Source organism: Syngnathus scovelli, chromosome 21, assembly GCF_024217435.2.
Source record: "Syngnathus scovelli strain Florida chromosome 21, RoL_Ssco_1.2, whole genome shotgun sequence".
In the NCBI taxonomy this organism is placed as follows: domain Eukaryota; kingdom Metazoa; phylum Chordata; class Actinopteri; order Syngnathiformes; family Syngnathidae; genus Syngnathus; species Syngnathus scovelli.
In genome coordinates, this window is record NC_090867.1 from 4,990,967 (window position 1) to 5,112,862 (window position 121,896).

General features: G+C 44.2%; 8 protein-coding genes, 1 long non-coding RNA gene and 1 other non-coding gene across 16 annotated transcripts; 3 read left to right on the plus strand and 7 right to left on the minus strand.

The window, feature by feature from the left end:
• Nucleotides 1-7,871: 7,871 nt before the first annotated feature.
• On the minus strand, nt 7,872-16,493 carry LOC125991216 (uncharacterized). The gene is made up of 3 exons (XR_007489215.1): nt 16,421-16,493; nt 16,149-16,193; nt 7,872-8,474 (listed from the first exon to the last, which is right to left on the minus strand). It is a non-coding gene; the product is annotated as an uncharacterized lncRNA (long non-coding RNA).
• A 437-nt stretch (nt 16,494-16,930) lies between these two features.
• fbxw10 (F-box and WD repeat domain containing 10) lies at nt 16,931-22,703 on the minus strand. Of its 2 annotated transcripts, XM_049759280.2 has the most exons (13): nt 21,733-22,703; nt 21,350-21,523; nt 20,817-20,947; nt 20,644-20,745; nt 20,476-20,582; nt 20,202-20,405; nt 20,021-20,142; nt 19,714-19,868; nt 19,511-19,653; nt 19,271-19,432; nt 19,031-19,200; nt 18,736-18,967; nt 16,931-18,277 (listed from the first exon to the last, which is right to left on the minus strand). In XM_049759280.2, the coding sequence occupies exons 1-12, from the start codon at nt 22,214-22,216 to the stop codon at nt 18,738-18,740; spliced, it is 2,184 nt and encodes a 727-aa protein (XP_049615237.1). In that variant the 5' UTR covers nt 22,217-22,703; the 3' UTR covers nt 16,931-18,277; nt 18,736-18,737. The 2 variants fall into 2 exon arrangements, with proteins under 2 accessions (XP_049615237.1, XP_049615236.1); XM_049759279.2 differs by having other exon boundaries at nt 16,931-18,967.
• Nucleotides 22,704-23,361: 658 nt separating this feature from the next.
• On the minus strand, nt 23,362-23,432 carry trnag-ccc (transfer RNA glycine (anticodon CCC)). Its single transcript has one exon. It is a non-coding gene; the product is annotated as a tRNA-Gly (tRNA).
• A 7,479-nt stretch (nt 23,433-30,911) lies between these two features.
• Nucleotides 30,912-48,856, minus strand: LOC125991388 (glutamate receptor ionotropic, NMDA 2C). Its single transcript, XM_049759263.1, has 16 exons — nt 48,339-48,856; nt 44,293-44,650; nt 43,988-44,086; nt 40,968-41,033; nt 40,676-40,864; nt 40,261-40,601; nt 39,548-39,662; nt 38,768-38,979; nt 37,848-38,016; nt 36,593-36,746; nt 36,261-36,386; nt 35,775-36,004; nt 35,105-35,265; nt 34,646-34,833; nt 33,664-33,896; nt 30,912-33,573 (listed from the first exon to the last, which is right to left on the minus strand). The coding sequence occupies exons 2-16, from the start codon at nt 44,632-44,634 to the stop codon at nt 32,059-32,061; spliced, it is 4,140 nt and encodes a 1,379-aa protein (XP_049615220.1). The 5' UTR covers nt 44,635-44,650; nt 48,339-48,856; the 3' UTR covers nt 30,912-32,058.
• Nucleotides 48,857-53,377: 4,521 nt separating this feature from the next.
• bhlha15 (basic helix-loop-helix family, member a15) lies at nt 53,378-55,089 on the plus strand. The gene is made up of 2 exons (XM_049758552.2): nt 53,378-53,618; nt 54,034-55,089. The coding sequence occupies exon 2, from the start codon at nt 54,074-54,076 to the stop codon at nt 54,632-54,634; it is 561 nt and encodes a 186-aa protein (XP_049614509.1). The 5' UTR covers nt 53,378-53,618; nt 54,034-54,073; the 3' UTR covers nt 54,635-55,089.
• A 264-nt stretch (nt 55,090-55,353) lies between these two features.
• Nucleotides 55,354-61,209, minus strand: tecpr1a (tectonin beta-propeller repeat containing 1a). Of its 3 annotated transcripts, XM_049758547.1 has the most exons (24): nt 61,042-61,209; nt 60,491-60,736; nt 60,240-60,422; nt 60,050-60,172; nt 59,871-59,990; nt 59,637-59,811; nt 59,473-59,573; nt 59,311-59,412; nt 59,105-59,247; nt 58,590-59,029; nt 58,376-58,521; nt 58,162-58,317; nt 57,948-58,097; nt 57,724-57,881; nt 57,470-57,664; nt 57,307-57,403; nt 57,166-57,245; nt 57,044-57,100; nt 56,808-56,982; nt 56,604-56,739; nt 56,442-56,534; nt 56,265-56,371; nt 56,079-56,198; nt 55,354-55,986 (listed from the first exon to the last, which is right to left on the minus strand). In XM_049758547.1, exons 2-24 carry the CDS (start codon nt 60,713-60,715, stop codon nt 55,885-55,887), a joined length of 3,384 nt encoding a protein of 1,127 aa, XP_049614504.1. In that variant the 5' UTR covers nt 60,716-60,736; nt 61,042-61,209; the 3' UTR covers nt 55,354-55,884. The 3 variants fall into 3 exon arrangements, with proteins under 3 accessions (XP_049614504.1, XP_049614503.1, XP_049614505.1); XM_049758546.1 differs by having other exon boundaries at nt 59,473-59,811; XM_049758548.1 differs by lacking the exons at nt 60,491-60,736; nt 61,042-61,209 and having other exon boundaries at nt 60,050-60,144; nt 60,240-60,388.
• Nucleotides 61,210-61,434: 225 nt separating this feature from the next.
• On the minus strand, nt 61,435-70,809 carry baiap2l1a (BAR/IMD domain containing adaptor protein 2 like 1a). Of its 2 annotated transcripts, none has more exons than XM_049758551.2 (14): nt 70,569-70,809; nt 69,585-69,660; nt 69,389-69,475; nt 66,813-66,874; nt 66,609-66,680; nt 66,402-66,536; nt 65,480-65,632; nt 65,262-65,402; nt 64,772-64,895; nt 64,305-64,515; nt 63,592-63,651; nt 63,370-63,517; nt 62,390-62,430; nt 61,435-62,285 (listed from the first exon to the last, which is right to left on the minus strand). In XM_049758551.2, exons 1-14 carry the CDS (start codon nt 70,617-70,619, stop codon nt 62,213-62,215), a joined length of 1,434 nt encoding a protein of 477 aa, XP_049614508.1. In that variant the 5' UTR covers nt 70,620-70,809; the 3' UTR covers nt 61,435-62,212. The 2 variants fall into 2 exon arrangements, with proteins under 2 accessions (XP_049614508.1, XP_049614507.1); XM_049758550.2 differs by having other exon boundaries at nt 63,370-63,520.
• A 1,095-nt stretch (nt 70,810-71,904) lies between these two features.
• On the plus strand, nt 71,905-74,765 carry tmem130 (transmembrane protein 130). The gene is made up of 8 exons (XM_049758534.2): nt 71,905-72,006; nt 72,072-72,142; nt 72,207-72,378; nt 72,446-72,591; nt 72,667-72,751; nt 72,813-73,015; nt 73,817-73,923; nt 74,236-74,765. Exons 1-8 carry the CDS (start codon nt 71,999-72,001, stop codon nt 74,365-74,367), a joined length of 924 nt encoding a protein of 307 aa, XP_049614491.1. The 5' UTR covers nt 71,905-71,998; the 3' UTR covers nt 74,368-74,765.
• Nucleotides 74,766-75,337: 572 nt separating this feature from the next.
• On the minus strand, nt 75,338-77,901 carry nptx2b (neuronal pentraxin IIb). Of its 2 annotated transcripts, none has more exons than XM_049758496.1 (5): nt 77,203-77,901; nt 76,918-77,122; nt 76,587-76,831; nt 76,349-76,528; nt 75,338-76,281 (listed from the first exon to the last, which is right to left on the minus strand). In XM_049758496.1, the coding sequence occupies exons 1-5, from the start codon at nt 77,641-77,643 to the stop codon at nt 76,051-76,053; spliced, it is 1,302 nt and encodes a 433-aa protein (XP_049614453.1). In that variant the 5' UTR covers nt 77,644-77,901; the 3' UTR covers nt 75,338-76,050. The 2 variants fall into 2 exon arrangements, with proteins under 2 accessions (XP_049614453.1, XP_049614452.1); XM_049758495.1 differs by having other exon boundaries at nt 76,903-77,122.
• Nucleotides 77,902-80,023: 2,122 nt separating this feature from the next.
• trrap (transformation/transcription domain-associated protein) lies at nt 80,024-121,645 on the plus strand. Of its 2 annotated transcripts, XM_049758493.1 has the most exons (73): nt 80,024-80,171; nt 80,723-80,916; nt 81,207-81,256; nt 81,338-81,448; nt 81,511-81,615; nt 81,749-81,832; nt 82,015-82,071; nt 82,148-82,273; nt 82,487-82,564; nt 82,836-82,924; nt 83,443-83,539; nt 83,602-83,740; nt 83,843-83,921; nt 84,382-84,616; nt 84,682-85,018; nt 85,093-85,190; nt 85,283-85,477; nt 85,551-85,742; nt 85,818-85,983; nt 86,052-86,308; nt 86,375-86,575; nt 86,694-86,845; nt 87,768-87,967; nt 88,043-88,260; nt 88,321-88,518; nt 88,589-88,849; nt 88,914-89,075; nt 89,155-89,251; nt 89,354-89,475; nt 90,241-90,411; nt 90,522-90,590; nt 91,277-91,297; nt 91,790-91,909; nt 91,997-92,116; nt 92,314-92,478; nt 92,543-92,724; nt 92,845-93,043; nt 94,857-94,985; nt 95,376-95,642; nt 95,724-95,930; nt 96,788-96,946; nt 97,300-97,434; nt 97,721-97,831; nt 98,346-98,492; nt 100,106-100,319; nt 100,391-100,519; nt 100,906-101,055; nt 101,121-101,320; nt 101,386-101,507; nt 102,038-102,251; nt 102,333-102,512; nt 102,703-102,849; nt 102,919-103,038; nt 103,495-103,782; nt 103,853-103,990; nt 104,061-104,173; nt 104,510-104,645; nt 106,075-106,266; nt 107,259-107,454; nt 107,776-107,894; nt 107,972-108,118; nt 109,048-109,148; nt 110,129-110,330; nt 111,544-111,705; nt 113,179-113,269; nt 113,349-113,554; nt 113,634-113,895; nt 117,109-117,334; nt 117,421-117,638; nt 118,144-118,328; nt 118,392-118,595; nt 119,914-120,108; nt 121,033-121,645. In XM_049758493.1, exons 2-73 carry the CDS (start codon nt 80,817-80,819, stop codon nt 121,315-121,317), a joined length of 11,550 nt encoding a protein of 3,849 aa, XP_049614450.1. In that variant the 5' UTR covers nt 80,024-80,171; nt 80,723-80,816; the 3' UTR covers nt 121,318-121,645. The 2 variants fall into 2 exon arrangements, with proteins under 2 accessions (XP_049614450.1, XP_049614451.1); XM_049758494.1 differs by lacking the exon at nt 91,277-91,297.
• The last annotated feature ends 251 nt before the right edge of the window (nt 121,646-121,896 follow it).

A 121,896-nucleotide genomic window follows, 5' to 3' on the forward strand; every position in this document is an offset into this window, starting at 1 on the left:
TTTGTATTGGTCTTTGGTATCATCAAGTTTTTCAAAAACACATAACAATGATTGCGGACCGGCAGTCAAATGGAACTCTGAAGAGTCTTTGTTAGCCAGCTGAATCTCAGCAATCTGTTTTCTTGACTCATCACATACACATGGCCATGCACCTGTGTAGGGTCACCTGTGCTCAATTAACCCCTCTCCGAGACACCCCCCCCCCCCTTAACTATAAGCCAACAAAATCTAACCCGTTCATCTGCACACACGCAAAACACTGAGCTGGGTCTTTGCGCACAAGACGGGTGGGCTACCACAGCCCCCTGACAGCAGCCCCTCTTATGACGATGACGCGAGGACGGGAAGGTGGGGGGGGTCATAGACCAGGAATGCAGGCCTTCTTTGTGACCACACGCACGCCCAAAGTCTCAGACAAAGCGCGGATCGCAAGTGTGTTTTCTCTCGTAATCCCCCACTGGCCAAGTCTGAGCAAATATCTCCAACAGGCACGCTCCACGCTAACACCAAGCTAATCAAAACAGCCGACTGGGGCGTGCCCCACCCCTCCCTACCCCTCTGGCTCTCCAAACCCTAACCATCAAGCATACTCGTACCTCATACTAGCGAATGACGCTTTGATGCCAAGTAATCCTAGTTAGAAACAAATAAATCGGATATTCCCGTGAGAAAAATAATTGACAACGCCCACCTTGGCATTTCCTTCGGTCAAAGTATATTGCTTTGCAGAAAAAAAAAAAATGCATCTGCCACGGCAACAGTAATCCGGGAACTGCAAACAGGCCTTTTCCGCATCCGCCGTCACGCAACTTGTCGGCGAAAAGAAAGCAGCACAAGGACCAGCCTTGCTTTAGTGTTTTCGGGAATGCTATGTGTATAAACAGTATTTATAACAGTCTTCAGACAACCGCAGAATTTCTTTCCAGGGTAATTTTAAAAATCTTGCTAATTATCGGCCTCCAACGCAATGTTTGGGACTTCACGGTAGTTGTCTTTGATCTTTGGAATTTAGTCTTAGTTTGGTATTTTCCTTTGGTCTTCCACTTTGAATTGGTCATTGATCTTGTTAAGATTTTGGTCTTGGGTATCAGTCATTTAAAATCTTTGGAATTCATTTTTGGTATCGATCTTATCACAAGCTCTGGAATGCCAGAGGCAAAAACATCTAAAAACTGTGAGGAGAATACATCGTAAACGTTCTTTTTGTTATTGTGGTGCGGGTGTACAAATGCATTGCATCACACCGACAGCTGTTTCTCATAGTTTTTATGTCTTATTTAGTGACATGAGAGGCTGAAAATATGTTACAACCACAATAACAAACATAGTCAATTCATTAAAACCATTTGGTTTTTGATCCAGTAGTTGTATTTGGTGCAGCTGTACCTAATATTGTGATAAACGTCTCACAGAAAGAACTCTGTCAGTTGGGGGAACTCCCTCCAAACAGCGGGCGTGCGAAGGGCTCACCACCATGTGAGTCAGAGGTTCCAGGACGGGGCCGTTCAGGGCCCGCGGGGAGTTTGAATTGTGTCGCTCGGCATTTGTGAGCGTGCAGGGAAAATGTGAGGCGAAAATGCATGTGTGTTAACCGGAGCGTCAGGCTCAATCAAGACCTCGATGAGAGGCAGCAGGTCCTCGGCGTCTACGATACAAAAAGACGTCTGGAAAGCGTCCCGTCAATTGCAACATGTGACACTTCAAAGAGCAGCCGTTTTATTTTGGAAGTCGACATTGCTTTTTTTCATCGCAAACAAACCAGCGGCCATTTTGACCAAGAAGTTTGACTGCTTCAGCACGCCATGCCTCAGTTGGCTGCGCCATCTTAAAGCCCACCCAAAAATGCAAAGAAGGGTCAAATTTTTCAACTAAACTAAAGATCAATAATAATGATCTTGAGTATTGACTTTGGTTAGCGTTGGGTCTTTTATTACTGATCATTAATCTGTTTAAATGAAATCAATAACGTAATATGAACAGCTAAGATCTAAAGACCAATACAACGGACTGAAGGCAATACCACAGACCCATACCAGGGAAAGATCAAGACCAAAAGCTAAAAAAGACCAGTACTCCAGAATCTTTGGATGTGAATTCTACTTGTAATAACATTTCCAATCTGAATATTGTGCGGCGAGAGCGTCGATAAAACACACTGCATTGTTGTGTATTGCTGTCAAGGTTGTAAACATTTGTCGTTTGATAAAGTGCAGGCGGAGAGAAGAAATAAATTAGCCGGTGAAACAAATCACCTTAAATAAAACATCAGCAACTTGTTCCCATTCACTGCACCGTGTGCGCGTGTGCCTCATGAATAAATGACATGCGGTACATGTTTACCTCCCGCTCATTACATTCACACACACATACACAACTTTTCCAAACACACAGAAAGTAGCTCACAGGCCAAACGGAGATCATTAATAACTAACTCAAATGCAAAACAAAGTCAATGCGTAATTATTCATCACCACAGGGACGTCTCTGGAGTTCCTGTTTGCACCAACCAATCAGATTTGTTTATTACATTGATAAGTTTTCACCCACCCAAATGTCTTTTTGGTTTCTTAGCCACTATAGTAGGGGAACTATTTTAAAAAATATTGTCTCCAAAGTCAACAGCTATCGTCAATGTCAATGTGACGGCGGACGTTTGACCCCTTTGGTTGTATTTCCCGCAAGGTGCGTGTCAGGTAAGCAGCACAGGTGGACGAGCGCACAGAAGGGGGTTCGGGTGTCCCGTTTCAGGCAGCAGCTGGTGAGCGAGGCCCGGCCTCGAGGTCACCCCTTCCCCTTCTGCCTCCTCATCACCCTTTCCCGGGCTCCGGGCCACCTCTCCGCTCCGGTCTGGGCCCGCCGTCACCTGATCTCTGCCCGGCTCGCATGCAACCATCGCACGACAATGAAGTGCTTTTAATTACGAGGGCCCGCGTGCTCAGGTACCAAGCATCTCGAGCGCGCGCCCCGTGTCAGCAGCCCCGGCATTCGGGCGTGTCGTCTCGCAGGCATGGCGATAATTGATCGCATTGTAGAGGCGTGTAGCGCGCACAAAGGCCACGGAGGTGAGTGGTGTTAATTTTAGCCCGCGTGACAAGCGCACATCACGCTGATGCTATTTTTAAAACAATAGCTCACTTTTAACTCTATCCTGCACAGTGGATATAATAACACAAAGATGTCTGTGTCAAAGTTGAACATCGGTTACTACAGTGGACAGCTGCTCAAAGGCTTTGGTCTTCAAAATGAGACAAAGGATAATACAGAGACTGATGAACGTAATGTTTTTTTTATATAATTCATGCACAAAAGGGTTAAGACAAGTTCTAAGGGCAGGCGTTAACTGGAGGCTTTCACATGACGGAGCTCTCGTCGCTCTCGGCTCGTCAAACATTGCTGCCCCACTTGGCGGCGTTACGTACCTCGCGAGCCGATTCCGATGAGCTCACCGGCGGGCATACGTTGGCTTCCCTGAGTTTAAAATGAGCGTTTTAATGACGTGACAACGCTGGCCGAGGCACCTGATGCATAAACGGCCTAGCCGCTGTGGCTAGGGGACCGATGGCGGCCGGGTGGCTATTGGTGCTTCCGTGTTTGTTTGATCCTCGGCCTGTGTGACACGCGCTTCCTGGCTTGAAATAGGCCACGGTTGCATTACGACGTTTGCACTTCCAGCATTGGGGTCATACGGACCTCCGGCTAGGAGATCTCACTGGCTGGCGTCAGCCCTACTTTTAATAGTTTTATATCACAAACCATTTGAACTTGGGTGTGTAGACTCCCTAATATCATTGTCCGTGTTAAGTCATCCGATATGTTGCCTCCCTCTGGTCAGCCGTTGGGCATCAGCCACTGCAGTGGACAGCTATCCCCAATCTGCTTTTTTCCATACACTGGTGTCTCAGTGTCAAAAAGAGTGTTTTTTGGTCCCCTGACAAATGAAACAGGCTTCACCAGGCTTCACTCAGGGTCTTAAAGCGTCTCCAAGGAAAATTGAGTTAGCAAGCTCTTTGCTCTTTTTTTCCCTCCTGAGCAGCCGTCACAAAAGTTTCTCTTTGAAGGCACAAACGAGGCAGGATCGACTCTTCTGAGGGACTTATGGAGACCCTGATCCGATTACCCAGCAGGCACCACCCTCCTGGAAAATGTGTTTGCAGGTGCCCGTGCCGCTGCTTTTTAACTTTTTGCTCACTGCACTTAGGCAGAACATTCAATGGGAAGGTTTTGGACAAGGTGACATATGTGATTGGGAATATGTTGAATTTTATGAGGTTTTGGAGCATGCGACACAAAATGGGCATTGAAGATTTCTTCATAATTTGATAAGGAATATTTGGGATATTTGATAGGGGAGCTTTGGGAATGATTCGGTTTTGGGCATGGGACAGACATTCCATGGAAATTATTCCGTAACGTTTTTGGTATCTGATTGGAATGTTTTGAAATGTGACAGATACAATTTGGGTATGTGATAGACATGTGAGAGACATGTTTGGGCATGTGACGGATACATTTTAGCAAAGCTTTGGGGGTGCTGTATCTCTCAACGATGAAGGTTTGCAATCAGATCCCAGGAATTCTGTCAAAGTTTCTTGTGAGGGTCAAAGTGTTGGAAAGGCGACTTGATCCCATGTGGGATTTACCACTGATGAAACGTCCTCGCTGATTAAGGGCTCACACAACGTTTGGAGGACGTAGCTAAGACTTTAATTGAAGCAGACAGCAGCTAACGATTGACTTTTCAGAGTCTTCAATGAGCAGAGGAACCTGATTAGCGTGTTTACTTGAGCACTTGTCCCCAATTGGGAAGGTCAAGTGTGGGCGGTGGATTGTTCCCAAATGAAAAGTGATGCAGGTGCTTCGCGGCAGAGGGGCTTGTTTGGGGCGACTCCCGAAGAGGCCAGACTTGGAAAAATCACATTAACAAACCGATTGAAGCATCCGGAGTGACTCTGCAGTGGCTGATCCCATTAGAGCGATACCTCCACCCCCACTCCTGACTGCCTTCCTTCTCCTCCATCCTTCCTTTAAACCCACAGGAAATGGCCTTCTATGAAGTTGAATTAATTGACCATGAAACCGGCCCACTTGCACATCTTACAGATTATGTTAATTGCTGATTTATCACATGTTTCTCGAGTCCTGTCAAATTAGGACCGCACGAGAAGTATGGGAGGGTAATTAGCGAATCCCTTCCCAATAAAAGCTAACATTCTCTGTTTTGGGCATTTGGTGCGATTGTATTTCCATTTCTGGCATTGTCAGGTATGGAATTTGTTGTTTATTTTGTTAGAGATAAGTCCCACCAGCAACAGATGGCAAGTTGCGGCTCCATTAGTCCGAGGCGCTCGCTTCGGTGGCTTCCGTCAACAATGAGGCGCGTGCTATTGATTTGTTGCTGATGAGAAAACACACCAAAACATCTACTTTGCACCTCACAGCGACACAACGCAGGTATGTTTTACTTCATTTTGGCAGACATGACGGATGTACTCAACACTGGCCACCTGTGCTTTCGGAAGCGAAACAATTTAGATTCAGATTCCAGACCTTGAAAAGTTTTGCAGTGTGAGACCCCCCCTGCGGAGGTTCCCGATGTGCCGATGACTGCAGGCCACTAATGGGGGCTAATGATGCGGAAACAAAGAGTCTGTTTGCTAAGTACAAGCAACAACACACAGCTGCCTCCTGATATTCAAACAAACTTTATATAATATGACTCCATACATCACTTTACATTACTTACAACAATACAGCTTTTCTTTGTCATATGAGAGAAGATATTAAAACTCATCTCCTGTTCTATGGCTATCATCACGTCTCCCTCACTGTCTTACCTAGCATGCTTCAGAGGACCACAGTCTAATGAGATTTGCTGATTTTGCATCCCTGTGCACTACATTCCTGGATGTTCCAAAATGTTCCATTCCCGCATGGTGAGGCAGGGCCACAACTGGAATGTTCACCAATTAGGCATCCCTAGCATCCCAATGTTTTTTTTTTTTTTCCATCCCTGCGTGTCTCTACTTGGCTCCCGCCCAGTCGCACCCTAAACGTCTGTCTGTGTAAACAACTTAATCACACTCAGGCTTGCGGGCTACGAGTCGGGCCGCGCCTGTCAATCATCTGGGTTGGACTTCTTTGGCGAAAAAAAAAAGATACCACGATCATGTTTTAGTGAAGACTACCTGTTAACACAACTGCAGCAGATGTTTGCTGGCTTCTTCACGCAGATGCGCTTGATCCAAGATGATTGGTCGTAATTACAGGCTGTAAGACGATAGCGGAGGACTGACTGACTGCTTGAGCGTCGGAGTGACGGGTGAAAGCTGCTGCATAATAGGAACACCTGGTCAGTCCAGAGGACCAACAGGGATGTGTTTGTGTGACATCACAGTAGGGGGTGATGCGGGAGGCCACAATGGAAAATGAACTACAACAACACAATGTGCTTTTTGTCGTCACCGATCAGAACATGAAGGCGACCAAAACCACTGGGACAAATTCCAACATAGCTACCACTAACCCTAAAAAAGCACTGTGGTATATCCAAACACTTTAAACTTGAAGATACTCAAAGGAGAAAGTTTTCAGACATTTTTGTGTGATTAATTTAGCCATCCCTCTCTATGTCACAGACGTTTTTTCATCCTAGCGTGTCCTCCGTCACACTACAGGTGCACAAAATGGTGCCATTGTCGTCCATACGCTCCATCTGCCCCGACGATGACAACCCCCGCACACACACACACACACACCCCACTTGTTGTCGCGGCGACGCGTTACCGTCACCTCGTAATGAACTCGGAGGGCTGATTTAAAGCGCCATTAGCGTCACGAGGCGGCGGGCGGGCCCGCAGGAACGACAGCGGCGGGTGCAGATGGCGGCGCGATCATTGTAAATGTTAGCGAGGAAACGATGAGGAAACTTTGTGTGGCCAATATCCCGCATCACTGGACTGGAAAATAAAAGAAAAAGTCAAACGTGACTCGGCGTCTTTGAAAGCACAAAGAAAAAGTGCGGGATGACACTCCAGTCGAGTTTGTTGACTTGCTGTCGGCCCTCCGCATCTTTTTTCATCTTGCCAGGCCGCCATTGTGGAAGGTTGTGAGGAGACGAGGCATGCTGGGATATATACGAGTTAGTAGGAGCCTTCAGCGGGGTTTGCGGCATCGGTTGCTAGGATACGCAGGGGAGCTGGCTAATTAGCTACCTGACAGAACCTCTATGAATGTTCTATTAAAAACACAAAAGTAGCTGTTAATATCAATTACTTTGAAGCTGGAACTTGGGCTAAAAACCATTTTATATCCATTCTTTTCAGCCTTATCTTGAAACTTTAGCTAGCTTTAAAAGTGATAAAATAAAAGGTACAAAAATATAAACCGATGGTGTCCTCTTACTTTTTCAGTTTTATCTTTGTGGAGTCATAAATACATATTTCAGCAGCATCCTTAAGCGGGGTATGGAATTAAAAGAATATATATTAAAAGGCAGTTAAACGAGACGATTGCTACAAGTGGAGCGAGTAAAACAAATGGAGCTTTTGGCCGCCGTCTTTATGTGATGGCAAGTGCTGAGTTAGTGCCGTGACTGAAGAGATATGATTAAAAAAAAACAAATGGCGTCAAGTCGTCATTCTCCAGCTGGCACGCATGCACGCAGGCAATATGAAACGCATAAAGCCTCGCTGTATTCATGACTCTCCACATAAAAGCCGCTAAACGTCCACATAAACATCCTCGACTGTGCCGTCCTTCAGTTCCCATGAAAATAATAAGAATAGGAGGCGAGTCTCCAGTAACTCGATAGCGAACTCGATGACATGCAATCAGAACAAGGTGATGACAACGTCAGAGACGCAAAGATTCCTTCCTATCCTATTTCCTCCCCCACCCTGCGCTCTCTTTATTCTTCCCGCAAAACCGCTAGTCATTTTAATTTGGACTATTTATTTATATTTTTATCTGTACTTTCTGTATTTTAGTGTAGCAAAAAGTAGCCCGCATGAGTAAATACTAACATGAAGCATGTCCCCCATGCTTATATTTAAGGTTTCTATTTAGATTTTAGTAGTTATGGAAGATAAAGCAAGTGTTTCTGTGGTGTGCAGGGAACATCCAGGGAATGTGGGTAAGGTCTTCAAGTAGCAGTCAGGCCTTTAATCAGTTCTGTGGTGGCAGGGGGATAGGTTAGGCTGTCATCTGTCCGGGGGTCCTGGTAGCCTCCTCAGAGGGAAGCCTGAGTCCCGAGAGAGCAGCTCTCATCTCAGCGTTACGTTTTCAGGACGAGGCTGCAGCGCAATCAGCGTCCACTCATCGACTTTAAGCCACATTGGCCCCCGTTTAACCCTTCGCATGTCTACCTCTCTGGAGCCCGCAAGCTGGCAAGGGTGGCGGTGTCCCGTTTCTCTGCTGCTTTAGCCTCTGAACTGTGAGGACAGATGGGAGGGGACCTCAGGCCCATTAGGGACCTCCTGGGGGGCCAGACAAGTGAGAGAAAATGCATGTTTGGTGGCCCAGCATTCTGTATGGGAATTCAGAGATGACATCTTTTACAGTACACTGGAAAACTATTGAAATGTCCTGTTGATTAGAGACAGCAATTCAAAGAAGTGGTATGTTTTTAAGGTCAGTTCTTAGGGTTTGAACAAGGGTTTCAAGACACATTTAGGAGGGTATAGGATTTTGGTGAACTCGCCTACTTGGTGCAGCAGGCTGCGGCTCATTAGCCAAGCTTATTCCTGTTGGCAAGCGTCAACAATTGTATGTTTGTCATCGTCACATGTCATATGACAAGATAGCAAAGCCGACCCATTCAAGTCGTCACACGGAGGCATCATTCATAAGTCATTTACGGGCTGTCTCATAAGATCAGCATGAGTGGCTGTTTACGGCCCGCTGTAATTCTTAGCGGACTTGTAAAAGAAGGTCTGGGTTGGTGGAATTCACTTAAGCTAACAAGGGGTAGACAGGCTGAGGTGAGAGGACACATCAAAAGGGGGAAGGCCGAGCGCCAACCGGTGGGACAACTAGTATGACAATGTTCATTAATGGATAACCTATAAATGACTCACCATTGCATCTGTTGTCATCCATCCATTCACATGAGAAGAATGTTCTTAGAAGATTTACATTAGTATCTAAATGTTAAGTTCCTTATTTTCCATCTAGTAAATATCACGGCCACGCCTTGAAGTCTCAAATGCAAGCCGACCTCAAAGGGCAAAAGTGGTGCAGACTTCAGTTTTTTAAGATAGAGCGGACCTCAGAGAAGCTTTTTCTCCCTCGATAATTCAAACAAACCAGTGGCCCACAATCTTGGATCCAGCTGGCACGGCCCGTGTAAACAGCGCAACCAAGAACTCCTAAGTAGTGGCGGCACAAAGGCCACATCTGGAATCGGCGTGTTGAGTAAAACTCAAGATGTTTCAGAGAAGATCCTTTCCAAACGGCCGGGCAAAAGAATCCATAAGTGTTTACTTCTAGAAACGTGCTCGCTCGAGCGGTATGAAGACGTGACGGCTCGCTCTGATCCGTCCCAAATGGGCACGCCGTCAACGTGACGGAAGGTGAAAACAAATATCCCTTCGGTCTCAAGTGAGTCTAACTTTTCCCACATGGAAAGACAGACGTTCCGGGAAAAGTCTGGCTCGGACGAGAAGCCCCAAACCTGAAATTCGGTTGGTGATAATGTACGCTGGCAAAGAACACTCATGTCTCCGCCCACAAAGGACGAACGTTTGCCAAAGCGACGCTACGCCTGGCTTTTATCAACATGTAGAGGAGTTATTTGTTGGCATCACATCCATGACAATGAAGCCTAATATAAACACGGCAAACATCCAAAAATTTGAAATTAGTGTCACGGGTCATGAGACACAATGTTTAACTCCAGTAACCAAGAAACAATTTTTTGTGAGATGATTCTGATCACTGATTTCAATCCATAACTGGCATTGGGTGCTGAATTTTTCCAACAATCTCAAAGAACAGAATCTACTTTCAATTTTCATAAACAAACAACCTGGAGGTTCATCTTAGTCTCAATAGCAGCAGACTTCCAGAGTTTCTTAGGGCAGCTTTTGAGACAGACACGCCTATCAAATTTCACACTGCTAAGTGAAACTAGCTTCTGGTGCTGAATTGAAAATAAAAATCTTGTGGCTATTGGAGTTTTGGGTTTGGTGTTGAGTCATCAAACGTCTAAAGAAATGACCCCTTAAATGGCAATTGTGTAGGGTGCCACTTTGAAGCTGAAGAGCGCCGCAAAGTCAGCCGTAAAAAATGGACGGGATGAAAGCGTCTTTTATCAGTGGAGGGGAGGGGGGGGGTGCAAAAAAAGCAGATAGGCGTCATGGTAACAAGGTCACTGAGCGCTGCAAACAAAAAGCCTCAACGCTGACTAATGTAGCTTAAAAATGTAAACATTACAAAATGCATACAATGATTCGACAAAAGTATTTGGACGCCTACAGGAAAACGAGACTGCCGAGTGTGCAGGAGTTAGAAATGTAGAGTGGCTAGACGGAAGCACATTGCAGTCCGCTTTGAGTTTGGCCAAAGGCACCGAAAGATTCTCAGACCAGAAGAGAAAATTGTGTGGTTTGATGAGACAAAGAAGACTTGAAGCTATAATTTGCTGGATACGCTGGCGATATACAGGAATTCATGGTACGTGTGATTTCTCAGACAATGAATTTAATACATTTTGAAATATGACTAACATTATAAATGTGGAAAAAGTGAAGCACAGTGAATACTTTCCAGATGCACAACAAGTCTGCGAGATGAAAAACGTTATTATTAAGGACTTGTGATATCTTGGGTCCAATCGAAAAGTTGTTTTCTAGGGACCGCCTCTCAGCACCTGTGCAGTGACAGTGCAGTTTAAGTCGCGAAACTGGATGCTCAGCAACGGTCGCGGGTCTTTTTACTGGCACGGATTTTACCCGTCCACTTATCATTCCCGAGCCATCAGCAACTCGGCTGGCGAGCGACATTGGAGAGCGATTTCTAATACGCTGCACGCAATGCGATGACAACACACACATGGAGATTAATGGACCAGCTCGGGATTCTTTTTTTTTGGTGTCTGTGTGAGCTGGCCCACACAGTCCAGTTCCAAGTCCCTTTCAAATTAGATTTAAAAGATGAGAAATTGCATTTTAATGAACATAATCAATGTTTGTCTGGCAACAGTGAGGATAAAGACATTATCACTGATATCTATAACGTTGGAAATTTAATGTGTTTTTTTTTTTTTTCTTCGACAACGTCCTGAACCGTACGTACATGGTCAACATCTTCAGACGTGTCAAAGACGTTTTGGGTCACGGCTGACAAACAAGATGTCAGCGTCCAAGTTATGTTTATCTCAGTGGACGTTCCTCACACCCTGGCTCTGCTCCAGCAACAAACGCAGGAGATAAACCTCAATCTGGAGACAACGTGAGGATGAGGAGACCCAGCTAGTGCAAATGTTTGGAGTGCAGGGTCTTTAGCATCACATGACTCAGCGCTAATACTTTCAGCTCCAGGTTATTTCAAAGCGTAACCTTTTACATGACAATGTCCAGGTGCCTGTAAAAGCTGAAATATGCTCTTTGTGAGCGTTGGCATCCCCGCCAGGAAAATATTATGAATAATGCCACACACGCACGCAAGCTCAAGCACACACGTGCAGAGCATTAGCAAAATGGCAGTTTGTTTCATTGTACATGGGATGCACGAGAAGCCCAAGCATCGCTCATCAAGCAGCGGCAGCCGGCGGCTCATTCATGCATGCGGCTGATGCATTACCATCCCTCCTCCTCATGAATGGCACAAAAGTTGTTATTAAAAAACATGATGTAATATTAAAGCTTAACGAGCAGCAGACAAATGGCTTGGCTATATGCCGTCTATTTTATACACCAGCTAAAAACACAGCTCAGCAGAGTGACTGTTTCGCTTTGTCTAATGGAAATTTTGCTGTCCAATATAAAAAAAAAGCAGATATCTACAAATTTCACATTTACCCTCAGAAAAACGGAAGTATTTTTAAAAAACACACTAACAAAAACAGTATTAGCAGTAGTTTTGAAATTTTCTGATTTTATATCATCCAACATAAAATAAATGAAATTTTATTATATTTCCATTTATTTACTGTTATTTAATTCGTAGAAAATAAAAGGCCTTTTTTTTCCCCATTTCATTTTATTTATACACGCATCTCCTTTTCCTAGTGATTCTCATTTTATTTATTTTTACCCTCTAAACAAAACCAGACATTTTTAGATGAATCTTGAGCAAAATTCAATTAGACGGCATCACATCCACTTGTGAGGACTGCAAGCAGTGTGTTGCCATCATCACGAATGAAACAACAGCATTCAAACAACTTCAACGCTCATAAAAGTAGTCTGAGCTTTACTTTGAGCAACTTCTACAAAGTCATCATAAAAGTCTGTCTTATGGTCGCATAAAGGAGGATGAGTTTGGAGGAAGAGTGCGCTCACATTCCACTCTGCCATGATGTGTGTATTCCCAGCGACGTTTATGGCTTGCTGTAATGGATTGCGGCCCGTTAAAGATTCCCTAACTGCTCCGTCTTTTAGTGCCAAGCGGATTTGCGTTTGGCACGCCGCCTTTTCTCTCCCGAGAGCGCTACACTTTCAATTAAGCGCTACCAGTGCTTTTCCTACTGCTTGCTAACTTGATTTCTTGCAGATATTCAAGAGTGCCAGTCATCCAAATCTTGTCTTTACCTAGAATAGTTTTTCTTTATCCTTTTGTGAAAAGCTAATAATACCTAAACTGAACCCTAACCCTAACCTAAACCAGCAACAACCATAACCGACTCCCAACGTTGTTCAAAATTCAATCGGAAAAACCGCGGACCCCGATCATTCCGTTGAATTAGAAGAGACGAATCGGAAAGCCTGCGGACAACAATACATCGATTCAACTGGAATCCACAAGATGAACTGAATTTACTACCATGATGACAAAACAGCCAATGAGAGGTCAAGGTTTTATCATCTCACAAACAAAAAAATAGACGTGACGTGATTCAAAAAGACGCCTTTGTCTGCGATATTGAGATTCTGAAACAACTAAATTGTCTAGTCCATGTCCAACCCTTCTTCCCAAGGTCATATCTTGGGATCAATTTCTCCCTGAGAGTGGAATACAATGGAATCCTCGTTTTTTTTTTTTCAATCCGACTTCAGTGCTACGTTTTGTTGACAGCCTGAAACATTTGGCAAAGACACCTTTTGTCCTCCCAAAATGCAAAGCAGACATGATGAATTAGTTGCGAGCGACCGCATCCATCGTGATGCATCGCATTGAAATTCTTCCGGCGGGACTGCCGTGCCACCGGATCGAGTGGCAGTGGGGGTTTGGGGTGGGGTGATGGATGCCCCTTCACGTCACACACCTAAAGTGCTCTCATAGATTACAGCGACACGCCGGACGCCGTCTGACACAAATGCGTCGGGATGACGGCTCATCTTTCTTCCTGTTTTGTTTTGATCGATACGCCAAGGACCTTTGGACAAACAGGTAAAAATATCACCCAATCACTGTCATGTTAGTGGTCAGAAGCTAAATGACTTGACCTTGGACTAGGAACTGGCCTACCCTAGTACGACACTGACTTCAAGTCAAGTCAGATTCTTGTCTCTTGAGTTGTTGGTTTCACCTTCCTTCGGCACATTCTGGTCTTTGGGTTAACGTCCTCAAATATTTTTGTCTTGTTGTTCCAGGATAAGCAATGTCCCGTCTGAGAACGTCTGGCACTTGCGATGGCAGCTTCATTCTTCAAAGCTCTCCTCTGCACGCCTCCTTATCATTTTCTGTCACCGCTTCCCTCCCGCCCTAAACTTCTCCTACCTTCCTTCTGCGCTCTGTCTTCCTGTCTGTCAGCGGGACGCCGACAAACGCCGAATGCAGCGTGTGGGCGCTTTGTGATAGGGGTTAATGGATGGGGGCAGGATGAAGCCTTGTGTCCCGCTGTCGCAAAATTGCCATTTGTTTTGTGCAGGATCGGCGAGGGGATCTGGGGTGGGCTCCCACGGGATGTGACGGACTAATGTATCACTACAAAACCATTAGACACTGCCGGCGGGAAAACGTCCAATCGCTGCAACCATTCTGCACTGATTTCATAGCATTCCTGAGCGTGATAACCGCATCCTTTATGACTCTTTTATGTGGCAGGAAAATTGGACAACAGCTGTTAATTACAATCCTTTAGCAGGATTTGGCGAGGGGGAGAGATGGAATGCAAGCACAGTCCAGCTTTTAAAATGGAATCTCACTTCAACTCAATTCCACTTTATTTATTGGGCACTTAAAAAAAACAGCTGAAACAAAGTACATTATAATAAAAAACTTACCTTAGTAAAAAAACGTACCTGATTTTCGAAGTGTCAAGTGTTTGTAAGTACAGTAATAAAAAAACGTACCTTAGTAAAAAAAAAAAAAAAAAAAAACTACCTGACTTACCTCGTTTTCGAAGTGTCAAGTGTGTTTTACACGTCGCACACAATTGTAAGCTAGTAAAATGTATGATGTTGAATTGGTGAATGGAGGTGTGATTAAATGACTGATCATCTTTAGCACAGAGGTTTAAAACAGCAAACAATACAACTGATTTCAGAAATAACCATTTTTTTGCATACATCTTTTATTTCAAAATGACATGTACTCAACTGTACTTTTCACATGACGTCCTCCGATGTCAACTTTGGTGATCACCTACCGTGTCATTGCAGTAATGATGATCAAATCGACAATTTCTCAAGCTGTCGGAGTCGTTTTTTTAAATTCGTTTGTGCAGTTAATTCAAAGCACATGAAGCTCTACTGAAGGGCGGCAAACCACAACTCTCAATCTGCAGAGAAACCGCCGTCTGATGTGGCCTCGTCGGGACGCTCGCTATACAAACACTCGGGGAATGAAAAGATGTTTCCAGACTATCACAGGGTGTCGGATTTCCTGTGTTTGGGAAAGCGCTCTCCCTAAAACGCTCCTGGAATCTCCTCGCTTGAAATCCATAAAGTCCTGAATTTGTTTGTCGATTCAGACTTGATTTTATCCAACGTTTGGGAATGGTAATTCTAGCCTTGTCATTCCTACTTTGCACTTTTACTGTTGAAGAAAAGCAGCATTCTAAGCAGAGAGCCGTTTTAAATGCTCGTATGCATTACAACTGCAGCTGCACCAGTATCACTTATTTTTTATCTCACCTGACATTTTTTTTATTATTATTATTTACTACCCCGATGAGAATCGTAAATGTGTTCTGCTCAATATTGGATAGTTTTGTACACAAATTTGCACATTACTCGCCTTTTTTCCCCTGTGCGTGGGGGGTTATTTTGTCAACCTTTTTTTTTTTTTTTTTACTGTAGAACAATTTTAAAAAATATTAGGGGGAAAGTTGCATGTAAGAAAATTGATAAAAATTAAGGTAACTGGCCAGTTTTTGTTTCGATGTCAAATTTAGATGATACATTTGGGACCAGTGGAAAAATCATATTAAATTGACGGTTTTATACCAAAATGGCAGCTCCGTGAGACTGAGCAACCCATGAAAGACATGCCTACCAAATTTCACGCTACTAAGTGAAACTGGCTTTCAGAGCTGGAATCCCTAATAAATATTGTTCACCGCAATGAACTCCATCATGTAAATCAGTTGACACCTTACAAAAGGCTCGCACGTCAGTCGGTGCCAAACAGATGTACGGCACTGCGTCATTTATTGAGAATGTCCGACACCTCCGACCCCGAATGTGTGCAAGAATTAGAGTTTTGGGACAAATCAACTAATACTAAAAAAGACAAGTCCTTAAAAAAAGTTGAGAAAAGCCTCTATGCTTTTTTCCCCTACCCCTATCTTTTATTTATTTTTTTCAAACAAAAGTTGCAATATTGTGAGAATAAAGTCACCGTTTTAGAAATTGAACTTGGATTTTATAAGATCAAAATTGTATTATGCAATAATTATAGCTTGTGTATTTTTTTAGTGGGTCACTAAATATCTGATGCCCATCTTTTACAGCAAAAATGATTGATGAAGCATTTTAACATTTGTAATTTTCACATACTGTACATAGAAGCAACTTCAAAACAATAAAAGGTGGAGTCAACCTTACCTGGCTTGTATCTCTCTTTTCGTGTTGTCTTTGTCTTCTACCAATCTGTAAACAAATAAACAATCAAACACAAAAATCATAATACAAAAATTGTAACGAACTTTGACACCAAAGGAAATAGCCTTATGCTAACCTGTCAGGTATCATTCAGTTTTTTGTTCCAGGTTGTGGTGATTGAGCATTAACTTGGCATTAAAACACAAAGTAACAATGTATAGAAAATATGCTGTGTAATTTGGAAAGAATGCCAATAATTTGGAAAGAATACCAACCTGAAAATGATCAAAAATATATTGAAGTTCACGTGTCCTTTGTAGGAAACTTTGTCGGCCATGTTTTCGGCTGTGTGACGTCACTTTCGGCGCGACCCACACTGCCTTCGTTTCCATGGCGACGTGAAAGCGTCGTCGTCGCAAACTGGCGTTAACTCCCACATTGCGCCACTTTTTTTTTTTTTTTTTTTAAACAATCCTTAATGAACATTACTATTTAAATTTAGAGATGACAAAGCAACAAAATAACTAATATACATGAATGAATTAATTTGAGTGACTAAATTTGGATTTATGGGTGTGGAATTTTATAAGAATTATTAATCCACTTTATTCAATCAATCATGTGGAACACTTCAGACATGGTGCCCAGTTTCAATATTGTAAAAGCAGAGATTTATCGACATGTTGACCTTTGACCCTGTGGTATGTGCTTCCAAATAAATATTTCTCCTTGTTCATAACTTAAGAATAAAAAAGCATGAGAGAAATTTCTAAAAACAGACCAGGTGAGCAATGCAGATTGATAGCTTATTTTATTGTTAGATTACGTTTGTACATTTTAAATGTCAGGGATACAACTTGTAAAGCTTTTAAAGAGGAATAAAGCACAACAGAGAAAGGGAAACACATTAAAAAATGTCAGCTATTTACTTATTCAACAAGTGAATGGGGTTAACATTACAAATAAAAATCAGCCAGCCCAAGTTGGTCAGATAAGCTAAGTGTTAGCTCATTTATCGTTCTTCAGCATTAGCAATGGCGTTTAAACTCCAAAGAGGTGACACATGAAATGTCACCACGCTTGAGGAAGTCCACTCACTCTCCATGAATCGCCTTCTTGTTCCACAACAGCACCCCCCGCCCCTCCACCAACTGCACCAAATGACCTCTGCACGGTGAAGTTTTACGCAGCTGCCCTTTGACTCTCACGTCTCCGCATTTACGCGTGAGAAAATAGTGAAATTATGACTACTTAACATTGGTCGCCATGCGTCTGGAGCTTTTGGCCAATGACGCCCCCATAATGAACCCTTTCACACGGGCCCGTTGTTACACAATAAAAAGCATATAGTGACAACATTGAAACTGATTCCAAGGTTATGCTTCAGTCGATCTGTCGAAAAATGCAAATAGAGTTATCAGACTTGGTAATGGAGTCAAGGCTTTAAGGCCTGCGGAGGTCAAGCTGTAGCTAAAGCTGGACCCCTGGTGGACAATGTATAAAAGACACTTCAAGCTGGGGCGTAATGAAATCTGCAAAGTCACGTGTTTAGTAATATTTTGCCTTCTGATGCAGCCTTCTTCAAAATTAGGTGTGGGCTAAAAACGAAGCCTTCAGATGCAACCTGCTGACCCTGACAAATGCCGCCTTCAAATGCGTGCTGACTTGACAAGAGATTTGTTGGTCAAAGCTTGCCACTGACACAGCGTGACCAAAAACGTGGGGAACAATTAATTTGACAAATGAACTGTGATGCAAATGTACGACGCCTTTGAAGACGAGGACAGAAACAGTCCTTTTTTGATCCTGTGACCCTTAAGACCTCACCTGTCAATTCTGTCAAACTTTTGCCTCATGCATACATAAAACCAGAGCCTTCTTTTCTTACTAGGATTTTGCACTCTATTATCCACGGACAAGAGCCTTTATACCTTCATTCTTTGTTGTTCCCAGCTGTTCCGATGCTGTCAATGCAAAGGGGGTTGTGGGGGCCTTCCACCCTTGATCCTCAAGTCTAATGACGCCCCGGAGGCAGTGGGCCAAGAGGGCAGTATGGTGGAGAGGGAGGGGAGGGTGGGGTATAGGTCGCCCCATCCCTCTGATGATGACTTCACTTCATCTTCCACCAGAAGCTGAACAGGAATGACTTGTAAGGAATGACTGAGAACTTTGTGGTTCAGATGGTGGGAGCTCGTTGACCGAGACTAATGATTATAAATTATTTGGAATTGCTGGCTTTCTATCTCAACTACCCATGAAAATGGGAATGGATACCACAGCAGAAATGCTTGAATGGAATGATAATGGGGGGGAATATGGAAAAAAAAAAGTGAAGCGTATAAAATAATCAGCATAAAAAAATGTAGCATTCAACGATACTATACTGACCTCTAGTGGACTTGATGAAATTACAATAGATTATTGCGCGGGCATGTGACTACTGACAATCAGGTATTTAGAAAATATGAAATATTTAGAAATTCCAATAATATTCAAGATCAGAAGATGATTGATTTTCCATCCACCAAATAAAGACCAATAATTTTGAGGAATCAGAACTGAAAATGTTGCTCGAAGCTACATAACAAACCTTCACAATGTATTCCTGCTTGTTGCACGATTTCTTATCACTTGGGGAAGTCTGGTGGTGAAACCTTGACTGACAGCCCGCGGCGGGTTCCGGACGGATGTCAAAGGTCGGCGGCGTTGGCAATGTGGCGGGCTGTCCTCTGAGCGGTGGCTGCTTATCTGGCTCACGTGGCGTGAACGCTGGCTGATGTTGGGCGTCAAAGGTTGAAGCAGGCTTTTCAATTTCTGTGTGACTGCACGAAAACAAGAACAATTAGAAGATTGTGCTGAGCGGATAAAACCCGACAGTCACTCACCTTCTTCTGTAGTCACGTGCTTTGGCTTGGCAGAGGTGGAGAGAGGGTTCAGTTTGGGCGGTGGCATTTTGATCGAAGCAGAACTCGCCTCGTCCGCCGGCTCCTCGTAATCCCAGAAAACTTTGGCAAACTGGTAGAGCTTCACACAGCTCGTCGCGTTGACTAAAATGCTAAAGTAGAAGAAGACTTCAAAATGGTGTTTACAACCTACGTGATGGTCAGTGAGGCTGAGGTTATAACTTGTTCTCGCAGAAGTGCAGCGAAAGCATGCGACCGGTAGTCTCGGCCTCCACCACGATGGTCCTCAGGCAGTCTCCTGTCAGAAAGTTGAAGATGCGGATCTTTCCATCCACGCAGCCCGTGACCACTCGAAGATAAGCCAGGGTCAGAGATTTGACCTCCCTGTAGAAATCGCCAATCAGTCACAGGAGTTTCAAATCGTAATATTAGATTGAAAACTTCTGCCTGGTCAGAGCTTACTTTGGATGACTGACGGTCATGAGGCATCCTTTGGTTTCACATCGGCTGCTCCAGGCCATCACCTGACCGTTGGTGTCGGCGGACAGGAGGTGCCACTCGTCCACAAACATACATCGGACGGCGCTGCTGTGGGCGTCGATCACCTAACACCCAGCGCAAATTAGCATGAACGAGCTTCGGAAAGTTGCCAAGAAGACTCTCACCCTGAGCAACGAAGCATTCTCAGCGTCCCATAGCTTGACGACGCCTCGGTCGCAGCTACTGAACACGGCGGTGGCGTTGATCTTCACGCAGCGCACAGAACTGCGGTGCTTAAAGTTAAAGTCCTCTAGGTGCTTCTCTGTCTGGAGACTCCACACTGGGAGGGTGAACAAGAGCACAAAGATGGGGACACAGGAATGTATCTGTTTTTCCCAAATGCAACTCCATTTGACTCAAGGGCTGAACAAAAGGGGACGAAGGATTGACCCTTGAGGGACGCCACATCATGGCTATTTGATCAGATTCTACCTTTGGCCGTGCAATCCTTGGCACCTGACACAAGTCTATCGGCATGGATGTCAAGGCAGTTGATCATACTGGAGTGACCATAAAGCACCAACACACATTGGTCCGTCCTTACGCTCCAACACCTACAACACATCAATGGTAAATGACATTGATTGACAGGAGCGGACATCTTCTCGCCTACCTGATGCTGGTGTCGCAGCTGGCCGTGATGACCAATTGGCGCTCAGGGCATAGCAGGACAACACGGATGCTGCCCACGTGGCCCTTCATCAGCCCCACCTGCTTGGTCGCGGCCCCCACGTACAACAGCCGCACGGCGCGGTCCTTGGACGCCGTGCTTAGCATGGGCCCGCCCTTGTAATCTACCACACGGTGGGGATCCTCGCTGAAAAATTAAACACACCATCGTGACATGGTCAGGTGGTCAAAATAAAGTTCATCTGTTAGATACTTACGTGTCAATCAGCACAGAGGTGAAATACGGGCCGCAGTAAATATTGCGCTCCTCCATCCGCACCGTCTTGGTTCGGATGTTGGCGTAGGCCGATTCAAAGGGCCACATCTAAAAAACCACAAATTTATTTGGATTCCTGCCAACGCACAAGCCGGCCGATCGGACTTACGTGTGTTGACTTCACTTTCCCGCTCTCATGTTCCTCGGCCGGCACCGCGACGTCCACCATCCTCGCGTAGGAAGGATTGACCATTTGAACACCTTTGTAGCGCTAAAAACAAACCCCTCTCCCGTCAACAACACCAAAAACCGTATGATCATCAGTAGCGCCACCTCACCAACCTTCATCATGGCCTCCACCTGCTCCTGATAGAGTTTCCTGAAGCGTATCTCCTCCATGGTCTCACCTGCCCGTTGCTTCCAGGTCTTGCATACCCTCATGCAGCGCTTCAGCATCGTCTCGTCGAGCAGCCCTGACTCCACATACAACATCCACATATAATCCAATCTGACTTTAGGTGAGACACCACACCCATCTGAAGTCTATTTACAATCTTCCTCACCAATGATGATGATGATGATGGCACAGCAAGTGCTCTGTGAACGCTACTTAGCAACAAGTGACACAACAAAATTGTGCCCCATGACCTCTAACAAGTGAAGAAACAAATTGCTGAGCAACAAGTGACCAAACAAACGGCACTTTGTAAACTCCGTACTAGCAACCACTAACAAAATGATAATCGTCATTTTCCAAAGAAATTAATTCCAAATATGTTATTATGATTAAATGCAAAGATACTTTTCTAGATGAAGCTGAGCATATTGAGGACAAATCAAAACATAAAACGTGAGGGTGCTATTTGTAAATGTACCCAAAATCCTCTTGGACAAATCAGAGGGAAGTTTGCTGATGAAGTCTCGGTTTCTGTTGAGCCCGAACAAAAACCTTGAGATTGCAGGTAGGACCGGAAGGACGGGAAAGAATGCATCTTTTTTGGACTCATCTCTGCTGGCTGGGTTTAGTTGTGTACTTGTGCAACTCTGCTCTGTAAAACACACCAGAAAAACAATAACTGGATTATAATGTCTTCTGTGAAGCAGCATGTGGCTTTAGCTGATTTTTATTAAAGTATCTACTGCAAAAGAGGACTCAATGTCATATAGGTATTTTTGTCTCGAGTACTGTTATCGGCAACCTCGACAAGTACTCAATACTCAGGTCATACTAGGTCATATTTTTGTTTTTAAATCTTACCGTCCAGCTCTCGCCGGAGCCTGGTCATCACCACACTGATGAGATTCTTGGCTATACTTAGCAGTTCCGGGTCGCACCGTAGCAGCAACAGACAAAGGTAGCGTGTCTGGACCCATTCCGGACTTTCGTTGAACCATTTCCAGATCTCCCGGATCAAGGGCGCCGGGCGCGTCTTGCGGTCTAGCCGCGCGTAAAGCTCCGGCAAAGTATTGCCCTTGCTGGGCGCGTAGCTGAGCAAGTCCCAGGAGGTGAGGCGCAGCGAGTTTTGGATGTTCTCCAGCACAGGCACGCTCCTGCACCGCAACAGGATCCCCACAATAAAACTCCGGCGGGACTCGTCAGAGATCTTCCACAGGTTCAGCGACCTAGGCGAGGACTCGTTTGTTCTGGAGACGAGAAAGAGGCAGGACGGGCACATGCCACACGGTTCGTCCGCATTGTCACACGCCGGCTGTCGGGCTGGCGAGCTCGGAGACTCGGACATTTGGACTGGCTTGTTTGGGCTGTCAGCGTCGTTACCAGGCAATGCTCGTTACTATCACACATGATTACCTCACAATGTGCGGTGCATATTTGGAATGCATTTTAAATGAATAAATGTAAAGTTTAACGCTTTAACAATTACGTTTAGTATGTGTGTTAGTAGCGTCTTGATGATGGATTACGCACACGCAGTTGCGACACAGAAGACGACACGCTTCAAAGATGACGATTCTGCAGAACATTTTTGGGTGGGTGGGGGTTGTGGTGGGTAGTGAGAATAGAGTTAACAGTAAATGTTATGGGGATTTTTAAACATGTCAAATGCAGGTCTAAAATGTAGACAAAAAACGATCAATAAAAGGCGTAGGTCACATATGTCAGAGTTACGGCCCGCGAAATCAGCAAAATCAGCCCGGCCCTTTGCAGAAGGAGAGTTGATCAAAAACGGGTTTTGAGAATCAGAGCCTAACCCCGAACATTGATGAACTTGTACAAAAGATGAGACAAGCTCAGCCTCAGACAAGTGAGCATCACAGAACAGTAACGTATTTTCCGTTTTTTAATTCGGTTACATTTTTACATTTGTTTCTACAAGACGTGGTTTTTCTTTGAAGAAAGTATTGTTTTGTCTGTGTGCCGTAAATTTTTTAATTTTATTTATTTATATTTATTTTTCAGTTGAATGGACCAAGGGAAAATTGCAGATAAGAGCCATGAGAAAGAATACAACTGATTTGATTATTTTTTTATTTTACGATTTGAAAGCAATGATCGGTAGATCATAGAGCAGCACAATAATAAACTTTCAGTTTATAATGCATGCACTTTTATTTATGCATTTATCTTGATATTAAGAAACACATTTTGTTTTTAAAACAATTTAATTTTTTGCTGTTTGGCTGTTGAAAATATTTTCCCTTGAAGTTACTGACAGAGCCATAACAAAATATTGCCATATTCATTTAATCATTAAATAATGTACACTGAGTTAGGTCTTAGTTCAATAGGCTATGTGCAATCATTCCGATATATTTTAATAAACATTGAACCAGTCCGGCCATCGGCTTGTAGCAAATTTGTTTTTTTGGCCCTCGGTGTGTTTGACTTTGACATCCCTGGCGTAGGTAGAAGAAAAAAAAAAAAACGTGCGCCGCCCGGGAATCGAACCCGGGTCGCAAGAATGGGAATCTTGCATGATACCACTACACCAGCGGCGCGGGTGAAGACGCACATTGAGTATACTATATATATAGTATATATATATATTTACATCAAGTTTAACAATTTGGCCAAGCATTTTTATAGCTGTTCAAACGCTCCTGCGAACCTCACACAATTGATTATCACCTTTTATAACAAAAATGTATCTATCGAACATTCGAAAACGATTGCTTTTTTCCGGACGTCTTCGAGCTTCGTAGCTGTAAATACTTTGTCTAATCCTTTGAGTCAATAATAGTTAACAATGTGAGCAACAGGTAGTAAATATAGGTAAAAAAAACCGTCAATTAAAAAACAATATATATAAAAAAAAGTCAAAGCCGTGTAATTCGTCGCAATGGGGTTTCCGTACAAAAATTAAAATAAGTTGTAATGCTACATGATGGCCACAAGGTGACAGTATTGTAATGTAAATAAGCAAAATACCTCTTGACCGAGCCTTTCCGGAGTGTCTGCACAAATGAAAAAAATACCTTAATTAAAATCATTACTTTCCCCACTCAAGCTCCATCTTAGCTCATCAATTAACTCTCTTATTATTGCTTATGGTCTAAAAAGGTTCAATCAAAGCAACTGGACTATTCCTGTTTGTACAAGACTTTTAATTTTATTTATTTATTTATTTTTCCATAAGGCTTTTTCAGTTCTAAAATTTAGGCATGGAGTCCCAATATTTATACCGTGGAGCGTGTGTTCAACTATAAATTCATGGTCACTCAGTTTAGGGTCAAAGGTGCCTTTCGGATTGTGAATAGATGCATTATTGCTTTTAAGCAGCTGCAGGCTTCCTGTGCAATCAATTCCAACTTTATTACATGGGGAGCAGCTTCAAAATTTAATGTGATCGAGATGAGGCGACCAAGTTATTTAGGGGTTGACTAGCTCAATTGTCCTCAGTTCAGAGGCCAGACGCTTCCAAAAGGTCACACATTTTAAGGGTTAATGGATGTCGCGGCGCAAAAAGTCAAGTCGTGCATTTGTGGACTCAACGTGCAGATGTTGTTTTGATTTGCTAGAAACACTGCATTTTGCAAAGGTGTTGCCGTAATGCAACTTAAATTGCTCAACGGAGGCACTCAAGCTTAATGAAGTGTTTATTTTAACATAAATTATGCAAAGTTTGCATTTATTGTCAGGGCAAGGAAATGGATTGGTGAAATCACAAGAAAAACCAAAAGGGGACCTATGATTATTCTTTTTTAAACATTTATAACAATAAGATGGAAGATTAGCCAAACGGACAAATATCAATGAATTTCAAAATAGCTTTTATTACAAATGACAAAATTGGTAGATAGAAGAGTTAAAATGGCAACTGGTCAAGCAAGTGAATAAAATGGCGGAATCAAGAATACATTACTTGTAATATAAATCTTATCAATAATTCAGACAACTTCATTATTACACTCATTTTTTTCATATTGTTACTTTGTCTTTGCAAATGAGTGATTTGAACTTTAATCCTCACGTTGTTTCCAACATAATTGGATCAGCTTTTCTCGGAAAGTATAATTACTTCTTTTGCGCCGCTTGTTTTTTTATTCCCTAGTGAGTGAGCTGCACGCAACAATAGTCACTTGTGTTGTATTTATATACAAAATGTGTCCTGAGACACACAAGGAGGGATGGTGTGTCTTCTTTAAATGTTAGCAGATTGATATTGGCAACATCCTCTGAAATATACATATCCTGTTCATCCTTTTTTTTCTATTATTATTTCTAATATACTGTTGCGAAAGAAAGGCACAACAGATGGTTGATGGGAGATTATCACGACAGGAAGAAGCGCCATGAGGCCAATTAGAAAAGCGGATAGATGGCAGGAGGACCAATGAGAATTCTTCTTCCTTAGCTACTGGACATATTTTGGACTTTTCATTTCATTTAGTGATGAATAACAAAATTGATGCTCGTTCGTATCGGGAGGTAAACCTATGCTATACATAATAACTAAAATATTAGAAACTAGCATGGGGGGAGGGTCGCTCACTCGGAAAGCGTGAAAGGACTGTTTCCTCTCATTAAGAAGATTTCCCACTCCTCATGTGGCCCATCACGGCGCCGTCATGTGGAGGAATTTTTGATGTCTTTTAATCACCTTTGAACTCTTGCAAGTTCTCAAAAGAAAAGAGATGGGGAGGATTCCAGCGTCGCCTAATAAATTAATCAACGGTAGAGAGTTTGAATTGAAACAAAGGGAAAGGAGCTCCAGTGGAGATGTGGAGGAGCAACAAGATGACATGTTAAGAGGATTATGTTCATGAAACATGACAATTTTCTGCCGTTTTTCCGACGGAATATGTGATAGGAGGCTGACAGAAAAGGTGGAATAATTTGGACCCTCAAGACGTTCGGCTGTCAGACTTCACTTCCTGTAGGACGAAGTAAAAAGTTGCCCTCAAAAATCACTCGTGGGGAAAAGAAAAAAGTGTGACTGATGTTAAGTGGCCAACCACTTGGTACTGCATGTTATGATTGACAGTCAAGAGGGCGGGACCGAAAGATAGGCTACACTAATTGGCCAATTTGAAGTGTGAACCTCGGACCATGAAAAAGTTCAATTCATTTGCATATTGAGCTGTCAATCATCCCACAGTCGGGACCGAGCACATCCCACATGGACTTTCCCAGTCCGAGGCCTAAATTAGCATAAAAAAAAGTAAAACACACCAATCAGTGCATTTCATTCTTTGACTCCGGTCGGCCGTGCAGGGAAAAACTGACCTGGCAATTTTTTGACAGTTAAAAGACCAAACAAATGGTGGCATTAGGTTACACTAAATTCAATTAGCCTGAAGGAATAACAGAGTTTGTGCGCATGTATGTGCGAGGCAATCTAGATATTCCCCCCAGTTATATTATGGTTAATAATGTGTCATTGGTGATTGATGGTGCACAAACTAATTCGCATTTTTACGTCGGTGTGTTTGTTTGTTACGGTTCCGTTGTGTGTACATGTTCCTCGTGTCATGTATATACATATTTTTTGTACAATATATTTAATCATGGAAGTGAATATAAAAGTAACATAAAAGAAATTGTGACTCAAAAGGCAAAAAAAAAAAAAAAAAAAAAAAGGAGGTTGCGATCTTGCTAGCTAATTTACAGCCATGGCGAGAATCGAAAAACTGCAAGATACCTGGAGGAGCCATTTTTGATTCATGTCACAATTGGCTTGAAGGTGTTCATCTCTCTTCCCTTTTGTCCTTTACGTTGTGTCACGCTGGGCGTGTTTGCACGTGTGCATGTCATATTCATCAGTTATTGACCGTGTTTTGCCGCCTCAAATCAATCTGGTCGCGAATGAGAGAAAAAAAAAAAATGGCAACCCGGTAAAGGTTGAGCTGCTTTCGTCTGGATTATTAGATTTTTGAGAGTGTTGCCAGTTGGGCAACTCCTTTTCCGAAAGCTTCAGGTACTATCCTGAGTGTAATCATCGTTAGTGTCATTACGGGGCAGAATCTTTCCTGCCCCTGGGGCCGCCGTTCCATCATTGAGACCGGCGGTAATAACCGCAAATGACAGCTGTGATTCATAAGCGCTGCTTTTTGCCTCTCGTCTCTGCAAAAGACAGAATTTAGTTGACAATGAGCAAGATGTGATTTTTTTTTTTTGTAATAATAATCAAATGTCGAAATCGCTGCGATGACTCAAGAGTGGGTTTTTTAAAAATCATTCTTCAAACGCCATGAAGCGCTTTAAAAAGTCCTCGGTGGATATTTAGTTCAAGTGAGGGCTTATAAAAATAACTTCAAAGTATCTTTGATGGGATTGTGTGAGGTCAAAGTTCAAACTAATATTAGTTTTCATATTACCTACATTGAATTACATTTTTTGAACCCGTCTCCAGGGTAGACCCGGGTTCAGGATTGTGGTTAAGGAAAGGGACAACATCTCCAACATATTTGACCTTCATCATCCAAGCTGATGGATGGCAGCATTGTGAGGGACCACCAATGATATTTTTTATTTCTTCCTCTTCATCACACCCAACGTTTGGGTGATGACATCATCAAACGATGGAGAGCGGTCGCCCTTGGGTTTTTTTCCTCGGACCGAGTCACTCATCACTTTGTTGTGACAAGTGGCATAATGGAAGTAGGAAGAGGAAGAGGAAGAGGAGGGAATGTGCCTTCATACCACTTAACCCCTCCCACCATCAAGGCCGCCGTACGTTCCTGTTGGTCGCAACATTAGGTACATTTACACCATCCAGGAAGATCAAATCTCAATTGATAATTAAAATTTCAGAAAACAATAAGTCACTTGATGACATGCCTTCCAATTGACCTAATTTGCAAAAAATGGGTCCTCAAAGCTTCTCCACCGAGTTCTTTGTTGTTGAAAAAGGGGGTCAATGACACAATATTTTATATTTTGTTCCCTTGCTGTTGTTTTATTGCAGTGTAACACGTGCCAATGACGTGAGGCTATCATGATCGTCATCACCACGCGTGTCAAACTGGGGTTTGTCCCATCAGGGAGTATTGATGGCGATGATCTTGAAGATGACATTTATTGCTTCCATTTGACACGCAAGAGGACAAAGAGGAGGGTCCGACGCATTTAGTGACGTTTGCCCTCATTCCGCAGAGGTCAGGCTATTTCACCGTGTCTTGTTCATTTCATGTATTGCCATTGGGAAAAATTTCAGGGTGTGGCGACGGTTAGGTTTTGCTGTTAGGATTCAATATCTAAGGTTAGGTCATAGGATTGGATTGGGGTTAGGATTATAGGTTTAGGATTGGGGTTAGGGTTAGGATTAGGGTTAGGACTATAGGTTCAGGATTGGGTTAGGGTTATAGGTTCAAATTGGGGTTAGGATAATAGGTTCAGGATTGTGGTTAGGACTATAGGGTCAGGATTGTGGTTAGGATTATAGGTCAGGATTGGGGCTAGGATTATAGGTCAGGATTGGGGCTAGGATTCTAGGTATAGGATTGGGATTCTCGGTTTAGGAGAGGGGTTAGGATTATAGGTACAAGATTGTGGTTAGGATTATAGGTCAGGATTGGAGATAGGATTATAGATTCAGGATTGAGATTAGGATTATAGGTGCAGGATTGGAGTTTGTTATTGGTGTGGGTGCAAATGAGGTTGCAAAAATGAGTGCTGGGACGCTGCACACACGTCTCAGGGTGTCGTCATTACAGCATTGTTATTTATTCATGCTGATTTTATACCGTAGGTCGGAGCTGAGTTGGGAGTGCGTGCATGTGTAATTGTGATGCAGCATTTAATACTCTTTAATTCAGCATAATCACATCAGGAGCTGCTCCTCTCGTTTCAGAAGTGCGCCGACCGGTTTCAAGCGGCAAATCCCACGGGCCCCCACGTTCCGCATTCAATTTGCCGTTTGTGCCTCAAATCACAAAAAAATACGGTTGTTTGAACACGATGTTCTGGATGAGTTACACTTTTAGATGTTTTTGCACAGGTGGAATTGGGACGCATTTACTGTCACACAGGTTGTGTGTAAAAGGATGCCCGCGAGGGTTTTAGAGGTCACGGACAAATTGAAGGTGTGCAAACTGTCACCGATTCTTTTAATGACTTTACGCTCCACATCCTTTGCCCATCTCTCTTGCCCTGCAACTTCAAAAACACAAAATGAAAACCGCAACACCTGCCAAATGAACATGATTGTGAACCCTGCCCTAAGGAGATACTACGTATGTGGGCAACAAGGAATCTTGCTTTGACATTCCATTTCTCTCATTTCAGGTCTTCTAAGAAATACTCCTTGTATAGAGACTGTTGGGAATTATAAATATTAAATATTAGAATTAAGTTGTAAATGTAGGTCAGTGCTTCTGGTTGTGTTTAGGCTGGCAGAAAACAAAGTGAATTTTCACCATTTCATTTTGAATTGGTGCCACTGGACTTATTCAACCAGAAAAGTCAAAGAGCCAAATTTACGTTTGGATAGCATCTTTCACGTAAAATTGGAAATTCTTTGTTTCCGCCAGTAAGGTGTGTGTTTCATCAAAAAAGCAACAGCATGTGTAGCCTCTGGCTAAATGACCTGATTTAGCATCTGGACCAGTGAGTGAGACAGAAGGAGGACGAGGAGATGGACATGAATTCAATGAGTCCACAGAAACTCTCTCTAGAGGGGTTGCTTTTGTCTTGGAAATTGATTATCCTACATTCTAGACTATAAGGATTATGTAAAGTAAAGGATTAAACTGATAAACAATCAGGATGAATGTCACTTGGTTTGCGAATCCGGCAGGTTTTGGAATCGTCTCCCCAAAGTTCTAATAGCCACTGTCGTCTTTTTGATTTCCTCTGGGAAGCTAACGGAAATGGAGTTGGCTCTTCCATTTCATGAAGTTCTGTTCATATCACCTCCAAGTAACATCTACACATGAAAATAGCCTGGAGAAAAGCAAAATTTGGACTTACCCAGGTTTACGTTTTGGCGATGTAGAATCTTTTGGCTTGATGAACAAAAAAGCACAAAGTTGTGATGTCACTCATACAAAAACTTTGATATGGTAATTAAGACGCAATCTGTCTCATTAAGTCACTTACACTGTCTTTAAATCGGTGACAGACACAATTCCCCGCCAAAGGCTCCATTATCCATCATCACCCTGGCTATTTTGGAGATTACAAATGAGATTTAATATTTAAAATCGCACGACGGGGGCGGGGGAATGTTTCTCTGGATTTCATCTTTATTGTTCCGCTTATTCGATTACATTCTTTCCACCACCCCCGTACCTTGAAATTGGGTTTGAATAGGAGGCAGGGCTTGGTTTCCGGGCCCGTCTGAATGGGCCAAGCGGCGGCGAGATGGAAACGATTGTATCGGAATTGTGCCTGAAGATTGGGCTAGTAATTAACGTTCCTGCTAGCTGGCAGATCCAATCGTCTCGGATTGGGAGGCAAGCTGCGGCCCGAACCAGACACACACACACACACTTTAGTGTTTTTCACAGTGATAAAGCCTTGATCGTACCTCTTAATCCCAACGCGTGTTTGAGTGTCCAGATGTGTTAACCTTTGACTCCTACCCAACTTTTCCGAGAATACTAACCCTTTACCCAAACCGAAAAATGTTATCAATTCAAATAATTGTCAGATTATACTTTGAAGACTTCCTCGTAACGATGAAACGGGCTGCAGCGGACGTCACATGGTAACTTTCATCTTCTTTGATGAACGAGGTTTCCAGACACCTTTGGAGGGATTTCCGCTCAAACGTCTCCCACTTTTTCCTCAGTATTCTCTCATTAACACCCCTTGTCTCGCAACTACAGAAATAGATCTCACGCTCACTTCCCCACCTGTTCTCATATATACCCCCCCCTATCTCTGCATGGCTCGCTGTTATCTCCCCCACTCAAAGTCACCCTCAACATCTCCCCCATTCTTGCGCTTTTTCATCTAAAGGTAAAAAACTTCCTAATCTTGACAACACGAATCAAGATGTAAAAGGCTCTTCATAAAAATAGACACACATTTGTAGTCATCCAAAAAGGCTCTTTAATTGGTCTAAGTGATTAATTACAGGGTGAGGGCAATTGGTAATATAGATAGTATAATAGCTTTCAATCGCCTCATTTAAAAATTGATTATTAAGCAATTAAAAGTGGCGCGAGGGAAGCGAGGGGAGGATGACGAGGGAATACAAAAGAGTGGAAAAGAGCGAGCGATGAAAATCCTAATAGGCAAACTGAGCACGTATATTAGTAACAAATATGCTATCTTGACACAATGTGCCAGAAACGTGAATAGAAAATTTGTGAGTGACTATAAATTCTTATTGTAAGTCGATTACATGAATGACACCGAAATAACATCTTATCAATATAACATTTTGGAATAAATATTCGAAGTATTGTGAGGCCCTTGTGTAATTTCTGTGCTGTATTGTGGCCCTACAAGGAGCACATGGTTGGAATGAATAAGACACCTCGTGCTGATCAGTGCTGTCCGGATCGTACCACCCTCGTGTTCATGTGGACTGCATTCACGTTTTTTTCCTAGACTCGTATGGCACCCACCTGCAAAGTTTAGCGGCAAGCCGTTTTTGTCTACTCCTGCTAGCAAACGAGCTAGCCTCCAAACAAACGCTATCGAAACATCTAACAATAAGCTTAAAGCTTACTGATCCACACGATTCTTCTTCTCTGACAATAATATGCTACAGTAGTACGTTGTTATAAAAATAGATAGCCGCTTTGAAGAAGTTACCTGATGTCTGTTCGCAGATGTCTCAAACCGATATCATCCTAGCATAGCGCTGCCCTGTCAAAATTTCCTCAACTCTTCACATTCTTTCATGACGCGTTTGTGTTTCTTTTTGTTTTTTTGGTGACAGATCTGATCCTTTAATCCCCGTCGCTATCTCTTCACAGTTGGCGACATGACACCAGTGTTTGGATCCCATCCACAGTAAAATATGTACACCACAAACCACGAATCACAGCATGAAAATTCCGGTTATACTTCCATCACAAAGCGACACCATGGACAATTTAGTGCACAAAACGCACAAGCGAGAGGATCCCCATCTTCAGTGCATATGTTCACAATCGTTGAAGGTCTCCCCAAAAATTAGCCAACCTTCTCCACAGTGGTCAGTTGTAAATTCTCCTTGGTCTTTATGGTTCACACCTCCGACTCCAAACTGGACACCCGTTTCCAGGGTCGGAGCATGCAGGGGCTCCCCGCTGCCAGGCCTACTCCTCCCTGACTGCCTTGCTTCTCCGATCCAGTCTGGGAGCTCTGATAAATCCCGTACAGGCTGTCCTGGTACAGCAAGGACCGCTGTCCCCCGCATCGCCCCCCACCGCAGGCCAGGAGCTGGCATACGGGACTGGCTACTGGGTGACTGCCTGGGGTCTGGTTGTGGTTTTGAAGGTCAAGGGGGGAGTGGTAGAGCGGTAGCCCGGGATAGGAGTTCAGGTATTGGGCGTACTGTCTGCTGAGCAGGCTGGTGGCTCTCCGTACCATCCCCCGCCCTAAGCCGGCACCGTATCGCACCGCCTCACCGTATGTCGGGAGATGGGTGGACTGGGAATACCTCAGCCGTTGGCCTTTACGACCAGCGGGCCTCCTGTGATCCTCCCGTATGTGGAGGTACGCCTGGTTCCGCGGGAGGCACAGGTTGTTCCGGAGGTGGGCGGGGTTGTTGGCCTTTGCAGCCATGGTTGGCGTGAGGATGCACGGGAACAGGTCAGGAAGCGTGGAGGGCGACTGGCTGGAAAGAGATGATTGGGACTCGTCGAGCTGGTGGATCTGCTCGCTGCCCCATGTTGCCTTCAGGAATGAGGGGCGGCGGCGCCTACGTCTTCCCCTCAACATGAGATCCTCCGGAGGCCAAGATCTGTAGTTCTCCACCGGAGGACACGTCCCCTCCACCGAGTAGATGCTCTCCATGCTGGGGGCAGAGATGTGTTTGCACTGGAGGTTGTTGGCTTTGAGCTCGCTGAGGGTGAGCTTGTTCTTCTCGTGATCCTTGTACTTCCTTCTCTCTGTGTCACCATCCCCAGACTGGAAGCTTTTGGATCTTCGTTTCCTCTGGTGGATGCCTCCCTCCGTGTTCTGGTTTTGGACCACGGGGACAGGATGGGAGGTATAGATATCAGGCAGCTGCAGGTCTGTGTATGAGATGAACCTCGAGTGTGGGTGGGTGTCTACATATAGTCTTCCGGTGGTCTGGTAATGGCGGGGATGCTGATGGGGGAGAGTTTCGCTGACCGCCAGGTGCGGGCCGCTGAGGCTGGACACGGGAAGCGGGCGCTCGTATAGACAGGAAGTGGAATGGGTTGGGAGCGTGTAGCGCAGTGGCGTGGGCCTGCTGACGCACCTCTGCGGCGAGATCGATTGCTGCGGGAAGGACACGTGGTTCTCCATGACATACGCAAAGCCTCCAGGTACCGTCTCGGCAGCCACATGGGGGACACGGACCGGCAAGCCGCTCCCGCTGTGCCGGCTAAAGTGCTCGATGGTCTTGGTGGCATTGTCAAGGGAACTCTCAACATTGGCGGTGGACACCAGGTCCTTAGCGGTGCGCAGCATCTTCAGCATGTTGGCTTGGGCGTAGTTGGATGTCAGGTCAGGTTTGGCTAGACCGGATGAATGGCCGTGATCTTCCACACCCTTGAAGCAACTGTAGATACCCTGAAAAGGAAAGAAAACCGAATAAATAGCTCGTGATTTGATTAATGCTAATTGCAAACAAGCATTAATGTCTCTTTTTGTGGGCCTCACCCGACTGATGGCCAACAGGAAGTCGAGTTTGTGGGACTTGTGGAGCGAGTGACGCAGCTTCCAGTAGAGCAGATGCTCCCAGGCGAACACAAGCAGGCTGAGGCCCATGGCCACCAACAGCATGTAAAAGACACCCGCCATGTTGTCAATGTCCAGCTTGCTGCTCATCACCTCGTTCTTCTCATTCTGGCAGATGCCTGAGAGCCACACTGTCTCCAGGCGCTGTGTATCACCTGGAATGGGAGAATACATTGAAAAAAAAAAAACATGGCTGCCACATGGGGGGTTTATCACTTGGTTGTCCATATGCATTATCATAGCTTCATGGAAAGCATAAAAGAATATGTTTATGGATATGTGTTGAGACTTAAAGCTCTCCGTGAAGGTATGAATATTAACTCCAGCAGCTTTCATGGTTTGTTTATGATGCTGTATACAGTGTGTGTGTGTTTGTATAATGTATTGTAGATAATCGCACACGCTCCATTCCCATGGATTTCATTCTTCACGGAATGCCTGCCTCCATTCTGCAAAATGAATTGCTGAATAGAAATAGGGGTACGCCATATATTTCCTTTTAACCGAGTAGGCCCAGGATGTAAGGCAGGGGTGTCAAACTCTGGCCAGTGGGCCAAATTTGGCCCACCAAGATGTTTGTAATTTTTTTATTACCATTCATCTTAGTGCTTACTAGTATCTGATATACTGTATCGTCATATTTTGAGATACAATCCCAACGCCTTCGTGTCGAATGTCATAACAACTGGTAAATTGTCGCAGAGTTTGTTAAAAACGTTCATCTTTGATTTTTATCCAACTCTGCCATCTTGCTCATTCTCAAGTGGTAAAATTGTCCTTTGAGTTAACAACCGCACGCATTGACATTTGCCTCGAGAACACAGACAAAGCAAAGCAGGGGTCCGCGTTTTCTCTCCACGCTTGACACAATGGCGTTACGCAAGCTTTTTGATCGGTCGCCCACCGTCGCCGAGGAACTGCAACAGCGCCAGGTCGATGAGCCTCTTCCAGCGTGAGTCTTTCTGCAAGGCGATGCCGTAGCCGGTGGTGGCGAAGACTTTGCCGCTGCCGATGGTGACCAGCTTGCAACCTTCGTCCTTGCCCGCCATGTAGTTGAGCACGGCCGCGTCGTAGATGAAGGCATCCAGCTTTCTGCAAACAATTCCACATTTCTTACACAGTGACCATGACGTCAATCTGTCTTTTGTACTCTTCCAAATATAAGCCACCCCCCCACCCAAAAAAAGACAGCACTTTGAAATACAAATGAAGCACTAGAAGTGATTTTATTAATCTAAAAATGTATCCAGCACATTCCTGAAATATGCGCGACTAAAAAAAAAAAAGTGTCATCAAACGAAGTAGCAAGAGGGCGAGTTAAAAATAAGTCTTTTGTGCAAAAAAAAAAAAAAAAAGACCGTACCCGGTTTTGAGGCTGTCGAGTGCCTCCTCCACACCCTTTTGGTTGTACTTCATCATATGCGTGTGCATGTCGGGATAGTTGCTTCGGATGTTGCGCTCCGTGCTGCCGTTCGGGACCGTCCCGAAGCGGAAGGGGGGGTAGTGCTCGTGCGGCTTCTGGAACTGCGGGGAAACCAAGGAGACTTGATGACGGGATGAGAGGAAAGAAAAGGGACTGACGGGAGGGAGAGTGGGGGAAAAAGAATAAGGAATACGTGAGTAGTAAAAAGACATTTAAATGAGGAAAAAGGGGGGGGCGAGGACTCCGAAGAAGAATGGAGGTGAAGACATAGGGAGGAGGGGGAACGGATGAGGCACTTCTCCCTTAAATCCAATTTTAAAAGCATATTTTCTTCGCCACCAAATCAGCCGCAAGATTCCACGAGCGCGGAAACGTGTCGCTTTGTTGCGCTGGCCTCGCGCATAGCTAGGAAAACTGGATAAATAAAACAAAGATGCTTTCTTATTGACTACAGGTGACATTTAGCGACGTGTTTTTCTTGAAGCGGGGGGGTGAGGAATGCGAGCACACGGCGCTGGAATATGGATGGACAAACACTCTGATCAAAGTCACTTATTGATTGGTTTGAGGAAATCGTCGGGTTTCCCGCTGGCCTCGGAGAAGCTCTCACCTTCTTGTCGGAGAGGCCGGAGACGGTGTCGATGTACTGCTCCTGGATCATGAAGGCGGCCAGGTTGGCGGTGTACGACGCCAGGAAGATGACGGCGAAGAAGGCCCAGATCAGCACCATGATCTTGCTGGTGGTACCTTTGGGGTTCTCGATGGGTACCGAGTTGTTGAACACAATGCCCCATAGCAGCCAAACCGACTTGCCGATGGTGAAGGTGGGGCCGCCCGAAGCTGCACACCAAAAATGGAGGAAACGGCATTTTCCATTACGGCACAAGCTGAGCGGGCTCCGACATCCATCTTAGCTTCGATTACCGCGCTGACGAACGCTAATTAAAATGTGACCTTTCGGACTCGTGCAACCGGGGACGCTCTGTCAGAAGTGCATGGCGGGATTGATTAGCTGCAGCCCGGGAAGCCGACACGGGTTCACGCATGCGGACGGAGGTTAGTTGGAACGTACTGGGTTGTTTTCTCCAAAACGTACCTTTGGCGCTCACTAGGCTGCGGTTGTACCCGACCGGACTGAAGTACTCGAACACAAACACCGTCACGGCCACCACCGTTAAGCACATAACGAACATCATGACCCACACGGCCGGACTGTACGGCTCTGCGGGAGGAAACAAGCGTCAGTGGGTATGAATCTGTTTCGCATTTTGTTGTTTGGAAGAGGACATGAGGGATTTAGTTGTAGGCTCCAGCTAGCGGCGGAATAAAAGCTTAACAGAAAGTTTTCCTGGGGAGGCGGCGGAGGCAGGCACTTTTTAAAAGTAGGCCATCCCGGGAGAAAGCGGGAGGAGCCATTAACGTCCTCACCGAGGAAGGCGGACGGGGAGACGGTGCCGTTGCTGCGGGCGACCATGACGCTGATTCCCGTTTCCACAAACGGCACAGAGAAGTCGATGATTTCCGAGCGCTCCTCGTTGATGGTGAGCGAGCCGATGGCCATGTCGGCGCGTCGGTACACAACCTGGAAACACACGTTTGACACTTACTCATTATATGTCGATCGGTAAATTGTCACATACATAATTTTATCGCATATACGTACATGTGCATATGTATAAATATAAATACATATAAAATTAAAATTCTATAAATATATCAATTAAATTTATATATATATATAAATTAAAATTATATATATATATATATATATATATATATATATATAAATATAAATACATAACAATAAATATAAATATATATATATATATAAATAAATATAAATACATAATAAATATAAATATTATAACAATAAATACAAATATATAAATATACATACATATATATACATATAAACATTGGGAGCAGATGCACATGCAAGGCTCCTCTCTAGAAAAACACCTGCTCGCGCCGCCTTACTCTCTCATGCAGCTGTTTGATGCGGTCCATATGCATGTGTGTGTTTGTGTGTGTGTGTATATGGCAGCATGTGTGTGCGTATGCACACTGTCACACCACTGACCCACTTTAGAGTCCATCAAAGAGTCGACACTGTAGCGAGGCAGGTGTCTGTTGGGAGCCTTTCAGCGCTAATAGCGTGGAGGAAGACGACATAACGCATATATTAGAAGTTTATTATCGATTGGTTCCAGCTCCAAAGTGTGAAAAGCTTCATTCGTCGTGCCTTAGTTTGTACTGCTGTACAATTTGAACTGCAGCAGCAGGATAAAGAAAATCTTGTCGGTCAATGTCTTGATGAATTGAAAATGTGAGACGCCATTTATCATTTCATTGCAGTTTACAAAATTGGGACGCACAAGGTTTCAAATCGTGACCGTCTATTGCAGACGATAATAATACAGAGGCCTATAAAAGGTCATTTATTCGGTATTAAAACTGATGGATGACAAAAAGTTGTTTTGTCACTTCAAAGAATTTGAAAGTTCCCCCGAACGGCAGCTCTGCTCTCGACAGTAACTTGTGACTGCAAGCAAATTTAAAGCTACAAATGCTTGTTGTGCCTGCAGGTGAAACAACACTCAAGGAACCTGCGGCATATGTTTTTGTTTGTGGAACTTAAGGGAAAAACTTTTCTCTGTCCTTCTTTGATGCCACCTCCGCTTACCTCACCAATCATACCGTTCCAAGTGCCGCGCACCAGTTTGCCGTGCTTGCCGTTGGTGACCAGGTAGAGGTCGTAAGAGAATTTGATGGTGCGGGAAAGTTTCTTCAGGATGTCAATGCAGAAACCCTTGCAGCACAGCTTTGTGTATGACTCAGAGTGGCCGATGATGCTGAGAAAAAATAAATAAATACAATTTATTTTAATTATTTTTTTATTTTATTATGTTGATTATTTATATTATAATGATAAATAAAATGTATTTTAATTATTAAAAAATAATGACAATAATTAAATTAAATTAAAATAAAAATAAATTATAAAAAAATGATTTTGAGAGGCTAAGTAAACTAAATAACTAATTTTAATTATTATTATTATTATTTTTAATTTAATTTGATTTAATTATTTTTATTTATTTAATAATAATAATAATACTAATAAATAAAAATTATTTAAAAAAAATTCATTTTATTTTGTTGATTATTTTACATTATAATAAAATTATTTTAGCTTGCATTTTTTTTGTTTGCCAGAGTACAATCTGACTAGATGTTTATCTGATTGAAGGAGAGGTGTATGGGATTAATTATGATGAATTAATTTATTTGTCATTTCATTTCTAGTTAAACCCATACATCCTTTTTTGTCCCGACTTGCTACCCATAGAGTTGTTACATAAAAAAAATAAAAAATATCTGGCATACTGACTGCTATAAGGCAGAAGTTCTCCAAACAGGAGCTCAGTGCATGTCATTTGCATAAAATTGCCAAATTTAGATTCGGCTCGCGAGCTTTTTGATCAGTGAAACAAACAAGTCAGCTCAACGGCTCGCTCTTGACCTTGCAAACAAACAAAATATAATCTCATCCCGGCGTCTGGTGACACGCTTTCGGAAAGGAGCCTAGACGTCTGCATGTACCTTTCAGAGTGATTGGACTGGCGCCTGCAGGGCACCGTGTTGCGGACGCATGTGCCCGTACCGGGGTCCACGTTTTCAACTATGACGAAGGGGCGCTCCTCAAGCGTGGCCACAGTTAAGTGACGGTCATCTGTCACATGTTCCAGAAAGTTGCCATAGCGCGGCCACACCGGGTAACGCACCTGCAGGATGCCCCGACCATAGGTGCCCACCTGGGGAGAGAGTAGGTGGGGCACAATCATCTCTGACCCTCTTATAGGAACATTAACCTGATCAGTATGTCAGATTACTTAAAATTTTGGTTCCGGTAGAATATGCGGGGCAAAATAATCAAAGTAGAAATTGTAAAATTCATGATGAAAAGGAGGAAATACATGCTCATACACACATATTTGTCGACAGCAGGTCTAGCTAGTCTGGTGGCAGTGATGAATGAGGTTGCCTCCAAAGCGGAAATAAATATTTTTTTTTTTTTTACGTCAAGAGCGTTTCAGTACACCCATCAAATAATTACAAAAAACGATGAAATTCCTAGTTAGCATTAGGCTAACATTAGCCCGTCATATTCCAAGCAGACAAACAAAACAATGTTGTTTTGCACTCATTTCCGCTCCTTTTTTTTTTTTGTGTGACTTTTTGTCAGATGAATAATATGTTAAAGAAACATAATGCACATTAGCGAAACCAACCATCTGCGGCGATAATGTCTCGTCAGGAAGTTGCGAGATTTACGAGGGGGGGGGGGGGGGGGGGGGAAACAAATTTCCGCCTCACCCATACCTTATCCCACACCCGTTCTCTATCCAGGGCGATGACAACCATAGAAGGGTTGGAGAGGAAGCCTCTGCTGTTGAATGACAGGTCCCTCCTTTCCCAGGTTACATTCAGCATGTGCCTGCAAAAAAAAGTCATCCTTGTTTCCAATCAAGAAAATTCTTACCACATCACAAGAGAGGAATTTGCATATTCATTTGTACGCTTGCAATCATCACTTTCTAATTAAACCTGCAGCTTCCCCAGGAGGCTTCAATCTAATGCCGGGTAAGTCATTAGGGGATAATAGGAGGCCGGTAGTTTTGTTCCGACTGAGGCCATTTCTGCTGTTTGTTATACGGCGTACGTACCATGCGATACGGCCATGACAGATTGGCTTCTGAATAATAAATCAAGGTTAATTTGCATGTTTGGCCACAGGCAAGAGGGACAGAATGACTCATGAGTCAAGGGTTACAAAAACACACATAAAGATGATTAATGAGAAAGAAAAAGTGTAGCAATTAAATTTGGTTTAGTTAAGTTGGGTCGTAAAATTTTCCAATGATGAAGGTGTTTTGCAAGTACGATATTGTTTTGAGTTACTCGGGACAGGGAATCTAAAAATAACCTTAGGCGATGAGCCATACGCTGCTTCACCGAGTCTCAAGACATGAAGAACTTTGCAGACTTGGAAAGTAGCTGTCAAAATGGTTGAGCGGGGGAATTGCAAAGCGTACCTGAAAAGCGTGTTGTTGCCCGAGTGCTTTGCAAGTTTGCTGCAGTCGCCGTGTCCTTCGGGGATGAAGCCGTGCTGCTTCTTGAAGCTCTCGGCGCCTTTGGCCACGATGGCGACGCCTTCGCGTACCCGCTGCCGCAAGCTCTTGCGCCACTGCTCCGTGATGACGCCGATGACGCCCACGGGGAAAATGGCGGGCGGCGACACCTCGGGGTTGCCCACAGCTGAGCTGGGCAGGATCCAGATGTAGCCCGGCCCCACCAGACCCACCTCAAAGGCTTGGCGGAAAAGGAAATGCGCCTCCTCAAAGGAGCAGTACACCAGAAGGACCTGCGAATCCACCTGACGATAACACACGCTTCAAGTTAGCAAAGAAATTGTAGGATCAGTTTTAATATGTATATTAAATATTGGACCTGTTGCAGAATGCGCCGGGTCCTTATGTCGTTGGCCCCGACGGACATCTCCATGGTCAGGACGTCCTGGAGATCCCACATAAAGTAGGACGTATCCGTGTAGGCCTGAACGATGTCCACGAAGGTGTCGTATCCTGGCAGCAAGCTTGTGATGATTGCAAACTCGCCCCAGTCGTACTCCTCCATGATCTAAAATTGAAAGTGACACTCAATCAAGTACCAGTAATCAAAATGATTCCTTTCCAAACCTCAAATTATTTTTCTGGTGGACAAAAAAACTTGAGCAACATACCTTGAACATGCAGAGGACCTGCTGCTCCAGAGACGCTCCCATCTGCAGGAATGACGAACCTTCCGACTGCCATAGTGACACAAAAGTATGCCAATTAATGACAAACTTTAAAGATTTAAAATCATAATAATTTGGTACACAATTTAAGATTTTATTTTGAATTGACTACATTTTGAATGTCTCGACTGTGTGCTCTTTTGTCATATTTATATTTGAAAATTTTAAATCAACAAATACATAAAAAAGCTCTTTTCTAATAAAGCAATAACATTTTTTTAAACATAACATTTAAATTGAACAAAAACATCAAATGGTCCTTCTTGCACACGTCTTTTTGTAGGAACTCTCGCGGAACACAATGACGTTTGACATTTTATGTATGCTCATTAAGTTTCTGTGTTTGCTCTCAAGTGTGTGAACCAGCTGTTCCCTTTCTGTCACGACGTTGCATGTGTGTTAGCATTCGTTAGCATATCATCTGTGCGCGTGTGTGTGTGTTAGCATACATTACCATATCTACTCATACAAGATAGGATGTGATCTTTCAAACCGACATAGGGACTGATTTTGTTACATTTGTGTCATCCGATGTTACATAATGAGGTACATAAGCATAAAAAAATACATTCTGATATGTTTTGTCATATTTGGGAGATTTGAAGGAGCCTGTGATGTAAGCAGGTGCAAGAAAGACAGCTTTTAATGCAAAATATTCACTGATTTGATAGCTCCTGCAAGAAGGCACCGGAATGAAGTACAGTATTTATTTTAAGAGCGGCACTACAGGCGCTACATCGACATCACGTCTTCTCGCACATGTTCGCCGATAAAAAGTAGTGAGGGCGGGAACACGTAGTGTTAAACTGTCAAAGTGCCTTTTGGGATCTGACTCTCCGGGCCTCGTCTCCGAGGGCGTAGAGCTGTCATCCCCCCACCCCCCCCCCCATCCCCCCCTACTCTTGAGAGCCGTGAGCCTGAGGAATCGCAAAAGAGTATCACAGCCAGACTCGCCGTCATTCAATTTAATCTCAGTCTGGGGTTGCTCGGGCTTCGCCCCAGGAGGGTGCGGTGCCGCCGCGACACGGAGCCGGGCCTTAAAAATAGCGCACAAGCAAGTCCGCCTATCACTGCAAAAAAAATAAAAAAATCACAATGGGGATTTAGTTCTTGATAGTGACGAGGTGCATCACTTTAAGAAGTAGCATTAACCTCCAAATAGGATGTCACCTTAAACTTAACTCAATGAACGAGCTAACTGTAAAAACTCCGCCATACAACATCCAATTGGCAAAACACAAACAAAAAAGCAAAACGTGACACCTTGTGGTCCACTTTCTGTCGCCATGACCTTGGCGTGATCACAAATACGTAATTAGCAATCCTACGGGAGTGTATGCTAACATAGCAGCGCACCTGCGCCGTGTCGCAAACAAAACAAATAAAACGACTCAAGCCCGTGATTGATGTTTGCAGCCAAGAGACTTTTACAAGTAGAAGCATTTGTCTCAATTTGAGGCCACCGGCACGTTTGCTGCACTCTTGGACCAGAAGTGGCCCAATAAGTCTCACCGGATCACACCGCCGTTTCTTTTTTCGGATCTATTCATGTATTTTTAACAGGACAGTTTGACCCGCTTTCTCCGTTTGTTTTTCTGATCGCTCACTTCTGGCCTCTTCCAAAAAGGAGGTCAACCAACCCTGAAGCCCAGCGGTATTCCAATCGTGGAAGAGGTTTTTTTTTTTTTTCGTGCCAGGAATGAAACTTAATTAATACCAGCTCGCCTTCAAGTCGTTGGCTTGATAATTTATTAGGAGCGGTGAAACTAGCATGGGGCCAGATGTGACACGGGATTTTAACCCAGGGTTGACCCTCTGATTTTAAACTTAACTAACTTTATATACAGCTCTTAAATTGAACCTATTCGACTGCTCAGGCATGTCTAGTAAATCTTCAAGTCGCAAATGGAAATGACGCATCTGAATGCATTCCATACACACAAAGGCCATAACCCGCTCTTATAGGACTTCCTCCCCCGCCTTCCGTCTTTGTTGTTAAGCGACCCAGTTGGGTGTGAATGGGGGGGCGGATGGAAGAGCCGGGGCGAGGCTGCCGCTTCTTCTTCCGACACCATCAAAGACGTTCGTCATAGCGGGTATTGATAATCAAGCGCCATTGAGGTGAGAAGAATCAGCCTCTCCACCTGCACTATTGTGTCTGACAGTCTCTTTTTCCCATTCGGTGCTAAAAAAGACATTTTAATACTGAATAGATGCTAAAAAGTGGGTATGCAAATAAGGGATGGGGAGGGGGGGCGTTTTGGGGTGACGGATAAGATCAACGAGGGAGCCAAAGCCTCCTGAAGCGTCTCATTAAGGCTTTTAATGGTGTCCTGCAGCTCGGGGGCGAGCAGACGCTTCCTTAATTGAATTCAACACTTGAGAGGCATTTACATGTGGGCAAGAAAAGAATTACGTAAGGGGAGAGCTCGGTGGTACGTACGCCGTTAAATAAATATCATACAATAGAGATCTAGATATTATTAAATGCCATGTATGGTAAATATCATATGAGCTAATCAAGAGCATTATTTCTGGGTGGATTTAGAGCCCTACTCTTAAAACCCTAATCCTAATTTGAAACCTAACAAGCAATGGCTCCAAGACTGGCGACTTCTTCTCCCACTGCATGCAATTATTGTGTGCGCGAGTGTTGATGCGCGTCTACATGTGAGAGCGAATGCTAAAAATACAAGGTGTTGATAACGGCGCTTACACAAAGAAATGAAGATGTGTGAAGAGATGAAGACTTTTGTTCCCCCCCCTAAAAGCTGAGCAAGAACAATAAAAAACTTGAACGTTATGTCAGGTTTCTCTTCTTCATCCGCTTTAAAAACCATCTCATGCTCGAAGAAGGTTCCTTCGTTAATTTTCCCCTCCCAGCACCTCCTCCTCCTTCTTCAAGATGAAAGAAGCTGAATGAGGTCAAAGGCTGTCATCAAATTATTAAAATATTTCAATACCTTATAGGGGATGACCACCGCCGATCCGCCGCTGATGCCCACGATAGGCAGAGCCGTCTGGGTTGACAGGAAGTCCAGGATTTGCGCCACCTCGGTCACCTGAAGACCACCCCAAATGATGTCAATGAATCTCGGCCGTGTATCAACGCCCTCAATGCCACTATCCTCCATAAAAATGGCTTTCCTCGGCTGATTGATGACAGCGCGGCAATAAAAGGCAGCGAACGGCGACGGTTTCGCATTTCAGTAAAACAGATGGTAAGAAGGACGCTTGAGGGTTTTCATTTCACAACGTTGACTCTCACCTGTGTCGTGGCACCTGAGCCAACATCGTCTTCAAACACAACGCCGTGCAGCTTCTCCGTCGCCATGGTATCGCAAAGGCGGGTGAGCAGGTCGCGCGGATTGGTGTCGTTCACCAGCACCGTCACGGGGCTCACCACCACGGGCAGGTCCACAAAGTTCTCGCCGCTCAGCCGGCCTCGCACCTCGCTCTGATAACTGGAGCCGCTGAACACCACCGCCACGTTGATGGACGAGTGCAAGAGGAGAGGCCGCCCGTGTAGGGGTCCCGGGGATGCGATGAGGAGAATGAGAAAAAGTGGGGACCAGGGAGAAGGTGTGAACTTTCTCCTTGGAGTGGCCATGTTGGCACCCTACTTCCTGTGTAGACAGGACAGAACATTCTCAACTTCAAAAAATAATACTTCATATATCACCCAAACGAGTACTGATACCTGAAGTACAGTAACAAAATACGTTTTGTTCATACCGGGTAAATGTGTCAGCGTCTGTTGGTGCATGTAATCCGCCTTAATCCTGCCCCTGGTGTCATGGTGGTAATCATCATTCCATCGCTACATGTCTACACGAGTGACAGACGAGCCGAGCGGCGAGTCGTCAATCCTCCATCGGTATGCGCCGCGTGACACCATTGATAGCATTAAGCTAGCTGGCTTTTGTTGGCGTGTAATAATATATACCGTAATTTTCGGACTATAAACCACACCGCACCAGCTAAAACTCGTGATTCAGGGTTCAAAATTTGCAAAAAAAGTTGCGACTTATAGTCCGAAATTTACGGTAGTTTGTTTTCATGTGTCAGCTGACGAACACTTATAATAATTTTTTGTCCGCAAAAGTCTGAAATCGGTACGGGCTTTATAATTCTCTGAAGCATCTGCCGAATTGTCCTTTTGATGCTAAATTCAGGTGCAGCAGACATTCGGCCCAGCTGAGCCATTCAGTGATGTTCAATGGTTAATTTATTCAGGATCACGTGTTCATATTACTCTACGGGTTTACCAACCTACAGCGACGATACAACACCATGCAAATCAACTGTCAAAACATCCAAATGTAAAACGGTTACTTAAGAATCCGAAGACGTTTTCTCCCGGACCTTTGACTTGACACTCGCTATGCAGGACAGGGCGGCTAATTAAATATTCAGAAGGTCAACGTTGGGTCGCGGACAGGCCAATCGAGTGGTGCGTTCCTCATGAATGTTAACGAAACCGACCGAGCTGACATGAAAGGACTCCCGGGGAAAGAATGGCTAGCGGAACAAATCAACCTTAACGAGCCCCCGGCTAAACGTTTAAGGTCGGTAGTGTTACGTTCTCACCTTGCTTGTTATACAGACGTACATGGGACAAGTTATCGTTGTTCTCGTTCAGGAAGTGACCCGTCTTTATCTACTAATTGACACACTTAGCAGTTTAGCTCTGACCTTTTGTTAGCTTGCAACCTTGGTAGCAAAAAGTGAACCGTGCTGAGCAGTGGTTTGAACATCTGCCTCACTGGTGTTCAAAACCTGAATGGAAATAAATCCTCATGCTCTTGGTGGCTACTGGTCACGTGAGACCATCAACATTTGCATGCTCTTGAATCGAAAGTCTTTTGAAGATCTTTCCTTCACGGATCAATAGCTTTGATAGAACGCAGCTCTTTAATATCGTGCAGGTGGGCCATAACCAATAAAGACTTGGGCGTCTTTGATAGGCCACCGAAGTGTCTGAAACGTCCGCAGCCATCAGAGACCTCTGGGATAATTAACAACACATGCCCCGCTTTGATTCAAAGCAACAGCCGAGCGGGTTAAGCGCGTCCTCGCTACTCTTGGCGGGCTATCAATCATTCATCTTAATAAGGTTTTGATGCTCGCGGTCTTTGAGGTGCACGGCGCGAAAACAAAGCGGCGGTTATTAGCTGCCGAGATCAGCGCTGAGGGGTCACGCTTTGGAAAGATGGAAGAGGAAGGCGCCTTTTGTTTTGGTTTTGTTTTGCGCTCGATATAATTTGGATGCTACTTCTTTTGTCGGTTATCTAATTTGATTTAATTGGTCTGAAAAATGATTTCCTATACAAATAACATCTTCTGCCCTTTTTCTAGGTCAACGATGGCAATTGAACGCTAGATGGCAGAAATTTATAATAATCTGAGATTTTAGAAAATCGGATTAATGACATTACCATTCATTTCAATGGGGAACTTTTCTTTGCGATACAAACGTTTTGTGTTTTCAGCGTCAGCACGGAATATCGTAGGCAGCATTCCCGGTATCTGCTCTTCACAACTGCTCTTTTTTTCCGTGTGGGATGAATTACAAGTTCTGCCTCGGTATTTGGCAGTTTAATAAGAATAAGCAAATAAATGCCGACTGGGGAAGGCGAGGGGATAGAGTGTTCCTTTAACAGTTTAATCTCTGCTAGATGATGCAGATTACTGCTGCGTGTGTGCGTATGCGTGCTTGTCAAAGGCCTTCGATGGATAAGCGGAACGGTAACAGAGAGATTGCAACATACAAAGGATATTGTGTTTAATCTGGTGCAAACAAAGCACGAGTTGACCTTTATTTAAGTCTAAAAATGCTTGAAAAGACATTAAGCTATTTTGGTTAGGGGCGGCTATTTTATGATATATTTAACAGGAGACCAACTTTGAAACATTTTTGTAATTCACCTCCACCAAGTCTACGTGGCCTTTCCAGCCTATGTGGTGACAACCTGTTGGAGGGAAATGCCAGCAGACGTGTTTGGTAAGCGCCTGGCGGGGATACACACACACCGCACGCCGCCGCGCTACACAGCAGTCAAGTCGTTTACGCGCTAAGCTGCGATGGGATGGAGTCCTCATGCTGAGTCCCCGGAGAGTATGCAGAGGAATGAGCAGAGAGGATCTACTTGACGAGATGAGCGCCACCATCACCATCGTCACCAGAGATATGGTTTGCGAACTGTACCTTGGTAGAAAAATGGTAGAACTTCACCATGTCTTTCCATACGGTGAGATGAACCGTGACGATAGTCATTAAGGTTAATGTTCAAATTGGCCTCCCAGTTTCGTCAGTAATGTCGTAAGGGGGTTCTGGTAATGGCAAGTACGGAGAGGTTGACATATCTCCTTCTTAAATTGGCTCAACCGCTTAACGACTAGGGAGATGAAAGAGGGACTCACGTATGCATCTAAGAATTCATATGCATTACTACAATATTCCACACTGTGAATGACGGCAACTGGAGAAATATTTTTATTCCATGACAGTCACAGTGTTCCATGGAAGTATACAAATGAAAAATTATTTTCCATTTAAGGATCCATTGTCAAAATTCAAGACCAGGTATTATGATGAATGAATATCCCTTGAACAAATTGATGACAACCCACTGGTTAGCAATAGCGGCTAATAGCGTCTAAATTGTCTCAAAATTTGAATATGCACGACACACGTCTGCTGCCATACGCATTTATCACAATTAGGATTTAAGCGGCTGCCGCGGTATAAACCCCCCCACACCCTTCTCTGCATGGAGTGGGGGTGCCGCCCGTAAGCATTTGACAGCTTTACAGGAAATCGTTGGCGGATGCGCAAGATGAGTGACTTTGAGGGGACAATTGGTTTTCTGACACTCAAAAGAAAATTGACAGTAAGAGTACAGCTGTCATAGTTAGACATATAAATCTCACGGGGATATATGTAAATATCGCAAATTGTGGTGTTGAAATTAATGGCGGCTGTAAGACATGAAAGTGAATATATATTTCAATGAGAATATATATTTGATCATTCCAACCTTGAAGTCGGAATAGTAGGAATGACAAATTTGGTAGGCAAAACAAAAAGTCACAGGTAGTCAGCTATTTTGGATTGAAGAGGGCCATTTTGGGTCATTCTGGACAGCTTGACAAACCAAATCAGTTTGATGAACTTTCAGCACTAAACTATGTGACCCCAAGACTAAAAAATGATATTGACCTGTTAGCTCCACTCAGATGTTCTTTCAAAAGATTAAAAGATTGTTCTTGGCCCAATGGTTACACTGTGTATGAATGTGTGTGTGTGCTCACCTGGGCTTCGTGCAGCCATCCAGCACTAACCCCCACCACGCCATCCCAGGCATCGATCCCTTCCCAGACGGTGCGACGTTGGATCTCGCTGTAGCTATCAAACTTCAGCGTCCTTGCAAGTGTGTGTGGTCACTTGCTATGTGCTATCGGGGTCCGCAGGATGCAGAAAGGAAATCAGCTTGTGTGTATCCCAAGTTGAAGAAAGGTACGGCAGGAGATAGAATACAGCTAGGAAGCCTCCAAGTTAACAACTTCCTTGCTTTCCTTCCATCTCAGCTCTCCCCCAGCTGCAAATAAGCTCCATGGGGTTTGGGTCTAGGAAAAAGTTTTCCATCTTGTACTCCGCAGGGACAAAAGCAAAGCTGGTCCTGATGATGGAGTGAAAAGTGCAGGGTACTAGCAGGTCTTCATCCTGTTGATTTCTTCTTTTTTTTATTATTATTTGGGGAGGGTTGGAGAGTTTTACTTGCGCCGTAATACCGCCCGCTTCACCTTTTCATTTTGTCTCTGTGTGCTTCGTCAGAGGAGGGGTCTTCATGTGAGTTGGGATAATAATAGTGTGAGGATTTATCCCGCTCGCTCCTCCTCCTCTCCTTCCTCCCTCCGCCACCACTCACTACACTCCGCATTTCCTCAGTAATATTCATCTCTTCTCATCATTTCAACACGTCCCAAGTTTTTTTGGGTTTTTTTGCCCTGCTCAATCACCTTTGTTTCCTGTGCCATCAACAGGTCTGAAACCAATGCCATTAATAGGAATGTGCCCACTGCACCCCAACACACACACATATATGTACGAAAATACACGTATAAATAAATAACTATATATATATATATATATATATATATATATATATATATATATATATATATATATATATATATATATATATATATTAGATTTAGATTTATATATATATATATATATATATATTTATATACAGCAATGGGGGGGGAAAAACTCAAGTGTGTCTTCTTCACAGTTAGACGTCACGTTTACCTTAGTCGTGCCTGTCACGCTCACACCATCCGACGGGCTTTTTTTTTGAAGGTTTTTGAAAAGTCGCTTCTGCTGATGAAAGCCGAGCGGCGTGGTCAGGTGACAAGCCTTTTTAGCTATAAATACGCACATGCCAGCTAAAATAGAGCATTTGAGTTTGGTTGACTCAAGCTCACAGACGTGTTCATTTAAGTCATTAGGAGGTATTCAATCAACAATATCTGTCATTGGCGTTTTCACTGATGCTGTGATGCCTTATAACACATTTTTGACGAATATTTCTGTTCTAATTAATTAATTTAAAGAGTGTCAGAGGAGGAGTTGATGTCAGCACTATCATCAGCAACTTCAGAAATGCTCCAAGCTAAAAACAGCAACTCTGCCTTCCCAAATGGCATCCATGCCTGTTTCGACGAAAAGCTAGCCACTAGCTAAAAGACAGCGAGTTCATCTTAAAAGTCATTAAAGTCATGCATAGGCACATTTATTACTTTGTAAGGTTAAGCGGGGGTCAGTCACAAATGCATTTATGTGTGAATTTGAATCCTGGAGTGACCGAGCGGGGTCAGGACTCAACCAAACTAGAATCCATCGACGTGCCAAGATCAGAGATATTGGTTTTTGCTGTCTTGCCCAAATAAAACATAAAAAAATAAAAATAAAATACAGTATCTGAAGTGGCACGGGCACGATCCCAAGAGAAAGATTCATGCAAGCCATCCTGAACTAAAACAAAATTGCTTTCGACCGTTGTGCTGGTCTGATCTGTAACTACACAACAGAAAACATTTTATTGGTTATTGCTGTCAAAGTTGGCTCGACCAGTTATTAAATCCAAAGGTTCACATTCTTTTTCCTCTGTGCAATGTCATGTAAGTGATTGTTTTAGAAACTGAGCAGTTTTACAAACAAACAACGAGGCGGCTTGCCAATTGTTTAGCGAGAACGGAACCGGCAACGGAAAAAACTTAGTAGCGTCTGGTCCACTGACCTGAGGAAGCACAATAATCATTAAGGGAGGCTGTCTGATGCATAGCGGCAATTTAATCCACAGTTTTGAAGCGGAAACGGAGAAGGCGCGATCACCTCTGAGTTTGCGGCGGGCCTTCGGGACAACTAAAAGCATTCGGTCCGTTGACTTGGGAAAACCGAATGGAGTCTAAGATTGGTGCATGTCTAATAGAGGGAGGTGCAAGGCCATGTCAGGTTTTAAAAACAAATAAAAGGATTTTAAAATGGACACAGGCAGACAGAACTTGAGTGATGAGCTCTCGTTTATGGGAACCAGTTAAAAATTGAGCAGTAACTGTACAAAGAGTCAATCCAAGTTATGATAGACGCATGGATTACTGTTTCAAGGTCAGGAGATGATAAAAACAGTCGAACTTTTAACAGTCTGAGTTGGAAGAAACTTGGTTTAAGAACTGTACTAATTTGGTGCTTCAGTTTGGAGGGTCTATTTTAAACGATAAGTGAGTGACCATGACAGTTTCTATTCAAAATCCCACAAAGTCATTTAATGGCAATGAATCTTTCTGTTCATAAAAGAATATACATTTGGTAATCGTCCACATAGGAGTGGAATGAAATGCCATGTTGATCTAAAAACAACAAGGGACCAAGAATTGAGCCCTGCGGAACTCCCTTGGTGAGACAATTTGAAATCATCAATGCTTTCATGAAAACTGATAGATATGACCTGAATCATTTCTGAATTCCCACAAACTACTTCAATCAATTCCTTTGGGTTGCCGGGAATTATTTGGGAATTCAAAGCAGTGGAGAACTGAACAGGAGTAGAAGGGTTAATAACTGGACCAGGGCACAAGGGGAGCTGATCAAATGTCAGACTCCTGAGTTAAACACCAAAACTTGAGCAAAGGGTGCCATCTGATGGTCATTGACGAGCGGTGACACATACCCTGCTATTCTTCTTGGTTTTCACTTAGTAAGTTTTGATCTGAGCTGGTTAATTATTTACTCAACAATAACTGTGCCAATGGCATGACATTTGACCCTTCTAGTTGATGATTTCTAAACACATTTCAATTAATCGTCTCTAAATACATATTTTAGATATGTTGGGTTGTCTGTATATTTTTTTAAATCAGAACTGAAGTTAGCTAAGCACCTGCCGATCCAGAGTTTTTTGTAAACTGGGCCAATAAGGCCATCTGGTGGATTTAAAGAGATACTGTGCCGCCAATGTTCCTACTTTCACTGCTGCTTTTACTTTCATTTGCCTTCAGAGCCTTACCAACAATGATACATTTGTGTAATTTGAAGGCTGCTTGATGCTAAGTCATCTGAACCCCGGCAGATTGTTTCATGACCTGATGGATGTGTGCATGCGTGTGCATGCGTGTGTGTACTTCTATGTCCTTTACGTCACAGCCGCTGTGAGTCAGCTCCCCTCTACCTTTCCTGAGTCACTCATCCAGCGGTTGCCTGGTTACCTGTGAGCGGGGAAAGTTTCCGATTGCGTATTTGTTTCCGTAGATAGACGGGGGGCACTGATATTTATTCAGGAACAATAATGCATGTGTTTGTGTATCATCTAATGGACAAAAGCTGACAAGTCAGTATTAGGACAATCTGTTGTTTAGCACGGTGTGTGTATTAGTAAATGATTATGTTGTGCTTTATAAAGAATGAGCAAGATTTGGGAGTTTATTCTTAATTTGAAAGAAAGCCAGAGTAAACGAAGCTTCATATTTGCTTCATGAACCTGTTTTATTTTTTTGACTCCTTTAGATGGGACTGTTGGTTTAAAGAAAGGGTAAGTCAGTGTACTTTCAGATCAGGGTTAAAAAGAGAGTGGCATTTTTAGGAGTCAAAAAATAACAACTGGTTCATGAAGCAATTTTGAAGCTTCATTTTCCGATTACTACTGAAAGCCACTATAGGGATCCAAGAAGAAATCTTGTGGGACTTCCGGGTAATGTATTATAATAGATGTAATGTGAGGGTGGAAAAAATGTACGCAAATGTTAGCCTGAGATCAACTGAACTCACAGGCTGGAGGCTATTGACGTATTTTAAAACTAACCAGCATGTTTATGTGCAGTGTGGTTTCGCCTGCAGGTTCACCATGAGCACGTCTGACCCTAGCAACCATTTTGACTATTTCATCACAACAAACTTTTCTGCAGCAACACACATAAACCGGATTCAGTGCCAGAGTGTTTCATTAGGTCCACCAAATCTATTACAACCTTGAGCTGGGAGATAACAAGAAGGTACACGGCGCTTACGGCCCGACGTGACATCCACACTTGTTTTCCTTTTCGACCCGCGGCCTCGGCCTGATGGAAAAAGTGACAAGCAGTCTAGATCTTGACCCCCCCCAATTCAACTCCCCGCCTCCTTGCTTTTTCATGATGAGTCAGGGGCGTCTCCGCACTGTAAATGGATTCAAGGCACCTGTTGTCCGTGACATCACAAGTGTTTCAAGTAGTGGGAATGACACGATCGCCCGCTGCCCGCTGCCCGTTGATTACACAGTCGCTTGCGTAAGAGCTGCTGGTAGCTTTCCAGTAGCACGCCGCATCCAACGTTACTTTTGAATGCCAACTTCTATCCTTGGAGTTAAGCTAACTCCAAATTGTCTTTATTATAGTAAATGTGTTGTTTTTTTTTCCTTTTTCTTAAGTGCAGAGGCCAATGTTTGCTTGCCTCATTACTGAAGTGTATTCAGCTCCGAATTTATCAAGGCGGTGGTGACTAAATAAACAGTGCAAAGCCTTCGGGGCCTACCAAGTTAGAAACTGAACAAACTCAAACTAGAAGATAATGTTTCCACACAGGCAGCATCAGCGAGTTTGGGTTGATTAGATACCTGGCAGGACCAGTCTAACACACACACTCAAGGACGGAATACATTATTCCTGTTAATTTCATGTTTTCGTTGAGCTAAGCAGAATTGACTCATAGACCACTAAAAAAAAAAATTACTTTTGCCCATTAGTGTGAATTAAAGCTCGTTTTACAATGAAGTTACTGCAGGTCCCATTAGTGTGTGTGTGGAGGGAGGAACGGAAGGTCGGGGGCGGAGCTTTTATTTGTGAGACGAACAATGATTGGCCGAGGAGAGCTACGTGTACCTCATTCTGCTCCGGGTCCCTCGTATGTGAGCCTGCCACCTGCGTGTGTCGCCTGCACGGTCATGCACCGTGGCTTTCCCCACGACCTGCTCATCCACGTATGATGGTACGTCCAAAAACTGACTGCAAGATTTTTCTGTGAACAACCATCAGGAAAAAGAAAAGTTGAATTAAAAGGTAAGGCACTGTATTTTTATTTATTACATTTATTTATAAGAAGTTCAATGTAAAAAGTAAGTGATGAAACAACATTTATTTTTTTATAAAGTGGTTTGGGGGGTTTAAATGGGGGCAATTCTATTTCAACATGAACATCCAAATCAATAGAGCAATGGTTGAATTAGTCATTTGTTTGAGTGGCGTTTGTGAGTCTAACCTTGAAATTGACATTATCTCGGGGGCAAGGCGGATAAGCCTCAGGCCAACATCGTGGAGTTTTCACACTGCAACAGACTGATTAGATGCATGGCTGGAGACTAGCTCTGGAAAAAAAGAAAGTATAATTCCCGATAGGAGATCATACTTGTGCATTATTGATCCTGGTAATGTGATTTGATGTAGTTAAAACTCATCTGTCACTTTGTCCTCAAAGCCCACAGGCACATATTTGGAGCGGGGGGAAAAAAAACAGGATGAAGTCCAAGGGGAAAGCTATAAAAGGATCCAGAAGAACCTGGTCTGACCCAGAGCCAGAACTTGAACCAGACACAGAAGCGGAACCAGGCTCCAGTGAGCAAGAAGACTCGGAGGCCTCGGTGAGGATCGGCTGCTCCTGGAGAGGTTCCTTGAGGAGCAGGGAGGGCAAGCGGCAAGGAGGGGGCGGAGGTCGTCGGCGACACAGCTCCACCACCAAGGAGCGCAGCATCCGGCGCTTGGAGAGCAACGAGAGGGAACGTCAGCGCATGCACAAACTCAACAACGCCTTCCAAGCGTTACGCGAGGCCATCCCGCACGTGAAGACGGACAAAAAACTCTCCAAGATTGAAACGCTGACACTGGCAAAGAACTACATCAAGGCCTTGACTTCCATCATCCTGGACATGTCGGGGGCCTGCCTCCCCGCTGGCGAGGACCCGTCGGAGGCCAGTGCCGCCAAACTGCTTGAGTGCTACCAGAAACATCTTGAGGAGGAAGGCGAGGAGGGGCTCACCCAGTATCTCACCCACATGCACAGTTTAAGCCAACACAGCTAGCAGAGCGAGCTGGTGGACTTTGGGTGGGGGGGGGGGGGGGGATGGAATGAAATCAAGTTCCTGCAGGTGCACTGCTTGAGGGATCCATTCAGGAAGGGAGCCCAGTTGACTTTATACTGCAGTGCTTGAACACTTAAGTGGGCTGCTCTTCAAGCAAGATCTTCAGCCTCTCTTTTTAACGTCTTAGTTGGGAATTCTTACTCTCCTTTTCTTCCTGCTTTTTTTTGTCAGTTGGGGGGGGGGGGAACTGCCAAGCATCGCCTTCAGTCAAAAAGTCAAGCACATGCATTTAAATGAAGTGTTTGCTTATCTGCTCATGGTGGTGATGATCGCCCTAAGAACACAACTGACTTGTCTAACTTGTCTGCAGAGATGTTGGTTTTTGTTTTTTTTTGGAATGCCCCATGATGGGACATTGTACTGAAGATGAGCTATCAATAAATGTGTGTATTTATTGACTGCTCTTTTATCATGCATTTACACGATTGCAAATAGATATCATTTATTGACAGTAAGACCAGGGGCGGAGCTAAGATGTTTTTCTTTGGGGGCAAGGATATTCTCAAGGTGGTCTGCAAAACATTTTTTTTTTTTTAACATAAACACTTTTAAAGAGTCAATATTGGTTACCTTGTGGAAATATGGAAAATAAATGGAATATACCCAAAGGATTATTGGTTGTCCAATAATCCTATTTTTTCCCAAAAATGTTCCGAACATTTTTAAACACAACAGTCATTTAATAAAAAAATTAATACTTTAGAGATTTGTTACATTTTTTTTCTTTCCAGCAAGCCTGAGATAGTTTTCTCCTTTTTCATTGCACATGCTCAGTAGTAGTCTAACAACATTCGACATCAGTTTGTTGAGAGGCAAAAAGTAACCACCAGGTTAATGAGAGCCTCGTAAAGCAAATGATTAGGAGGGTGGTGCCGAGAGACCCGCCCCAGTAGATCCTCATGACTAAATTCTAGTCGTTTATTTGACTCTTTACACAACTAAAACACGAGGTTTATTGAAATCGCCGCTTAAGGGTGTTTGTCTTGACTTTAAAGGTGTCCCATTTAAACTTGGTGGTTGCTTCTGACACAACTTGTTTTCCTGTCACTTTACAGCACTCGAATTTAGACGACGAAAAATATTACGGGTAAATACATGAAGCGGACTATAAATCAAGCATTTCGGATTTTTTTCCACAGAATACTATCATCTCTATTATGTTACCACAATACAGTAGACGTTGAAATGTTCTATGAAGGAAATGACGTGACCCGAGGCTCGGCAAGGGCGGAGAGACAGAAATGAGGGGGCTCCATGGTATTCCCTCGAACTGAAATGTGGTCCCACCCACCCTAGAAGGCAAAAAGGAGAGCAGGAATAAATTTAAGACATTTCATATCTACTTGATTTATTTAAAGCCATGTCATTCTGATAAATGGCTTACCCCAATGCCGTAATCCCACGACTGTCCTTTAGGTTCCAAAGGATGGATTCCGAGTCGGTGGCACACTGTCCCGTGACTCAGACTGTGACTTCCCTGTACTTTATCAGCGATGATCCAAACCTAAAAATCAGACTTATAACATGAGCTATTTTATCAACAAGGTATTTGCGGTATGCTGGTACTGACCTGATCAAAAGGCCCAACAGTAACTTTGCGCACATTATTAGAAACATACTCCCATGAGGAGCCCTGAGGATAACCAGGGGTCAAACCTTTCCGGTACCACAAATGACCTGATCGGAATCAAGCGTAAAATTAGAAATACGACATATCTGGTAACTATGACGACGATAAAAGCCTCACCGTTATCATCGACGACAAAGACTGACGTCCTTCCGACAGACACCTGTTTCAGTTTCTGTTTGGGTGGGGATGGGATGTGGTACCAACACTCTCCTGCAGAGGGAGACAAAATAGCACAAGTTATGGCGTCATTATAAAAGTCTGCCCAATCCCTCCACCAACCTGCAGGGGTCTGAGGAAACACCGATCCCCTGAAGAAAGCCGAACCGTCCCTGGCGATAGCCCACAACTGCCTTGCGGCCCCGATGGAAATAGATTTAAAGGGCCGGTCGGTTCCAACGTGAAGCCATGATGTTCCCTTGGCGACAAAAGCGATTCAATATTATTATTTACGTCATTTGGGAAATGAAAAGCCGCCTTCCTCACAGCAGGAGTGAGTGCGGTGACTCCCAGCCGGCAGAGCACGTCTCCCTTGTCGCTGATGGCCCACACTGGGATCACATCTGCATCGTTGTCGGGCCCGCACGGCATGATGGACACGTCACTCAGTTGAATGGGCGGGACTTCCTGCCAGGGCCCCGTCGTCGTCACTTTGCACTTCCTGCCCGAGAGAAAAGATTTATTACTAACCAGTGGCCACAAAAATTGTTTTTAAAAACTACCTGGCCCATCGTCTGCGTCGCACAAAGTCGTTCATGTTTTTATAGCCATGATACCACCTGGATGGAAAATTGAGATTAGAATTTTTGGCCTTGTTTGGTTGAACTTAAAGACCAAAACCCACGCTGGGAAATCAGCAGCGTACTGCCAGCCCTCTGGGTCCGTCCCCCCGGAGACGCCGTAGTCGATGGCCCACTCAGACACCTAAAGACAACCAATAATTATTTTTTTTTATGTCGGTGTTACTTCATTTGCGTTGACTTACCCATGCCCACTGAGGGGACGGAGGTTTGGTGCTTGTTTTGGTGCGCTCGTGCAAACCGGAAGCATCGCTCCACATGTAGCGGTCAGTAGGAAGCCCTCTAAAAAAAATGAGTGCTTAGACACCAAACATTAATTAATACAATAACACTAAGTGAGGAATTTACAGATTGGTGTAGCCCGTGACGGGGTTCCATCTTTGGTTCTCGTAGATGTAGACGCTCTTGACGTCAGTCTGCGTGTAACCGTGCTCAGTACTTCCGCCATAGACCCAAGCGGTGTGGTCGTACCCGATCCCCCACACGATTCCGACGCTGTTAGACTCCACGACGCGGAGGTGACCTCCGATCTGATGCCAGAACCTGCGGAGTCCTCACGTGAGTTACAAAGAAAGCAATGGCGGCAAAAATGGCGTGTTTACATCTGGTCGCAGGGAGTCGGGTACGGCATCGCCTCAAGGCTCGGGGTGGGCTCGCTGACAAAGATGTCGCCTTTACAGGTGATGGACCAGATGGCTTGTTTGGAAGGAGGACCACGAATGCCTCTGGCGTTGCAGCATAATGCACTCAATAGCGCCAGCTACAGGTGAAACAAAAAAAAAAGTCAAAATTGCTCCTGGAATATTTCAGACTTTAGGAATCTTACCCAGTCATGCATTTCTTCTTCTGTTGCAGCCGCTACTCGAATCGGCCACCTCTTTTGGATCCGCTCGGGCGTGTAGATGGCAAAAGTATGTTTGGCGTCATTGAGCACGGGCACCAGGATTGTCACCTCGTTGATGAAGGTGTGCAGATACTGGAAAGAAACCAGAGGAACTGTGTATTAGTAAATGGTAAGTCACATCATAGTCCCTTCTCACCTTCTTCTCCTCATAGTAGTTATAATAGACAAAAAGGATGCCATCTTTGTTGCCCTCAGGTCCTGAGAACTGCTCCAGTGCAAAGTGAACGTCGACCCATTTGTGCGGCTTCCAGTCCCTCCACCACTGCATGGTACCCTTCTTCACCCACACGCACTTTTAAAGAAACAAATATAAGATATGGGCAAAACCTCTCTTGTGTTAATTTACTCACCTGCTCGACGGCTTGTTCATAATGTCGGAATTCATCCACCTCTCTTTTGGTCCTCTCACCGAGTTGCTCAAAGATTTGCTTCCGCCAGGTGGCCATTTGGGCTGAAGTGAAAGACAGGCTCAAGGACTGGACCGACTGGGCCAACACTGGAGGGAGAGATTTTAAAATCATAAAAGAGATGAAATTCTTCAATCAGCTCTGTTGTTTAACCTACATGACGTGTTCATGGTGCTGTGGAACCAGTTCAGTTGGGAATGACTGTCCACGGAGCAGCCTCCTCCACTGACCCATGCCCACAGAGGATGCCCATCTACCCCGTAAGGGTCCTCCATAGCTAATGCGGCCAGTGACGACAGGCTGCAGGTGTCCACGTTGTCTGGCGGTACCTCCAAATCCACATTACTCCACTGGGGGTCAACGGTTTGAACCACGTCAAGTTTCTTATCTCCTTCCTCGGGGATGCTCTCCTCTTGTGGGTCAACAGCACAAACTGGATCTCTGTCAGAAACCAGCTGAGAAATGAAGCTGTCACTTGTGACCTTTGGAATATGACTTTTGGGGGTGTCAATGTTGACTTCTTCAGTTTTTTCTGTATCAGACTCCACGCCACTTGACACAGATGGAGGATGCGACTCACTGAAGTAACATCCGGCACTGCGGCGAGTGAGCAAATAAATGACATCATTGTTGCACATCTATGATTTAGATGACTTTAAAAAAAAAAGTTACCTCTGCTGACTGCTGGCACTGGAATGAGATCGATCTCCATCTCGGAGAACAGCGATGGCTTTCCAGGTTTTCCCGCTTAGCTCACTCGCCGTGACACCCTGCCGGAAGTACACGGCTCGGTCCTCGCTACCAATCGCCCATACCTGTGCAATTTTAGTACATTTTAAAGAAGACACACCGGGAAAAGCTTTTACAGTGATGCAGACCTGATCATTAAGTCCGACGTTGATCATGATCATTTCTCCAACCATGCTGATCCAGCCTGAACCTCGCGGGTTATGGGGGTTAACACCGCGCCGGAACCACACCTGAGAAAGCAAAACGTTATAATTCAAACTAAAAATACATTTTGCAATCTGCAGACTTACTTTGTTATCTTTGGTCAAAGCCCAGACAACGTTGACTCCTACCGCCACATGCATGACTGCTACATCAGGATCGGGAGAGTCCACCACAGACCAAGAGCTACCTGAAAGGAAGAAAACAATCCCAATGACAGAATCCAAAGAAAACAGACTCCTGATATCAGTACCTCGGGGATTATTTCGACTGACGCCTTCCCTCACAATCATCTGGCCCTCCCACAGCACAGCCCAGACCAGGTCCCCGGGGCCGCAGCTGATCTGGACCACCTCTCCAGGGAGGGTGATATCTTGCCACATAGATCCCTCAGGATTGTGATGGTGAATACCTTCTCTGTACCACACCTGCACAGCGAGCATATTTTTATGCTCTTACATAACTACAAAATGGCAAGAAGTTGTACCTTCCCCTGTAGCGACACAGCCCACAGTGAAAGTAGGCCACGGGGTTCCTCGGTTATCTCCCATCCACCACAGCTGATGTCACTGAAGGGATCTGGTAGGGAAGTCTTCTGGCAGGGGATCTACCGGGAAAAGAGATGAAAAGAGAAGTAGCATACTGCAGAAAAAGATGAGGACTCACCTCAGCCCATGAATCCATGGCTTTGTATCTCCTGTGACGGAGCCATCGCCTGCGACGGACACAGGAGTTCCATTTTTTGTCCTTGGTGTAAACTCCTGGAAAGTCAACGGAGTAAGTCCATCCCTATGGAACATATTGATCATTAAAAAAAAAAAAAAGGTTGTTGGGGGAAAAAAATGGATAAACTCACCTCTTTCTCTGTGGGTTCCCCTTCAAAGTTCTCATCCACATACCAGTCACCTTCCCACTCCCAACTGCTGGATGGAAGCTGGGAATTTGAAAGTGGCTGGTGATGCAAACCTGTGACATCACTCCATTGCCAGCGGTCGCTTGGCAACAAGCGCTCGGAAAAACCATCCACGGGATTCCATCGCTGACAAAAAAGATAAAAATGAGACTTGACAAATCGTCCACTCGGCGCAGACTTTTGACAACACCCACTTGATTCTCGTAAGTCTCCTCCTGGAAACGAATGTGCACGTCAGACGCGTGGACGTTCAGGTAGATCTTGTTGTCACAAGCGATACCCCAGCAGCACTGCTGAGCGGCGGTCACCCGTTTAAACGCCATCTGAGCGTCATGGCATCGCTCCCACTGCTGGCCCGCTGTGGACAGGCTGTAGACACATCCGTGCACATCCACTGCCCAAAGCCTGGAGGTGGACATGCCTGCACCTGGGACCACCGGCTGGACCGTTGAGAGAGGATAACAATGAAATAAGATTTGGGAGAAGGTTGATCATTTGATTTAATAGTGATTCATGGCTTCTTCCAAGCATTCCCATAGATGTGTATACAAATTAAACAACAACCTGACATTTAAATGGCTAATCGCTATGCTAACACATGCACCGAAGAACTTGACAAACTCGTCAGATCATTTTACAGAGATCTTGCAATGGAAGCCGGTTCTAACATAAACATCTTCAAACAATCATGTAAATTATATTTGGTGCTGGATTACAAGCGTCCTCAGCAAATGCATGTACGTACCTCGAAATTCCTTTCATTAACTGACACGTTAGACGTCCTCGTTTCGAGTTCCTAAAAGATATATTTAAATACGCAGGAGTGCCTTTATTGTTTATAGTTGCTGCTGGGATTTAAATAACAGACGCTGTCAGGCTCCGCAAACCCGGAAGCGACGTTGGATACTTCCTTCTCATTGGCTGCTTCCGTTGTGCATCTGCATGTGACGGTAAAATACGCTAGAGGTCGCTGTTGCTATGTGTTTCACAGCCTAGGCCTCTATTTCCATTTCTTTTCGTTCAACTTTGTCATATTCAAGTTATTTCTGTGACCATTATGTTTGTTTTTTTCTTTAAAAGAGTGGTACAAATAATTTTATCCAGATTTGGAGATAATTTTACACATACAAACCTGATATTAAATATGTAGACTTTGTTTTATTAAAGAATAAAGGCTACATTGTGAACACAACGGCAAGGTACACTGAAGGAGGCACTGAGGAATAACAGTATATCATTTGTCCATCATACAGTACACATTCTGTAATTTAAATATGGGTCCAAAAAAATTGATCTCCTCACAAAATCTACGTTATATATTTCAAAACTGTGACCCCGACATATTAACGGATAACGTAAATGTCAACTAGTGAGGAACGACATTAGCATATTGCATAATTTGCACGCCTGCCAAAATCACTAAGCATGAAAAATATTCCCTTCATCAAAATGGTCTCCATTTAATACACTGGCAGTCAAACCAAAAACTTGGTTTGAGCACATGGTGAACATATGTTGAACTATTTATTTAAATATCTCTTACAAATATCCTGCTTATGAATACAACATTTTATTTCAGATAATGACATACTTCATTGCTGGCTCTCAAATGACAAATCCTTTTTTTAAGCAACACAGCACGCTCCCTTCATTCTCACAATCTCCACATAACATCGCAGCGCTTTTAAAAATAGACAACTCAATATAATAAAAAATAGAAATGTAAACGCTTTCTTTTATATGCGTCTTTCGTTTTCTGTAAGTCAGGAAGTCAGCCTGGTTGCATTCTAATCAGGAACATGACAAAAATAATGCATTTATCAATTGAATATTATTTGGAATTACATGAGATGGGATGTACGAGTCATAGATGCATTCATATATACTTTTGATTATATGTCCATTCTGTTTTGTGTTTAGATGGCAGGTGCCGATCGATCATTGGTGACAGTCGGTCTCAGCTTGACAGTAGCGAAGGGATTTCCTCCTCTGCGGCAAAAAAAATAAATAATTGAAATTATCATGACGTGTTTTGATTGTTAATATTAGTAGCAACATTTTTGGATTGGAAGTAGTTGTGCGACATCACTCACCCTAGAAAAGGAACCTTTGCATTACCATTTTGTAACGACACCTACAAAAGACAAAAAAAAAAAAAAGAAAAAATTCATAAATCCACACAAATTACTCCAGAAGTGGAGGCAGTGTTACCAAACTGGTCGGATTAGATTACACAACAATTGATGTTGACATGTGTGCAAATGTCAAAGCTCCCCGTTTGGAATCTAGCTAACCTAGAAACACCCACTTGCTCCTCTTTTTCTCTTGTTTCAAGCAAGATGATCATTTTCTGATGAGCAGAAGTTTTTTTTTATCACATTAAACTTATTCAAAAACCAATCAAAGGTTAAAAAGTGCAGGTTAGCCCTGCGCTAATAATAACAAGGTCCACTCTTGTCTGACAGCCTCATAAACAAGATTTAAAAAGAGCATTTAGCTTTTTGACCTTTTCTTCAACACTGCACATTAAAAAATATATATCATAAAAAAAAAAGTCGTAAAAGAAAATTAAGATCAATGGCATGTGGCTTGGAGACAGTAAAACCCTGAGGCAGCAGGAATAGAGAGGACATTGAGTACAGGAACAGGGACAAGAAAATGGAGGAGGGACGTGCCTGGACATGTATGCTGGTTGCTTGGATAAATTCTCGCTTTATCGTCAGACATATCGTCAACTCGCCCTTCTTGTCTTTTTATTTCCGTCTCTCTAATTAGTCTTCATCTCATGTAGTCAAAACACATTTGTGTTTTAATATAGAACATTCTTATCAAGCATAGATAAAGATTATGACGTGTAATATGACGGGCTGGAAAGAATTTTCTAGCCGTGCCTCATTCAAGGGCGTGGTTGATAAGAAACAATTAGTCATGGTTGAAAACGTGTGTGGGCGTGATCATGAACTGCAAAAAAGTAATTAAATTATCACTACAGGAAACATTTGACACAGGGTCACCACCTTCTTGAAAATGATAAGCAGGAATAGAATTCACATGTTCAGATAATTCAACTGACCGTATTCTGTGGCGATTGCGTTGACGGGATCGTCGTGCGTGATGGGAAATCATCCGAGTAGTCCGCCGGCGGTAGCAACAGCGAGTCGAAATCATCCGACTCGGGTAAACTGCTGGTGCTCAGACTTTGCAGCGGTGACTCCAAACTGCTGCTGTGTAACATGCGACATTTAATTAGCACAATTACGTTTTTATATTTACCACACAATGTATGTCTATTTACCTATTTGATATAATAGACTCCGAATAAGCTCTGCAGTAGGATGTTGGGAACCAACCACGCCTAAAAAACAAAAGTGAACCACAATATTAGGCTCAGCACTTTCCATATGTTAATTAATGCATTGAAATGTATTAGCATGCAAAACAGCTTGTGGGATTTTCCTCTTATGGATCTGTGGGAATTTATACAGGTTCTTCCACGTCAAATTCAATGAGGCATGATTTTTTTTTTTTTTGCCATGTGCACTGGGACTCAGCCAAGCATAAATAGAAAAGTGGCTTTGGTTAAAATGTTCCCATGATGGCAACTCCAGTATTTGCAGCACATACTGGTGTTGACTTTTTTTTTTTTTTTTTTGCACGTTGCAAACAGCTAGGCAAGTCACCAGAAGAGGTATGCTAGCACAAACATACCTGACATATTCTTGTGTTCCTACAGGCCGTAATAACACAACAAAATATAGAGGCAAAGCACAAAGTTGCCACTGTGGAAAAATGTGACTGTCAGTTTGGCGGCACAATTGTTGGTATGACCACCAAAGTTGACAATGGCTGAGGGCGAAAAGGACAACAAGACATTCTCTAGCATTAAGGAGAATGTGCTTGTTTACAAAGATGGAACAGGTTATGTCACACTTAAAAGGTCACAGAAAAATAACTTGTGTAACAGCCTACAAAAACATTTTTGAAATGTCCAGAAAAATATATACTTACTGGCCAGTCTTTTCCATCTCGCCATAAAGCCAGCCATCCTTTTCTTCCTTAATAAGTATAATGACGTCGCCCTCGTCAAAGCTGAGGAGGGTGTCGTTGTTTCCCGCCGAATGAGGAAAGATAGTCTTGACCCGAGGCTTTTTCCTCATGATGGGACCCGAAATCTGGGTGGTCGACCGGGATGGACTATCATCGCTGAGGATGCCCTGGTCTGGAAAAAAAAAGACTCATTAAAATATGTACGGTAAAAAAGGGTTGAGGTCAGGCAGGGGCGGTGCTAGATTGTTATGCTTGGGGGGGGGGGGGCAAAAGAAAGCAAAAAAGAAAATTCCGAACCCAAATAAATTTTCAAAAAATGCTGATAAACATTCAATATGTGTTTTTGATGGAGAATGAGAACAAAAGTTGAAATAAATCCAGAAAAATATATATTGTTGGAAATAGCTGATAATAATTAGTATCTGTACCTGAGTGATTCTCTAAAGAGGAAGTGATTGGAGATCTGGGCTCAGGGTTGAACATGTTTGCGAGTGGACTAGTGAGCGCCTTCAGTGGGGGCGCAGGGGGCGGCACCATTGACTCAACGCTGTTCTAAGGGCGCAAAAGACAATCAAAATCTCATGAAAAAGACATTTTCAACTGATAAACATGCATGGCTCAAAGTCCATGTTGAGTTATTGATGTCAAACATGATTATTATCTTATCTGCGTAGCAACACGAGAAGTGGCTCAAATGTTCACTAGGCTTTATCAGAGGGAAACAAAAGCCGGAAACTTCATGGCTGATAATCAACTAAAATCCACGCTACACAAACATCTGACGCATCAGATGGTGCCGCCATTACGAGATAATGACACTTAAGCCACTCATTGATGGTGAGATGTTATGTCGATTTTGATCAATTGTGACATCCAACAGATATGAATAAATTAATTTAATGAATAAAGAAAAAATACCCCGTAGCGGTTGGCAAGCAGCGATTGCTCTTGATTGATGTAAAGTCCGTCTATCATGTGTTTGACGGTGTCCGGCACCTTGCTGACGTTGCAGCATATCTCCTGCCAGCCGGGGATCTTCTCGCTCAGCATCACTTTTGCCTGAAGGCACAGATTGAACGCTTTTATGTAAAACCCAGGGGCTGGCTGGGTGGGATTATTTATGAATCCATTCTTACTTTATCGTGGAAGTTGCTAATGTGATAAGAGAACATGCAGTGTTTGTCAGCCAGGAAACAGAAGCGTCGTTTTTCTTCCAGCAGAGCCTCTCTGCAGCCGTCGGCGATGAACTTTTGCATGTCCATCTGGCGCGAGGTGATGGTTTCCACGTACTGGGGGCACAAAATAAATTGCAAGGTCAGAAAAGGCAAGGCAAGACATGGGTGGCCAAAGTTTTGAAATGATCTTCCTGGTTAAAATGTACAGATGGAAGACAATCCCTGAAAACATCAAAACACATCTCAACCTTATATTTTCCCCCTATCTCACAAATCTTGCAGAGGTTGTCATGGTAACAATAAAAGCAATCTATTCCTCAGACCTCTAATTTCACTCCCTACAAAAACCAGGCCTCACTTCACTCTTGCTAGAAATCCACTTGAGAGAAGGGAGGTTCACCGTTTCAGCTCAGTAGAGTCGGTGTTGTCATGGTAACGCAGCCGTGAGTTGTCATGTCACAATTCTCACCTCTTCTGACGTTCTGAACCAAGTTTATATATAATATAATATAATATAATATAATATAATATAATATAACAACATAACATAACATAACATAACATAACATAACATAACATAGCATAGCATAGCATAGCATAGCATAGCATAGCATAGCATAGCATAGCATAGCATAGCATAGCATAGCATAACATAATGTATTTTTCTAACATTAGTTCCGGAACATTTTGTGACACACCTCATGCGAGCGGCTGACAAGACAATAGACAAATTGGCGTCTTGTAGTATTTTAAAGCGCACTGCAGCTAAGGTATTTGGGTTCATAAGATGATTGTGAGCGTCGTGTCATTTGCAGGTGTTTCTAGACGAGCTAGATTCCAGAAAGTCAGCTCCGAGTTTGGACAGTAGTTATTTTATGCTCACCTCGTTCTCCTTCATCTCGTATTTTGACACATTCTTGCCTTGGCTTTTTCTCCTCAGCTTCTTCAAGTCAGTCTGCGAGCGGTCCAAGGAGTCTTGCTTGGACTTGTGTTCTGACTGGTAGCGCTTAAATGTAGCCTGAGCAAAGGGGGGGGAAGCACTTTATATGTATACTTTAACTCTAAATAAAATAAACATGGACTTGCTTACATTCATATACTTCACATCCATTTCCGTCTTCTTTTCCAACTCTAAGAGAACATCTCGGTGGAATCTCTTGAACTGCAATAAAGGCGACAAAAATAAAAACCTTATCGAAACCATCTTCCTCACGTGGCGGTATTATGACAAAAGGTCGTCATAATGGACTCACCGGTTAAACATTTCCTAATATTATCTCTCTTTGCTACTTACATTTTGCTCCAGTTCAAAATGGACCTTTCTGTGGACCTCTGCAATGTCCATCAGAACCATACCTAGAAAGAAATGGCACTTGTCAATCATTGTCAGAACAATCTGTATGGTTCTGGCACTGGATCGGGAGCAGATATAGAACTGTCTCCATTCAGAGTCAGGCTGTAGCACCGTACAATGGCAGTGAGTCAACACCGACAATTGTAAATAAGCAGGAGTGCTCCATCCATAACAATGGGGTGAAATCTAGACCGCTGGTTTACTGCCGGCCGGTGATCCAGAGTAAACCTTTGCGCGGTTTCTAGGATCATATACGATGGGTGGACATATGTAGCAACGAGTTAGCTAACATAAACATGACCAGAATTTTCTACTGGTTCAACAAAGTATGACATTTGACCTGACACCCCCAATGCTATTTCCAATGTCCAGCTACAACAACATTGCCCTCTGAAGGTCAGCAGAAAGTACGAGTAAATGCTGCCTTTGTGCTTCCCGTACGACTGTTTGGACAAGCCACGTAACAGATCGCTGCGGCACGGGTCGCGAGATTAGTTGAGGAGTAGGCGGGGCCAAAGAGGCCAGCGTGCACCTGCGGGCTTTTAATAAGGTGTAAAAACTTGCTGAGGTTGCAGTGTGTTACTTGCAACAAAGTACGTTCCACAGATACTCATTAGTCCAAAAGTGGGAGATCTCATAAAATATAATGACATCCAATAATAGACCTGCATCAAAAATGTTGCCTTGTGAAGCAGCATGATTTATGAATATAGCTCCAGTTCACCTTGTTGGAGAACTGCAATACATCATAGCATTTAATATTGTGGACAAAAAGATTAGGAGCCATATTGTAGAACATTAGAAATGTCACTCTTGATAACATAACATAACATAACATAACATAACATAACATAACATAACATAACATAACATAACATAACATAACATAACATAACATAACATAACATAACATAACATAACATAACATATTTCGGGGGATCCTAATTGTTGCGTCAAATTTTTAACAAGGTGTGAAAACAATTCCAGACAGGATTATGAATAGTCAAAGGCATTGAGAACACCACCTACAACATTCTTATCACATGACATCATGCTTAAAGTACAAACGAATCAACCATTACCTATTTGGCATCCATTAATTGTGCAATATGAGTCAATGTTAGTGGCTTTATTTAGGTTGTTACCCTTGGCAGTACTTTTGGTCATTCCGCCAAGTACAGAACACATATCAATGTGTTCTCTCTCGCAACTCTGCCTTCCAATGAAATGCATCACTGAGCTTGCCCGCACAAGCATTGTGTGACCACATCGTCTGTGCGTCACGCTCCAAAGGTTTTTCGCCATCGTACGTGGAAGGGCAGTCCCGGAGACAGGTTGCCTCAGACGTGTTACGCCCAATGTGTTGTAAGAGTGATAAAAAAAAATCGTGAAAACCATATTGACTCAGAGCACAACGAGAAGCTTGTGAGCTCATCGTTGTCATCTTTCTGTCGGCTATCACACACTCGATGCAAGATCATATGAGGGAGACTGTGAAAAATATTATTAAGAATTAAAAATAGTCTTCCTGGGCACTCTTTGTGTCTTAATAAAAACTCCTCAACTCACTTTCCATAGTTCCTTAACACCAACATGGCAGTAAACCACATTTTTCCCCCGAATAAAACTCTTTCAGTCATGTCAACATAGTTCGTTCACACCAAGATGCCACAAGATGGCGCCAAAGCCATACTTTTATTGCTTTAACACAAACACAGCAAATAGCTGAGTTTTAAATTGAATTTTAAAACCCAGGATCTCAGACATGCTAACTAAAAGACGTGGGCGGTTCAATCACGCAAAAAAAAAAAAAAAAAAAAGAAAATCAATTCGGCTCCACTGTGAGCCTCCCACAAACAGTTGGGGGATTAGGGTGAGTCGAACTAGGGAGTAAGCAAGGATCAGCAGTGAGAAGACATTCTTCTGTGCTCGTGTTTATTCAGCATGTTTGCCGTATGACGCCGGCAGCAGGCTGCAGGAGAATTCACACTCTCTCGATAAATAGTCCCTGCTGTAGGGAGTGACATCGCTCTGGGACGGTCATTCTGATTGAAGAACTTAAGTGTCATCAAATCTTCAAGCGTCTGATATTAAATACACCCACTAGATGCAACTTTATGACCCGCAAGCAGTGTGAAAAATACTTCCTGCCAGCTCTGATGAAATGAATCTATTTTAGTCTAAAGCTAATTGTGGTTGTTTCAAAACATGCGAAGGAGACTAACAATGTCATTTAATTATTCACATTGGCGTCGACACCATTGCTTCAAATTAATTGACAACGCGTTCACTTATTTGTGTCTAATTGGAGCCGAGCGGTAAGTTGATGGAGCATAACAAAATGTATTATGATCCCTTTGAAAATTAAGAGCGGCTTTAGGATTCTAGCACTTATACTGTAATGGAAGATAAGTCAGGTGATGGATGAAAACACGTGCTGTCAGAATGTTATTTTTGTCTTACTGAGAAAATGTATTTCTCCATCCAACTCAATTTTCCTGATTAGCGTGACTTACCAAGTTCCTTGGAAATTGGAGACATGGTAGCGTTTTCTCCAATCTTTGTGACGGCATCAAAGTAGGCCTTTCCTGCGAGGGTCATGGCTATGTGGGAGGATCACAAACTCAATTTGTGAGCAGAACTAAGCCAAGAAGTTCAAACATGCTAACTATTTTCAATAGTTGTCAACAAAACAATCAGGTGTGTTCTTACCTGTCACTGACTTCTCATAGCTCTTTCCGAGGTTCACCAGGTTCCTCAAGCTGGGGTTGTACTGGTCCATCACATTCTGGGAGAAATGTTCAGAACTGGAGTCAGAACTGTGATTTGCACGTGCTCAATTTCATGTTTTGATAAAAGAGGTGCAGGTGGCTCTTTAAATATAGCAGCAATAAAACCTTCAATCTTTAACTTGACCTTGTGTGCATTCCTTACGCTTTCTTAGAGGAGCAAAGTCCTGCACAAAAGTGCCCCCCCCCCCCCCACTCTATTGAAATGCCTGAGCAGTCCAGGGTTGTTCACCTCCCCGTCTTGCTCCCCTGGCACACCCCGAAAGTAACAATGAGGAGACAGGCGTGACTTTTAGAAACGTGCTGCAGAGTGAAGTTAAGAGAGCTTAAAAAAAAAAAAAAGGAAACAGGTTCCTTTCTCCCGTCCCTCCCAACCCATTTCGCTGAAACTAACGCATGTCTGCCAACAAAGACACATGAAAAATTCCGTTTTAGTATATTGAATTCATTAAAACTTCAAGACTGTCAAAATAGCCCTTGTATCTTATTTTTTTCCATGCCATGTATGTCCACTACTGGATTAGATTGAAATAGAAGCAAAAATAAGCCAAATTAAATTAATCACTGTTCTCAATTGTGCATAATCTACAGCAGGAGCAAACAAACAGTGATTGGCACACTTTCAAACAATCTGATGCACCAGAGTGTGACATTCTAGAATGGGCTTGTTGTTGAAAGCTTAATATTGCAGCGCTTCGGTCGAAATTGTTTTCAAACAACATGAAAACAATGGCTCGTCATATAGGCGACAAGGGGGAATGAAAGCCCCGAAAAAATATTCATGTTGTCTGCTTTGATAGAATTTAGAAGTCACAGCAAACTTTACGGGAAAAAACAAGTTTCCCATTTTAAATCATACAAACAATAATAACGTCGTTTATTATCACCAAATATTTGCTAGACTCACTTTATAAGTTAGCTCGGTGAGCTTGCTCACGTCTTGCGGGGTCCCAGACATGTTGGTGCGTGGCTTCTCCCCCCCCCAAAAAAAAAATAATAATAATAATAATGATAGATAATATTATAATCCAGTCGCTACCGTCGGTTCCACAGCAGGAAAATTACTCCCGGGCATGCCATGCACCTCTGGCGCAATGCACGCGTGCGTAAAGCAAACCGGCTTGTTGATGCACACTCCCTCACTCGCTGGGACGCTGTCAGGTTTTACTCAGAGGGTGGGACTTTGACGTCACAAGGGTTGACTCAGCTGCTGAGTAAAAAAAAAAAAAAAAAAACATTATGGGACCTTCATATACGAGTTTAATTCGTTTTGCGGCCATGCTTGTAACACAAATTATGTCCCCCTCTATAATATAATATAATATATAATATAATATAATATAATATAATATAATATAATATAATATAATATAATATAATATAATATAATATAATATAATTATTGCTATAAATAGCGCTGACTTTCTTAAGAGCCATGGCTCTGCGGGACTGAAAAAAAACATGCGGAAATAATGGTGGAAGCACGTTTTGCATTGTACTGTTGCCCTCTCGTGGTTAAAGTATGAAGCACATGCTTAAACCATTATAATGTAATACAATATAATGAAATAAAGTAAAATAAATTAAAATAAATAAATTATAAAATAAATAATTATGAAAATTATATATTAATATATATATTCATACATACATATATTCATATATACATAGTATATACATTATATATTATATTATATTATATATTATATATTACATTATGTATTATTTTACTATATCATATTTTATTATATTCATAATTATCATTTATTTTTTTCATTTTATATTTTTATACTATTTTATAATTATATTAGTTATTTTAATTTATTTTACTTTATTTCATTATAACGGTTTAAGCATGTTTCATACTTTAACCACGAGAGGGCGACAGTACAATGCAAAACGTGCTTCCATCATTAATTCCACGTTTTTTTTTAGTTCTTTCAGCATGGCTCTTAAGAGAGTGGTGAGAAGAATGATAAAATAAAATAAAATAAAATAAAATAAAATAAAATAAAATTAAATAAAATAAAATTCTTTCAATTCGTTCAAATATAAATATAAATTCTTTCACTTCCCAAATGGATGAAAGAGAAATTTTATGGGGTGGTTTGAGCCAATGGTCAGCATCCATCGCAATGAAAAGAAGACCAGGCTCAAAAGTAGGTTGTTGTTCTTTCAGGGGCACATGACTTAATTTCATGGTGGCAATTTCAAGCTGTCATCGACATGATGGCAATCTGAGAGGAGCTCACAAGTCCCCTGCACACATTGCTTCCATTTCATCCTCTGGATTTTCCTGTTTATTTAGGGCCTCGAGGGGACCAGCAGAGCAAATACATGGACGGGTAAGCTAAAATTCAAAAAGTTTTTATCTTTTGAACAGTTCATTAACTTGATTATACATTTACAGAACACTAGTGTTGCTTTTCATCCTGGTTTTCCCGGGTGTGGCAGAGCCTGACGTTCCTCTGACAAATTTAGGTAGTCCAACATGATTTTCTACTCCTTTGCATGCAGCGATGACATGTCACCTTTCTCGAATCAGAAACTATCGCCGGGAAGTTGGTTTTCTACCAAACGGATGGCAACGCCACCTATCTGAGAGACACAGGAGAGCTGGCTTCAGACATCCCCACCGAGACCATGTTCCAACTTTCTGATCCCCAGCAGAATTTCAGCACAGCAAACTTCAGCTACACGTGGGATTTAGGAAACGGGTATGATGATTGCCAATTTAAATGTTAGGAATTGTTTGTGCTGATCATTTTGTTTCCGGAAATGTAGAGAGGTAATCCAAGGGACCGAGCCTGTTGTCCGCTACCATTACGCCTTGTCTGGAAACTACACATTCCGGTTGAAAATCAGAGTCAATATAACTGAATACACACCTCCATTAACTGGAATATACTCCAAGGATATTCAAGTGCTTGGTTTGTAGTGTGATGTCTGTTGGTAGATTCCAAATATCATTGTTTTGAGTAACACGTGTGAAAATTGATTTACAGATGCCGTTAAAAGCATCAAGTTGACAGGGCCTTTTGATTATGAGGTGTCTCAAACAACCGGGCTGGCTTTTCACATGGATGGCAGGTAAAAAGTTACATTTTGTTTTCTATTTTTGATTTGAACCTGAGGTCATTGCGTCATTCAGCCCCCCCATGTGGGTGTGTTGGCGCTTTGTGGCCAACTGCGTACCCGACACGACGGGGAGCTGCACGCTGACCATGTTGTACGGGAACACTTTGTGGCTCAACCACACCTTCACCACGGCCGGGGTTCACTGCTTGGACATCAGCGTTCGAAATGACATCAGCAAGCTACAGACCTCCTTCAATCTCTTTGTCAGGAAAAACAGTAAGTGGAATCTAAAATGCTAATTTTTATTTTATTATATTTCGTTGTTATGTTATGTTATGTTATGTTATGTTATGTTATGTTATGTTATGTTATGTTATGTTATGTTATGTTATGTTATGTTATGTTATGTTATGTTAAGTTATGTTACATTACGTTATGTTATGTTATGTTATGTTATGTTATGTTATGTTATGTTATGTTATGTTGTGTTGTGTTGTGTTGTGTTGTGTTGTGTTGTGTTGTGTTGTGTTATATTATCCATCCATTATTATATTATATTATATTATATTATATTATATTATATTATATTATATTATATTATATTATATTATATTATATTATATTATATTATATTATATTATATTATGTTTTGTTGTGTTGTGTTGTGTTGTGTTGTGTTGTGTTGTGTTGTATTGTATTGTATTATATTATATTATATTATATTATATTATATTATATTATATTATATTATATTATATTATATTATATTATATTATATTATATTATTATTTTCTGTATCTTCTATTATCTTCTATTGAAACAGTCACATGGAAGCCGGATTAGATTTGAGACGTCTCACGAGCCGCATAAAATTTTCAATGTGCTGTTCAGCGTTAGTTCCACAGGTGGAAAGAGGCCAGTCGATTCTAAGAAATGCGCTAACTTAGCTGCACTTAATTGATTTGCTCTTGTTGCCTTGCTACGATTATGCTCAAGCCTAGCATAACATTCTTTGCGGGAATGTATTTGAATCCAACTTGAAACTAGTCCCACAATTGTCCATCATTTTTATTTCAGACAACACCAACATACTCTTCATCTTGTCTTCCGCTGCTATTTTTGTGGCAACCTTCACTTTCATCACAGTCATCGCCTGCCATCCTCGATATCAAAACAAAGCTCAGGTACGGTTTGTGTACAGTCTTGCTGGCCATTCTGCCAGTTTTCTCATATTAAGTAACTTTCAGTGTGATATAAAGTCTAAATTTTAGAGCAGTCATTATACGGATTGAGTCATTTATAAAAGTTTGGATCCGGATTTGTCTGATCCGATCCAAGGTGCTTTGATCAAGTAAGACGGATTCCCGGAACGTGATCTTGGATAACCCCCCAAAAAAAAAAATCTGAATCATTTTGACCTAGATTGTAACCAAACCATTCAGAAATAAAGGAAGGAGTGAGAGTTGACACACTTTTTTCTTTCAATTCTTTTGCAGATGGCAACACCCAGCAACGCTTTATTCTTGAAAGGTCACACTGATGGTCAAATTGTTTTAAATCTCTTTCCTGCTCAGCGAGAAGAGAGACAACCTCTGTGGGTACAGGATTACACACCCTATTACTCTTAACCAATCATATTTATGAGTCCTTTTATGTGACTGCCGGAGATTTGGTATGTTATGAAAAAAAACAAAAAAAGCAGTGTACATAGTTGAACTGGAGCAATCGTATTCCTGCCATGCTGTTTGAATGAATTATTTAGTTAGCCACGTTTGTTCACCAGGCTCGTAGGTCAGGAAGTACCTTTGTATTGCATCTTGTGAGGACGATCAATTAGTGACCCACAGCGCTGGAGCAAAACCCATCATGAATTATTAACATTCATAAAGGTCATTTTATAGCACCCACTGTTCGTTTAGGCTCAATGGGAAGTACAGTGCATGTTTTTTTTTTGTGTGTGTGTGAATTACTTTACAGAAAAAAATATATTTCTAGAAGTATTCCTTGATTTTTTTTTTTTTTTACATTGGAGTCATCATGTGACACGTTATAGAAAAATAAACACAATGGACCTGGTTAAAAAAAGAAAAGCTATTAATGATAAAGTGATGTCACTTGAGGACTTTTCTCCAGCTGTGATGAAAAACGGCGGAGTTAATCACGCGTCTTTCTAATGACAGTTCGTCCTTGTTCATTAATAATCGTGACATTCCTAATGAATGTGTCCTGACACAGACACAGTTAGGGAGCTTGCAGTTGCTATGGTGATCTTCAACTTTGACCTCATCTTATCTTCATTTTTTTTTTTTTTAATTTGATCAATATTGGACAATATTGCAATGTAACATTTGATTTCTTTTATGTGTAAATGCTAAAGCGTGTCACTGTTGACCTTTGGCTCGGTTAAGCGTTGCTAATGCCGCCCACGCCACCTGCTGTTGTCCTGAAGCCAAGCCAGCTAAGTCAAAATATCCCGCTCGGCTTACGCTATATTCTACTTATGTCACACCCACGTCCTTTATCGTACCTGACAGTTCCTACTAACTAATTCCGGTTTAATGTATCAGCACTGATACAAAAAAAAAGTTCAAACATTAATTTAGGCATTACCTCTTTTTATTTCATGGCATTTTCAGACATATAAAACAACTTTTTTTTTGGCACTTCAATCCCTATCAAGGCCACGCAAATATAAACACAAAAGCATTGCAGCACATTGTAAACCACTATACATACCACAAATTACAAAGTAGACATTCACAGTTAGAACAGTGCCAACAATGATGAATAAAATCCACTGTAACTATACACAATAATAAATAAAAAAAATTACAATCAAATCATGCCATCAATACAAAACAACATCCAACAGGTTTTTGTTCATATGGACAAGGCAAGGAGAGGAAAAAAAAAAGCACGGTGATGAATCAAGGATACAACATGTGATTGATTTTGGCTCCAAGCCGATTTTCCCGTTAAGCAACAGACATAACATGAGCCGGACCTTGGAGTTAATCTTCTCTCCTACTTTCTCCCCAACGGCACGCAACAACAGCTCACATGTGAACGCCATTCCGGGTCTTCTGCGTCTGGGATGCATCACCTCAAAGTCTCTCAAGGTGGCAAAGTTACAATAGGGAGACGGTAATTTGACACCAGGCAGTAAAAAATAGAAACAGAGAAACCTAATTTACACATTCAGCGCTATGTGGATCACTTATAATGTTTTTTTCACAAACTGTCTGACAGTAATCATAAAAGATGTGATGAAATAGCAGCTAATTAGCAAAAACAAGGCAGATGCTAATTGGTTAGGTATTAGGCAGACGCTCCAGGCACATCTCCAAGGGCCTCTTGAAGGCTCCCCTTCCAAACACCTCTACATTGCTCGCCAGCCACGAGATCACGTTACCCGGCAAGTACGATGTACAGTTGGCCATTGATTGGATTTCGGCTGGCTTCAGAACCCGGTCCCAGATATTGACTTGACTCAGTTCTCCCACGAAGGCCTGACCGGCATCAAAGCGGCCACCTACGACATCCTGGGAACGACAGGATCAATTTTGTAGATTATGACACATTATGACATCACAAATTTGATAGCCGTACCTGCTCTTGACCCAGGATGATAACCCCTCCTGGTTTAATAGGGTGCCATGCTGCCAGGTTATCTCCTGCTCCTTGCTTTTCTCCATCTTGATAAGCTTCCCACTGACCATCCCTGGTGGTCCAGGAGATGCAAATATGGTGCCACCTCCCGTCACGAACTTCCAAGGGCAGCTGTGCAACCTTCACGGTCCAAGTTTGTTAGATAATGACAGTTTTTCAAAAAGCGCTGATGACTCACCTTGTCATTTATAAGCAACTCAATTGGGTTATTTCCCCATTCGATCAATACAATCTCATTGGCTTGTCCGGGCACGCCGTAGGAGAAGGGGGTTCCGATACCCGGAGTGGCGCTGGACTTGATCCACATGCAGAGTGTGAATGCATACATCTCCGGGAGACTCTTGATGATGCGGCCATATAAGTAGTTTGTACGCTGCGGCAGGGAGAGCTTGAACTGCTCGGGGGTTTTGAAGTCTTCCCCTCCTGTCCAATTTTTTTTTCAATATACATTTTATGAGAAAAAAAATCCATCACATTTACCCGGGTCACATTACCTTTCTCCAATTCACTGATCCTCTCCACCAGCGCGTTGAGCGTACTTTCCGTCTTGAGACGGTACGCTGCGGTAGCGTTGGACAGCATGCTCTTCTCCTCCTCCAGGTTGCTGACTTTCCTCAGGAGCTGTTTTTCCAGCTCGATCAGGCGACGCTGCAGTAAATCACGCAGCTCGCTGGGGAACGAGGCGCCGGATATGTTGGCCCGCATTTGCTGTTGCTAAAGATGGATGAGCAGGAAGTGCGCACAGGTGACCACGGACGGGTAGCAGCTTTTACGCACATTAAAAACGAACTTACCTCCAGGTTTTCCAGCCGGTCCTTGAGCCCCTGCATTGTTCTCCCGAGATTCTCCACAGTGTCATTTGGATCTCTGGGGACGTCTCCCATTGTGTTTTGCTTCACTTTTCCCCATTGAGCCCCTTTCTCGTACTTTCTATCATCAGTAGTTGATGCGCAGAGGGACAGCTTGGTTGTTAGCTCGTTGATTGTGCCGATTTGCTTGGAAAGTGTTTCTTTCTGCTGCAGAATTGTCTCTCGAAGCTGCATGACCGTGTTGCGGAGCTCCTCTTCCTGCCCACCGGCGTTGATTTCGGGTAATAAAGTCACCGGGCAGCTTGTGTCGCCGACGAGGGGCACTGCTCGGCAAATGTAGCGCTTACCGTCGTCCGGTTGGCCGCCCGCGAGCTGCCGGTAGCCCAGTACACAAAACATTACAAAACCGTAAAAAAGTGAAAACATACCTGCAGAGGATGCCTTCAAGTACGAGTAATAATATAAAGAAACACTTTATGAAGCCATTCGGTCTGTGCGTAAAACACGCTAGTTGCAATTTACGCACGGAAGTTGTATTTTTACAAAATGACTAAATTGATACATCGAACAGCGCAAACTAGAGTTAAAATCCGTTCAAGGCTGACTTGTCTGTTTAAACCCGGTTAATGGGGCTTGTTTGCGGGATTATTCCTGGCGCAAACGACGCGGAGTGAGGGGTACTGATCGGACAGCTCCTCTTTAGGGAAAGAGGATTACCAAAAAAAGGTGTCTACAGAACGCCTGGGATTGGCTGTAGTAGGCTGACGTCAGCAGCCAGCTGGGTGACACATTTATTTATCTGTTGGAGCACTTCATTAAGCAATGACGAGGCGCCTATTGGAAAACAAGGGAGGAGGGATACACAATAACCTTGTTTAATTCATTGATTTAAATCAAGATTTTTTATCAGCCATTTTTCTTCCTGTCCATATAAATTAAATATGCTAAGAATTTCTCAAGTGCAAATGCACACAAAAGGCATATCAAGAATGACGATGCAATACGTAAACAATTAGCAGCAGCTAACTGCCTGGTCGTGAAAGGTCAATAAATCCCGGTGAGCAGACTGGAGACATACTGCTGAGCATTGAACTTGGCCTCCAAACGAAACAGCACAGTGAAAACAGTATATTGAAACATAAATTAATATACAGTAGCAGAACAGGAACAATCCAAAGTCCAAAGGCTTGATCCTGGCCTCCGAGTCTCCGTTTAGCCCTCGAGGCACCCGGCAGGTGCTTATAGGGCTGGAGGAGCTCGGCGAGGTAAGCTAGGGAGCAGTTCATTATGCAGACCATGAAAGAAGAGCACGGCTTTAGATGCATGAATAGGTTTTCAGAGTATTGTCAGTCTACGGGAGAGTGCACTTCTCGCTACGTGTGCACTAAGAGGTCGTCAACAGGCTGTATCACCGCATGAGAAAACACATCTAATGGACACATGAGTGGTCTTTTATAGATGGGGAGCTGCTGTTTTTTTTCATTATATATAAAAAAAAACCCTTAATGAAACAAACAAGTCTTGCAATAAGCCTGTCACATATCTCTTCTAGCAGATAATTATTACCTGGGGAACACTGTGTGAAAGAAAAGCAAGCATTATCATCAACATTATGTGACATTTGTTGAAAGGGATATTGTGTTCTGAAGTCTCTTGCTATTAGGTTAACTGATAGACAACTGCTAATTAAAGCCCACCAGCGACACGGGGGGGTGTTGATAGGCCGATGTATTTAATGATAAATCAACACTGCTATTACAAAGGCAATTTGATCCTTTTCCCCATTAGCCTGGCCAAGCGAACATCACCAGAATCAATCATTGAAATAACACCAGAAAAGCAAGAACATTAGGTGTCCAGGTTTTAAAAGCGGATCGTTTCAAAGATGAACTGAATAGAGAAGATGACTTGCATTTGGATACTGAACAGCTTTTCATTGCTGGTTATTAAACATTCACATTCAGACCACTGGACAATGTGGAGTGTGGGTGTCTTTTTTTTTTTTTAGTTATCGTTTGCTATATTATGACTGTGAATCTAAATATATCCCCCTACAAAAGTATTAGCACCAGCAAGGTCAATTCCATCGTTTTTGTTGTCTAAAGAACACAATTAGGTTTCAGATCATGAGATGATATGAGACAAAAGTTAAGATTATTTCTTGTTATTTCTCTCTATACATCTTTGCAAAGTCCAATGTTGCATGAGTCAAGATGATTTTATTGAGTACTTTTATGTTTGTTCTGTGTAAAAGCTACCTTGAGTCAGTAAAGGCTTGGGAGGACGAAACCTTTAGTATACTGCCATCTTGTGGGAGAAAAATACCACGTTTTTGTAATATTGTACCATGATATTTACATAAAGATTTTTAAAAATGGCTATGATGCAACTATGGATTGCATATGGAGGACTTTTATGCTCACTCAGTCATTTACCTCACGCATTTGACCCCATAAAATAATGCCGTATAAATAAGTTTCAACGCTATAATAAATTGTATATAGTGGGGAAAAATTGTAGAGATATATTTTGTGCACTCAATATTAGGAATAGCTCCGTAGTAGTTCCACATTTGGAGTTTTATTAACATTAAAGGCGGAATAGGATTTTGCGCTCACAGAAATAAAGTTCTTTTGCGGCCACCATACAGTCGCGATTAAACCATCGAAAACGATGGTCTTACACCACCCGCCTTTAGGACTATATCCTTCCATTTGCACTAGAATACCATATGTTATAGAATACCTCTAACATTCTTTGACAAAACTGGACGCAAATAATAAAAATGTATTGTTAAATCACAAGTAAACTATAAATTTGTTGCCAATATATGTAAAATATCTGCATTCTGAATGTGATGTGCGGAGGGATATCATTCACATCCATGCTGCTCAGTGTGCTCAGAGGGGCAGCGCAGTGCTTTCTGCAGACTCGCTCTTTTTAAATCGGACAAGGTAAGATAATGTTTTCTCTCTTTTTGATAAACTTATGGGTAATTGGTTTTTCTTCTGCAACCAGTAGGGATTTCAGTTTTGGATGCTCGGGGTTCATCTGTTTGTTGTAAAATATATATTTCTCTTAAACAGTTTAACAACGTCAAAAAGCTCTTTCTTCATCAAGCTAATTGGGGGCGAATGCTAATTTATGTTGCTTAATAAGTATTGCATTGTGATTGGAATAAAAAATACTTGAACACCTACACTGAAAGCACATTCGAATTTTGACGTGGGTATGGCAAGTATTTAATTCAAAAATTCTACTTGAGTGTGACAGAATTGTGCTAACCGGCGCGCGATGTGACGTCATCATTAAGCGCCTGTGTTTTGAATGGAAAATTGCTTAGTTATTTCCGAAACTAATTGATTTCTTGAACTTTTTTGGTTTGGGGTAATCCTCACAGAAGAAAAAGATGGCTTTCATCTTTTTGGCAATGTTCCAAGACCAGTGTGTTTAGATTTTTACCATGTACTTTCAACCCCTCCTTTTCTTTTTTGTCTTTATGCAGGTCAACACAACATGAACAAAAACTGAGGTCCGTGCAGACCTTATAGTCTGTCACGTTCCCCTTCGGTGTCTCGCTGTCTGTTCCAACTTCCACTATGGCCTTTGGGCCAGCTCCCAGTCCCACCGTGGTGGACCAGACCACGCTGATGAAAAAGTACCTGCAGTTTGTGGCGGCGCTCACTGACACAAACACACGTACGTTCATTGGTCTTAGCAGTTAATATTAGATGGGCACATAAAAGGCACTCATGTTTGGCATGGGCAATGATGAGAGCGATATGCTTTAGTCCAGTCAAAGGTACATGTATGTGAGAGTGCATGTTTGTCCGAATGTGCGAGAGAGAGAGAGAGAGTACCTTTTTTTGACCAAACTGGCTATGAAAGTTAAACTGATAAGATCTGAGAGCCCCCTGCTAAACCTATGGGGAAGGAAGGAGTATGAAATTGTAGTTAACAAATTGGATTAATTGTTTCTCATCTTCCAGCTGATGAGACCAAGCTCAAGATGATGCAGGAAGTCAGTGAGAACTTTGAGGTGAGTTTGACACATGGCAGGCAATTATCTGTTTTTTTTCCTAAATACATTATATTGCTATGTTTTTTTTTTTCATTTCAGAATGTGACCTCCTCGCCTCAGTACTCCACCTTCCTGGAGCACATCATCCCGCGCTTCCTCACCTTTCTTCAGGATGGAGAGGTGCAGTTTCTACAAGAAAAGCCAACGCAGGTATGGACATTCCTGGAACATTGTTTGGCATTTTATTACGTGACACTGTTGTGTTGCTGTAGCAATTAAGGAAGCTGGTGCTGGAAATCATCCACCGCATTCCCACAAACGAACACCTTCGGCCGCACACCAAGAACATCCTGTCCGTTATGTTTCGCTTCTTGGAAGTAAGGCTGCTTTGAAATCCTTTAGGAACTCTTTGCATCATGTGTCTTTAATGTAAACCAAATGACATAACGCTTGCTCTTGTTTTACATCACCTTGAATATGAATTTGTCGTCACTTTTTTTCTGTTTTTAGATTGAAAGTGAGGAAAATGTGCTGATATGCCTTCGCATTATAATCGAGCTGCACAAACTATTTCGTCCTCCAATCTCACAAGAGGTGAGTTTTTGTTTGCACAATTTCTTATATTTATTTCTGAAGGGATTATTTAGTTGGCATCTGGTTTTGTAACTTTGTAACAGTAAAATAATTGACAAAAAAAAAAGACTATTTTACAGTGAAAAATACAGCAGCAAAAAATAAATAGATCTTTTTTTTTTTTTTAATAAATATCTTTTTAGATTCATCACTTCTTGGACTTTGTGAAGCAGATTTACAAAGACCTCCCAAAAGTCGTCGTAAGTATTTGCTTGCTTTAATTACACCCATTCATACAGCGAACCGCCATTTATTATGTTGTGCTGCATCCACTAGGCCCGGTACTTTGAGAATCCTCAGGTGATTGCTGAGAACACGGTGCCTTCCCCGGAAATGGTCGGGATGATCACCTCCGTGTTAGTGAAGACGGCGCCCGAGAGAGAAGACAGTGAAACGCGAACGGTAATCGCAACGCTCATTCCCGGTTGAGTAGTTCACAACTACCGCTTCCAAGCGCTAGATGGCAGCAGTGCTCCACATCGGCAGCCTTTTGTAATTTAGATATATTAATCCTCCTGTCTGAAGCTGACGTTTGGTTGATACCTGATGAATTTAACATTTTGTGTGGCTCATTTTGATTCAAATGATGAAGTCATCTTCACGCTCTGTTTGTAGCACACCATCATCCCTAGAGGATCGCTGTCTCTCAAAGTGCTTGCAGAACTGCCACTCATCGTAGTGCTGATGTATCAGGTGAGTAAAATGAAAATTTGGGTATTTTTTTCCTCCCCCGATGGGAGATAAAAAAAATAAATAAATAAAAAAGTGCTATTTATTCAAGGATATTGAAGCTTGATTGACTCATTTGCGTTTTTTGGGATAATTGGAGTCGGGAGAGGTGTGAGTGGATTGAAAATATTCATATCCTCCCCAACTGCTTGTTAATCCCTTGAATAAAATCACCTTATCTGTAATTGTGTGGCTGTATTATGATCAAGTCTTTTTTTTTTTTCTTTCTTCACAGCTCTACAAGCTGAATATTCACAACGTGGTGTCAGAGTTTGTGCCCCTCATCATGAGCACCATCATGCTGCAGGTGTCTCCACAAGCCAGGTAACATCCATTTGCCCAAACAGAAATTCCAACACCCTCACTAACTAAATTAATTTTCATTTTATGGCCTTCTGAATGAGATTGCGGCACACTTAATAGAATGGTACCTCCCCCTCCCCCCTTCATCTCTTCTGCCTGGCGGAAGTTTTTTTTTTTTTTTCGATGGTGTCGCTAAATCCTTTTCCATTCCATTTAGGAAAGTTAAAATAGTAGAAATTGGCTTAGCGGGAGGTGAAATTTGAGCGTAAGAAGATGGGTTGCATTAGATGTCGGGAATAGGAAGGGAAATGGAGCAGAGTTAATTAAGGAACAACAAACCTCGGGAATCTGTGGCAGGTACGGAGAAAGTTTCTTTGGGAGCCGCAGTAACAGCTGCCACACAAATGAATAAGTCATGCATGTAGAATTAAATCCCATATGTAGATCCTCATTTTACCCGCCATTAATTGTCACCTACTGCAGGAGGTGTCGAGGAGGAGGAATTGACTTGTGTGTTTTTTTTGTTTCTTTCTTTGCAGGCAACACAAGCTTTATAACAAAGAGCTGTACGCAGATTTTATTGCCGCACAGATCAAGACGCTCTCCTTCTTGGCTTACATCATTCGAATCTACCAGGTATTCATTCAGTTGTAAAAAATATCCTTTTCATTTTCAAATGTGTGTTTCCAACTCGTCAGGAGCTGGTAGGGAAATATTCCCAGCAGATGGTGAAGGGCATGCTCCAGCTGCTCACCAACTGCCCCTCGGAGACGGCTCATCTCCGCAAGGAGCTGCTCATCGCCGCCAAACATATTCTCACCACCGAACTACGCAACCGTATGTGCCCTACAAAAACAAACACTTTGCAGTTAGCATGTGAAATATTTATTTTTTCGCTTGGTGGAAGGGTTGCCTATAAGATTTTTTTTTTTTTTGCAGAGTTTATACCTTGCATGGATAAACTCTTTGATGAATCTATCCTCATTGGCTCGGGTTACACCGCCCGGGAAACTCTTCGGTAAGTTCCCCCCCCCCGAGTGCGCATCTATCACAATCATCTCCTTGTTTAGTGGACGATTGCTCTGACAGCTCCGAGTCCTTTGCATCTTAATGAGGCACATCTCTCAGAGCTCTGACCGCATCTAAGATCCGTCTGTCAGATTGTCATGTACACCCGCGACTCCCGAGGGCCGACCCCACCACCACCACCACCACCACTCTTTGACCTGCCATCCCACCCTCGCCACTTCAGTGATCTGTCATTTCAAATTAGCAGTGCGCAAGAGCTGGCGGGAATATCATTGTCACTCATTAGCTCACCTTCTCGCTCTTTTTCCCGGACAGGGGCCATTTGCATAGTCTCCGTAACTGTCGTCGCCTTTCAGAAACAGCTCACTGCGTTCCGTTATCACTTAGCACCTTTCTCACATCTCCTAAAATAAAATTCATTCTTGTATCATCATCACTTTTGTTTTCAGACCTTTGGCCTACAGCACACTTGCAGACCTCGTCCACCACGTCCGTCAGAACCTGCCCCTGACCGATCTGTCCTTGGCCGTGCAGCTGTTTGCCAAGAACATCGACGACGAGTCACTTCCGAGTAACATTCAGACCATGTCCTGCAAGCTTTTGCTCAACCTGGTGGACTGCATTCGCTCCAAGTCCGAGCAGGAGAACGGCAACGGTCGGGACATCCTCATGAGGATGCTGGAGGTAGCCGAGCTTCGTTTTCCCGCAGTGGCTTTTCTGAACGTTGAAAGTCATTTCTGCTTTATCAGGTGTTTGTGCTGAAATTTCACACCATCGCACGCTACCAGCTGGTTTCCATCTTCAAGAAGTGTAAACCTCAGTCGGAAATGGGCGTGGTGGAGCCGGGAGTATTACCGGGTGTACCGGCCACGCCCACTCCATCCATCACGCCCGCCATCCCGCCTCCCGCTCCTCCCACGCCCGTCGCCAGCGCACCGCAGCCCCCCGCGACCGCCTTCGACCGGCAAGGCGAGAAGGAGGACAAGCAGACGTTTCAAGTGTCAGACTGCCGCAGTTTAGTCAAGACTCTGGTGTGCGGCGTGAAAACCATCACGTGGGGCATCACCTCATGCAAGGCCCCTGGAGGTAAGGCGATGAAAATCAATCATGATGATAAATTGTTAAACCTGTGGAATTTTTTATTTTTTTTTTTCGAACAGAGGCGCAGTTCATACCAAACAAGCAGCTCCAGCCAAAGGAAACGCAGATCTACATAAAGTTGGTCAAGTACGCCATGCAGGCTTTGGACATCTATCAGGTATCACGAAAGAATTGCTGAATTTGGCAAGAACCTCCGTGCAGTTTTCTAGAAAGAAGGAAATTAATCTTTTTTTTTTTTTATTTGCTCAGGTTCAGGTCGCCAATAACCAGCAAGCATACATCCGAGTGGCTAACTGCCAAGCGGTACGCATGAAGGAGGAGAAGGAAGTTCTGGAGCACTTTGCTGGGGTCTTCACCATGATGAACCCACTTACTTTTAAGGAGATTTTTCAAACAACCGTTCCCTACATGGTGGAGAGGATTTCCAAGAATTATGCTCTTCAGGTAGACACGGCAACTACACAACAAATCTTGCACTTTGTATTTTATTTGTTCAATTTATCTCGTTCTTCCGCAGATTGTGGCCAACTCATTCCTGGCCAACTTGTCAACATCGGCTCTCTTCGCCACCATCTTAGTGGAGTACCTTCTGGAAAGACTACCTGAAATGGGCTCCAATGTGGAGCTCTCCAATCTCTACCTCAAGCTCTTTAAACTGGTCTTTGGATCCGTGTCGCTCTTTGCGGCCGAGAATGAACAGATGCTCAAAGTAAGTTGCCACACAATTGGTTAATATCTATATTTTGCTTCCACATAAGTCATCAAATACTTCCTTTTTCCTCAGCCGCACCTTCACAAGATAGTAAACAGCTCAATGGAACTGGCCCAGTCAGCAAAGGAGCCGTACAACTACTTCCTGTTCCTACGGGCACTCTTCCGCTCCATTGGTGGCGGAAGCCATGACCTTCTCTACCAAGAGTTCCTCCCGCTTTTACCCAATCTGCTACAAGGTGCAACTCTCAAATCAAATCTCTGCGACGTTTCCACAACTCTAATGTGTGGACTTTTCCCGCTTTAGGTCTGAACATGCTGCAGAGTGGCCTTCACAAGCAGCACATGAAGGACCTCTTTGTGGAGCTATGCTTGACCGTGCCGGTGCGCCTGAGCTCTCTGCTGCCATATTTGCCCATGCTCATGGATCCACTAGTGTCAGCCCTGAATGGCTCTCAGACTTTAGTGAGCCAGGGTCTTCGTACTTTAGAGCTTTGTGTGGACAACCTCCAGCCGGACTTCCTGTATGACCATATTCAGCCTGTCAGGGCTGAGCTCATGCAGGTAGGCGGTTTTACAGAATAAACCAAATTTCAAAGGAGATGTTAAGCATTGCGTTTGTCTTCCAAGGCTTTGTGGCGGACCCTTCGGAACCCGGCCGAGACCATCTCCCACGTAGCCTACCGGGTGTTGGGGAAGTTTGGCGGCAGCAACAGGAAGATGCTGAAGGAGTCTCAGAGGCTGCATTACGTGGTGACCGAGGTTCAAGGGCCCAGCATCAAGGCCGAGTTCACCGACTGCAAAGCCTCCATTCAGCTCCCGATGGAGAAGGTAAGACCACGCTGCCAGCTACGGCTCCCATGATCGAATCTTTTTTGGGATTGATTATTCCATCGATTAATTGGGGCTGTTCTATTTTATATTTTTTGTGTGCCGTATTCCATTCCAGGCTATCGAGACAGCCCTCGACTGTCTGAAGAGTGCCCACACAGAGCCCTACTACCGACGACAGGCGTGGGAGGTTATCAAGTGCTTCCTGGTGGCCATGACCAGTCTGGACGATAACAAACACGCTCTGTACCAGCTTCTCTCTCATCCCAAGTAAGCATGTCGCAAGACGGGCGGACATGTCATGTCGATTCTCAACGCAGGCTCTCTTTGAAAACGAGCAGGAGCTCACAGACGCAGAAGGGGTGCCGGTGGGATGGCTTAGTCACATTAGCGTCATTGATTCCGGGCAGGGGCTAATTGACTTTCTTCCGTCTGTTTATGCTACATCCTGGCCCTTTTGCTCTCCTTTCATTACAGGCGCACTTACGCTCACGCAGAAAGACAAGTGTGTCCGTGTGCACGGTTCTGCCGGGGTAATGAAGTGTGTCAGTTATGATCGGGGGAGGGGCGGCTGTCAGACATCTTGATTTGTCCTCCCTCGTGAACGATTCTCTCTGCTTTTCTTCTCCATTCATTTACGCTCATGAGATGACTTTAAATATAGCCTTTGTGAGAACACAGTAAGGTCGCCGTGGCAACCCGCCCGTGATTGACAAAAGGCCAATTGATCGGACGTTCCGGCAGTCGCCCGCCGCTCCACTTCCACTTTTGTCCCCTTTTGCTCACCTGCCCCCCCCACCTCCCACCTCCCACCTCCGGTCGCAGCCTTTTAAATAACAATAATTAGATGAAGCGATCCATCAGGTCTACCCCCGGCGTGCGGCGTTATAAAACACAAGCTCAAGCATGGAGAAAACAGCTGCTCAATAACACGGCGGCGCCGTTGCCTTCAGCTGTTGTAAATAACAAATACCAACCGAGTTGCGGAAAATAGGACAAAAATGCAAATCAAAAGCCTTTCATATAAAAATGTGCTTATTGACATGACAATTTGCTAAACAAATAAAACAGTAAAATGCTACTTTAATGGCAAATGTTTTATGATGATAATCCTGCATTTGAGAACATCTTAATATCACAGCCAGCTCCAGTAAATGGAGAGTGGAGTCAATCTTGTTTTTATTCCCTCCAGCTTTACCGAGAAGTGGATCCCCAACGTTATTATCTCTCACCGCTACAAGGCACAAGACACTCCTGCCCGCAGAACTTTTGAACAGGCCTTGACCGGAGCATTCATGTCAGCCGTGATAAAAGACCTGAGGCCCAGTGCGCTACCTTTTGTGGCCAGCTTGATTCGTCACTACACCATGGTTGCCGTGGCTCAGCAGTGTGGTGAGACAAAATTTGCCTTTTTTTTCGTTATTTAGGATCATTTCAAATTCATTTGTGGATTTCTCTTTGACGCAGGTCCGTTCCTGCTGCCGTGCTACCAGCTCGGCAGTCAACCCAGCACGGCTATGTTCCACAGCGAAGAGAACGGGTCAAAGGGCATGGATCCACTGGTTCTGATCGATGCCGTAGCCATCTGCATGGCCTACGAGGAAAGGGAACTGTGTAAAATCGGCGAGGTGGCCCTGGCCGTCATCTTTGATGTGGCCAGCATCATCCTTGGATCCAAGGAGAGGGTGAGTCCATTTTTTCCAGGCGTCACAAAATCTAGTGACTAAATTTTGCTCCATTTGCAGGCATGTCAGCTTCCCTTGTTCTCATACATTGTGGAGCGTCTGTGCGCCTGTTGCTATGAGCAGGCTTGGTATGCCAAGCTCGGTGGCGTGGTGTCCATCAAGTTCCTGATGGAAAGGTTGCCTCTTATCTGGGTTCTACAAAACCAGCTTACGTTTCTCAAGGCCTTGCTTTTTGTAATGATGGACCTCACAGGAGAGGTGAGCTTCATTGAGTTTAGTTAGCGAATTCTGAATTGCTCAACTTTTTGAATCGGCCCTTTTGACCCAGGTGTCAAATGGCGCTGTCGCCATGGCAAAGACAACCCTGGAGCAGCTGCTGGTCCGCTGCGCCACTCCATTGAAGGATGAAGAAAAAAGTGAAGAACTCCTCACCGCCCAAGACAAATCTTTCCACATGGTGACGCACGACTTGGTTCGAGAGGTGACCTCCCCCAACTCCACTGTCAGAAAGCAGGCCATGCATTCACTGCAGGTGCTGGCCCAGGTCACTGGCAAGAGCGTCACTGTCATCATGGAGCCACACAAGGAGGTAAACGTTGGATGACCAATCAAATCCTGGATTCAGATGCTAATCAGTCGTTGGTTCTCATCAGGTTTTGCAAGATATGGTTCCACCCAAGAAGCATCTTCTGCGCCACCAACCTGCAAACGCCCAGATTGGCTTGATGGAAGGCAACACCTTCTGCACCACCCTGCAGCCACGCCTCTTCACCATGGACCTCAATGTCATGGAGCACAAGGTCTTCTATACCGAGGTATACAACATGGCAGCGCTACACTTATTATTATTTTTTTTCGCTATACTTCAACCTTGTTTTGCTCTTCTGTCTTCAGCTGCTGAACTTGTGTGAGGCGGACGATGCGGCGCTGATGAAGCTGCCATGTTACAAGAGCCTCCCGTCTCTGGTGCCGCTGCGCATTGCTGCTCTCAGTGAGTCATGTCTTCTTGAAGCGGGTTAAACCAATTAGCCGTCCAGTCGACTGGGCTGTAAAAAAGTTTGGAGGTCTATTTTTTTTAATGCTCCCTTCTTAGATGCATTGGCTGCCTGCAACTACTTGCCGCAGTCCAGAGAGAAGATAATCGCTGCCTTGTTCAAGGCCCTCAACTCTACCAACAGTGAGCTTCAGGAAGCAGGGGAGGCGTGCATGAGGAAGGTCAGTACAGAAAAAAACAATCTCAGCCTCATTTGTCAGGATTATACGCTTTTAGTTTTTTTTTTTTTTTTTTTAGTCGCTCAAACTCTTATTGAATCTCCTTTAAAAGAAAAAACCTTGAGACCCTCACGCACAACATTGCTCGAGCTGTGAGGCGCTTTCATGTTTTTTTAATGACTCAAGTAAGTTTCCCGCATCTCGATGCTTTTTTTCCCGTTGCGCCGCTCATGATATTTTCAAACGCGGAGATCATTTATTATTACATCTGAACTTTCCTATGCTTTATCAGACTGAGCGAACCAACCTGTCCTCTATTTATCAATCGATCCATCCCACGAAGACCCCAATCCATTCACCCTAGATGCTCTTTGTCCCCTTTCTCCTTCAATTTCCGTGCCCTTCATTTTGTGTCTTTACCGCCATCGCTCTTTATCCCGTGACCACCCCGCCGCCCCACCCCGCCCCTTCCCCACTCGTTCTTTCATCTTTGCCCTGATAGCACTAATGAGCATTGCTGTGGCCCGATCAATACAGGATGGAGTGTTTGTTCTCTCCACTGAGAGGAAAATGAATGTGGCTTTCTCTCGTCTGTGTGTGTGTGTGTGGGGGGGTTTCATCTATGTTGTTGTGTGCTTGTTTGCAACCGGCCCAGCCTACTTTTGTCCGGACGGTTAGAGAACCCGTCACACACTACACGTATCTTATCGTACGGACTCGTGGAGTTCCCCGAAACGCTAAATCCCGCCCTTTGTTTTTCTTTTATAGTTCCTGGAGGGCGCCACCATCGAAGTGGACCAGATCCACACTCACATGCGGCCTCTGCTTATGATGCTGGGCGACTACCGCAGCCTCACGTTAAACGTGGTCAACCGACTGACCTCTGTCACGCGACTCTTCCCCAACTCCTTCAATGACAAGTTCTGTGATCAAATGATGGTAAGGAACATTTCTGTTTCTTACTGCACATTTTTATTCTCTTTATTCCATGTTGTCTTTCTGCTCGCCCACGTCGTCTCACATCTATTTTTGTTTTTCCGTCTCACCAGCAACACCTGCGAAAGTGGATGGAGGTGGTTGTAATAACACACAAGGGAGGCCAGCGAAGCGACGGAAGTGTGAGTATCGCCGCTCAAGTTGAAGCCACGTACACTGTGAACAATTCCGCTGGCGCCACTGACGTCTTGATGTACCTCAGTTGAGATTTGGTTGGAATCTGTTGAAACTTAAGTCGCTTGTCGTCAACACATCCTCTGCGTGGCCGCCTCCCAGATGGGTTGTGAGTGGCCATATTACAATCAATGATTAATTAGGCGCCAGGCAGCGGTAGGCACGGCGCGGCACGGCGTCTCCTCATTATTATCCTGACAGATAGATAACCTTGTAAAGGCAAAGAAAAGGCGAGAGCATGTAAAAACAGTCGCCTTTCTTATGGAAGTAAAACCATTTCGACCTTTTATTGCATGAGAGTTACAACTTTCCCCACCTCGAAATACTTTGCATAATCACATGCAAATTAGCTCCCTTTATCCCCCACCCCCCCTCCTGGTGCCAGTTGACAGTGAGCTGTGAAGTCGCAGTAAAGCCAGGGGTCACGTGGGTCAATTAGCCGAGCCTGATAACAACACTCGAAGGGGATGAAATAGTTTCATTTGTGACCTTTTACCTCCAAATGTGGGTTTAGTTTGTGTGCTCCGCTCACTAAAAGTTGTTCCTAAGGTCAAATGTCAAGGTTGTAGCTGGCCGACCATTCATTTGACTATCAACTTGTCTTATCTGATCATTGTCTCCCGTTTTGGTACAGCCTGCATTGGAGGGCTTTGAGGTGAGATGCGACCTGGTAGCGCGCCCTCTGTTGGTGACGTTTTGAAGCTTCCTTGAGCCAATGTTGTGCTCGTGAAAGTTGCCCTTTTGTTGTTTCTTTGTTTTTTTGTTTTTTTGTTCCATGTGTTTGTCATTGTCTGCAGACACTGTCATGTCAGCTCTTCTCACATTTTTGATCTTTTTGAAAGCCTCACTGACAACCGCACCTCCCAAGATGCCGACGACAGTGGTTTTTAAAGAATCAATACACTCGATGTCCCTAAAGTGTTTGTTTGCCGTGGCTTTGTAATTCTGTAACTCATTTGACTGTCTGTCCCCGTCGAAGTTCTTTTACTAATTGACGCAAAATGCATTTTTCATTTGACTAAAATTCATCCTTGTATTTTTTTCCCCGCAGTGGCTTCTCATCCGAAATAAATTCTTTCCTGAGCTGACATTTCCCCGATTCTTTGATTTACTCCCCTCTGCTTGTGTCTGACTTGTTTTTTTGTAGGAGATGAAGATCTGTTCTGCCATCATTAACCTTTTCCACCTGATCCCCGCCGCACCTCAGACGCTAGTCAAACCTCTGCTGGAGGTGGTCATGAAGACTGAGAGGGCCATGCTGATAGAAGTAAAACAGAAAATAATTACATTAGAAAATATAAATATGTTTGTGGGAGTGAGTGAGTTAATTTGTCCCATCGCTTCCACCTTCCAGGCCGGCAGTCCATTCAGGGAGCCTTTGATAAAGTTCCTGACTCGCCACCCTTCCCAGACTGTGGAGCTGTTCATGATGGAGGCGACCCTTAATGACCCCCAGTGGAGCCGCATGTTCATGGTCAGACATTAGCCGCGCTAAGCGGTTAGCCCTCTGCTGCTGGGTTCTTAGCGCTCCCACTAATAGGTCATAACGAGGATGCTGTTGGCTTTTCCGATTCTTATCTTTCCGTTTAGCGCCAAACTGAACAATGCATAATATTTGGGTACGAATCGACTGTATTTGGAGTTGATTAATGTGTATGTGTTTGTACACAGAGTTTTTTGAAACACAAAGATGCCAAGCCACTAAGAGATGTACTGGCGTCCAATCCCAACCGCTTTGTCACCTTGCTGGTTCCCGCCGGCACGGCTGCCGCTGTCCGACCTGGATCTCCTTCCACCACCACAGCCAGACTGGACCTTCAGTTTCAAGCCATTAAGGTATGCTATTAGAGCCTCGAGAGTAAGACTTGGCATGTGTGTAACTTTTTTTGCCTCCGTTTAGATCATCAGTATCATTGTGAAGAATGACGAAGGCTGGCTAGCAGGCCAACATTCGCTCGTCAATCAGCTCAGACGGGTGTGGGTCAGCGAGGCCTTTCAGGAGAGACATCGGAAAGACAACATGGCCGCCACCAACTGGAAGGAGCCCAAGCTGTTGGCTTATTGTCTTCTAAGCTACTGCAAGTATGTAGTGTTGACAACATTTTCAACGGGTTAATATTAGCGTGTAATTGTTAGCCAAGAGGATTTGAATATTTTGACTAGTGCGCTGAACTTCCCGACCCCCTTTGTCCCAATCAAAAGGCGCAACTACTCCGAGATCGAGTTGCTGTTCCAGTTGCTGCGGGCCTTCACGGGTCGCTTCTTATGCAACATGACCTTCCTGAAGGAGTACATGGAGGAGGAAATTCCCAGGAACTACTCCATCCTCCAGAAGCGTGCCCTGTTTTTCCGCTTTGTCGAGTTCAATGACCCGCACTTCAACGATGAGCTCAAAGCCAAGGTACGTTTGTCATCCATGGAGATAATTTCCTCCGCGCTTCTGACATTTCTGTCAACTGGAAATTAGAATCGACACGCAGATGGTGGCTGTCGACTTCACTTTGACGTCAAAGCCCCGGCATACAACTTAAACAACAAACATGACCTCGTTTGCTGTTGTTAAGCATCCATCCATTTTGTCCCTTCTGAAAATCATCAATAATGCAACAAAAACGCGTGACAAATGTACCCTTTGTCTGGAGGGAAAAAGTTTGGCTTCGGCTTGAAACGTGTTTTTAACTGTTCTCCCCAGCGTCAATTATAAATTATAAGGCATGAATTATGAGTTTGTCACCTCCGCCGACTTACTTTGTTCCGGTGTGAGCATTGGCGACTTAGTTCTTTAATAGAGTCACAAAGGTCATGTTTTTTTGATACTGTTTATCCAGACACAGGAGATGAATGCCTTCGTAGTCTCAACCTGACACGCCGCCGACTAGCATTTAAATCATTCTAGCGGCTTTTTATAATTGCACGCAAATACACTTTGAGCAGCAATGCTGGCAGAGAGTAGCTCCAGCTTTTGCACTAAAACAGGTCAGTGGGGAAGGTTTGCCTTGGCGTGCCGAAGCCAAATGACTGTTTGGCAAACATGGATCTGTACATATACTTAGAGCACACATGGGTAATTGCACTCAGACTCCCAATCCTGTGATAATTCCGCCGCAAACTCCCACCCGCTTATCCAATTCGAGTTTCTTTTTAACGGGTCCTCCTAGTGGAAATCTTCTCATGGTTAATTTGTTCCCCCCTCCCCCCATGCAGGCCATAAAGATGTTCTATTTTTTTATTTTTTATTTTTTTTAGTCGGGGTGTATATAAGTCAAGCAGACATGCAAACAAAAGCGAGCATGAAGTTGATGAAGCACATTGTTTCACAGTGCGCGGCCATGTGGTTTTGTTTCCGAACATGCGGCGCAAGCAGAGTTTGTTTACAATTCAACTGCTGTTTTATGATCAGTGTGTGCTATAAATAATTAATGCTCCTTCCCGCCCCCCTCCTCTATACTATTAATATTTTTTTCACCCCCAGACTGCCCCTCAATGGTGGCATTTTTGTCCCTAAAATTTCATTACATATTAAATTTTTTTAAAAAGCTATTCTCTGCTCTACACTTGCACAAAGAGCTTCTGCGTGTGTTTATATGCATCAAGTCGCCTGTAGGATCACTTGATCTAATTATACATATCACCAAAATGTGCTGTGATTGATGTCAAAGAGGCTAAGAAATGATGGGAACAGATGAGGCCGGAGAACCGACCGGCGCTTTTTCTCGCCGTCTTCATTCCCGGCCGCGTGTCGCGCGTCCGCATTTGTATCCGTCACGGTTGCCGAATGTGCGTGAGTAATGACCTCACAGAGGAGGGGGAACATATGCCGGCGTGATCGTTCTTCAGCAAGCGTCGCCCCCGTCCTCCTCGATGATGGATGGAATCAGAGGGCTCATTAACAGATAGCAGCTTCTTTAATAAATGCAGTCGTTAGCTTTATTGTGGGCACCGTCTTGTGCCTTTCGCTGGCTAATCGAGCCCGCGCCGCCGTTTGCTTTTTCTGGCATCAGCACTTCCCCGTAGTTTATCGTTTGGTTATTTTTATGATGTGGTAGGATTTGTGTTTTCAAGAAGTCTGGCAAGTGTTCAATTTGTGTTGCTGCATTTTTCCTTCCTTTACAATTAAAATGTGACCAAGAGCTGGAATATTAGCGATTAGCACTGGCTTCCTTCTCAGAAATGTTATCTGTGAAATTATAATCTGTTGTTTTTCTCACCGAAAGGTGCTGCAGCATATCCTGAATCCAGCCTTCCTATACAGTTTTGAGAAGGGCGAAGGAGAGCAGCTCCTCGGCCCGCCAAATCCCGAAGGGGACAATCCGGAAAGCATTACCAGCGTCTTCATCACAAAGGTAAGTTGCGCAACACTTTGAAAGCAGTCCATCTTGATTGTCTTTGCTCCCTCCAGCGATCCCGCTGGTCCCATTTCATTTATCAGACCAAACTATAATTCCCGGTCTAAATGTCACAATGTGACCATGTTAAAGGTCGGTGAATTTTTTTTTTTGTGCAGCTGTAGATTCCGACACTTACAAACACCTGCCCGATGTTGGCTGCTTTTCTGTAGAGGTTTTAAATTAATTTCCCCTGACAGGGTGCGCTCTCATCTGAAAGACTTGGCGGATACTGAATGCAATTAAAGTCAATTAATATTTAGATGAAAGGGGATTTACAGTTATATTGATTCAACACCAATTTGAATGTCAGTGTTGTGTACTCCAAAAACAAATTCTGTCTTTAAGGTTCTAGATCCCGAGAAGCAGGCGGACCTGCTGGACTCTCTCCGAATATGCCTGCTGCAGTTTTCTACTCTGTTGGTGGAACACGCCCCCCACCACATTCACGACAACAACAAGTCCCGCAACAGCAAGCTGCGGCGACTCATGACCTTTGCCTGGCCATGCCTGCTGCCAAAAGCCTGCGTGGACCCCGCCTGTAAATACAGCGGACATCTACTTTTGGCACACATCATCGCAAAGTTCGCCATTCACAAGAAGATTGTACTTCAGGTATTCCATTTGATCCTCAGCGGGAAGTCAAAGTGTGGCCCTGCTGTTTCAGCAGAATCAAAAATGCGGGGCTTGTTTTAGGTCTTCCACAGCCTTTTGAAGGCCCACACCATGGAGGCCCGTGCCATTGTTCGTCAGGCCATGGCCATCCTCACTCCAGCTGTGCCGGCCCGCATGGAAGATGGCCACCAAATGCTGACCCACTGGACGCGCAAAATCATCGTGGAGGAAGGCCACACGGTTCCGCAGCTGGTCCACATTCTGCACCTAATCGTGCAGCACTTCCGGGTGAGTAGATGTCCAAGAACGAAGCATTTCAGTTCTCTGCGCGATTTCCAACGTGTCCACTTAACCAACGGGAGATTTGTTTGTTTGTTTGTCAGCATATAAATCACATCGTTATCCCACTTTTAAAAGCCACTTTGAACTCGCACCCTATTGATGGAAGTTATTGACAGCGGGCGGGATAATGGTCCTCGGCTCCCTCGCGGCGGCCATCTTCTGTCTGTAATCGCCTTTTAAAGCAGATACATTCAGAAAGCGTGACCCATGAAATAAGACCAGCAAAAGGCTCACTGACCCGTGTGTTAGCGCTCGTCTTAAAACTTGACGGACACTTGATGCCTCCTCATTTGATGTCCGTGGCTTCACAGGTTCAGGGAAAGTGTGTTTCTCTGCACAGCTTTGACTTTTTTTTTTTTTTTTGGCTCTTTCTCGCTGACAGGTTGCTCTTATTGGGCCAGATGACTAATCTAATGTAATCACATCAGCATAATTGCACTGGGGGAGATAATGACAGGCAGATGAGAGACTTTTTGAGTACGTGCACATGTGATGGACAGGGCTTAGCCTCTCTGTCGTTAAGTCCTACCCCATCGACTATAATTACCCTCAAAGTGAGAAGCGTGAATATTCTTTGTCACTAGCGGCAGCCTCCTCCTCGATCGACGTTTCATGTCTTGCTCTTTTTTGGCTGGATGCTCGAGAGTCCTAGTTAGGAAGCTTTCTGTGATTCGGGCTTATGGTGATTGCGCAACGCCTTGAACACAGTGTTACCAGAGTGTGAAAATAAATCAATGAAGAGCCAATTTTAATTTTGTAAATGACCAGAAAATGAGCACAATTATTGATGGTTACATTTGCAGGTGTACTACCCGGTTCGCCACCACCTGGTGCAGCACATGATTAGCGCAATGCAGCGTCTGGGCTTCACCCCCACCGTGACCATTGAGCATCGGAAACTGGCCGTGGATCTGGCCGAGGTGGTCATCAAGTGGGAGCTGCAAAGAATCAAAGACCAACTGGTGCGTACATGCACGCTTGGAAATACACGAAAGCAGTCAATCGGTGGTTCGCGGCCCTCTGTTGGTCCGTGGCGATATTGCAGGTGGTCCGCGAAATTAGAATTTTTCTTTTTTTTAAATAAAATTGATTTATTCTTTACACTTGATTTATTTTCTAGATCATTTTGTGAATCATTTACCCATCCAAATGATGTCAAATGTAGCTGAAATTCCCGAAATAAACATACAGAGGCAAATAAATAGCCTGGATAGGTTTAGCCTCCTTCGGTGGAAAATAAAATAATATTCCGCCAGAGCAGTGGTTAGTTCTCGGTTATAATGATGGTCCCAACTTTTTGTTCGGGTTCTTCCAGCCTGATTCCGAGGCAGACGGAGGATCCAGCGGTGAAGGGACGAGCGGTGCGGTGAAAAGCGGACTCTCTGCAGATGGCGCCACTCCTGGACAGGATGCTAAAAGATTCCGCCTAGCATCAGGAACGGCCTCTACTGTGAGCTAATTTCCATCTTATTATTTGTCGTTTCCACTTCCAACCGTGCAATGGTTGCCCTTGAGCTGTTTCCCCAAAAATATTTGCAGAACACTTTGATCAAACAGCATCTCAAAACTTGCCAGAAGGCGACAGCATCATTTCTGTCATCTTTCATGTGTTTTCTCTGGCTTTTGTTTTTGCAATCACAAACATAAGTATTTTCACTTTTCGGAACTAACTCAAGATGCTCCCAAGGGCAATTTCTGTCATCTAAATCAAATCAACTCTTCTTGTTTGTTTTTAGGTGTTTGCTCGCAGTCAGTCCATGCCGGGCACTGAGACGATGCTCACTAAACCCGTCGACAAACAACATACGGACACCGTGGTCAATTTCCTCATCCGGATCGCATGCCAGGTAACACCTCCGACACACACAAAGATCCTTGTAAGTGATTTGAAATTGTTTCGAATTTTCTCCCTGCTTTCTATTTCAACGCATTGTACGATACGACATAAATCCAAAGCGAGACAGTCTTTCAGTTATTTGTTGCTTAATAACAAACTATTGTGATACTACATCAAACCCAGCAGGAGAAAAATGTCAGGGGTAATGATCAAGCAGGAGTACACAAGACTCTCTTGCCGGCAGGGTTTTATTGTCAGTGCTCGGCCTTGAACCGGCACGCTGGCTGAATGATAGTTTCCATAGTGAAGTAGAGACTCTCCTACTTGTCACATGAATGAAATGCTGCCCGAGAGCAAGCGTTCTTCCTTCTCCAGTCTCTCCTCGACCTACGTGATTTCTCTCCGCCCCGGGAAGTCCAAGTGATATTAGAAGATGAAGACTCTTTGGCAATGGCGGTGATAAGTGTCCCAACCTTTTGTTATACTCCCCCCCCCCCCCCCCCCTGCCCCTCCTCCCTGCATAGGTGAATGACAGCACCAACGTGGCCGGGTCTCCGGGGGAGCTGCTGTCTCGCCGCTGCGTCAGTCTGATGAAGACGGCCCTCAGACCTGACATGTGGCCTCGCGCCGAGCTCAAGCTGCAGTGGTTCGATAGGCTGCTCATGACTGTGGTGAGAAGGATTTTGCCAATTACTCGACTCCATTGGACACCTTTTTCCATTTTGCTGCTTAATTGGTAGTCCACAAACACAATAATCAGAATTGGGGCCCACATAAAACCTACTGTAAAAAATCTTTGAGGACTTTTAAAAAAATATATATTTATTTAATTTTTTTAAATTTTTATTATTTCATTTTTGAAAAAATAAATGTATATTTATTTTATTATTTCATTTGTGAAAAATTGCACCATGAACAGGAAGATAAATGTAATTATGATTACAGCAGCAGCAATACTCACACACAAATTATTAGTGTACTATATAATCACCAAGAAAGTTTTTAAACATGCACTATTCCCACCGCGGCCCCTTGCCTCTTCCCTAAGGACGGCAAAAGTTTCCTCGTTCCAGCTTAGCTACTGTCTGGCTGCTTACGCAAATGCCCGAGTGCCTTGCTATCAGTTTTACTTGAAGTGAAGCGCCAACTGCCATAATGACAAAATAATGACAGTGGCGAGATAACAAGAGTCTATCCGGTTTTGGCCTGCGACTTGTTTTTCAACTCCCCGTCCTCTTCATCTTAAACTCTCTGTCCTTGCCTGCAGTATCACTAGCCGGTGCCCCCCCCCCCCCCCTCTTCTCGGGTCCCTCGTCGCAACCTTCTGCTGTCATCATCTCAGCCTCTGTTTTCACTTTGTCTCCCTTATCTGTCGCTCGCCTCCGTCTTTGCTCATCTCCCGCCGGTCTGATTCGCGAGCACAGACAAGACAAGGTTATCGGCGTACCCCTAGAGTTACCCCATATTTTCTTTGTACTCCTGCAGGGATCGTTGCATCAGCTCTACTTGTCGTCTCTGCCTGTGCTTGTTCTGTACCTGCCAAGTAGCCTCTCTGGATTTCATCCAGACGGTGTGACAAATAAGGGTCCGCGTAGGTCTTCCGCAGACAATACTCTGGGTTTTTTGTCTCTCGGGGAGTGTGCTGCTCATGTCCATCGGGTTAATGAGCAATGCCCTACATCAGATTAGCTTTTATTATCTCATTGTATTGTCATGTCAGTGCTGGAAGGGGGTAATGTGAGAGGGCGGGCGGGACGAGCCGTGTACACAATTACAAGCGGGCATATTCCCCCGTGCGCATGTTGAGAGATACTCGGTTTTTCGTCATACGAGATCAATAGTGCCGCTAATATCTACCCAAAGCCTTATCACCGGGGGTGGGTTCACCTTGTTCATTAGTCAAGATTAGCGGCGTGGTTCTGTCTCCGATTATCCTCTTGGCCTCGTCATCTTTGTGCACCTTGATTACAAGTTAGACCAAATTAGGCCTGTATGTGTGTCATCGATCTTTGCTTTAGCACAAATCACAGCGGCCTTGTTTCTTCTCTGAGAGTGATACCTCTGTGCGCACCGTATTGATTTTGAAGTCGTCTCGATTTTGGATTTAGAAAGGGGTAATTGGTGATAATGACGGACAAAAGTAGTCGGACCACCTGGCCGAGAAGCGGAAGCAATCAGTCAGCCTATTTGCAGTTTCTTTGGAGATGTTTACTGCAAGTTTCTCGTGGGATAAGATGATCCTCGATATTGATTGCCGTGTCGTTTTTTTTTTTTCCCTTTTCAGGAGCAGCCAGCTCAGGCTAACATCTCCAACATCTGCACCGGATTGGAGATTCTCTGCTTCCTCCTGACTGTGCTCCAATCACCCGCTATCCTGACCCACTTCAAGCCCCTCCAGAGAGGAATCGCCGCCTGTATGACCTGCGGCAACACCAAAGTCTTACGCGCCGTTCACTCTCTCCTCTCTCGCCTCATGAGCATCTTTCCCACCGAACCCAGTAAGGCGACCGACACGTAAAGTGGGGATTTAAGATTGAAAGTGAAACATTTCCGCCTTATCTCATTCCAGGCACATCCAACGTGGCATCAAAGTATGAGGAGCTGGAGTGTTTGTATGCAGCCGTAGGCAAGGTCATCTATGAGGGACTTAACAACTATGAAAAAGCCACGAGCAAAACCAACCCCACACAGCTCTTTGGTAAGATAGACTCACTGACTTTTTTATTTCGCCTTTGCAGAGGCAAAAAAAAAAAAATAAAAGCTATGAGTGATGTGTCACATTTCCCCGAACTTGCAGTTGTGGTCAATAAAAAGCCTTTGGTCTCTTTATGTCACAGAGGTAGTGTAGTAATGCATCCATTTGGCCAGGAAGGCTGACATTCCAACATTTGCTCCAGGGAGCAGTAGCAACGGCGGCAGAATTGTTTGGGGGCGTCGGGCTTACTCATAACGTGACACCACGGAACCGTCGTGTTACAATAAAAAAATCAAGCCGAGGAGAAAAAAATGTACTGAGTGTGGGAGTGTGTTGGTCTTTTGTTTGTATTGTAATTCACACCACTTGACTCATTGTTTGTTTTCCAGGCACACTGATGATCCTCAAATCAGCCTGCAGTTACAATGCCAGCTACATCGATCGTCTCATCTCGGTGTTCATGCGCTCGCTGCAGAAGATGGTGCGTGAGCACCTGAGCCCCCAGCAAGCCAATCAAACAGCTACGGAAAACAGCACCGGTAAAACGACGACGACTTTCTCGAGCCTCGCTGTAGATTTGAGCTAACCGCTCGTGTTTTCACAGTGACGAGCGAGCTGGTCATGCTGAGCCTCGACCTGGTCAAGACACGACTCTCCGTCATGAGCATGGAGATGAGGAAGAACTTCATTCAGGTTATTCTCACCTCGCTGATCGAGAAGTCGGCGGATCCCAAAATTCTCCGTGCCGTGGTGAAGATTGTAGAAGAGTGGGTGAAAAATAATTCGCCTATGGCCGCCAATCAGGTAAGACACAGAAGTAAGAAAGACACAGAGTAAGACAAAGTAAACCCTCTGCCTCCTCCTTCTAGATGCCCAATATTCGCGAGAAGTCCATCTTGTTGGTTAAGATGATGACCTACATCGAGAAGCGTTTCCCCGATGAGCTGGAGTTAAACGGCCAGTTCCTGGACCTCGTTAATTACGTTTACAGGTAATTACCGCTATTCATCATATGGCCAAGTGGCCATGCCACGGCTGCTCAGTCACCCTTGCATCCGTCTCATCATAATGGATGGAAGGTCGGCAGGAAGAAAATGACACGAAGAACCGTGTTACCGCCAGAGCTCGCCATTTTATCCCGTTGCCGGACAGTCATCAACTGTCATCTTTTGGCCGTGACATGCGGCCATTAGAATTTTAATCAGGCAAATGCACCCCCCTCGCCTTTTCCACCCCATCTGCTCTTCGTGTCAGGAGATTTAAAATGAGCGGTAAAAGCTATGATTGACAGCGAGTAATGATATTGGGATAATAAAGCAGCTGTGCCCGACCGAACAATGTTGGATCAAGCGTGGAGCCTTGTCTGTTTTTTTTTGGTTCCTTTTATCGCTCACACTCGTTACGCAACAAAATAATTGCAAATATTTTTTTTTTGTAGTGCAAATGGCTCGATAATGTAAAGGCCCTTAGAGACAAGTCAACAAGTTCATCAGTAAATATTTCATCCTTGTCGCCATCCAGGGATGAAACACTGTCAGGAAGTGACATCACTTCAAAGTTGGAGCCGGCGTTTCTCTCCGGACTTCGCTGCACTCAGCCGCTGATCCGAGCCAAGTTCTTTGAGGTGTTTGATGGCTCCATGAAGCGACGAGTCTACGAGAGGCTCCTCTACATCTGTTGTTCTCAGAACTGGGAGGCAATGGGGAGCCACTTCTGGATCAAGCAATGTATCGAGGTAAGCCATCTTTCTCGTCAGCAAATCCCAAGGCGTTAGCGACTCAAATCACAACCGTTCTCATTTGCATTTTCTCGTTAGCTGCTGCTAGCGGTGTGCGAACGCAACACTGTCATCGGCACCAGCTGCCAGGGATCCATGCTTCCGTCAATCACGAACGTCATCAACCTGGCCGACAGCCACGACCGCGCCGCTTTTGCCATGGCCACGCACGTCAAGCAGGAGCCGCGCGAGAGGGAGACGAGTGAGACCAAGGAGGAGGTGCGGCGCGGCGCGTCGCACACGTGAAGCGCCGTCTCACATCAATTAGCACATTATCCCATTAGCCGCGTGCAACATACTCTCCTCCCGGGGAGATGAAAGCATCGCTTTTCTTCTCACATTCACATCACATCTTCCCTCTCGCACATTAGTGTGAAGTGAACGCCTTTTCCATTTCCTCTCTTGCCAGGATGTGGAGATTGATATCGAATTAGCGCCAGGTGACCAAACCGCTCTTCCAAAGACTAAAGACCAGACCGAGAGAGACGCCGGCAACCAGTTGCACATGCTAACCAATCGCCACGACAAGTTCCTCGACTCTTTACGGGAAGTCAAGGTAGTGAGTAAGCAATAGTTTGGAATTGGGAAGTATTTTGTTTTAATTTTTCATTTTATTTTTTGTTAGACCGGGGCGCTGCTGAATGCTCTTGTCCAACTGTGTCACATCGCCACTCCTTTGGCCGAGAGATCCTGGGTGCAACTCTTTCCTCGTCTTTGGAAGATTCTATCAGACAGGCAGCAGCATGTGAGTAGCACCAAAATCCCAAAACGGTTACACAAATATGACCTTCATTTTTTTGCCTTCTCAACTTAATGAGGGAGGATTCATTTATGCCAAGTATGGAAATGAGAAGCTGGGGAAAGGGAAAGCTTTTGATGAGCTGAACTAATAACCAAATGAATCTGGAGTAGGGGTTGAAAGGCCTTGATTTGAAGTGATTGAGCTCTTCAGTTTCAGAGATGATGCAGTCATGAGAATTTGAATGATGACACACTTCCAAGTCCGATGGCCGCGTTGGCTTCTTATCGCACGAGAGTAGAACGTGGAAGCGAGGGCTCTTTATCTGCTTTCGCATTTAGTGTCGCATTTGGTCTTCATTATTACAATATTGTTTTAAGTGACCATCAATGCTTTTTTGTGTGTGTTTTGTGGATGTTCATTTATCACATTTGCGACCCACATTTTTATTGACCTCTGCAGGCATTATCTGGAGAAATGAGTCCCTTCCTGTGCAGCGGCAGCCACCAAGCCCAGCGAGATTGTCAACCCAGTGCCTTGAACTGCTTTGTGGAGGCCATGTCTCAATGCGTGCCCCCGATTCCCATCCGCCCTTGCGTGCTCAAGTACTTGGGCAAGACGCATAACCTGTGGCTGCGCTCCACTCTCATGCTGGAACAGCAGGCCTTTGAAAAGGGTCTCAGCCTTCATACCAAACCCAAGCAAAGTGCAGAAGTTTATGAGCAGGAGAGCATCACGCCACCTCAACAGGTGAAGTGTTGATTGTGACGTGTCTTTAAAATCAGTTCTGAAATATATATATATTTTTTTTTTTTTATAGGAGATTTTGGACTCCCTGGCAGAACTGTACTCTCTCCTCCAAGAAGAGGACATGTGGGCGGGGCTGTGGCAGAAGCGATGCAAGTTCCCCGAAACCGCCACAGGCATTGCCTACGAGCAACATGGCTTCTTTGAACAGGTGAGCTGAGGTGAAGGAGGCTGTTTTTTTTTGTTGTTTTTTTTATAAACGTATCTCAATGCGTCCGTAGGCTCAGGAAAGCTACGAGAAAGCGATGGAGAAAGCTCGAAAAGAGCACGAGAGGAGCAACGTGTCTCCCGCCATATTCCCCGAGTACCAGCTCTGGGAAGACCACTGGATACGGTAATTTGTTTCCCCCTAAGAGCAGTCAAGACAATCCACAATGAAGTTATAGCATTTTTTTTTTTTTTGTGCGGCACATTCCTTCACTTCTACTTCTGCACAATTTTCTTACAAAGTTGTATTACTGATGTCGGGGAAATGTCAGATTTTATGAGCCATCTCAGTGAAACGACTTCACGAAAATAGCTTGACACAGTCTAGTTCTCCCTGCTGAACCGAATGATTTTCCTCCACCAGATTTTTTTTTTTTTTTTTATGACTATTCAACATTTTATTTGCATTGTGAGGCACAAAGTGTTTGGAGTCACCATTTTCTTTTGTTTGCTACCTCTCCAGCTGTTCGAAGGAATTGAACCAGTGGGAATCTTTGACAGAATACGGCCAATCTAAAGCCCATTCCAACCCTTATTTAGTGCTGGAGTGTGCTTGGAGGGTTTCCAATTGGGCTGCCATGAAGGAGGCTCTGGTGCAGGTGAGGAGAAAACACTTACCGTCTCAAATCAGCTCACTTGAGTCCGCACACCTTTGCATTCACACGTACAACGAGGCGCTCGCTTTTCAACTGAACTGAAAAAGCTTGACGAAAAACGGGCACAGCAAAGAAGCGTAATCAAAAGTCCCCACGAAGAACATCACAGTTGGTGCGAAACCTTCAGGTTTGAACTCGCTGAACCAGAGACTCAATTCCGCTTTTCTATCATTTGATTCCCGGAATTGAGTGCAGTGTTTTATATCCCGCCAAGACCTCACGCCGACGCGGGGAAGCGACTTGATATTGGAGCGTCCGGCCGATCGCTTCGCAACCTCCAGGGCGTGTGAGAGAGAGCCGCCCGTAAAGCGGCGTTAATTTATCGGCGGCGTGTTTGCTAAGAGGAAGCACGGACGGATGGAAAGTGTGTGATAGCACCTGACATATAACAAATAATCCTACTTTGCTCTTTCAAGGAGACTTGGAACCAATCCATTGAGCCGCCCGCCGTGTCCTAAGGCGACACCTAATTAAATTGTCTCGACGGCAACACCAAGTCCACTTCATCACCTTCTTCTTGCTCTGATCCTTCCGTCCCTCCGTTACCAATTTTAACTCGTTCAAGTAAAGACACTCGTTTGTCCATTTACCCGCTCTTCTTCCTCCCTCGCTCCATTTGCCCCCTTCTAATATTTACGACATCTCGCCGTGTGAATAATTACCCCGGCATCTGGTGCGGGCTGATTTGTTTTACGGCGTGTAGAGAGGGAAGCTTTCCTCGCGAGCTCAGAAGCGGATTCCAAAATGTCCCGGCTTTCAATTAACCGGCTCTTGATAAGGCCGCGCCTGTCTCGGGGACATTCATCAAGCGTCACCTCCGATAACCGCTCTGACCAATCACTGTAATTTTCTCAAGTGCCAATGCAAATACACAGCCGTGCTTCCTGCCCTTGTCCACCATTGGAGTTGTCTTCATATTCTTGTTTGAGTTTAAACATAGGTTGGACTTGAAGCCCCCCCCCCCTGGGGTTCCTATTTGTTTTGCACTAATCAACTCAGCATTTTTAATCAATAGCGGAGCCCGTTCCGCTACCGGCATGTCAAACCCAGGTTGATTAGTTTGAAGTAAAAAACTCCTGAGGCACAATATGAATTGGAAAACATGTTATTGTTTATTACAAAACGCTGAGTTAATTACTTTTTCCTTGTTACGTTTAAAATTGTTTGTTCTGTTTTGCTTGATATGGCAATATAGCTGACCGATTGTTTTTTTTTTTTCCCCACATGGAAAGAGAAATTATATTCCAACTCTACTTCTAAGAATTCACCTGCTTCAGTTATATATATAAAAAAAATAAAAATCCACAAACTATATTCATTTGAAGGCTGTGCACATAAAACATATTAAGACTGTTTTCATATTCCTTTCCAGGTGGAGTTGAGTTGTCCCAAGGAGATGGCCTGGAAGGTGAACATGCACCGCGGCTACCTGGCCATCTGCCACCCCGAGGAGCAGCAGCTCAACTTCATCGAGCGACTGGTGGAGATGGCGTCCAGCCTCGCCATCCGGGAGTGGCGAAGGTTGCCTCATATCGTTTCACACGTGCACACGCCGCTGCTCCAGGTATGTTTTTTTTTTTTTTTTTTTGGAGCAAATCATACCAGACCATCAGTAACGCAGATAACAGCTTCTATCTCCTCTCCTCATTCCATTTTGCAAAATTGAGTTAGATGAATAGATGATGCATGCGCAAAAGGGGGGGGATCTTTAAGCCTCTTTAGTTCCTCCACAAGAGATTAAAATAGACAGGAGAAAAGATGAAAAAGGGAGGATGGGCAAAGAAGAGAAAACAAGGTGATGGAGTTTAAGGACGACGAAACGCTGCGAGAGGTGAAAAGAAGAGTTAGTTTAGCCGTAATTACTTCCCTGCCTTAAGATAGCATTTGATTAAATACCTGCGGCAAAATTACATTTACATGATGAATAGCACACGCCCCAATGAAGGTTAGAAGCGGGCCATCAACTGATATCAACTGATAATTGTGAATAAATATTACATTACCCAATTTATTTGGCTCGGCCGCTTAAAAGGTAATCTTTCAGCTCATCTCTTACTTGCTGCATTTGTCCTTACAAAATTGGAATGCAAATTGGGTGATTACCTTCTTTGTTGTTCTTTGCGCACACACCTGTATGTGTGTGTGTGTGTGTGTGGCACGTCCAGCTCGAAAAAAAACAAGCTATTCATTTCTCGCCAGGCATTCTAGCAGCCAGCTGTAAATCTCCATTCCAAACTTTATGTCCCACATCCAGTTTGGCTTGAGAAAGCCCGACTCGGCAAATAACAGAAAGGCTCAAAAAGCAAGTTATCATCAAATCCAGCCTCCCAGTGGCGTCTGGCAATCAATGGATGATCACCAGCTCACATCGATCGGGAGAGCTGGCGCTAATATTGATTGATGCGTAGTTATAATGGAATGATTGATTACACTTTCACAAAGCAGCTTTGGGCCAATCAATGAGGCTTCTTTTCACAGAATGAGATACAATAGCTTACTTGTCATTTTTTACCCCCCCCTCCCATCTCTTTCTCTTTTTGGGCCACGTCTCGCCAGGCGGCACAGCAGATTATAGAGTTACAAGAAGCAGCCCAAATTAACGCCGGGCTGCAGCCGACCAACCTGGGCCGCAACACCAGCCTCCATGACATGAAGACCGTGGTCAAAACGTGGAGGAACCGACTTCCCATTGTTTCTGATGACCTGTCGCACTGGAGCAGCATTTTCATGTGGCGCCAGCATCACTACCAAGGTATACCTATGAACCACTGCACTTGTCTCTAATGTAGCTCGTACATGAGTCCACTCATAAACTCCCCCCCCCTCCTCCCTCTTTGTCATCCTCTCTGGTTCTGCTCCACAGTGGCAATAAAATCCACCATTTGTACATGACAGCCTTGAAACTTCTGCTGTAGTGAAATTGAATTTTCTTGATAAAATCCATTGCCATGCCCCATTTGCTGTGCAATATTTTTATGTCCCCAGTGCATCGCGCTCCTCTTCAATGATGGCACCTGTATAATAAATACAGACAGCTTTTTTTTTTTTATGACGGTTTTCTCGCTCTCCGTAGCCATAGTGACAGCCTACGAGACGAATACACAGCATGATCCAAACAACAACAATGCCATGTTGGGAGTTCACGCATCAGCATCTGCTATCATTCAGTACGGCAAGATTGGACGCAAACAGGTGAGTCATTTCTAAGCTTGGAAAAACTTTTTTTTGGGGGGCATATTTCATTCATGTCATTTTTTACCTCTTCACAGGGTTTGGTGAATGTTGCTCTGGACATCCTAAGTCGTATCCACACCATCCCGACAGTGCCCATTGTGGACTGCTTCCAGAAGATCAGACAGCAGGTTAAATGCTATTTACAGCTAGCGGGCGTGATGGGCAAGAACGAATGCATGCAGGTGAGGATTTCAAATTTGTTCACTTGAATTGACATGTAAATTTATCTGCAGTAAATGCATTTTCAGCCTTATATGTGATTTTCTTTATATCGACATGATAATCTCTGGAAATTTATTCCGGCAATGCAACGCTTGGTTTAACCTCAGAATTGTTTCTATATTCTAGAAGGAGGAAGATTACTTTATTGTCCCTCAGAGGGGAAAGTCAATTTACATGCACAGAAATACACACACGGAGCAGCATAGGACAGAAACTCCGGCAGCTGTCTCATGAAATATTTTATTGGAACAATATATGGTAATTATGTGCGATGAAAACACAGCAACCGGGTCCACTCTAATTTAAATCATTCAAATTGAATTTGGTTTAGCGCTCAGTTGCCGTTGAGCTGTCATTTGATCACATGGTAAATTTACCGCTCAAAGCAGCAAGTGAACTGAATCATCTGTCAGGAAAATGACGAATATAGTTGTTAAATATCTCTCTCTATATATATATATGCACACATATAATATAGATATGTAGAATTTTGTTTTTGCCATCTTCTAGCCACAAAATTTTAATAAAAAAAAATGTATATTTGCGGTAGCTTTTGCTGACATGTTATTACACCAAGATTTGAAGGCAAAGGTTTCTATCTCAAGGGATTACACTTAAGCCTACTGACTTAATAGCTCTGATTAATAGAAGTGGTTCAGTGCACCACAAGCTATTAAAAGTGGCAGAAGAACCCCTCCTCCTCTCTCTCTTTCTCCTCCTCCAAATCTTCTGGCTCGTACTTTCTCCTCCACTCTCTGACTACACGCCGTTTGTCACAGCGGCGCACTGGGGACAACTAATCAGACGCTCACGATAATGGAAGCTTGCGTTCCTTACGTCTTAATGATCACCTGCGAGATATATATATTTTTTTCTTAATATCTTTCAGGGTTTAGAGGTGATCGAGTCCACCAACCTGAAGTACTTCACGAAGGAGATGACGGCTGAGTTCTACGCCCTCAAGGGCATGTTCCTGGCTCAAATCAACAAGTATGGATGACATTTGGCAACTTTGGCGCCCATAGCACTAACCTTCACAGTTTACGTTGGCCGTTAGCTACCACGTCATTTTTGACGTGACACGCTATCCTGAGGGGTGAAAGACAAATTGAGGAAACCTTATTAAATGGATACACAGCTCAATAATTAACCAGAGGCAATTTTCCAGAATCTCCGCAATCAGCAAAATTTGCCTCTACCTCAGCGGGGTTCATTGCAATCATGAAGTTTCGCTTAACTACGGGAGGATTAAGAAGCGGCGTGGCGGTTTTGTCGGAGAAATTTCACGTGGCGGGATGTGTTTACGTGTGTGCTAAAAGATTTGGGGATCATTCAATTTAACGGGTGTCAAAAATTTGACAGTCCGTCGGGTGCCGGTAGAAATATTTAATGTGTTTTTAACGCGAGCAAAGTGGCAGAGGCAACTCCAACACGCATCGCTAGAGGGTCTTTGGCTCCGGCTCCCATAGCAATCAAGCTCCCGTTTCTTAATCACATGCCAAAATGCCTTTCATAAGAACACAATTTAATTGATTGTCTTGGGAGACATTTTGTTGTATATAAGCGGGAAAGTACTTTGGAAGCTTTATTCGCATCCTGCTCACCGAAGCTTTTTTATTGACAGGCCTGTCTGTCTGTTGTGACGGCAGGAACGCGTGCGCCTCGTGACTTGTTTATTTATCAAACGTTGAAGTGTGTTAAAGTTATTCAGGCCGCATGCCAAGCGGTTAAAAGCTGCACGGTGTGACGCAAGCCGCCGATGACTCAAAAATAAATTCTCCTGTCAGCATAAATGGCACTGCTGCCACATTGCACCTGTCTTTGCCTTAAGTGTGCCACACTGAATTTGCAAGACTGGAAAGTGTGACTACTAGACTGAGAGCCAAGAAAAGAAAAAAGTGAAATCAGAATATGACATTTTTGCATTTTTTTTTTTTTTTTGCAAACCACATATCTACTTGTCATTGCAGGTCAGAAGAAGCCAACAAGGCCTTTTCAGCCGCTGTCCAGATGCACGACGTGTTGGTGAAGGCGTGGGCCATGTGGGGTGACTATTTGGAGAACATCTTTGTGAAGGATCGGCAGCTCCACTTAGGAGTCTCCGCTATCACCTGCTACCTCCACGCTTGTCGCCACCAAAACGAGAGCAAATCTCGCAAATACCTGGCAAAGGTGAGAGCGCCCTCATTTTTAATATATATTCATATACATTTTTATTTATATTTTATATTTATACATTTTTTATTATATTTTATTTTCTTATGTATACTTGTATATTATTTATATATTATATATTTATATTTTATATATCATATTTATATTTATTAGGGCAATGCACATGAATTATTTCCTCTTCACTCAAGGAAAGAAGCAAATGTCATATATTAGCAGCCCGCCCACGTGAATGATTATGCTTCATTCATGGAGGCTGAGCTCTGATTTCCTCCTATGCTAGCCCGAGCCAGGAGTTTGTAGATTTACGAGTTGATATGAGCATGAGCAACCATGCCTGTGCACCTGCGGGAGCGCCTTTCTCCATTAGACCTTTTTTTCAAATAGGGTCATTGTTAATTCCCCCGTCTCTAAACCCCATCCAGCCCATACATTATTGGTTCTGATGGGCCCAAACACATTTTATTCCACCCTCAGCCTCAGTCGTAATTTGATTGCTCACAGTCGCTGTGGATGGGTTCCCACGGCAGATCAATGGTGGAGTGGAATCCTCTTACACGGACGCCGACGGTCTAATGGCCTCCCCTGACACTCCAATCTCCCCCCACCTTCCTGCGCGGGCAGACCTTTTTCAAAGAGTCAGACTAATGCTATCGCACTCGCCAGTCGAGCGAACCCTATGCGGGAGGTAATGAGACGGACTCCTCGCTAACAAGCATCGCGCCGACTTATACAGACACACCTCAGCACGTTCATCGCAGCTCCTTCACAATTGCTTCTATACATGAATAGACGCTAGTTTGAATTAAATAGCATTATCGTCGCTGCTGCTAGCTTGACATGCTATTATGATGCGGTTGCGGCGACACCACCTTCGCTGATGGATCCAGCCAGTTGACCGCTCATTACCAGCAATTATGTGCAATCTGTAACCTGGTCGGAAATACAGAGGGGGGGGGCGGTAATATCTTCCCCATAATGAGGCACGGCACAGAAATGGCCTCCTACGTCGTCTCATCATTTACGGCTGTAACGATCAGCCAGAAGGATCTTTGCCTCGCTCTGCAAACTTTCCTCCTGCTGTGCAGAGCCAGTCTGACTGATGATCCAAAGACCACCCTGATTGAGTTATATAAAATATGATTTCCAAAAAAAAAAATGTGACTCTCCATCTATTACCAAATTTCACAGCCTTCTTGTCATTTCTTTGTAGGTATTGTGGCTTCTCAGTTTTGATGACAAGGACACACTGGCAAACGCGGTGGACAAGTACTGCATCGGAGTCCCGCCCATCCAGTGGTTGGCATGGATACCGCAGCTGCTGACCTGCTTGGTTGGATCTGAAGGCAAACCGTTGCTCAATCTAATAAGCCAGGTGTTTATATTTTCTTTCAAAGTCATTGATTAATAATAACAGGAATGAATGATCTTCAGTGGTTGCGACAACATTTTGTCTAAATATGGGCCGATGCCACTGATGAACTATTTTTGGTGTTCTTGCTTCATTCCATTCATCCAGTCCAGCACATCTGGCTCATGCATTTCAGTTTTTTATCGGTGACTTCCTAATAGCGATGAATTAACCGCATTCAAGCTCAAGCGATCTCTTTCTAGCCTGCATTCTATTTAGCAAATTAAGCATTTAGACACACACACACACACTCCTCCACTTTGACACCCCATTTATTGGCTCCCACTCGACCCCAGCGAATTGGATTTTAAATTATTTGCACATGAAATGATTACAAAATTGTACGCATCCACATTGCAGGAGCAGAGTAATTAATGCAAGGACTAATTTGCGTATGGTTAATGGAGTTTCTTTTTTTTTCTGCGCGAGGACAGTCTTCAAAGAGTAGACGGCGGGGATATTGTTTCAAAAAAAAAGATGAGGGTTTGTTACTTTTGAACCGACTTCATGCCAGTGACATAATTCCCGTATAGATCCATTTTGTAATGATCGATTAGTAAAAGGTGAGCATGGTTCACTTCACAGTGAATCTTGTTTTAATGCATGGCGGGGGCTTTACAGCGGTCATTTTCCTGAATTATTTAGAATTTTTTTCTTAGCGGAGGGATGTTTGAAAAACGTATGTTGAAAAATTGATGAAGGTGAGGCAGAACGCGCCTGGGGCTAGGTGGCGAGATGAATCAGAAGTTAAGAGCGAATTTCAGCAGCCCCGCTCGTACACCCTCCCAACCTTTTTTCTTGTTAAGCCTTCTGCCCTTCTGTCACGTAGAAGAAGTCTTAACTTCCCATTTGCGTGCTGATCTGTCGTTCCGTCCTTTGCCCGTCTGTCTGGCTTTCTCTTTCATCTTTAATGCTGCTTTTAGATGCCACCTCCATTTTCCTCTTCCTCTGTCTGCTTCGTCGCCTCCTTGCTATTTCCGTCCTTGTTCTCTTTTCGATTATATGTTTTTTTTTTCGTTTTTTTTTTCTGACGACACCAAAACAATCTTTTATAACCTTCAAAAAACATTTTAGATCAATTATTTTGACAAACTACAAATAATCAGTAATAATCGACAAATCGCTCAGTGATTCAGTATTTCGCTTTACCCAATGTTGTCAGTGATTTTTTTTTTTGTCAAGGGAAAAGGTCAATTTCATCATCACTCACATTCAGTTTTGCATTCCAACTCCCTTGACACACCGCTTCAAAGACTCGCTCTGTTACAGCAGGGGCAGGCTGGCTGTATCAGTGTGATCTCGCTCCTGGCGCACACACACACACACACACACTCCCCCCACCTCTGTCTGCCTCCCTTTGGGGGGGGGGGTGTGTGTGTGTGGGGGGGGGGGGGGTCCTTGAAATGTAATATGTGACCCTCCCTTTTTATCCGGCAGGTGGGACGAGTCTACCCTCAGGCTGTCTACTTCCCCATCCGCACCCTTTACCTGACGCTCAAGATCGAGCAAAGGGAGCGCTACAAAAGTGGTAAGAACACAACATGGTGGAAATGAAATGATTCTCCATTTGATTTGATATGTTGTAATAAAAATAGTTGAATCCTTAGACGCTTCAGGGCAACAACAGCCTGCTTCGGTGGGGTCCCAGTCTCACTCGGGGGCCTCGGACCCTGGACCCATTAGGGCCACGGCCCCAATGTGGCGCTGCAGCCGAATCATGCACATGCAGCGTGAGCTCCACCCCACCCTCCTGTCCTCCCTGGAGGGAATCGTGGACCAGATGGTGTGGTTTAGGGAGAACTGGCATGAAGAGGTGAGAACAAAAAAATGCTTATTTGTTTATACTGTATTTTTTTGGGGGGTGTGAACATGGGTTCCTTTGGTCTATGCAGGTTTTGAGGCAGCTCCAACAAGGCCTGGCCAAGTGCTACTCGGTGGCCTTCGAGAAGAGCGGCGCCGTGTCCGATGCTAAGATCACACCGCACACGCTCAACTTTGTCAAGAAACTAGTCAGCACCTTTGGCGTGGGCTTGGAGAACGTTTCCAACGTGTCCACCATGTTCTCCAGCGCCGCCTCGGAGTCGCTGGCCCGCCGCGCCCAAGCTACGGCCCAGGACCCGGTTTTCCAGAAGATGAAGGGCCAGTTCACGACAGGTTGGTTACATATCGTTGTTTGTCTCGCGCGGCGACGACCGAACGAGCAACGCAAACGACGCCGCCGTGCCGCTAAATCTCGCCAGATGTTGCGGCGCCAGCTGTGCTCACGCAGCCAGACATCATCCCGCCTCGCCGCCAGCCGGCCCGTCCACCACGGCTACCCAGCTGTCCCCACGGCCGAGCCCGAGCCTTCGCCAAAGCGGAACAAAAAGGGTTTACAGAACGGCTGAGCCGCCAAGCTCCCCGCGCCGTGCTAGTGGCTCACTTGCTTTTCACAGGGTTTGTGGGCCGGAAAATATGGGTTTATGTGAGCATATATAACATCTGGCAGCAGGGAGGCATTCAAATCCAATTACGGCAAACGTTATTTGCATGAGTTGCTGTTTTAGTCAGGGATCTGAACGGCAGACTTTTGTCACAGCCGCTTTTCTGGGGTGGGGGGGAAATTGCGTAATATTTCGGTTTATTCAAATTCTGTGTGTTCTGCCGTGCAAATGTCTTTTCGGGTAGGATAAGCGTTACGCCGCATATTGGTTTCGCACCTGCTACTGACAGCACACTAATGTGTCTGGCTTCTATGATGATTTAATTTTCCTCCGGGAACCAATTGTCGGCTTTACTAACTTTTTACATGTTTGGTGCCATACCGACCCCCCTCGGAGTGAACATGCATATGATGGATGTTGGCGTCAGATGGGCAGATGGAACCAGAATTGGCTTAAGAACACGGGTCATAGAGCAAGCTGTCCAACTTTCTCGCCCTTGCCACTTTCGCAGCCTCCCGGGGAGTCTGCTGCTGCTTGTTAGAGGAGTCAACTTAAGTGCTCGCTCTGTATCTAGTCTGAGATTGAATATTTACTGCATTGCTTTGTAGCTGCTATTTGAGAGCAATAAATTGTAGCAATTTTTCTGAACCGTCGCAATTTTACCGCTGCAGGTGAATTGCAGGCAACAAAATGGGCCAATGCTAAAAGAACATTTTCATCTCCAATTTTATAAAGGCTCATTTAAAAAGTATTAGGTGTTCTCACTTTGACAGAGATTGAACTGATTTTGAAATGGCACGGCTTTGCGGTTGTCATGGATTTGTTAGAACCGGCAAAGCCTCAAATGGGGAAGCTATACGTAGCGCGCACCTTCACCTCCCATCCAGAAGGGCTTTGCAAGTCTTTGCTTCGCCTCCTTCTTCATTGTTGCTGATTACAGCTCATCAAAACATGCTGCATGCAGTTTAATACTTTAACACTCTTATTTTTTTTGTAGCTCTGATTTAATGATGTCTCAACCTTCTGAAGGGGATTTTAAGTCAATGAAGCAAATACTTGTGCTGCCTGCCAGGCTTACTGTAATGTTTCCTCAATTATTATTATAAATTAATATAAATTATTATTGTTAATTACAAATAAAATTCTAGATTATTTTTATTATTTATTTTATTTACCGTATTTGCCGGTGTATTGGTCGACCTTTTTCGATCCAAAATCGACCGAAAAAAATCGACCTCGACTTATACACCGAGTCATAAAATTTAACTTCGTATTCATCGCTTCAAATGTGATGGTAACCAAGGCTGTTTCCCATGCATCTCATTGTGCGTGGGTGTGCGTCCGTCAGGCTCATCAAACAGCGAGAAACTGAATCATTATAAAGCGTTCGTCGCATTAACACGCATCCTCAGCAACAATTTCAAATATTCTCACTTCAATAACGGACATCGAAAGGCAGGCAGCGACGATGACTGCTAGGGGGAAGTACTGGGTATTGAGCGAATGTGAGTCATCGCGCGTCAAGCAACGACAATAACTACCGGTACGTAAACATTCAATCGCCATGTCTAAATGAATGTCGTTGGCACTTAGAAAATATTCGCCAAACTTGGCCAGACTTCCAGGGGAAGAGGCCGAATTTTCACTTGTTCTGGCCGACCGGAGGAACTAGCCGAGGCGGACACTTTACGGCGGTTGAGTCGTTGGCACTTAGAAAATATTCGCCAAACTTGGCCGGACTTCCAGGGGAAGAGGCCGAATTTTCACTTGCCGACATGGGGAACCAGCCGAGGCGAACACTTTAGAACCGGGCGGCGCGCGCGAGTGCGCGGCCCGCTGGAAGTCGAATGAGGCTCCGCGATTTCATCCGCGGTGCTTATAAAGTGCCGATCCGCTCGGCCGGAGCTATTTTCGGCCGCCCGACGCGTGTGCACGGCCTCCCGGCTGTGCCGGGCAGCGTGCGCGAGCTCGCCGGCTGCTGGAAGTCGAATGAGGCTCCGCGATCTCCTCCGCGGTGCTTATAAACAGCCGATCCGCTCCGCGGGAGGTATTCCCGGCAACTTGGCGCGTGCGCATGGCCTCCCGGATGTGCCGGGCGGCGTGCGCGAGCTCGCCGGCTGCTGGAAGTCGAATGAGGCTCTGCGATCTCCTCCGCGGTGCTTATAAAGAGCCGGTCCGCTCGGCGGGAGCTATTTCCGGCCACTTGGCGCGTGTGCACGGCCTCCCGGTGGTGCCGGGCGGCGTGCGCAAGTGCGCTGGCCGCTGGAAGTCGAATGAGGCTCCGCGATCTCCTCCGCGGTGCTTATAAAGTGCCGATCCGCTCGGCTTGGAGCTATTTCCGGCCTCCCGGTGGTGCCGGGCGGCGTGCGCGAGCTCGCCGGCCGCTGGAAGTCGAATGAGGCTCCGCGATCTCCTCCGCGGTGCTTATAAACAGCCGCATGCGCACGGCCTCCCGGAATTTGAACACATTTCGTCAATAAATTTCGCATATTGAATTTTGAAGTTTAATATAATGCAACAATTGAGCTCGAATTATACAAAGGATATATCATAAAATCGTAAATTTCCGTCGAATTTTAGGGGGTCGACTTATACACCGAGTCGACTTATACACCGGCAAATACGGTATTTGTATTTCTTTTAATGTGGAAGAGGGCTTATGTTTTTAATAACTGCTCGGGGGGTACGCAGCTCCGGGGAAGGTTAACGGTCACACATGCACAAGCACACGTGGGAGCTGCCCACTCGTGTTCCAGCCGTGTACTTTTGGCAGCTGAGATCAGCTCCAATGGAGCAGTCCGGAAGGTTTGCATTTCTCAAGGTCACCGAGGCCTCGTGTTCACATTTTGGTGTTAGCAAGCCTCTGGGTAAACACATCAGTTGTTGTTTGTTGTCTCGCTTGAGGGCTAACTTCTTGTTTTTGTTTGTCTTCCGCTCCCACCAGACTTTGACTTTAGCGTGCCAGGTTCCATGAAACTCCACAATCTGATCTCCAAGCTCAAGAAATGGATCAAGATCCTGGAGGCTAAGACCAAGCAGCTGCCCAAGTTCTTCCTCATTGAGGAGAAATGCCGCTTCCTCAGCAATTTCTCCGCTCAGACTGCAGAGGTGGAGATCCCCGGGGAGTTCCTCATGCCCAAACCGACGCACTACTACATCAAAATTGCCAGGTGACTAGCACTGGAAAATTCCACTCCGCATTTTTTGATTTTCTATATATAGACATATGTGATTTGCTCACGGTTCCTCTCCTCAGGTTCATGCCGAGAGTGGAGATTGTCCAGAAGCACAATACGGCAGCACGGCGCCTTTACATTCGCGGGCACAACGGCAAGATCTACCCTTACCTGGTGATGAACGACGCCTGCCTGACCGAATCCCGACGCGAGGAGAGGGTTCTGCAGCTCCTTCGACTCCTCAACCCTTGTCTGGAGAAGAGAAAGGAGACCACCAAAAGGCACCTCTTCTTTACTGGTAGGACTACGGAAAAAAGGGTGACAAAGTTCAGATAATAAATTAGCTTTGTGCTAATAAGCAATGACAAATGCCATAGACATGCTAAGAAAAATAAGCTTTGCTATTGTGGTCATTGTAAGTCAACACTTTTGGATATCAAGAACACTGCACTCCGCTCATTTCTTTTTCTGGCTGTCAGCCTCAAGCAGAGCACACACAATTTCATTTCCGTCTCAAGCCCGCTCTGTCCTCCCACACCGTCCGCCCCCCTGTGGTTCGCCTCCGCTCAGATGTTTGCCTACTCTCCATTTATGCTCTTGATTGGTTTATTTAAGGGGCAAGTAAGGATACGGAATTCAGCCGTGGGTTCCAAGCCAATTCCTTCAATCAGGCACGGCCAGTGTTGTAAATGTTTAGGTTTGTTTTGACTGCGCGGTTAAACCCGCAGCCTTCTCGGTTTAGACTGACTTGATGCCTCCTTCCTCTGCCCCTCATCTCTCTCTCTTTTTTTTTTTTTTTCTAGTGCCGAGAGTGGTGGCGGTGTCCCCTCAGATGCGGCTCGTGGAGGACAACCCTTCGTCTCTGTCACTGGTAGAAATCTACAAGCAGCGTTGTGCCAAGAAGGGGATCGAACACGACAACCCTATTTCCAGATATTACGATCGCTTGGCCACCGTGCAAGCCAGAGGCACGCAGGCCAGCCATCAGGTATGGAGGTAGAATCACGCTAGGTCTCCTCTCGACTGTGTGTAACCTTTGTTGACCCACCAGGTCCTACGAGACATCCTGAAGGAGGTCCAGGGCAACATGGTACCACGCAGCATGCTCAAGGAGTGGGCCCTCCATACTTTCCCCAACGCCACCGACTACTGGACCTTCCGCAAAATGTTCACCATCCAGCTGGCTCTCATCGGCCTGGCTGAGTTCATGCTCCACTTGAATCGGCTCAACCCGGAGATGCTGCAGATAGCTCAGGTATTATGACATAAATTCGTCAAACCAAATGAAGCTTCCCCCCCCCCCCTTTCAGGGATTTGCGTCACTTCTCAGTAGTATTCACAAATGAATCAGTGAAATTGATGAGTCACCCACTCCAAATTGTTTCAAGGGCATGCAGGCTTCATGCACCTTAATTTAATAGACAGCCGCACATTTGTGTAGATGCGCTGAGATGACCATTACCCTCCTCTGTATCCGTCTTCATGACTCATCCCTCTCCCCCCTGCGACATTCACATTAACGTCTATCAGTCAACAGCCGCTGTAAATACGGCGGATGTTTTGACAGAACGTTCAACGCAGTCCCTCCGCGCGCCAACGCTCGGAAGATGTTTCAATTTGAAGAGGCTGCATTTGTGTGTGTGTGAGTGTGTGAGCGCATCTGCTTCTCAGTCCTCACTCAAGGTCCTCAGCCAGCTTTTTCCCCCTAAGTCATTATTAAAGATGATTGTGTCAGTCAGCCGCCCCGCCCCTCTGATCCTAATCGCCCTTTGCTGACAGGCGTTCCTTCGGGCAGCTAAGCGCCGGTATTAAGCCCCTACTCTGCCTGTTCCATTCGGCAGATCCCATTAGACACACGGGGGGATTACGGTGCGGAGTGTGCGCCAAGCTGGAGTTTGCAAGGACAGGACATCAGCGCCACATATTTGTGCCCCGCCCTTGTGGAGTTCATGAATGCATGAATGCCATCGCTTTTGTCAGCAAGACTTAATTGACATATTGCAGGGATCCAGACTTTTTTTTTTTTTTTTTTAGGTCAAGGAACTATGAGCACTTTTCAGGCCTGTATCTCATTTCCCAGCAGGCCCTTCAAATGAAACCAATGCTGATTTAGTCTTCTGATCACTGTCTGCAGTCTGACCAGAGCACGCTGCGGGGGGGGTTGCGGCTTTCTCTACTCACTGCCCCGAGGCTCGCCGCGGGGGCCTGGCGGAGCAGACGGCACGAGCTGTAGGGAACTGCTTGGCCGTAAAGCTGTCAGAGCTGCTCGCCCCTTCATATAAGGGAGCTTATGAGCGGAATGGCGGCATCTCGCTCATAAATGCAAACTCGGCCTGTATATATCGAAGTCCGAGCGGGAAGGCAGTGAGAGCGAAAATGAGGATTATAGATGTTCAGCCGCTGATACTTTGACGTGTTACCGTGTCTGAGAGGACTGATCAATAACAGCTCGCAGCCTGTTTTTGTCAGCCACCCTTCCCTAAAGTGTTCTATCAGCTCAAGGTTGACGCGCAACTCACTCAATATCGACCCCGGGTTGCGCAACACGGCTGACGCCTCGCTCTCGCTCGCAGGACACCGGCAAGCTCAACGTCTCGTACTTCCGCTTCGACATCAACGACGCCACGGGTGACCTGGACGCCAACCGACCGGTTCCTTTCCGCCTGACGCCGAACATCTCCGAGTTCCTGACAACCATCGGCGTTTCTGGGCCGCTCACCGCCTCTATGATCGCTGTGGCGCGGTGCTTCGCGCAACCCAACTTTAAGGTCGGTGCCCCTCTATTTTTTATTTTTTTTGGTTTGCTATTTTATGCCTTTTATAGTCCACCCAAATGCTTCTCCAGCACCTTTCGAGTCTTGACAAAATGTTTGTTTTAAACAAAGTCAGCGCAATGAATAAGCAGCAGGCTGCGTTTTACTTCACATAACCCAGCGGGGCGGTAACGACGGCCATGTGGCGGTTTTGCTGAAGCTTACGGAGGGAAGCGGAAATCTTCACATGCTAACACACAGGAACACAAGCACGCAGACTCGTCAAGGCTCCCGCCGTCTCCGGGGATGTGGCAATCATCACAACCAACCAGATAAACAAGCTTAGCAACCAAGCGGAAGCATAAGCGAACAGTGTGTGTATTGTGTACCTAGTTAGGTGATGATTATTGCTGTTGTGGTCCCGCGGTGGTTGAACTGGTTGTGTATTTTAAGTCTTGGTCACCATAATGAGCTGCTAACGGCGCACGCAGCTCTCCCCACCCTAAATTGGAATCTGCTTTACGTGTTTGTTTGACATTGGCTTTAGACAAACAGTCTTTTTTTAAAATGTTGTTTTCATCTTAAAACACACAGCCAACGGAAACGCTTCATTCCAGATTGGCACATTGTGCCCACGTAAACAGCATTCTCAGACACATAATGATGACTTTGAGATAAACCCGCACGGTTATCGAATTAACTCGGAATCCGGCTTAATGTGGGCAGCTCGCAGCCACACTTATGGTAACGCCTCAAAATTTTGAGAGACACTGAAAATGTGCCACGGTCAGCTAGAGGTCATTGGTTCTCCAAACAGGATCAAGATCCAAATCAAACAAGTCAAACCACTAAAGAATGGTTGGAAATATTCTCTCGGCCTTTACAAGTAAACAATTGTTGTTGTTTTTTCTCAAAGCTGACGTCTTTGCTTTCTGCCAGGTGGATGGTATCCTGAAAGCTGTCCTGCGCGACGAAATCATCGCTTGGCACAAGAAAACCCAGGAGGACACGTCCATGCCACTGTCGCCGGCTGGCCAGCCAGAAAACATGGACTCCCAGCAGCTGGTGTCGCTGGTCCAGAAAGCCGTCACTGCCATCATGACCCGCCTGCACAACCTGGCGCAGTTCGAGGGAGGCGAGAGTAAAGTCAACACTTTGGTGGCTGCCGCAAACAGCCTGGACAATTTATGTCGCATGGACCCTGCGTGGCATCCTTGGCTCTAAAACAAAACAAAAAAAAGACGACGTGCCAGTCTTTTACTTAGGTTGGAAAAAGGTTTGGGTATTTATTCGATATCCATCATGAATAATTGCTAAAGTGACTTTTTATTATCATGCTGAATGGGCCACTTTGTAAAATCCTTTGTGTATTTATTTTTGTATCGGAATCATTTTGTTACAGATTTTCAACTATAACATGGTTTTAAGGAAAAACAGTTATAAACAATCACAAATTTCATTTACTGTCAAGCTTTTATTTTTGTTACAGAAGCCCATTGCGCCGCTCTTGTAGGTAAGCATTTTGTTTGAATAAAATGCTATTTTTTAATTATACTCTCTTCTTTTCCATTTTGTTCCATCTCCAACACCCAACTGTACCCGTTCTGATCATGAAAAAAAAAAAAAAAACTTTGATGCAATTAGTTCTCTTCCTAGTTTCTTGAAGTTGGGTTATAAAAGAGCAATAATAACTGGTAATCGCCATCTGTGCCTCAATCCTCCCGTATCACTTTGTCGCCGTCATAATCGCCCTGAAGGACACACTCCTGGATGTTATTGTGATCATAACTCACACTGTGAAAT

What these genes read in the sequence shown, in the direction of transcription:
- fbxw10 (XM_049759280.2), bottom strand. Translation starts at nt 22,216, where the DNA reads ATGTCCGAGTCTCCGAGCTCGCCAGCCCGACAGCCGGCGTGTGACAAT. An exon ending in CAAGGATTGCACGGCCAAAG is followed by an intron (nt 19,869 to 20,020) that starts GTAGAATCTGAT and finishes TCACCCTCCCAG; the next exon opens with TGTGGAGTCTCCAGACAGAG. An exon ending in ATGACCGTCAGTCATCCAAA is followed by an intron (nt 19,433 to 19,510) that starts GTAAGCTCTGAC and finishes CGATTTCTACAG; the next exon opens with GGAGGTCAAATCTCTGACCC.
- LOC125991388 (XM_049759263.1), bottom strand. Translation starts at nt 44,634, where the DNA reads ATGGCCACTCCAAGGAGAAAGTTCACACCTTCTCCCTGGTCCCCACTT. An exon ending in CAGTCCAATCACTCTGAAAG is followed by an intron (nt 38,017 to 38,767) that starts GTACATGCAGAC and finishes ATTTTTTCTCAG; the next exon opens with CATCATCGGCCACTCTGAGT. An exon ending in CAGCCTAGTGAGCGCCAAAG is followed by an intron (nt 36,005 to 36,260) that starts GTACGTTTTGGA and finishes TTTGGTGTGCAG; the next exon opens with CTTCGGGCGGCCCCACCTTC.
- bhlha15 (XM_049758552.2), top strand. Translation starts at nt 54,074, where the DNA reads ATGAAGTCCAAGGGGAAAGCTATAAAAGGATCCAGAAGAACCTGGTCT.
- tecpr1a (XM_049758546.1), bottom strand. Translation starts at nt 60,715, where the DNA reads ATGTCCACCTCCAGGCTTTGGGCAGTGGATGTGCACGGATGTGTCTAC. An exon ending in AGGAGACTTACGAGAATCAA is followed by an intron (nt 60,423 to 60,490) that starts GTGGGTGTTGTC and finishes CTTTTTTGTCAG; the next exon opens with CGATGGAATCCCGTGGATGG. An exon ending in CGACGCAGACGATGGGCCAG is followed by an intron (nt 56,983 to 57,043) that starts GTAGTTTTTAAA and finishes TCTCTCGGGCAG; the next exon opens with GAAGTGCAAAGTGACGACGA.
- baiap2l1a (XM_049758550.2), bottom strand. Translation starts at nt 70,619, where the DNA reads ATGTCTGGGACCCCGCAAGACGTGAGCAAGCTCACCGAGCTAACTTAT. An exon ending in CTATGAGAAGTCAGTGACAG is followed by an intron (nt 69,476 to 69,584) that starts GTAAGAACACAC and finishes CCTCCCACATAG; the next exon opens with CCATGACCCTCGCAGGAAAG. An exon ending in ACGAGATGAAGGAGAACGAG is followed by an intron (nt 65,633 to 66,401) that starts GTGAGCATAAAA and finishes TTGTGCCCCCAG; the next exon opens with TACGTGGAAACCATCACCTC.
- tmem130 (XM_049758534.2), top strand. An exon ending in CAAGGATATTCAAGTGCTTG is followed by an intron (nt 72,592 to 72,666) that starts GTTTGTAGTGTG and finishes ATTGATTTACAG; the next exon opens with ATGCCGTTAAAAGCATCAAG. An exon ending in TCTCTTTGTCAGGAAAAACA is followed by an intron (nt 73,016 to 73,816) that starts GTAAGTGGAATC and finishes TTTTTATTTCAG; the next exon opens with ACAACACCAACATACTCTTC.
- nptx2b (XM_049758495.1), bottom strand. Translation starts at nt 77,643, where the DNA reads ATGTTTTCACTTTTTTACGGTTTTGTAATGTTTTGTGTACTGGGCTAC. An exon ending in AGTTGCTTATAAATGACAAG is followed by an intron (nt 76,529 to 76,586) that starts GTGAGTCATCAG and finishes TGGACCGTGAAG; the next exon opens with GTTGCACAGCTGCCCTTGGA. An exon ending in TCATCCTGGGTCAAGAGCAG is followed by an intron (nt 76,282 to 76,348) that starts GTACGGCTATCA and finishes TGTCGTTCCCAG; the next exon opens with GATGTCGTAGGTGGCCGCTT.
- trrap (XM_049758493.1), top strand. Translation starts at nt 80,817, where the DNA reads ATGGCCTTTGGGCCAGCTCCCAGTCCCACCGTGGTGGACCAGACCACG. An exon ending in CTCATGCAAGGCCCCTGGAG is followed by an intron (nt 85,019 to 85,092) that starts GTAAGGCGATGA and finishes TTTTTCGAACAG; the next exon opens with AGGCGCAGTTCATACCAAAC. An exon ending in TTCAGTTTCAAGCCATTAAG is followed by an intron (nt 92,479 to 92,542) that starts GTATGCTATTAG and finishes GCCTCCGTTTAG; the next exon opens with ATCATCAGTATCATTGTGAA.